General features: G+C 46.1%; 2 protein-coding genes and 16 non-coding genes across 18 annotated transcripts; 10 read left to right on the forward strand and 8 right to left on the reverse strand.

The window, feature by feature from the left end:
* The first annotated feature begins 19787 nt into the window (after window positions 1-19787).
* On the forward strand, window positions 19788-27582 carry LOC124514256 (uncharacterized). Its single transcript, XM_047082288.1, has 2 exons — window positions 19788-19959; window positions 26916-27582. The coding sequence occupies exons 1-2, from the start codon at window positions 19835-19837 to the stop codon at window positions 27580-27582; spliced, it is 792 nt and encodes a 263-aa protein (XP_046938244.1). The 5' UTR covers window positions 19788-19834.
* TRNAN-GUU (transfer RNA asparagine (anticodon GUU)) lies at window positions 20361-20434 on the forward strand. Its single transcript has one exon. It is a non-coding gene; the product is annotated as a tRNA-Asn (tRNA).
* A 25-nt stretch (window positions 27583-27607) lies between the features above and the next one.
* TRNAV-CAC (transfer RNA valine (anticodon CAC)) lies at window positions 27608-27680 on the forward strand. Its single transcript has one exon. It is a non-coding gene; the product is annotated as a tRNA-Val (tRNA).
* A 4532-nt stretch (window positions 27681-32212) lies between these two features.
* Window positions 32213-32286, reverse strand: TRNAN-GUU (transfer RNA asparagine (anticodon GUU)). The gene has a single exon. It is a non-coding gene; the product is annotated as a tRNA-Asn (tRNA).
* Window positions 32287-32818: 532 nt separating this feature from the next.
* Window positions 32819-32890, forward strand: TRNAH-GUG (transfer RNA histidin (anticodon GUG)). Its single transcript has one exon. It is a non-coding gene; the product is annotated as a tRNA-His (tRNA).
* Window positions 32891-35013: 2123 nt separating this feature from the next.
* Window positions 35014-35085, forward strand: TRNAE-UUC (transfer RNA glutamic acid (anticodon UUC)). The gene has a single exon. It is a non-coding gene; the product is annotated as a tRNA-Glu (tRNA).
* Window positions 35086-42828: 7743 nt separating this feature from the next.
* Window positions 42829-42899, reverse strand: TRNAG-CCC (transfer RNA glycine (anticodon CCC)). Its single transcript has one exon. It is a non-coding gene; the product is annotated as a tRNA-Gly (tRNA).
* Window positions 42900-46024: 3125 nt separating this feature from the next.
* On the forward strand, window positions 46025-46095 carry TRNAG-CCC (transfer RNA glycine (anticodon CCC)). The gene has a single exon. It is a non-coding gene; the product is annotated as a tRNA-Gly (tRNA).
* A 7749-nt stretch (window positions 46096-53844) lies between these two features.
* TRNAE-UUC (transfer RNA glutamic acid (anticodon UUC)) lies at window positions 53845-53916 on the reverse strand. The gene has a single exon. It is a non-coding gene; the product is annotated as a tRNA-Glu (tRNA).
* A 2123-nt stretch (window positions 53917-56039) lies between these two features.
* On the reverse strand, window positions 56040-56111 carry TRNAH-GUG (transfer RNA histidin (anticodon GUG)). The gene has a single exon. It is a non-coding gene; the product is annotated as a tRNA-His (tRNA).
* A 532-nt stretch (window positions 56112-56643) lies between these two features.
* On the forward strand, window positions 56644-56717 carry TRNAN-GUU (transfer RNA asparagine (anticodon GUU)). The gene has a single exon. It is a non-coding gene; the product is annotated as a tRNA-Asn (tRNA).
* Window positions 56718-61249: 4532 nt separating this feature from the next.
* TRNAV-CAC (transfer RNA valine (anticodon CAC)) lies at window positions 61250-61322 on the reverse strand. Its single transcript has one exon. It is a non-coding gene; the product is annotated as a tRNA-Val (tRNA).
* A 25-nt stretch (window positions 61323-61347) lies between these two features.
* On the reverse strand, window positions 61348-69142 carry LOC124514257 (uncharacterized). The gene is made up of 2 exons (XM_047082290.1): window positions 68971-69142; window positions 61348-62014 (listed from the first exon to the last, which is right to left on the reverse strand). Exons 1-2 carry the CDS (start codon window positions 69093-69095, stop codon window positions 61348-61350), a joined length of 792 nt encoding a protein of 263 aa, XP_046938246.1. The 5' UTR covers window positions 69096-69142.
* Window positions 68496-68569, reverse strand: TRNAN-GUU (transfer RNA asparagine (anticodon GUU)). The gene has a single exon. It is a non-coding gene; the product is annotated as a tRNA-Asn (tRNA).
* A 24000-nt stretch (window positions 69143-93142) lies between the features above and the next one.
* LOC124516863 (U1 spliceosomal RNA) lies at window positions 93143-93306 on the forward strand. Its single transcript, XR_006963249.1, has one exon. It is a non-coding gene; the product is annotated as a U1 spliceosomal RNA (small nuclear RNA).
* A 5206-nt stretch (window positions 93307-98512) lies between these two features.
* TRNAQ-CUG (transfer RNA glutamine (anticodon CUG)) lies at window positions 98513-98584 on the reverse strand. The gene has a single exon. It is a non-coding gene; the product is annotated as a tRNA-Gln (tRNA).
* Window positions 98585-108101: 9517 nt separating this feature from the next.
* On the forward strand, window positions 108102-108265 carry LOC124516866 (U1 spliceosomal RNA). The gene has a single exon (XR_006963252.1). It is a non-coding gene; the product is annotated as a U1 spliceosomal RNA (small nuclear RNA).
* A 6421-nt stretch (window positions 108266-114686) lies between these two features.
* Window positions 114687-114760, forward strand: TRNAN-GUU (transfer RNA asparagine (anticodon GUU)). Its single transcript has one exon. It is a non-coding gene; the product is annotated as a tRNA-Asn (tRNA).
* The last annotated feature ends 8724 nt before the right edge of the window (window positions 114761-123484 follow it).

The raw sequence follows: 123484 nt of genomic DNA on the forward strand, positions 1-123484 counted from the left end.
GCCAGAGGAAAGGAAAAGAAAGGAGAAAGGGTTTCACGTTTAGTTCAAGTATGAAATCTTGATCTGTTGTCTTGGGTGGGAGCAGTCTACCTCAAAGGCAACTGCTTCTTTTCATCACTTTGATTTGAAAGTCTCCAGCATCTACACAGGCCCAGGTATCAGGTGGAACGTTTTTTAGCTGTGTGATGTGTACCCAAGGGTCCATGCTTCCCAGTTTTGTGGCAGTATTTGTGGTCAGGAGCACTTGGTTAGATCCCTCCGAATGAGGCTCACGGGCAGTCTTCCTCTGATGACACTTCCAGAATACCCAGTCACCGGGCTACACAGACTGTGACCAACAGAATCTTTTAAATTGGGATCTGGGAAGTCTTCTTTAACCTACTGATGATAGATGTGCCTGAGCAGAAGACACTACAGACTTACAGCAGCTGGTAATCCTAGCATGAGGTGACAAGGGAACAACATAAGGTTACACACTGACAGAACTCTGAGAAGTCTGCAAGGTTTTTGTTAAGGTTTGTATTTTTCCAGTGATATGGAGATTGTGGGGGGTGCACGGCAAGTGGAAAACACACTTTCTTTCTTCCTTTCTTTTTTAAATTTTTTAAGTTTATTTATTTATTTGGAGAGAGAGAGTGAGCAAGCATGAGCGGGGGAGGGGCAGAGGGCGAGCGGGAGAGAGAATCCCAAGCAGGCTCCACACTGTCAGTGCAGAGCCCCATGCAGGGCTCGAACTCACCAACCGTGAGATCATGACCTAAGCCTAAATCAAGAGTCTAGACGCTTAATCCACTGAGCCGCCCAGGCCCCCCGGAAACACACTTTGTAACAGCCTTTTTTCTTACTGTGGGGGCATCAGCCCATCTGGAGAACGTAACATACCAGGGCGAGAATATATTGATGACCTGTACTAGGTGGCAACTGGATGAAGTCCAGCTGCAGGTGTTCAGAGGGTCCAGAGGGAGGTTTGAGGCCTTTAGAACAAAAATAGCTTTTCCAGGATTACAGACCTGACTGGTCAGACATTGCTGGTAGACTAATTTTGCAATTTTATACAAGCCTCCCCACACTATGGTAGGTGAAGGAATACAAAAACCAAAATACAGGATTTGTCAGAGACCCCGGAAGAACAAATTGGCCATCTTGGTTTTCCACTGGCCCCAAATGTTCTCGTACTTCACAGCCCTTGTTCACTCAACCTTACTTTTTCTGATTCAGGAGCAGATTGCCTGGCATGTGATGGGACGTTAGGATGACAAAATCCTGGCAACGTGGGGCCATTCTTTGCGGAAGCAGAATGGGATTTCACCACCTGTGTCATCATCTTTATAGAGTCTGTTGCTATTGTCTTGCATTTTAGAAAGGCTCCATTTCCCTTGAGCGGCTCAGGTCATGTTCTCACAGATCGTGAGTTCGAGCCCCGTGTCAGCTCTGTGCTGACATCTCAGAGCCCGGAGCCTGCTTCACATTCTGTGTCTCCCTCTCTCTCTGCCCCTCTCCCACTCACGCTCTGTCTCTTTCTCTCAAAAAGAAGTAAACGTTAAAACAATTGCTTTCAATAAAATAAGAACATAAAAAACAATTTAGAAAGGTTTCCATCTCTGCTGTTTCTGCTTGGGCCCCACTTCCTCATGTTCCATATTTTGCCTCTGAATACCTAAAGAAGCCATGTTTCCACTTCAAGGGGGAAGCAAGAAAGTTAATCATCCTCTGAGTTTTGTCCTAGGCCCCAAATACCTGTTAACACCCGAGAAGAGCCAGAGCCCAAACATGTTCCAGGACATTAGCTTCCAACAAACCTTAGCTGATGCTGGCGTCAATAGCCCTGCCTTCGGGAATTTATGGAATAACTCCTATTGTTCGCCTGGCAGTCACCTTTGTTTGGACCCTACCTTGGATTCCTGAAGAAACATGTACTCTCGACTCTTCTCCAACATAAACGCCTAGCCCCAAGCAACAACGAGACTTTTTCTCCTTTACTGAAGTCTCAGAAGTCTTTCTGAGTCTCCCAGACACTTGGTCTGCTAGTCTCCATCTGTCACTCACCCTGTTCAATAAACTTTATTTTCACTTTCTCTGGCTCCTGTTTGATCTCGATCCTTCGTGAAACCAAGGACTCTCTTGGCCAGTCCTGTGGGACCCTCCCCTAGATCTCCGGACCCAGCCTGCCTGCATCACCAGCATTCTTTAGATTTGCAAATTTATAAATATATTTTACAATTTCCAGAAGCACTTGCCTTTTTAAATTTTCCTAATGTGGCACTAACACATTTAAGTATCTTTTAGTTTCTCTGTAATAAGAAGCCAAAAGTAGATAAACCTATTATTTAGTCATTAATGTTTTGATATTTTGTCTTATTTGGAAATGGTCTAGATATTTAATGAGTTTAACTTATCGTTTAACCCGACTTAGCAAAACTGTAAGGTTTTAGGTTACCAAAAAGAAAACTACTTAAGTAGACACAACATGAATTTATTTGGCTAAAGTTGATTTTACTCCAGTAGAGCAAAAGTTTTATATTTAATGCTGATAACTCTAAAGATGTGTCCGTTTTAATTAAACCATCAACCTTGGGGTGCCTGGGTGGCTCGGTCGGTTAAGCGTCTGACTTCAGCTCAGGTCATGAACTTGGGGTTTGGTGTTCGAGCCTTTCCAAAATCCAGAGTCACTCTCAAAGATAGCCAAAACAAAGAGCCAACGACTTGCATGTTCCAGGCAGACAGAAAGCCTAGCCCAGTAATGCAAAATCAGACAAACAGGAAGACCATAGCTATCCGTGGGACAGAAAGGATCAATATAATGGGTTTGGATTTGAAAAGAAAGGGACAATGTGAAACTTTATTTTTCTTAGTTGGGCACTACAGATAGAGATCCAGAACTGATTCTGGTAAGAATTTTCACTCTGGGGGCACCTGGGTGGCTCAGTCGGTTAAGCGTCCGACTCTTGGTTTCAGCTCAGGTCATGATCTCATGGTTTTGTGAGTTTGAGCCCCCCATCCCCCATCAGGCTCTGCGCTGGGATTCTCTCTCTCTCTCTCTCTCTCTCTCTCTCTCTCTCTCTCTCTCCATCTCTGCCCCTCTCCTGCTCACACTGTCTCTGTCTCTCTCAAAATAAATAAATTAAAAAAAAAAGAAAAGAATTTTTGCTCTTCACTGGCTTCTGCCAGTTTTTTCAGGACCCCCTCCCTCTGCAGTATCCTCAGTATCTACCAGTTTCCCCTTGCCTATTTCAAGAATTATATAGCAGTTTACCAGAAAATCCCTCACAGTTTCATCAACTCTGGGAGGGGCCCACAGGGGCCCTCCTTTGCAGGTAGGTATAGGAGTATCTGTAAGGCCATTAACTCAGAAGGCTTTTGTTTACAGTTGTGTGGTCTCTTCCGAGTGGAAAAGCAATTGGGACAGAGGATCAGTAGAAGGAGTCCTCAAAGGAGGACAGAGGGGAGCAAAAGGAGTCACATCAGTGTTACAGTCTTTTGTTTTAGGTACCTCTTACATCCTTTTTCTCCATTAGCCTTTTGCAGTGAATCTTTCAATGAATTGGAAGGCTTCTGGAGGTTTTTCTTGCCAATTAACACAGTTATCCCATTCTGTTTAATTTGAGAACCTTTACTTTTAAGTGCACTTCTTAAATTGTCTTATCTACTTGGAATGTTCCCCGTCGTGGCCATTGTAATTCCAAGTTGTTTTTAGTAAAATTTCACCATTTCTACAGATATGCACAGCTCCTGGCACCATAGTTTTTAGACATAAAGTAAGCAGGTGTGCCAGAAGGTGGCGTGCTTGGCTCTTTAGAATTTAAGGATCCTATTAGCTAAGCCCTGTTCACACAAAACCAGACAGACGTAGGCACTTCAACACACCAGCAGTAACCAAAAGATATTACTGGCAAAGAGAAGGCCCTGCACACCACCAGCGATTCCCAGCATGGACTAAACCAGTAGACTCCAGTAAATGGAGACTGTGGACTGGAAAAGGAGACAGGACTCCAACGTGTACTTGTGGACTGAATGAAGGGCTAAGGACTGCCGCTCTGTCGGAACCTCCCGTCAGTCTACACTACCCCACGACCCCTAGACTGGGAAACCAGTTAGATCAGTAGCTCGAACACACACACAGAAGCGGAGCTCAAGCCAAGACAGACTTACCAGTAGTCCTCAGAAGTGGCGAGAAAGGCAGTGAGCTCACAAGGCACCATGCCTGTTTCTCATTGTCCCCGAATGCCATCAGAAGTACACTTTGGATCCCCATGCTGCACCAAATCTCTTAAAAATACCCAATTCAACCTAGTAAATTTGAAGATCTAATTGGCTTCATTAAATGATTCATGAATCAGGCAGCAGCCCATCTAGCAAGTACAGGGGAACTCCGCGGGAAGTTAAACAGGCAGAAAGGTTTTTAAAGGCGGAAAGGGCATAAAAATCAAAGAAGAAAGGAACTTATTAGCGAGAAATGCATGATTTAGGCAAGGCTGCCCTCCTAAGGGGAAGAGGGAGGAGTGTACCAGTAAAGTTCCTAGTATTGACCAGGAAATTCCATGTTGCCGGTTACAATGTTAAAGGTTACATTTCTGGGAGGTTGAAACTGCAGTTAGGTTAGGTGGTAAGTCCTGTCTTAGTGACTTGGGGCCTTAACCCAAGTGATGCCATTTTGGGCCTGTTTTGTTTTTGTTTTTGTTTTTTTAATATACTATTGCCGGGTGAACTGGGGAGACCCGGGGTCCTGGGGCCTCCTCAATCCAGCCAGAACCTGAAGGAGTTGCCAAAGGTTCTTGGTCTTGCCAGGAGAAGGAATTCAAGAACAGACATGTAGCACAACAGATGAGTAACAGAAGCAAAAAGTACACTCCTGGAGATATGAGAGCAGCCGAACTTGAGCTCAAGAGAAAGAGTGCCATTGACAGCGGGAGGGGAGTGAGAGCCAGAGCCAGGTGAACTGCCACACCCTGGGGGTTGGGTTTCTCTCTTTCATTGACAGTTATTGACTAGGGGGGCGGAATATTTACTGTTTGGTCCAGAAGCAGGGTTTCCTTTTTTTTTTTTTTCCCCCTCAATTTTCCCATCCTGGTTCCCACCATCTTGGGCCTATCTGGTTTGATCTGGCTTCTTGTGGACTGCCGCTGCCAGGACAGGCCTCTGACCTCCCTGATAGCTGGCCAGCACTTCCTCTTTGCTGACCTCCAGGTGTCCTGTTAGAACTTAACTACCTGCCTACTCTAACGATACCGAAACCAGACAAATGATCCAGGATGTTGAACTGGTCCGGGCTTGCTGACCAGCTCCTCAAAAATCAACCCTGGTGGAATTATAGAAGGAAGGAAGAAACATGCCTTACAGGAATTATAAAAGACTTCTAACCCTCCATAGAGACTGAAGGCGTTTTTGAACTGGTGTGTGTGGAAGGCTGACGTTCAGAGGTAGCAGTGAGACAGGATGGAGAAAAGCATTTAAGTTCTGTTCTTGCATCTCACTCCCATAGCACCGGCTCTACCATTTCTTATCCCTTCAAGAAAGAAATGATCAGTGGCACATATTCAATTTGCCAATGTGGCAGGGGCAGTTTGAGATCTGGGACCCTACATAAGGTTTGTTGAGGAAAATAGTAGATGAAAACAGGGGTAGGCAAACCTGATGATCCCTGGGTTTTCTTTTTCCAGAGTCTCCTCCTCCAAACCTCGAGAGCTGATGATTGTCATGGCTTCCCGCCCGCCCCCCTCCCCCACCGTGCTGCTTACCAATAAGCATAAAAACGATGCACTAAATAGATTTTTCCCGGACAGACTATAAAACAATAGTAGTGAAAATGACTTTATTGTACATGCTGCTCTACACTCGGGGACTCATCCTTCATTCTACCAAGACCATCAAAGACTGAAGCCTACCTCTACCCAGTTCCCCTCATCACCCTGTGGACTCTTCCCCACAAGTCTCCTCCTTCCTGGGGCCCCTCATTTCTTCCTCTCCACTGGGGTGTCTGCCTAGCCCTCCCTGCGGCTTGTCTCAATTTGGGAATTTCATTTCTGGATCCCCACTCCATAGTGAGACGTGGCCCAATGGTCTGCCCAAGTCCAGCATGTGTATCAGTGACCAGATGACTCTATGGATTCCAGGGACCACCAGAAGGAAGAATAAAAGTAACACTGGCTCTAGACCCAAAGATGCAAAAACGTCAGAGACAGACCCGTCAGACACACCCGCACGTGAAGGACATACCTTCTCCAAAGTCCCTGTTCACACAAATTCCTCAATGTCTTCTGCCCCGGAAATAACCCACTTTCCTCCCCTAATGGGGCAGCTGTTCCCTGAAGGTCAGAACCCCAGAGGGACCTAACTTGCCTGAGCAACAGACAGACAGTTCAAAGTAAAACTGCTGAACACACTGCACTGGCTGGGAATTGAACTCAGGCCTCCACCACTGAACCACCAATGCTCCCCCAAGATGTGCTGTACTAGGTCAAATCAGAAGGAGTCACCGGAAGGACTTGGAAAAAGCAACGGTAAACTAGATTTTCGCAGTACTCACTGTGGACAACATTGTCAAAAAACAAAAAAGACACCCAGAGCAAAGGCTTGCATAGGAGATTTAATGTCCGGCAATGCTGTGAAGTTTTGGCTTCATGGCCAAATCCAAATATAGGATTTGGAAAAGTCTAATTCTGAAGTCGGCTCTTTACAAGTTGATAACAGAACTCTGTAGAAAAACATCAGAGATTCATGTTGTTTCTGGTCTCTGGTCCATATCTGCCATGGACCCATGGAAAGTGGATTTTCACTTGCTGACACATTCTCTTTGCCCACCCATTGCTTGGTGCCTCCCAGACCCTTTCTTCCAAACTTTGAGATGAATACCAGTTCTCTCCCCCAAATAGGTGGTCAGGACCCAGTGACGGTTCAGGAGGCTGGACTGGTGTGTCTAACTTACTCCAGAAGATCTGGGCGATAACTGAGGTTCTCTCCCTCTATGTCTCTTTTGAGTCCCTGGAAAAGGCCAAGGATTGAATCTTGCTTTTACATTTTTCTGCCTGACACAGACCTCTACAGAAGCAAACAAAAAATGAAAAATCCTCCTAGATTTCCTCCCTTCATCACATGTTCTGATCTGGCCACCCGGAAAGGTTGGTTCAAGGGGGGGAAAAAAAAAGAGAGTAAATTACGGGTACTTATAGATGCCAGGATATTACCCCTCTATCTAATTTAAAACTTTCTTTGCTTTTTACCCTTGTCTGATATTCATGTTTCACTCTTTTATCCTTTTGTTTACAATTAGTCTGGCATAGATTTTTCATACTGTTAATATTTAACCCTTTTCTAATATACTGCTATATCTGGAAGTTATTTTTTTTTATCCAATCTGAGAAAATTGGATCCATTATAATCCGCAGTAATTGGTGTTGTATTGGGGATTCCTGTCATAGTATTACTTCCACCACCTCAGTGTGTGGTTTCTGTTTTGCTTTTTAATTTTTTAATTTAAAATATTTATTTATTTATCCATCTATCTATCTGTCTTTTTTCTTTTCTTTGTTTTTTTTTTTTTTTTTTTTTGAGAGACAGCGTGAACAAGGAAGGGTCAGACAGAGAGAGAGACAGGGTATCCCAAGCAGGCTTCACACTTAGTGTGGAGGGTGTGGGTGGGATTTAAAATAATTTTAAATGTAGATTGGTTCACTTAAAATCTATTCCATCCTCCTAGCTGAAGAGGTTCAAAAATTGAAAAAATTGCATTTCTCAGATTCCCTTGCAGGTTGGGTTCAGGATAGAAATTAGATGCACTCAAGAGAGTTGGCAGAAGTGAGGAGAGGCAACCTTCTCACCGCTGTTGCTGATGGTAAGTAAGTCAATAGGGTTATGGAACCATGAGTGTTGAGACACTTTTGGTTGACAGTCACATTCTGGATTCTAGTCACTAGTTGAGTAGGTGTGAAAGGTGGTGGTATTGGCAGAGTTGAAGCTTCCTGATTCCAGTTAAGAAGGAAAGCCACAGTTTTCTATATACCAATGCTTCTACTACTTCTTGCGCCCAGGGGTTGCAGGGAGGAGATAAGGACAAGGGAGGAAAGCACCTGAGCAGAGCAGAAAAATATTCTCAATGTTTATAAATAAAAAATGTGGAGGGGCGCCTGGGTGGCTCAGTAGGTTAAGCGTCTGACTTCAGCTCACGTCATTGATCTCATGGTTTGTGGGTTCGAGTCCATGGTTTGTGGGCTCTGTGCTGACAGCTCAGAGCCTGGAGCCTGCTTCAGATTCCGTGTCACTCTCTCTCTGCTCTTCCCCCGCTTGCGCTGTGTGTCTCTCTCTCAAAAATAAAAAACAGGTCTCTGGGAGCAGGTTTCTGGGAGGTCACATTGTTGATTGGGTACACCATGATTCCCTAGTGTTTAGTATTCCCTAGCCTACTATGTTCAGGAGATGAATCTGAGAAGACTCCTAAGTTTAAAAGTCAAACTTCAATAACTAAAGCTCCTAGGATTATAGTATAGTACAGTATCTTAAATATAGTATAGTAGAGTAAGTATAATATAATATAGTTGATATGATATGATATGAATGATATGATATAACATAATATAACATAATATAATATATTAACAATCCTGGGATAGGAGAGATTTCTCAGAGAACAAAATTGGCTTAACCATAAAAGAAAAACTATAGACAAATTAGATTTCATTAAAAAAACTTATGCTCATAAAAAAACTATAAAAAGTGAAAAGGAAAGCCATACTGGGAGAAGCTTTTTGAAATACATGTATCTAACAAGTGACTCAAATTCTGAATATAAAAAATGCTTAGAAGCCAATAGTAAAAAGTCAAGTCATCAATCAAAGGAATCAAGGCTCAGGGTGCCAGGTTGGCTTAGTCGGAAGACCATATGACTCTTGATCTGAGGGTCATGGGTTTGAGCCCCACAGGGAGCACAGAGATCACTTTAAAAAAATAAAAATTTAAATTTTTTTTTAAAAAAGGAACCAGGGCTCTTTGGAGAAATGGCTGATTTTGGAACTGGGGCAGGAAATACACAGGGAGACCCTAGAGCGTTTTGCAATACCATAAAATAAGAAAAGTACCAGAGAAAAAAACAAACTCCACAATGATGGGGGTATGCCAAAGGAAAACAGAAATCAACTGAAAATGCTCACAGTGGCTGAAACTGAAACAATCTGGGCAACAAAATAAATAAAATAGTATTGGATTATAACCCCAAAATATAAAATAAATACCAACATGTCCATACTGATATAAGTAAATAAATAAATGAACAGGGAAAACAGACAAATGTCCCATGCAGAAGTATCCCAAATTAATGGAGATACTCCACCCTCCTTAAAAGTGTGGGCTACTCGCAGTGACTTCCTTCATCTCATGGGCAAAAACAGTGATTTTACAGTGGAGAAGCCTAATAAACACTTCCTCAGCCAACGAATCAAGATTAACATCAACAGTGGTAAGTCATGGTAACAGTACATACTATTAAGAAACAAAACTCAACCGAGTAAATTTGAAGGTTGAATTAGTCTTTTTTTTTTTTTTTAATTTTTTTTTTTCAACGTTTATTTATTTTTGGGACAGAGAGAGACAGAGCATGAACGGGGGAGGGGCAGAGAGAGAAGGAGACACAGAATCGGAAACAGGCTCCAGGCTCTGAGCCATCAGCCCAGAGCCCGACGCGGGGCTCGAACTCCCGGACCGCGAGATCGTGACCTGGCTGAAGTCGGACGCTTAACCGACTGCGCCACCCAGGCGCCCCTGAATTAGTCTTTTTAAGGGATTCATGAATCACGAAGCATCCCAACCAGCAATCAGAGGGAAGCTCTGCTGGGCTAAACCAAAGGAGATTTTTAAAGGCAAAGAGAAGGCAGAGAGAATGAAAGAATGGAAGGAAGGAAGGAAGGAAGGAAGGAAGGAAGGAAGGAAGGAAGGAAGGGAGGGAGGGAGGGAGGGAGGAAGGGAGGAAGGAAGGAAGAGGGAAGAAAGGAGGGAGGAAAGAAAGAAGGAACTCATTAGCAAGGAATGTATTATTTAGGCAAGGTTGCCCTCCTAAGGTGAGAGGAAGGGGTCTATCAGTAAAGTTCCCAGTATTGACCAAGAAATTCCATGCTGACTGCTTAAAGGTTATGTTTCTGGGGAGTTAAAACGGTAGGTAGGTTAGGTATTCAGTTTTGGTTTACTGACTTGGGGCCTTAACCTCAACGATGCCATTTTGGGCCTGTGGTTTTCTTTTTAACAATACCCATTATACAAAGTGATAAGAATGGTACTTTACCTCCCCAAACCCCTAACCCCAGTTTGATCATGAGAAAAACATCAGACAAATCCCAGTTGAGAGACATTCTACAAAGTATGTGACCTGTACTCCTAAGGATTTTCAAGGTCATCAGTAACAAGAGAAGTCTGAGAAGTTGCTAGTCAAGAGGAGCATGAGGAGACATAAACTGAAGGCACTGGGATATTCTGGGTGGAATCCTGGAACAGGAATACGTCATTATGGGGGCCCCTGAATCAAGATATATTCTTAAAAATATGTCATGACAAAATTGGTCTTACACTGGGAAAACAGTTGATTCTCATTGGAAAATAAATTAAGGGGCACCTGAGTGGCTCAGTCGGTTAAGGGTCTGACTCTTGATTTCCGCTCAGGTCATGATCTCACAGTTCGTGGGATGGAGCCCCACGCTGCCAGGGAGCCTGTTTGGGATTCTCTCTCTCCCTCTCTCTGCCCCGCCCCTGCTCCTGTGCATGCATTCTCTCACTCTCTCACCAAATGAATAAATATTTTAAAAATGTTTTGTAAAAAAACAAAACAAACAAACAAACAAACAAAACAAAACAAAGGGAAAAGGTCATTATGTAAAAACCAAGGAAATCTGAATAAAACATGAACTTTAGTTAACACTAATATTGGGGCGCCTGGCCTAGGTGGCTCAGTCGGTTGAGCGTCTGACTTCAGCTCAGGTCATGATCTCACAGCTCGTGAATTCGAGCCCTGCGTCACGCTCTGGTGCTGACAGCTCAGAGCCTGGAGCCTGCTTCAGATTCTGTGTCTCCCTCTCTCTCTGCCCCTAACCCACTTGCATTCTGTCTCTGTCTTTCTCAAAAATAAATAAACATTAAAAAAAACCCAATAATGTATTCACTCAATTATGACAAATGAACCATTCTAATGTAAGATGATAATTATAGGGGAAACTGAATGCAAGGTATATGGGAACTTTCTATACTATAATCTCAACTTTTTATAAATCTAAATCTAGTCTAACATAAAAAGTTTATGTAAAAAGTAAAGAAAAAAAAAGTCAAGCCAATTAAAAGTAGATAAAACACTTGAAATCTCTTCACAAAAGATTTCTTTATGACCAAAAGGCATAAGAAAGAATTCTCAACACCATTACTCATTAGAAACACAAATTTAAAATACTGTGATATACCATTACATACCTCTCAGAATGGCTAAAATTTAAGAGACAAAGAACACTCATGCTGACAAAAATGTGTAGCAACTTTATCTCTTGTTGCTGGTGAAAGAGTAAAGTAGTACAACCATTCTGGAAAACTGATAGCTGCTTCTTCTTCGTTTTTTTTGTTTTTGTTTTTGTTTTGTTTTTTTAACGGTTATTTATTTTTGAGAAACAGAGAGACAGAGCACGAGAGGGGGAGGGACAGAGAGGGAGACCCAGAGCTGCAAGCAGGCTCCAGCTGTCAGCACAGAGCCCGACACGGGGCTCGAACCTAGGAACCCGTGAGATCATGACCTGAGTCGAAGTCAGAGGCCCAACCGACTGAGTCACCCAGGCGCCCCGAAAACGGACAGCTTCTAATAAAGTTAAATATACAAATACCTTATGGCCTAGCAATTCTATTCCTAGGTTTATACCCACACAAAATGAACGTACAAGTGCACAAAAAGATTCCTGCAAGAATATTCATGGCAGCCTTATTCACATTATGCAAAACTGAAAATAGCCCAATTGTCCATCAACTATAGTGATCAACACATTGGAATAACACTCACCGATAATACCAAAATGATCTACTGATACACACAACAAAGTGGATACATCTCAAAAATATTATGTTGCGTGGGAAAAAAAGCCAAACACAAAAAGTATATTCATTTACAGGAATTTCAAAAGGAGGCAAAATTAATCTATGGAGATAGAAATCAGAATGGTGATTGCTTCAGTGAAGGTAGGGTGAGGATTAACTGTGTTAAAAAACAAAATTCAACCAAGTAGATTTGAAGATTTAATGGGCTTTATTAAGCCATTCATGAATCAGGCAGCGTCCCATGTGGCCAGAAGAGAGATGTCCCAAGGAGTTGTACCAAATGGAAGGTTTTTAGGGGGCGGGGGGCAGTTGGGGGCAAGGAAGTTAATTAGCCAAAGAAAAGAAAGTTATTGAGTATTTTCAAGGACTCCAACAGAGAATACTACATCTTTATCAGCAATATTTTTCCATCCCTCTAGGGATAGAGGCCAAGCTATTAATTCAGGTACCTCAGGAGTATGGTTTGTTCTGGCACAAATCAATAGTCAGGTCTGTAGAATCAGATGTTTTTTGCAAGCGAAGGTCAAAGAGATATGGTAAGACTCGACCATCAGCAGTGAGGGTCACGAGAAAAAATAATATGTTAACCCAGGGGCTAAAATTTATTCGTAACAGCAGAGGCCCCTGTAAAAAGAACTTAGATAAAGACAATTAGATATTTTGGCCTAGTGTATGAGTTTCAGGCAAGAAGGAAGACATTCAGTCCATATGGCAAATAACCTACGAAATCAGCGAGTTCTTCCATATTATAGGGTTTTACCAGCAACGAAGGAGTCTTACTGTGTGTAATATAGCGAAAAGCATTAGGATACTTATTAGGACAAATACCAGCCCAAATACCTCAATCCAACACTCCTTCATGATTAATTCCCCAAAGAATCTGAAGGATGTTAAGTTAAAATGCCAAATATAAGCCCATTTGTGGAATTCTTTATTTCATGCAAAGAGGTCCATGAGAAGGAGTAGAAGGACACAGGTTACAAATGCTGTCATATTACTTCATAGAAAAATACATAAGGGAGCTTCCCTAACCAGATGATTACAAAAAGTGTTATAAAGAAAATAACAAGTTATTGGTTTAAAAAAACAACAACACAGTACCAGTCAATTGTGCCTCTTGGGGGCCCTAAAAATATTTCCCCTCCCATATTGCTTCATGAGATTTGTAAGTTTATCAACTGCCCGGTGGGTCAGCTGATGAGTCACTTCTTCCCCACCCCCTCCCCCCGCGCCCTTATGTTTATTTATTTATTTTGAGAGAGAGAGAATCCCTCAAGCAGGATCCGAATTGTCAGCAGGGAACTCGATTCAGGGTTCAAACTCAGGAACTGTGAGGTCATGACCTGAGCCTAAATCAAGAGTCAGCTGAGGGGCGCCTGGGTGGCGCAGTCGGTTAAGCATCCGACTTCAGCCAGGTCACGATCTCGCGGTCCAGGAGTTCGAGCCCCGCGTCGGGCTCTGGGCTGATGGCTCAGAGCCTGGAGTCTGTTTCCGAACTCAGAGCCTGGAGTCTGTTTCCGATTCTGTGTCTCCCTCTCTCTCTGCCCCTCCCCCGTTCATGCTCTGTCTCTCTCTGTCCCAAAACTAAATAAACGTTGAAAAGAAAAAAAAAATTTTTTTTTAAGAGTCAGCTGAGCCCGACTAAGCCACCCAGGTGCCCCTGAGGAGTCATTTCCATCAGGGATCTTTCCGTGGACTGTGACCAGACAGGATTCCTATTTGGGCCATACCATAAATCAGTCAGTGGACTGAAACTACAACCACTGGCAGCTCTAAGGTTTTTTCTTTGTGGGATACCCTGGATTGAACATCCTTAAAAAGGAGTTTTAGATTTCCTTTCAGGAGATCATTTATGTCACCTATGAGGGCCTTGGTTTTGATAGATTTTAAGGCAATGGTCCTTGGTGCTCTACCAGCCAAAAATTTGTCTTTAGCTCCTCCTGAATCTAATTTGTACATATGTATGTATGTATGTATGTATGTATGTATGTACGTATGTATGTGTGTTATGTCTGTAAGGGAGAGTGAGCGTGAGTCGGGGAGAGGCAGAGAGAGAAGGAGAGAGAGAATCCCAAGCAGGCTCTGCGGAACCAGACACCAGGGGATGGGGCTCAATCTCACTGGACCCTGAGATCCTGACTTGAGCTGAAATCAAGAGTCTGATGCTTAACCAACTGAACCACCTAGGCACCCCCTCCTGAGTCTAATTTTGAATGTCCAGGAACCTTAATAATGGCCAAGGTGGATGCAAGTTTGTCAAAAATATCAAAAAGTCTTAGACACCGGACTGTATAGGATCACAGAACATGAATCAATAGTTAATTATGTATTGGACCACAACGACAATAAACGATTTTAAAGGCAAATACCAGGACATTACATAGCTGAGCAAACCCCATAAGAGACCTGATAAAGCACTGAAAATTATTTTGATAAAACACAAAATCTTTGCTTTCCTTTTTTAACCTCTCAGGTGCAGAACGATAGTACAGGAAAACTTTGTCGTTTTAACAGAGGAAAAAATATTAATATTTGGTTTGATATAAGTAAATTACAATATGAGATCCATTAATTAAAAAAAAAATTTTTTTAACATGTATTTATTTTTGAGAGACAGAGCATGAGCAGGGGAGAGGCAGAGACAGAGGGAGACACAGAATCTGAAGCAGGCTCCAGGCTCCAAGCTGTCAGCACAGAGCCCGACACGGGGCTCAAACTCACAACCATAAGATCATGACCTGAGCCGAAGTCAACCACTTAACTGACTGAGCCACCCAGGCACTCCTAGATCCGTTAATTTTATATGTTCATCCTGACATTGTTCTGCTAGACTGGGAATGACAGAACAGGCAGGGCCAATAGGATTCCATATTGCTGAAGAGGGTTGCTCTAGGTTGAGTAGGCAGAATAAAGATTTAAAAGATGGGACAAGTTCTAAACTGAGGGCAGATGGTATAAATATCAAAGAAGCCATCACCAGAATCCCAGCCTTGCAAGTAGTTATAAAACATGGGGAGGTTTTTGGGGCACCTGGGTGGCTCAGTCGGTTGGGCATCTGACCTTGGCTCAGGTCATGATCTCACAGTTCGTGGGTTCGAGCCCCGCATGGGGCTCTTGTGCTGACAGCTCCCCTCTGTCTTCTGTCTCAAGAATAAATAAACATTAAAAAAACAAAAAAAAAAAAACATGGGGAAGTTTTTTCAACAAAGCTTGCCACCTGGCTATGAATCTTAAAAGACAAGGCAACAAAGGATGAGCCCATCAAAGAGTGATTGCAGCCTGGCCTTGAGGAGTCACCACTGTGTGTGCAGAGGACAGAAAGGATGATTGTTCTTGTACTGGCATTTCAGCTGGCCACACAGACCCTTTGTTGCTCAATTTACTGTGGTATATAAGCAGTGGCTCTCAAACATGTTGGATCATTTCACAGCAAGAAATATACTGTGTAGTGTGTCTCAGCACATACTTACACACATAAAACCATACGACGAACTCAAGTATAAGTTTAATAAATGGACAAGTATTGCCTATTTTCAGTATATGCCATGTAGGTACTCTAATTTTTACTTTTTTAATGAAAATTTTATTTTTAATTTATATATAGATAATAAATACATCTATAATAAAATACGTATCGTCCATTCATCTGTATAAACAGATATGGATATCATTTGTATTTTCTACTTAAATAAGTGTTCGTCATAATTCATTGATGGTCTGTGACCACAGGTTGAAAAACCCGAAGTTACAATAAATCCTTCCACAGTAGGAGAAAGATCTTATGGAAGTTCGCTGATTCTTCTCTTCCAAAGGCACACCTGCTGGCTTGTCTCCATTCTCTCAGCATCCACGCATGCAGTTTATGCAGAGTTAACATATGCTTAGTATTCTAAGTTTTCTCATTGGTTCATTTGTATTTTAACTCCCCTTCCAATCTAATTTTTAATCATTTGTTTTTTTAATTTTTAATATTTATTTATTTATTTTTGAGAGAGAGAGAGAGAGAGAGAGAGAGAGCTGGGGAGGGTCAGAGACAGAGGGAGGCACAGAATTCGAAGCAGATTCCAGGCTCTGAGCTGTCAGCACAGAGCCCAAGGCGGGGCTCAAACTCACCAACTGTGAGATCATGACCTGAGTCAAAGTGGGATGCTCAACCAACTGAGCCACCCAGGCGCCCCCTCTTTAACCATTTGTAATTTTTGCTTTTCAGTGACTATTAGGAGGCAGGCAATTGTGAACTGTCTATCATAAATTAGCATCCTGTTGTATATTAGCAAGCTTATAAATACATTTCAAAATTTTTAGAGTCATACTCTTTCTCATAATAATTTTTTGGTAAAAATGGAAATGCCAAAAGTAGATAAACTAAGCTTAGCATTTAATATTTATCTATTTTGGAAATAATTTAGATATTCAATGAGTGTCCATTATTTAGTTTATCTTAGTATAAACTTTGATCTTCTATTTATTTAAACTAAAACGTTTATTTAAAAATTTTTAAGTTTTTATTTATTTCTTTTGCGGGGCGGCGGGGGGGGGGGGGCCGGCAAGAGCAGGGGAAGTTCAGAGAGAGAGGGAAAGAATCCAAAGCAGTCTCCATGCTATCAGGCTGTCAGTACAGAGCCTGACTGAACTGGAACCAAGAGTCCAAACGTTAACCGACTGAGCCACCTAGGCACCCCTAAATTACTTGTTTTTAACAATTATACTTGGATAAGACATTAAACAGCTAATCATCATTTTAAGTTATTTCTTTTGTTGATGAATTTTGTAACATAGAGATAACATGAGCTTATTTGATTAGTAAACTCAGGTAGAAAAGGCAGTTTATCTGCATTCTATTTAATGTTGATAACTCTAAAGATATTCTTGTTTTTATTAAACCAACAAACTTGAATTCATTTTTATTTATCAAAGATTATCCTAGACTATATGAACTTGGGTTACTTTTTAGTCTATTTCTGAGAACTTTAGGAATACTTAATAGATATAAGTACTTGATATTCCTCAAGCCAATTAAGTAGAATTCTTTTACAAATTAATTTTGGCAATATCATCCCAAGACCGTAAAATACCATTATCTATAACATGCATACACACACACATCTCTTACAGCTTTCTTTCCTTCTTTCTTCTTTTTTTTTTTTTTTTAACTTTAGCCATGTCTCAGGTAGGAAACCCAAAAGAATAGCTGGACCCAGGGGTGCCTGGGTGGCTCAGTCAGCTAAGCCTCTGATTTTGGCTCTGGTCATGATCTCATGGTTTGTGAGTTCAAGCCCCATGTTGGGCTCTAAGGTGACAGCTCAGAGCCTGGAGCCTGCTTCAGATGCTGTGTCTCCCTCTCTCTCTGCCCCTCCGCCCCCCTTGTTCCTGCTCTGTCTCTCGCTCTCAAAAATACATAAACGCTAAAAAAAAAAAGAATAGCTGGATCCAAATTATGTTTCCAGCAGATGGACTAACTTAAGGTTACTTGCTCAGATGACTAATCTTTTATTAAAAATGTATTATTATTATCATTATTATTTGCATGAATCCAAATTATGTTTCCATAATTTTAAGGTTACCTGCTCAGATGGCCAGTCTTTCATTAAAAATGTATCATTATCATTATTTTTACATGGATGAGCAATCTTTTATTTAAAAATTGTTGTTATTATTATTATTATTATTATTATTATTATTATTTGCATGCTATCAGGATCCTTTTAGAGCTGTTTTGGACTTATTTTGTCCTTTGCATACTAATCAAAGAATGCATTCCACTGTCTCAGAGAGGTTTGGAATCCTCTTTTTTAAGGGTGCCCCTTAAGGTGGACTTAACTAAAACAGAGGTTCCCCAGAATGGCTATTGCAATTTTAATTTAAACAACACTTGTCCTAAAACAACCAGCAATCACAATCCCCCCCACACACACACACATCCTATGAAACAAAAGAGTACTCATCAATAGTGAAACCCCTCCCTCCAGTGGCATGATGGGCATCTCCTCTCTCTCTGGGCACTCACCGGCCTGATCCCAGAGAAAGGCAACGACCTCAACCAAAAGGAAGGAGGGAGGTCGGTACCTAAAAGGACTCACGGTGCGAGTAGAAGGCTGTCCGTATGTATACAAGCTAGGAGCGGTGAGCACTAGTCTCCTGTAGAGACCTCACCCAATTCCCGGAGACGGAGACACCGGTCCTGCCTTGCTGAAATCACCTCAGGTCCTGCTTCTGACAACAGGCTGTCGGCCTAAAATTGTCACAAGGCAATAATTAAGCAAGACCATTTATTTGGGATCAAAGAATCGCAGTTCAGCATACACAGATGTGAAGAGCAACCCAAATAGTTGTTTAACGAGAACTTTCGATTGGTGTTAATGGCAGAAAGCGAATCTGGACTGAGTGTAATTGATTGCTAAGGCTATCACTAAGCAAAGTCTCTGACTGTAGCAAGTTACAGGTTTTGCGGCTCAGTCCTTGTAATATTTGGTGTTTGGCACAATTCAAAAGTTCCCAGTTCTACCCCGTGGAGACGTGCCTGCACAAAGCCCATCTCCTTAATGGCTTCCTGGCTCCATTTTAAAACCCTTTCATGCAAGTGACCCCATTTCATTCCACCTTTCAGATTCTTTTTTTTAACAACAGGAAAAGAGGTCTAACTTTCGGGACTGATGTAAGTTTTTCGTAATTTCGGCTAGATACCAGTTACATGTAGCAAAACTCACTGGGCGGTGCACTTAACATTTGTGAACTCTATGTTCAATCATTCACTGTTCGAAAAAAAATGTTATCAAGTGAAGATGTTATTTTATTTGTTAGGTTTTATTTAAAGTATCCGTTGGAGTTCGAACTCTCATTTCATCTCGTTTCTTAGCTCGTCTAAAAAGGCCCCAGTGGCGCTTGAAACTTCTCAACCAGAAAAGCCTCATCGTTTCATTTTTGCAAAAGACACCAAATACAAGGCGGCACCTCCCTCACCTCCTTCCAGACGTAGGGCAGCCAAGCATCTCAAGACGACCGAGACTTCAGCATGCACGGCGGAGGTTCCCTTTTTCTCAGCGCAGAGCTCTGGAATCGCGGGAAACCGTGCTCTCGTGCCGCAGGCAAATGGGGCAGCTCGCGCAGGTTTAAATCTAGCACTCGCCACCACCTCAGGAGACTCTGCTTTGAGCGGGATTGGAACCGAGGCTGCTACAGGTACAACGCACGTTGAGCACTAAAGAGCTATGAGCCGGCTTGCAAATGCCGTGCTTTAAGCGGTCCTAAAGGCCTTCATGATATCTTGCTGCCTTCCCCCCCCCCCCCCCCAGAGCTACAAGTCTAACACCTTTTTCGTTCTTTCCCGTTCTTTTTCCTTCCTTCTCCTTCAACTACGATACAAGACCCATTCTCATCTCTCCGGGATCTGGCCCCTTACGGCTGCCAGGCCGCCGAGGAGGTCTTGTTGACCCAGTACGCGCCTCCGCAGCTTCCCTGCCTCCTCTTTGCGGCTCCCTTTTCCCTCCACCTGCTGTGGGCCCCCGGCCCACGCCGACCCCCCCCCCCCCCCCCCACCGCACTGAGCACGTACGCAGCGGAGCCGAGCTGAGCGCCGGAAGCTCGAGCCGACGGGTGGCGCGCGGTTCGTCTTTCCCGTTGCTGCCGCTGCGGATGCTGCTCACTTAACTGGATGGGTAAGTTTGAAAAACAAATTTCCGCTTTGAAAAGCTTTTCACTATTTCCATTCTCGGGGTTCTTCAGTTCCTCAAGGGCCTAAAAGCTAAAGACGACCAAGTAATTTACAAGTCCCAGGGGAGCGTCCCGGTGAATGTCTGACCCTGTTCTTGGCGTGGGGACATTAGAACGACCATCGACCCGACCCCTGCCGTCGTGGAACCTCCCTGCCGGGCAGAGGAACCCGGAGGAAGTGGAAGCACCCCACCAGCCTCGAAGGTATCTCCGAATGGTGGGCTCTCCTTCTGACCAATTATGCCCTTCCTACTTCCTCCAGGCCTCACATTCGTCCTGGGTTAGGGGACGAGTGCCGATGAAGGGTGGTCTGATGAAGGCAGAGAAGGGGGAAGCGTCACCAGGCGAGCCCACCGGGACGTGCAGCTTCCCTCGGGCCCCACTCGCCTCGGCCCCGGGGAGGAGCAAGGCAGAGTGGGGCCGCTGGACTGCCCTTTTGTCTTCGGAATCTCTCACTCACGGTTTTCACGCGATGAACACGCTTTGTCAACTCCTCTCCGGTTTTCCGAGGCTTTGGAACTTGTTTCCTTGTCTAGAGTGCGGCACGTCCCCGAGGTTAGCAGGTACTTACTACCTAAGGAGGCAGGGGAAGGGTGGAGCGCTGTGTCTCTGTGGCGCAATCGGTTAGCGCGTTCGGCTGTTAACCGAAAGGTTGGTGGTTCGAGCCCACCCAGGGACGGGCTGGTTCACTTTTGGCTCAGTTCCGCGTGTTTCCTGCTGTTTAGTTAGCACCTGCACATTTCCTCACATAAAGTACACATTACTGGATTCTGGGCCCTAGCCACCTCACAGCACCTAACCGTTCAGAGCCACCCCCCACGTCCCAACCTCATTCTCTGACGGTATCTGCTGGCCTATGAGCTTTATACCTCTACAACGCCAACTTCTCAAACAGATAGAAGAACCCGGGTTCTACCTAGTGTGGTAAAACTCTGTAGTCCGCCCTGAAAGATTGGACGAGGAAGTGAAACTTTTTGTGACTTCCATCTTTTTTCTTTTTTTTTAATTTCTAAACATGATTGCCTTCATTGTTCAAACTGCTTGCCTTGGGAAAATTGGTCCGGGGGCTGACATTTTTTTTGAAAAAAAAAATGCTAATTGTTCATTTTTTAGAGCATTTTAGGTTCACAGCAAAGCTGAGGGGAAGGGACAGAGATTGCCCACACCCTTCCTGCCCTCCCCCCCCCCCACACACACAAATAGCCTGCCTGGTTGTCAACACCCCCCACTGCAGTGCCTTTGTGCCTTTGTGACAATTCAGGAATCTATCCAAAGTCCATAGTTTACATTAGGGTTCACTCTTGCAGGGTGGGTTTGGACAAACGTACCCGGAAATGTGTCCACCGTTATAAGTATCACACAAAGTAGTTTCACTAGCCCAAACATCCTCTGCACCCCCTTTCTGGCAACCACGAATCCTTTTCCCGTTTCCGTAGTTTTGCCTTTTCCAGAAGGTCGTGTAGTTGGAATCACACAGTATGTAGCCTTTTCAGATCGGCTTGTTTCACTTACTAATACGCACTTAAGATTCCTCGATGTCCTTTGGTGGATTGGCAGCTCATTTCCTTTTAGTGCTGAAATACTACTTCATATTGTGTGTGTGTGTGTGTGTGTGTGTGTGTGTGTGTGTGTGTGTGTCACAGTTCCTTTATCCCTCCACCTGTAAGGGACATCTTGGTTGCTTCTAAGTTTTGGCAATTGTGAGTACAGCTGCCTTGGCATCCGTGTGCGGGTTTCTGTGTGGGCATAACTTTTCAACTTGTCTGGCTAACAGGGAGCCCGGACGCTGGCTGCTATATTAAGAACATTTTTAGTTTTGTGAGAAATTGCCAGACTGCCTTCCACGGTGGCTGTACCATTTTGCGTTCTCACCAAGCAGCAAGTGAGAGCTCCTGTTGTTCCCCCATCTTCGCCAGCCTTTGGTGTTGATGTGCCTCGGTTCTTTTTCATGGGGAGTAGGAGGCCAACCATGGTGTCCCGTCCCCAGGGAGTGCCTGGATTTGGGCATTGCTCTATCAATAATGTTGTGATCAGTGGATCCTCATCATCATTGTCCTCTGCATTTGTTTGACAGAGGCATTTCTTCCACAGTATGTGTGATACTTATTTAACCTCTTCCATATTACTTTTGAAATTGAGTTGGTTTTATGGTTTTATGATTACGAATTCCTGTACACATATTTTTGGCCACTTGTGCAGGTATTTCTACAGCGTACAGAACTGGAAGTGCAATGACTGTAGTATAGTGTTCATATGCTGCTAATTTGGGGAAGTCCTGCAAACTTGCCTTCCACGGGAGCAGTACCAAATCACAGTCCAGTTTATTTCCCAACCTATCAATGTGCCGTTCTTCATTACCTTGCCCACACTGCAATCTTCCTGAACCCCTTACACATAAGACTTTTTTCTTTCAAGGCCCTGAAATCTCGCTCAGCATTAGATTCATTTTAGTCCACCTCGTCCGTCCCTAGCACCAGCAGCTCCTGTGTGTGTACTGATGTCTCTGCTTCCCCTGAGCTGTGATCATCGAGAGGAGGACATCGAGAGAGGGTTTTCCCTTGGCTGGTAACGAAGAACCATTCCACGTCCTGGTTGGCCAGGGTTTTCATGCACTGATCACCCAGCCCCAGCGTGGCTCTGGGCTCCTCTGAAGGCTGCCTGTGCCCATGCCTCAAGGGAAGGCTTGTGGAGGGAGGCTCCTGGGCTCCGCTCATTACCTCCCTCATTGACTGTCACAACACTACTATCTCCTTTTACGTTCTAGTTACATCCTGCCTGTGGCTATTCCTAGTGGTGTTTCCGTTATGACGCTGATATACAATTGAGTTTAAAAAGAAATTTACTAAGTAGAAGCTGTAAATCAAAGTATGGAAACTCTTCGGTAATCGGTGATAAAGGTACATGGCTGTGGCCAGCTATGAAAGTGCTGTGTTCCTTAATGAGCTTTGAGAAGCATGATTTTTGTCTCATTTTTATGCGATCTCCTCTGTCCCCCTTGTCACTGCAGGCGCACTCCCTCCTGCCCTGAGGCATTAAGTAGGTGGGAGGGCCTCAGCTGTCTGCTCCACACTTTGAACATAAAAGGCACACTTGACGGGATTTGTTTTCTTTTGTTTTTGTTTTTGTTTGTTTTGGGGAGCCTCTCTAGGGAACTTCCTTGTTCAGACCATTAAAAAGAATCAAGATTTAGTAAACACTTCCGTTGGGAGATGTGACTGCATCATCCCAGGAGCCATGGAGTCTGTTTCTGGGGAGGACTAAATCGTTTTGTTCTTTCTCTTCTTCATTCCGTCCATTAGTTGCCAGTGTTAAAAGTAGGCCTTACTTTTAACCTTCTCTTTCTTTTCAACATCAGGGAGGCTGAGCCAGGAGGGGACGGCAAATCTTGGTGAAGGCTTCTCAGTGCGCGCTGGCAGGCTGGCCAAACACGAGGGCTCTGGAGGCAAACTGCCTGGCCCTGAGTGCTGGCCCTCCCCGTCACAGGGCTGGGCCCCTTGGAAAGTCAGACCAGCCTTTCAGTGCCTGAGTGTCCTCACCTGCAAGCAGGGGTGCTGATAACCTACACCGTCTCGGGGTTGTTATGGGGACTAGATAGGTTATGCTCGGTACAGCACCGAGGAACTGCGTGCTGCTCACACGGTGACGCTTGCTCGCTCGGAGAAAACTGCCAGTATCATTGTAACTAAGACTTCCGTTTTCACTTCTAACTGCACCACTGCTGACTTTCAGCATTCCCCAGAATAAATGAGGAGTGTTAAATGGTTCCCATGGGCTCTCCGCCTCTGTATCAGTGACCAGCACCTGGAAAACTGGTCGCTTGATAATTTCCATGGTGAGTTAACTGACGGGACAGTGCAGCAGGGAACTGGATCCAACTTGATCAAATTCTCGGACCTTGGACAGGCGTGATGAGTGTTCAGCTCCAGGTAGACAGTCTTTTGCCCGTGCTTCTAGCAAGAGCTTTTGATATCCAGTCAGACTTACCCGGGGGGTATTAAAAGAAAACTTCAGCTATGCACCAGTGACCCCCCCCCACCTTATTTTAAGAAAAAAAGGAGGAAGAAAATGTGATTTATCTGGAAATTGTAGATTTCACCTTTCAGTGATGATGGAGTATTTGTAGCAGAACAGCAATCGCCCTGAAAAGAAATGAATGAAGTTTGAATGGAAGGAATTCTGCTTGAAGATTTGGAGAACTATCAATGCAGATAGGACCCACCAGTCCTTCAGCTCAAGGGGAGAGATGAGAGAGAAGAGAAACTCAATGGAATGAGACTAATTTTCTGCGTTATCCCCTCAGGGCATTTGCCAGTTCTTGGCAGGAACAGGAGACTGAGAAACTGGAGAGAGGGAAGCTACTAAGAGTCAGAGAAAACAACATGTTAAGTGATCTCATAGGTCTGGACAGAGAAGTTGGGGGGCCGGGGGGTGGGGGGGGGAAGAGGAAGGACATATGGAACTGTCCAAGGATTCAGACTTGAGCAGCCAAGATCCTGGAATGGGTTAAGTGAGCTGGGTGCTTGGTACAGAAGTTCCCCACAATACATTTGCAAATTAAGCTATGTGCATCAAAGGGGCTTGGAAGGCCAGCAGAGTGTGGCTGAAAGAGAGTGGAATTTGCAGCACTACCGTGGTGCTTAGGGGATAAAAACTGAAGCTCAGGATTCATGGAAGAGGAGGGGCCCAAGGAAACATACCAAGGTCGCAGGTGGGAGCCCCGGACGTCTGCAGCACAGCAGTGTGAGCAAACTAGCTGTAGATTGAGGCTTTCCCTGAGGGCGAACCAGCTGCAAATCAGCTTCGTCAAGGATTAGAGGTGATGCGCCCCTCTGCTGCCTGCTGGGGGAGAAGGTGAAAGATCTTCAGAGAAACAACATCTCCAACCTGGCTGTCCTTCACACCACGGGTTCATCATTCAATCACAATATTCTAGGATTGTAAAGGAAGAGAAGCAAGAGAAAGAAGGCAAACCGTAGAAATTGCCTCTTGAGATCTTGAGTTCTCAGATAAGAACTCAAAGCGGTAGGTTTTAGGGGAGCCTGGCTGGCTCAGTGGGTAGAGCACGTGACTCTTGATCTCTCTGGGTTGTGAGTTTGAGCCCCACGTTGGGTGTACAGGTCACTTGAATAAAATTTCTTTAAATTACTTAAAAATCAGGGGCACTTGCGTAGCTCGATCGGTTAAGCATCTGCCTTGATTTTGGCTCAGGCTCAGGTCATGATCTTAAGGTTGGTGAGATCTATGGGGCAGAACCTGCTTGGGATTCTCTCCCTCTTCCTCTTCCTCTGCCCCGAGCTTGTTCTGTCTCCTTTCTCTCTCTCAAAATAAATAAATTGAAACTTGAAAAAATATATTACTTAAAAGTTAGAAAAAAAAAGATAAAGTGGTATGATTCAGCTGTTCAGAAAATAGATGACAAGATAAAATATTTCATCAGAGAAATAGAATCTAGTTTTAAAATCACGTGAAAATTAAATATATGTAATAGTTGGCATTTTAAAAAAGTCAGCAGGTCAGTTTAACTGCAGCTTGGACTCAATGGTAGAGAGAGTATTAACCTCAAAATTTGTAAGTAGAAAGAAACTCTCCAGACTGAAGCATACAGAGCCAAAAGGAAGAAATATTAAGAGCGTAACAAAGATAATGAGCCATGTCATGAAGTCCTAACACGTGTGTAATTAAAGTCTCAGGGGTTGGAGGACCAGAAAGTGGGGCAGAAACTATATCATGGAGAATCAAAGAAAAATCATGATGGTCTTTCCAACCACATGTGCAAGAAGTTCGGTGCACTGCAAGCCAGGTAAGGACAAGAAGGTCACACCCTTAAACTGCTGAACAACCAAGGGCAGCTGAAAACAATCACAGCAGCACCCAGATTGGGGTGTGGGGAGGAGGGGACACTCCTATGACATCGTCCAAAGATTGGGAGCTGAAATCTCAGCAAAAACATGAAAAAGAAGAGCTCAATGAAGGTCTCAGTATGAGAGGACCCTCAGTATGAAAGACCTCAGTATGATTTCCAGCCACCACGTACTGCCCCCGACCCAGTATCTTTCAAGGGTGAGTGAAGTGAAGACCTTTCCACATAAGCTAACGAAAAAGAAATGCAAAGTGCAAAAGGTAACTCTTCAGGCAGAAGTAACTGCACAGGTCACAGGGGAACTGTGCAGAAGGAAGGAAGGAAGGAAGGAAGGAAGGAAGGAAGGAAGGAAGGAAGGGCAATGAATAGGTAAAATATATGGCCAAGTCAAATAAATATGACTCTCTGAGCAATGGTAATAATGCCTATGTTTTTAAAATGTATGTTGAGGCGCGCCTGGGTGGCTCAGTTGGTCAAGCGTCCCACTTTGGCTCTGGTCATGATGTCATAGTTCACGAGTTTGAGCCCCGCGTTGGGCTCTGTGCTGACACCTCAGAGCCTGGAGCCTGCCTCGGATTCTGTGTTTCCATCTCTCTGCCCCTCCCCTGCTCACGCACTGTCACTGTCTCTGTCAAAAATAAATAAAATAGATAAGATGTATTTTGAAATAAAATTAATGCCAATAACTCAAAAATGAGGGTAAGTGGAGTTAAGATATTCCAAGTATACAGTGCAATATTGTGATAAACGTGTAAATGCTTGTACTAACAGCCAGACTAATATATGCAACATATCCATCAACCCGGGAAGTTTCCAGGCAAATTATTTCAAAGAGGGAACCACTCTTCTCTGCTAATACTTCCTGGAAATGGAATCACCCAGGAGTATCAGATAGGTACATATAACTATGCGAGGGGCTTATCCGTATTACCGCCTAAACCATAGTTTGGATGTTTTTACTACAGAGTACTTAATCCATTCTAAACGTATACAAGGGTTTGTGTATCACCTCTGTTGACGGGCATTTGGGTTGTATCCGGTTTTGCCTAGTATGAATGATGTTGCACGAACGTTGGTGTAGAAGCCTCTTTGGATGTTGGCATTCATTTTTCTGGGGGAGTGAATAGCAATATTCCTAGGTAACGGGGCAGGTCAGGTTTTTCACTGTATGAGAAACTGCCAAATATTAGGAAAGTCGTTGTGCTAAATTACAGTGCAGTCAAGATCACGCAGTAATACCGTACACACTCCGATGCGGGAGGGAGAGAGGAAACCGCTTTAAAAATACCTATTTTTCTAGGCTTTTCGTCTTCACTTTGTTCCCAGTGCTGAAGGCCCCCCTGAAAGTGGCTGTGGTCACACCGAGTCTCACCACCAGCCTATTCGGGAGACTCCAAGGCAGCCCACCCAAGAATCACTCAAAACGCCAGGTAGGAAGAGACCTTCCCTCCCCAGTCGTGGCTCTGCCACTCTTCCGCTCGGTGCCACTCAACTCGGTTTCTGGCTCTTCCTTTTCATCCCTCTGGTCCGTGACCGAGATTTCACTGGAGCGTGTTGGCCGCGGACCTCCTGTCAGTGGCTTTAAAGCAGCGCAGGCAGGAGCCCGAGGGACCCCCTTCGCCCAGAGGACACCAAAGAGACTCCGCTCTGCCGGGAGGGCCGCGGGGCGGCGCAGAGCCAACGGGCTGGCGGAGGAAGAGCGCGCACCCGACGTCTGCCCCGGGGCCCCTCGTCCTAGAGGCGGACACCCTGCGTTCGGTGCGATTCCCGAGGCCAGGCCGCTGAGGGCGCTAGGGTCCCGTCCTCGGGGGGCGGGGGGCGGGGCGGCGCGGGGTCCTTTGCCGGGGCCGCTTGGGGGGCGCGGGCTCCTCGCTCGCAGGGGCGCGGCTGTTTCCAGGGCCTTGGGCGGTTCGAGCGAAGTCGGCGGGCCCGATAGTTGTGGCCGAAATGCCGCTTTTGGGGGTTAGAGCCGGAGACCAGGCCGCCTGGCTCGTTTCCGTAGTGTAGTGGTTATCACGTTCGCCTCACACGCGAAAGGTCCCCGGTTCGAAACCGGGCGGAAACAGCTTGCTTCTTTTTACCACTACTCCCCCCCCCCAACCCCCCCCCATCTATTGTCCTTTAAACCGCAAAAAGAACGGGGGCCGGAGTCCCACCGCCACCTGAAAGCCTTCTCAGCACTCGACCACCAGGCCTGGCCGCTGTGTGTCTGCTCCCAGTCACCTTGGAGAGCGGGCCACACCCACTTAGTCACTCCAACAAGGGCACGCAGGACGAGGCCCACTTCAGGTTACCTCTACTTCCACGCATCCGCTGGCCTGCTCATCTGGCGCCTCCGTCTGCCCCACGGGCTCACAGCGACCGTGGCTCTGAAAAGCAGCACGTTCTTCCCTGGGCGGCACACTTGCGCAACAGGTGTATTTATTTGCCTGACAGAACGCAAAGAACACAAACCAGCTGCACCTGGGACCCGAGCCAAAGACGCGTAGGTGAGGCGTTTCAGGCTCCACCTAATGAGCCCATGGGGACACCAAAGGAGCCCGTCCCCGTGCCGTCATCAGGACAGCTCTGGAGCTACTTCGGAAGTCGCCAAGTAGAGGGACTCCGCCCCTCCCCTCCCGCTGAGAGCCGAGTGCGCACCTTACCCATCAGCAAACGAGGCTCAGAAAGAGAGCACGGCCTTGGCTCTGCAACACACACGGCTCCAGCTGGACTAGAGTGTGGCACAGGCCAGTCACCTTGTGGTCAGGGCCCAAGGGGTCGCTGAGGCTGGAAGAGGTGGTGAGCAGCAGGGCAAGGGCTGGGAGCCTTGTGCGGCTGCATTCAGCCCTGCGCCGCTGGGAATCGCCTCCGCTTGTGCTCTGTCCGCCTGGGAAATGTCACCTTGACTTTCAGGGTTTTCATCTGCAGGGGCCGAAGCAGGGATCCTGTGTGGGTGGATTCCCCCGGGATCGGATCGGTGGGATGGGATTTGGATTTTTCACCGCTACTGCTCAGGTTCGATTCCAATCCAGGAGACTTTGTGGCGCTGTCTCCATACTTAGGATTTGCCTTTTCATCCCCCAAAGTCTGGTGTGCACCCAGGGACGCTTGCAGAAGTGGCTGTGCACTGAGCCCCTAAAATACGGGAGGTCAGGAGTCCGGGTCCTTGTAATGGCCAGGCTGGGAGAGGAGAGCTGGGATGAGAAGCCAGGCCAGCGGCTCCCTTCCATTCACCTCAGAAACCCAAGGTCTCACTTCAAGCGTTTTCCTCTAAAGAGAACCTGGGACTTGACTTTGTCACTCCTTTCAAACAAACAAACAAACAAACAAACAAACAAACAAACTTTGAAACATACCAAAACAGTTGCCAGAATGGTCACATCCTATATCCCTCACCCAGGTGCACCAGTTAACATTTCCCCACATTTGCTTTCTCATTCTCGCTCCACATGTACAGACAGGACTTGTGCAGTCATCTCCAGATGATTGTTTGGTCCGCGGTTGCTCCTTTGCCTTGGGCAGTGTCCCGCAGAACCAGCTTCTGCAGGACCTTTCCTCCAGGGCCAGGGGAGGGCTTTGTCCTCTGGAGGAGAGCCCTCCTGTTCCTTCAGGAAGCAGACACCTGTTCCCTTCAGGCTGTAGAGAAGCTTCAGGCAGGCAGGCGGTTCTTCGGCTCTCCTGGAGAGGGCAGGCCAGGCGTGCCCTGTGCTTGTAGGAACACGTCCAGGTTGTCGTGCCCCCAGCACCGGCTGCCCTCCGGACTCCTCCTGGTGGCTTTGGTGGGCAGTGGATCTAGGGTGAGCCTGAGCTCTAGAACCCGCCACCCGGGGAGAGACCCTTCAGGGAAGTGCAGCTGCTGCCCCCTGGATCCTCCTGCCCTCCAGGCTCTCCTGCCCTGCAGGGATCTTCAAGGGTCCTGGCCCAACAGAAGGTGAAGAATCCTTTCCCCGTGGTGGGAGGATGAGGGGGAGCGGGTGGGAAAATCTTCAAGGGGAAGGGGAAGTTTTCAAGAGCTTTCCAGGATTGTCTGCCTCGGCACTGTCAGGTAGGTGGCTGCCCTGCGATAATGGTGCTTGGTCTTATCTCGTCCTGTCCTTGAGCTTGTCCTGGCTCCACTCTGAGTCCAAGCAGACACAGGCAACCTGATTTGTGGTGTGTATTCAGTTGAGCCCCTTCCCCAAGTGGGGTAGTGACTGAGCTTCTATTTCCAGGACCCAAGGGGGGCGTGCAAGGACGCTATTGATGGGGTTTTGTCCCCCTCACCCTTTTCTTTCTCTGCCTCCGCCCTTCCTTCCTTCTCTTTCTTTTCTTTCTTTCTTTTTTTAAAGATCAAGCGTCCCATGCTCTACGGATTGAGCCAGCCAGGCACCCCTCCTACTTCCTTTCTTGCTGAATCTGTAACCCGGGAAAACAGACAAACAAAAAACCCTGTTTAGATGTAGATAAATTGCTCTCCGTGCACTCAGGTACAAGGGGAAAACATCAAGTGGATAGTAAGGATGAATCTCGAATACGTTTAAACACTTTAAAGGATTTTAATAATTTACATATAATGGCATAGAACATGTTTATATCATGTCATATTTCTAAAGAGGACTTTTTGTGTGCATCCGACTGGTTTAATAGTTGTGGCCTAAAAACTGTTTTATGTTGTCTTCCAGGTTTTCTAATAATATAGAAAATATTGGTAGATATATTCTAGTTTATACAGGTCTTGGATTTATTTTCTCTTCAAATTCCTGGTGACACTTAGCCACCTAAATTTCCTATATTGGTTTTACTGGCCCAATAAGCGCACTTCAATTCCAATAGTATTTAAGGAGTTTATACAATATGAAATTATGTGTTTCAGTACATTAAAGAGATCCTATAAGATTTGTAAATGGAGAGTAAGTCTTAGAAGTCTGGAACTCATAGTGACTTAATTATTCTTACAATATTTTGGGGTAAAGGTTTTTAGGTATCTTATATTTTTATATTCCACGTGCATTTCTCCATTATGCGTCGAGTCAATTTGCAATTTTAAGACCTACTGTTATCTTTACGTTCTTCCAATGATATTAAACTGAGTTAATTAATGTATCATCTTAGCCTAGAACTTTTCTAAGTAAGAGAGAAAAAACAAAACACTTTTAATATAATGCTGCTGCACATATTTAGACATCATATAGAGTAGCTGTGGGCAACAGGTTCAGAGGAGGTGTGGGGACCTTGAGGAGATATTGGTGAGGGTGAAAAACACATGCAACGTCTGCTCCAGGAAGTAAAGCGCTGTCAGGGAATGGTAGGGCAACTTTAAAAGATATGAGTGATCAGAGTTCCTGAAAAGACTGGGACTGGGGGTAAAGAAGCAATTTTTGAGGAGACAACAACAGAAGGACTTCCAATCATTATAATGTTTGTAAACCCACCGATCCAAGGAGCCGAATGAACATGACGAATGAGCACAAGAGACAGGAAGAAAACCGTATCTAGTCACATCATAATTGTATTGCTCAAATCCATGGAAAAAGAAAGCAAAAACAAAAACAACTGTGCAGAAGCACCCAGAGGAAAAAGACATGGTACGTACAGAACACAAAAGTAAACGTGATGTCAGTTTTCTCCCCAGAAGCGGTGCAAGTGAGAAGGCAATGGAGCAGCATCAAAGTCAAGGTGGAATTCTATGCCTCCCCTCCAAAAAAGGCTTTCAGAAATGAAGGTGAATGACATTGGAAGACATACAAATGCTGAAAGACTACATCACCAGCAGACCCACACCACAAGAAATGTTAAATCCTCCAGGAAGGACACTGATACCAGATGGGAATCTGCATGTAGCCAAACGGATAAAGGACAACAGAATGGTAACCGCATGGGGAAAAAAAAAAAAAAAATATATATATATATATATATATATATATATATATATATATACACGCACACATATATACGTATATATACATATATGTGCACCCACACACATATGGTTTTTAAATTATTATTTAAATCTCTGAAAAAAACATGGAGCAGATGAAACGAAAGTGATAACGATGGGTTTTGGGCTTTCTAACATGCAAAGTGAAACGCGTGATAGCTGCAGCCTAAAGGTGGGCAGGGGAGTAATGGGAAGAGGCATGGGATCACTTGGAGGGAAGCTGGCAAGTTACAGATGTATATGTTATGAAGCCCCAAGCAGTAGCTGAAATAACAAAAGAAAGAGTGACAGCCGATAAGCCCACGGGGCGGGGAAGTCGGATCATACAAAAACCATGTAAACGCTATGTTATTAGAGCAATTGCTCTTCTAGGACTCTACCCTGTAGAAATGTTGGTACAAGTGACCAAAGATGTGTACAAGAATGAGGACTAAAGCAGTGTTTGTAACCATAAAATTCTAGAACCAACTTAATGTAAAGAATCTAAGGAAGGGGCTAAATAAATACTAGCACAAACAAAGGGTGGAAGAAACTGCATTGTTGGAAGGCATTCAGAGGGTTCTACTCTTTCGAGGACTTCTGGATTCCCAGCGACCGGTTCTCCTCCAGAGCTCTCCCGCTCTCATCCGTGAGGACCTTAGGTCCTCTGGCTGTGCGCGAGTGCCAAACGCTTTCTACGTTCTAGAAAAGAACTACCTCGTCCCTGGGTGGGCTCGAACCACCAACCTTTCGGTTAACAGCCGAACGCGCTAACCGATTGCGCCACAGAGACCTTCGGGAGAGGAGGCCCCGCCCACAGCCCGATAGAGAGCACGCAAGGCCCTCAACGCTAGGAGGAGCCACCCGCCTGCTGTCTGAGGCCAGCGGCGCCTGAGGGAAGCTGAACGCCGCTGGGCTCCCCGGACGGCTCTTCCCTTTTGTTCCGCCTTCACCCGGCCTTCGGCGGGGCCGCTGCGGCTCCCCTCGGCTGCGGTCGCTGTGGGGGAAGCTGGAGAGCCGGCGGGGTGGGGCGTGGTCCAAAGGGGCAAACGCCAAGAGAGAAGCGGGAAAAGAGAAGCGGGGGAGGCGTGGACGCGGACCACGAGACTTCCTAGGGCGCCTGTGCAGAGCCACCAGCCCAATCCGGGGACAAGGAGAATGGTTTTTGATGGTTTTTCTTCCTCGCGTGTCAGAATGGAGAAGAAGGGAAGGAGAATCCAAGGGCGGCCCGCAGTTGTCCGGGAACAAAGCAGCGCGGAAACTGGAATGACTTTGCGGCAAAAGTGCTCGAGCGCCGGCCGGGCTTGTCATCGGGCTGGTGGCGCGCCGTGATCGTATAGTGGTTAGTACTCTGCGTTGTGGCCGCAGCAACCTCGGTTCGAATCCGAGTCACGGCAGTATCTGGAGCACTCGCCGTTCCTCTCTTTTTACTTTGGGTTTCAACCTGCCCCGGCTGCGCCCCTTACCTGGGGGACAGAGAGGGCCCCGTGCTTTCCGCTGGCCACCCCGCGCCACCACGTCTTCACCCGAAGGGAAGGGAAGGAAAGGAAAACTCGCCACAGCACTAACCTGGCGACCTTCTCCGTTCCGTTGGACTCTGACCTCGAGTCAAATCAACTAAAGGGCTCATCTCCAGCGCCGCTCCAAAATGGCACAGTCCTCGATGCCCTCTACCTGTCCAGCAAGGAGCCTCATATGGTGGGCTCTAGTTGCTGCCAAACGGCGTCTCTGTGGCCCTCAAAATCTAAAGGGCCTGAAAGACCACACAAAAGGTTCCATCACCTAGGTGACACCTCCTCCATAGACCTGTTTGTCGGCTTGAACCTTGGCCCCTGCGAATCAATCTCTGCCTCCGCGGACTTTTTCCATTCTTGGCTCTCTATGATCCTCCTTAACCGTCTTCACGGTGAGCTCCCTCGTTAACTTGCGGTGCGCTCGCAAGGCTTTTAAATGCCTTCGGGCAGCCGCTTTCCACGCCAAAGGGTATTCATCGGGATACCACCTGGAGTTGTGGTCGTGCCACATCTTTGTCAAGAGTGGGGGTGTCCCTCTCTTTATCATGTTGCCGTGCTGCTGGGAGTAGTGCTATCTCAATGTGACTTTAGTATCCATTTCTCTGAGGGCTGAAAATATTGAGCACTCTTTTACGTGCTACGTCGGCCTTGTGTATCTTCTTTTCCCGAGGATCTGTTTCATGTCTTTTACCCATCTAAAACACTTGAGTTGTTTGATTTTTTCTTTTAATTAGCAGTTTGGGGGAGCTCCTCACACATTATAATGACAGGTTAGGGGGTTTGTATGCTTTCTCCCTTGCTTGCTTGCTTGCTTGCTTGCTTGTTTTGTCAGATGGGTTTTGTGAGCACCTTCTCCCTGTCTGTCGCTTGCTGTTTTCATCGTCTTCCTGGGGTCTTTGGATGAGAAGATATGGTTAATGTTGATGAAGTCTAGGTTATCATGTCTTTTCTTTTAGACGTATTTTCCCCCTGGGTCTTGTTTACTAAATCTTTGCCTACCACCTAGTCACAAAGTGTCCTCAAAAAGTGCTTTATACCTTTACCTTTTATGTTTTATGAGGCACCTCCAATTAACATTTGTGTGTACTGTGAGGTGGAAATGAAGCTGTTTCCCTCTCCCCCCCCCCCATATTGAACCTATTTCCTTTCTCCGTTGAACTGCTCTTCTTGAAAACGAATTCACCAGGTCAGCTGTGGGTCCATTTGTCTGTGTGTGTCTCCCGATGCCACTGGCACATTGCACGGTACTATAGGGGCTCAGAGTAAGTCTTCAAGTCCGGTAGCGTAAGCCACACCACCCACACAACCACCCGTTTTGTTCTTTTTCACACAGCGCAATACACTTGAGACGTGTAACAACTCATGTAACCAACACGCAGGTCCAGACATGCCGTCACTTCATCCCGCTCACTTCCGTGTGGGACACAGGATTCACCCCCCCCCCCCAGACGTAGCGGTTACCCCCCGGTGGTCAAAGATCCTCTGATGTACCCCACCCTCCGGGGAGAAGGAATCTCCAGTTGTCTGCGGGGCCGCTGAACAGGCCAAATGTCCGGTGGGCACGCTGCAGGGGGAGCAGGCTGTAGGGCGGGGCGGGACCCGGAATCCAGTCGTTCAGGGCCGCCGGGTCTTCCTTGAAAGCCGTCTCGGTCCGCGCGCCGCCTCCGTCGCTGCGTCCCTCGGAGTCCTTTGGGGGATGTTGAGGACCGCGGGGTCTCACGCCGGGCGGGGTCCGCCCCTCGCGCCTCCTCACGGCGACCTCGCATCCGCACGCGGCCGCCTCGCGAAGGCGAGACTCCCGGGCAGCTCTGGGGTGCGGCCCGGACCCGGCCACTTGTGGACCTGCCAGCCCTCGGCGTCTCCTGCGGGCTCTTGCTTTGGAGAGAGCGGGGAGGGAAGGACTCCTGGGAGGACGGATGAGCTCCCAGAAAGCCCGAGGCCTTCCAGAGCGCAGGGGGAAACTGTCACTCTGGTGGGAAGCAAGGAGAAGGAAGGGCTCCGTCGGTTCCCTGGTGGTCTAGTGGCTAGGATTCGGCGCTTTCACCGCCGCGGCCCGGGTTCGATTCCCGGTCAGGGAAGCGGGGCTTTTTTTTTTTTTTTTTTTTTGGCTTTTGGTTTTGTAGGTTGGTTGTTGGGCTTTGGTTTTTTGGTTTTTTTGGTGCCCCAATCTTCCTTTCATCCCCGGAGCTGTGCTGGCCGTCATCTGCGCTGCGCACCGCACCGACTCTTCCTTCACCTTCAGCGCTCCGGGGAAAGGACGCCAGGCCGCTCTACACGGCGCACTGTGCTTGCTGGGCTCCAAGTCAGCCGCCCCCAGGAGTGGCCTCAGAGGGCGACTAAGCATCTGGCTTGGGTTCACACTGTCGTGCAGAGGTTCAGATTCCTGTGGGGCCGCTCCAGGGACGCAGATCCGACCGAGTTCTGGAGGCCAAGCACGTCGCGGTGTTGCTGTGGACCCCTGGACACCGGCTGGTGGGCCGAGCCTCTCAGCTCAGTCCGCGCATAAAAGGCTTACTTGGCGTTTGGGAGAGGTGCCTGGACGCGATACCCTCCCGGCCTGAGAGGCAGGGGAGGGGAGCGGTGGGAGGGGAACGGGTCCTCCTGGAAGGCTGTCCCATTCGCAGACTAAGCGGTCTAGCGAGGTGATGTTAAGTGACCCAACAAAGGCAGCATGTCAAGTGCGCACAAAATGGAAAACTGTTGTCGCTGCCGTAAGCCGGGGTAGGAGTGAGCATCAACACCAGGATGTCAAAACGATGACGTCACAGTCAAATCCGTTTCTACAAGGGCTGTTGCATTTAACGCCCCCGTAGACTCTATACACCAGGCCCTGGGCACGTTTTCCTTTTTCCCTTCGATACCGGCTCCGAAGACCTGTTGGGGTACGTGCGATGTCCACTGTGAGGCACGAGGAGAGCGAGCGAGGGCAGGGGGAGTTGCTGCGGACCTGGACTGCAGAGGCGGCAGCGCAGGGGCCGCGGGTCGGTGGGTGTGGAGCCGCTGCTGAGAGACCGACCGCTTAAGGGGGTGGGGTGGGGGGCGGTTAGCGGGCAAGGGGTGGGAGCGGGGAGGTGGAGGGAGTCGCCTGAACTCTTTGGGGAGAGTGGTTTGGAAGAAGGGCGAGGGTTGGGGGGAGGGGGAGGGCGGTGACCCTGAGCGAACCAAGCGGGGACCGAAGTGTGCAGTGTGCTTGGCGAGCCCACGCTCACACCATAGGGGAGAATCGTGGCCCCGAAGGTGGTCTTCCCGGAGCCGAGGCTCGGCTGTGGCCCTCCCGTTGTCCTGGCGCCTGCGGTGCCCTCAAGCGCAGCGAACTCAGCTGCGCCCCGCCTGTTGGTGGGGGACCGCTTTCGGTGGCCTCTCCATGTTCTCCCCCTGCTCTCTTAGGTGGTAGGACTACTTCCCTTGCTCCCGTGCCGGCCCGCCGGAGACGCTGTCCTCGAAGCCGGAGAAAATTGTCCCGTGCCTCTTTCTACCCCTCTTTCTTTAGCACCGACATTGCGCGGGGTCCAGAGAGCCCTTCGGGAAACCTTGGGGCTCACGTCCTCCCTCCCTCCCTCCCCTCCCCCACAGGCCTATACAGGGGCAGGGGGTCCCAGAATCCCTTAACCCGGTAGGTGGGGTTTTTTTGTCTTTTGTTTTTGTTTTGTTTTGGTTTGGTTTTTTGACCCTGTGTACTTTGTGGCTCTTTCTCCGTAGCGTTGTCAAACCGAGGGCCAGAATTACCTTCTCTCCCTTTTGTTTGTACTCACACCCCGGGCTCATGCGCAGGGTGGCATCAAGTGACCGCTTTTTAAGAGACTGCCTGGACGAAACATGGATGGTGTGTTGGAGATGCAGAATATAACCTGGTGGGCAAGAGGCACCGCATGGTTCTCACAGGCTTCCCTTCTCTAGCGTGTCACTCCAAGAGGTGCGGGATTTTTAAATTCATCCCTGCCATCTGGGTGATGCTGAAGGCATAGTTTTCAAAGTCAGAAAATACAATCTATTTCATGTTGGTTTAAGAGGTGCTTTGTGTGTGTGTGTGTGTGTGTGTGTGTGTGTGTGTGTGTGTGTGTGTTTCTTTAAGCTCAGTTGGTACCTTTAAAAACATAGAGCCTAAAGGCAGATGGCAAGCTTGCAGGTGCCAGCACAAAAAGTGAAAATAGAGGCATCAAAGCTCCTTACGTTCCTAGGTGGATTGCCAAGATAGCTTCTTTTGTCTTCTGTTTGGGGACCTTGAGAGCGAGGAACACGGAAGACACAGATGCTTTCAGTCCCAGGCTCACTTGAGAAGTATTAGAGGAGGTCCCCACTACATTAAGGTGGGACCCTAAAGTCCTAAGCCCTTGGGGGTAGGAGTGATGCCATGTAGTCCTGCTGCATCACTCCTACCCCCGCAAGTCCCGGGGCTCTTTGGACAAGGAAGGCAGCCTTGGCTCTACAAGCAGTATAAGGAAAAGGAAAGTTTAAAAAGCCCATGAGAATGAATGAATGAATGAATGAGAGAGCAAGCAAGCAAGCAAGCAAGCAAGCGGCGGCTGGCTGGCTCACTGGGTAGGGCAGGTGACTCCTGATCCTCGGGGTTGTAAGTTACGGCCCCACAGAGGTTACTTGAAAATAAAATCTTTAAAAGTACAATAAAATAAGGGCATCTGGGTGGCTCGGTCAGTTGAGCGTCCGACTTTGGCTCAGGTCATGATCTCACAGTTTGTTGGTTCAAGCCTCATGTCTTTCTTTGCACTGACAGTGTGAGAGGCCTGGTTAGTATTCTCTCTGTCTCTGTCTCTGTCTCTGTCTCTGTCTCTGTCTCTCTCTCAAAAATGAATACACATTTAAAAACAAAATAAAATAGAATAAAATAAAAGGCCCATGAGGAAACTGTGGCCATGGGCCTGACCTCTAGTGGATTTAGCCTTGAGTACACATAGCCTGGGTAGTCTGGGAAGCCTTAGGACGCCAAGTTGGTGTGGTCTGTTCCCTAGCCAGTAACAAACCCCAAGGGCCTGCCACAGGGGAATATATTCAAAGGAGAACATACTCATCCGAGGGCTGTAGAGGGCTATAGAGGTACCCACCTTCCAATAACACTTCCAGAGAATCAGCTAGCATCTAGAACTCAGTTATAAGACATAAGAACAAAATCTCATGGATCTAGAATTTTAGAGATGCTTCTATCAATCCTCGTATCAAATCAGACATGAAGATGGAAATTAGGAAATATTCTGAGTCAAACAAAACTGAAAATACTGCATCTCCTGCACAAGGTGTGGTGAAACCAGTCTTCAGGGGACAATACACAGCCTTAAGTGTAAATCGAGACAGTTAGGGCTGATTGCCAATGAGCTAAATCTCCATCTCAAAGAGTTACAGAAAGAATAACAACAACAAGGGCAGGTAGGAGTAGAAATTATATACAAAAGCAGGACTTTGAAAATAAGAAACAAAGCTAAAAAATAAATACAAAGAAAAAAGAAAATTAGAAATAAATATACAAAAGAGAAAAGTCAATGGTTGGATCTTTGAAAAACACTACTCTGCTAAAACTGGGAGGAGGGAAGAAGGAAGTCACTACTACTGAACTGGTAGACTTAAGGAAACAATAAATGGATATTATAAACACATATATACCAACCAATTAAAAGACTTAAGGGAAATGTATGTCTTGTAGTAATGATTTGCGCGGAGGGTGGGGGGAGGACTAGTCCCACAACCTTAAAAAAATTTTTTTTTTTAGAATTCAAAAATCTTCCTGCAAAGAAAGCTGAAGGACCAAAAAAGTTCATTCGAAAAAATGACTCCAAAGCCCAGAAATTTTAAAAGCGTCAAAAGATGGCAGAATTCCCCCAACTTATTTTTATGAGTTTGGATTGAAACCAAAAACTTCCCAAAAGGCAACATGAAAAACAGAATTACAGGCCTGACTTATTGCTGAGTATACATAGCTACAAACATTCTTCAAAATATTGAATCTAGCTAGCTAGCTATCTAATGTTTATTTTTGAGAGAGAGAGAGAGAGAGAGAGAGAGAGAGAGAGAGAAAACACGGGTGGGGGGAGGGGCAGAGAGAGAGGGAGACACAGAAGGCACAGAGCCCGAGCAGGGCTGGAACCCACCAACCCTGAGATCATGAGCTGAGCTGAAGTCGGACGCTTAACCAACTGAGCCACCCTGGACTCCCTGATTCCAGATGTATATTTAAAAATATGACAAAAATTGGTCTTAATCTAGGAAAACAGTTGATAATCATTAGAAAATAAATTAAGGGGCACTTGGGTGGCTCAGTCGGTTAAGTGCCCCACTCTTGATTTCAGCTCAGGTCATGATCTCAGGGTTTGTAACATAGAACCCGAGTTGGTCTCTGTGCTCACAACTTGCAGTGCTGAGCCTGGTTGGGATTCTCTCTCTCCCTCTCTCTCTCTCTGCCCTTCCCCTGCTCCCATGTGTTCCTGTTCAACCGCTCTCTGTCTGTCTGTCTGTCTGTCTCTCTCTCTCTCACTCTCTCTCAAAATAAATAAACTTAAAAAGAAAATAAGTTAATTCATCATATTAGCAACTTAAAGGAGGAAAATCATAATCACTAAAACACAGAAAAGGTGTTTGAAGAAATTCATTATCAGTTTATGATTTTTAAAAACCTCTTAGCCTAACAGGAACAGAAGAGAACAGCCCTAATCTGCTTAAGGGTAGCTTCCAAACCAAAAACAAACAAAACACCTTCAGCACGCATTACAGTTGATGATAAAATACTGATCTGTCCTCCCCCACCCACCCCCCCCTTACCCGGTCAGGAACCATCAGAAAGCAGACGAATAGGCCACCTTGACCATTTCTCTTCACCACTGTCGTGGAGATCTTAGCCAGTGAGAAAAGGCAAGAAAAATGATGAGAAATGAAAAATGAAAAATGAATACTATCATTATTGGCATACATGAAATAAACTGCTGGAACTATAAAGAGAATTGAGTGTATTTTTGGTACATACACAAAATCAGAGAAAGGGGGCTATGATGAGGATTCAGAAAACGAAGGTATTGAAAACAGTATCAATGTTCAATGATCATAGCATATCATAATTCAATCCCAGGTACTGGGGTGGCGGGGGGGTGGGGGAATATGATCCCTACCTCCACCATAACCCAAATCATTTCAATGTGGACCGGACACCGAAATGTGAAATGAACTCACAAGTGATTCCAGTTGCTATTAACGTAGCAGCGTATTCCTGTGATCTCAAATCTCAAGGGTAAGCAAGGATTTAAGAAATAAGACAAAAAGATGAATTCTTAGTGACGAGGCTGATCAAGTGGACTACCTCAAGAATCTCTGCTCACCAAAGCACAGAATCAAGGGTAAAAAGTCAAGTCACAATTTGAGCGAATATACTTGGCAGCCAAAGAGATTTAATGACTGCTTGCAAAACAAGAGGAAAAAGATCGACCTATAGAAAAGTCACCACGGTGGGGGGTGGGGGGAAACCTTATAGGAGAAAATTCAAGTGGCTAACAAACGTGTAACGGTGCTCCAATTCATAACCAGTAAGGGCTTTACAAAGGAAACCCCAATGAGAGAACATTACAGACAGGCAAATAACACCACTACTAATTAAATGGGGGTAGGGGACTAGGGAGAAGGTTCTGACCTGGTAAAGCATGGGAGTAAAGGGCTAATACTATTTTACTTCTTCATCTGTGTGCGGGTTACACAGGTGTGTGCATTACAATCAGTTGTTATGCTGTACACGCAGATTCTGTGCATTTTATGTATCTTACAATTTTTCAACACCCCTCCTCACACACACCCTGATGAATCCTATGAACAGAGAGAAGGTGGTTGAGATTCCAAGATTTTGTTTCACGAAGAAAGGTGAAACCACATGCCTCCAAGGACATCCCTATGCAGACCAGATCCATGAAGTTGAGTTTTGGGTTGATGTGAAGTCAAAGAGTACTCTCCCAGAACCAACCGTGATGGAAAATAATCTGTGAAGGCTAAATGCCTTTGGTTGTGTCATTTGAACACTGAAAAGGCTGTAGGCGGGAGCCATAACCTTTCAGATCTCTCCTCTGCTGTCTCATTGCTTAATTCACAACCCACAGCTCCTTTTTTCTCCTCTCCTTTAAGCTCTCCAAAATATTCTCTTGCAGTCCTGCCCTTGTGGGGGTCTCCTCCCCCCCCCCCGCGCCTTTCCTATATCTTCTTCATTGAAGATGGAGGCAAGAAGAGGGGGAGGAGGAGGAGACCGCCTGAAAACGGAACAAGTTTCTCACAGGCCCGGGAGAGGGTAAGGCAGGGAGGCAAAGACATGTGTTTTGTTTGTTTGTTTGCTTCCTTCCCAGCTAACAGTCAAGGGGAATTTTGAGGGGTTGTTACAGGCTTTAACATCTTTACTCCATCCAGCAGGTAAGTCATCAGTTTCCTTTATGTAAATCAGAACTCCTCCTCCCTCCCCAGGCCCCACCCTTAGACCCTCATTCCTGTTGACAGAGAAAATTGTGTGTCACAGCTCAGAATTTATTCGTTAAAATTTCAGATTTCCAAGAATCTAAAAATAAATTAATGACTAAAACGACTTCGATGGTTCCAACACAGTATGGCCATCGTTCTGCCCTCAGAAGTAGAAAGACAGCCTCAGAATAACAAAACTCTTGAAATTGAATAAATCAAGTTTAGTTTTAATAACGGAAAGGGCGGGGGGCGCCTGGGTGGCGCAGTCGGTTAAGCGTCCGACTTCAGCCAGGTCACGATCTCGCGGTCCGTGAGTTCGAGCCCTGCGTCGGGCTCTGGCCTGATGGCTCAGAGCCTGGAGCCTGTTTCCGATCCTGTGTCTCCCTCTCTCTCTGCCCCTCGCCCGTTCATGCTCTGTCTCTCTCTGTCCCAAAAATAAATAAACGTTGAAAAAAAAATAAAACGGAAAGGGCGGGGGGAACTCCTCCCCCCCAAATCTTCGATTTTAAGCTACTGTTAGAGGAATCCGCCAGAGATTTTTCGGATGAAAATTAATCACCCGCAGTCTCCAACGCAGTCACGCACTTAGTACCCTCAAATGGGAATCCTTTCGAAGGAGCGTCCAAGAGGTAGAAAACAAACCCGGATCAACAGTTCCCAGAGTCTTCAGTTCTTTTTCCCTTATTAAAAGTCTACTTTTCGGGCTAACACCTGTTGGGGCGCACTGCCAGGCACGCGGCATCCTCGCCGGAACGGCCACGCGCCCGCGGGACGCGCGCAGGCGGCGGCGGCTGATGACCTGAACCTACGCGTTTACAGCAGCTCCACGCGGGTCCACGCGGGTTCCTCCCTACCAGCCTCCACCTTTATTCAGGCTCAAGGGTGTCTGCAGGGCCCCGCGACTGCTGTCCTCCCGAGACACTTTGGTGTCTCGATCCTCGCTCTGCACTGAGACGTGGCCCGGCGGCCAACCCAAGGCCCAGCACGGGCATCGGTGACCTGGTGGCTCTTTGGGTTCCGCGGCTCCCCCAGGGCGAGGCTGAAGGTAACTGTGGTCTTAGATCCAAAGAGTCTAAACCGCAGACCCCGCGGTGTCACCTGCGGGGGGCGGGGGGCGGGGGGCGGGGGGCAGAAAGGTACCAACCCGGGAGCGAGCTGGTCGCCGCGCGGCACGCCAAATGCACTTACGCATTTAGGCACAACCCCAGTGTAGGTCGACTGCTTAGTCAAGCTTTCTGCTCAGAAGCCACCCTGCGGAGTTTGGTTCTCATTTTCCTACTCCTGGAAGCCAGAATCACGAGATGCTCGGACTTGCCTTGTGCAACAGGTAAAGCAAAGAGGAGGCGCCTCCTGAAACGAGGGGGCGCGGCCAAAAGGAAAGCAGGGCAGGATGCATTGGCCGGGAATCGAACCCGGGTCTCCCGCGTGGGAGGCGAGAATTCTACCACTGAACCACCAATGCTTCGCTCCGGGCCAGGTGCGTGATGGGTCTGTGGAAACAACCTCCAGAGCGACTCCCAGCTAGGGCCCCGGGCGATTTCAAAGGTTCCAGAACAGGTTTACGCGGTCGTCTTTGCAGCACGGAGCTAAGTCACCCACAGGCACTCGAAGCAAAGGCTTCAGAAGGAGACTTCCATCCAACACAATTTCAAAATAAACTGTTTCGTCGGCTCACACCACGACTCTGAGAAAGGCTCTTCCCGACTGGCCAACAGACCCCGGCAGGAAAACGCCGGAAAGTCATCCAGACCCCTTGATGATGACCCTGAACCTTCCACCGTCAACCTCCAACATGTCACCCTAGACAGTCTGAGAAAGTAATGTGACTTGCCAGCTTAGGCAAGTAAAATTCTAACTCGGGGAAGAAATAAGAAGCAGAAGTCGACTGGCAGTAGGAGGAAAGGGCGGGAATCTGAACGCTTTTCTGAAAGCTCTGTCCTGTGAAAGCAACTTTCTGCTTCTGTACTATGTTGGGAGCACTTCTGTCCTGTTTACCTGGATGCTTTCATTTTGTGGCTTCCCATTCCTAGGCTTTTGTTCTATGCTGGGGGCGCTTCCACCCTGTTTACCTAATCTTGGCTGCTTTCACCCTAAACCTTTTAACCCAGTGATGCAAGCTCAGGGAATTGCTAAACTTATACCCCACAAGTATGTCCATGTGTGTATTTGTGAAGGAGAGGAGAGAGAAAGTTTCCCAATTTGCTTCTCTCTCTCTCATTGTCTAACATCCTTAGAATATAGAGTATACTAGGACACCATGATACCCCTTGATCTTTTGTTCACATACACAACTTAGGTTTCCCATGAATATGAATCATTTTCTTATGAAAAATGTCAAAATCTGGGCGCCTGGGTGGCTCAGTCAGTTAAGTGTCTGACTCTTGGTTTCAGGTCATGATCTCACGGGTTGTGAGTTTGAGCCTGGCATCAGGATCTGTGCTGACAGTGTAGAGCCTGCTTGGGATTCTCTCTCTCTGCCCCTACCCCGGTCATGATCTCTCTCAAAATAAATAAACTTAAAAAGTTTTTAAAAATGTCAAAATAAAAGTGGACATATCACACACTCAATTCAGATACTCAGGAAAGTATTTCCAAAAAAAAAAAAAAAAAGCCTTCTGAATGGAGACCTGTAGAATGAAATGAATTGGAAGAACAAAGAGGGCATTGTGGGAAACCATTCCCTTGGGGAGGGAAGCCAGCACCTGGAGGTGAGATCCTTCCTGACCTGTCAAGCACTTCACTGTTGCCAGTCCTGAGAATCAGCAAGAGATATTTAGATGATGAGGATGGGCAGAGGTAGAGTACATGTCATATAGGTATCAAGACACTATAGTGAAGGAATCTGAGGACATGGGTGGCTTTAGGTTACAGATATGCCCAGATTTAGGCTGTGGAAGGGTCACTCATGATGCAGTGTGGCAAATGGATGGGAGTAAACTAGACTGGCTCTAAGGTCGCTGGATCTGGTTGTATTAAATGAGGAAGGAGCTGATGGATGGAAGGGTGCACTCATAAAGTGGCAGTAAGCCAGCAGTGAACCCAGTAGTTAGGGACTATCTACTGATGATACTCGACATGCATTTGCATGCCAAGAGGGTGAGAGAGTACATCCCAAGAGGGCAGCAAGATCTGGTTTGGGCAACAGAATGGGTGGTGGTGGGAGTACATGTTTGTGAGGGCAGGAACTGATTTGGCTGTTGTTTTGATGATTGACTAAAACACTCAAGATAATGCACTGCTACATTTTGGGACACACTGTGCCTGGGTCTGATCTTAGAGGTACAGAGGGTGGTGTGTGATGCTGACAGGGAACTCCCTGGTGCCTTGAGTTTTAGCACTTGTGACTCTGAGATGCATAGGAGGCAGTGACTTGTAAATCAGAAGGTGCAGGTCTGTAGTTTCAAAAGAGATGTGGGGATAAACATACCCCTGGTTGATGCAGTCGGTAATTGAAAGTGTGTTGGCCAGAGCCGGTGTGTGTCCCGGATGTTGGGCAAAGGGCAGAGGGAGCCAAAGCTCTTCAAGGTCAAGGTGATGGTCCTTTTCCTTATTGAGCTCAAGTTTATGACTCTGCCTCCACCTAGCTTGCCTTCTTCTAGCAAGAGACCTGTCATGGCACCTCTGTGGCTCCTGTCCTTCAAAAAGTCATAATGATTCCTAGTCCGAAGGGTGGGGGAGCTCTCCAGTTCCTAGCTTCAGTTTAATTTCCCCAGGGAAAACTGGGGAAGGAACTCTCCTATCTTTCAAGATCATCAAAGGACCAACATGTTAACATTTCAACCATCGATATTTTTTCTAAAAATTAGCCTGCTCCTTATAAAGCCAGTACACCAAGACCTGTTCTTCATATACATCTCACAGTCACCAATGCTACAGCTCGGTGCAACAGGGGGTCCAATTCAGATTAGAATCTCCAAAACAATCATCAGCCACAAGCTCAATATGAACCTTTTCGTAATTATGATATATCTCATATCCATTAAATGCTTTGAACACCGTAAAAGACAGCAGAGTGTTATTGTTATAATGATTACAAGACTGACTCATTTATTCCTGTAAAAAAAGACAAAAACAAAAAACAAAAACAAAGCCCTAACTCACTTGACCAAAATGCGTTTCTTCATTAGTTCGGTTCAGATTCCCGCCCTTTCCTCCTACTGCCAGTCGACTTCTGCTTCTTATTTCTTCCCCGAGTTAGAATTTTACTTGCCTAAGCTGGCAAGTCACATTACTTTCTCAGACTGTCTAGGGTGACATGTTGGAGGTTGACGGTGGAAGGTTCAGGGTCATCATCAAGGGGTCTGGATGACTTTCCGGCGTTTTCCTGCCGGGGTCTGTTGGCCAGTCGGGAAGAGCCTTTCTCAGAGTCGTGGTGTGAGCCGACGAAACAGTTTATTTTGAAATTGTGTTGGATGGAAGTCTCCTTCTGAAGCCTTTGCTTCGAGTGCCTGTGGGTGACTTAGCTCCGTGCTGCAAAGACGACCGCGTAAACCTGTTCTGGAACCTTTGAAATCGCCCGGGGCCCTAGCTGGGAGTCGCTCTGGAGGTTGTTTCCACAGACCCATCACGCACCTGGCCCGGAGCGAAGCATTGGTGGTTCAGTGGTAGAATTCTCGCCTCCCACGCGGGAGACCCGGGTTCGATTCCCGGCCAATGCATCCTGCCCTGCTTTCCTTTTGGCCGCGCCCCCTCGTTTCAGGAGGCGCCTCCTCTTTGCTTTACCTGTTGCACAAGGCAAGTCCGAGCATCTCGTGATTCTGGCTTCCAGGAGTAGGAAAATGAGAACCAAACTCCGCAGGGTGGCTTCTGAGCAGAAAGCTTGACTAAGCAGTCGACCTACACTGGGGTTGTGCCTAAATGCGTAAGTGCATTTGGCGTGCCGCGCGGCGACCAGCTCGCTCCCGGGTTGGTACCTTTCTGCCCCCCGCCCCCCGCCCCCCGCCCCCCGCAGGTGACACCGCGGGGTCTGCGGTTTAGACTCTTTGGATCTAAGACCACAGTTACCTTCAGCCTCGCCCTGGGGGAGCCGCGGAACCCAAAGAGCCACCAGGTCACCGATGCCCGTGCTGGGCCTTGGGTTGGCCGCCGGGCCACGTCTCAGTGCAGAGCGAGGATCGAGACACCAAAGTGTCTCGGGAGGACAGCAGTCGCGGGGCCCTGCAGACACCCTTGAGCCTGAATAAAGGTGGAGGCTGGTAGGGAGGAACCCGCGTGGACCCGCGTGGAGCTGCTGTAAACGCGTAGGTTCAGGTCATCAGCCGCCGCCGCCTGCGCGCGTCCCGCGGGCGCGTGGCCGTTCCGGCGAGGATGCCGCGTGCCTGGCAGTGCGCCCCAACAGGTGTTAGCCCGAAAAGTAGACTTTTAATAAGGGAAAAAGAACTGAAGACTCTGGGAACTGTTGATCCGGGTTTGTTTTCTACCTCTTGGACGCTCCTTCGAAAGGATTCCCATTTGAGGGTACTAAGTGCGTGACTGCGTTGGAGACTGCGGGTGATTAATTTTCATCCGAAAAATCTCTGGCGGATTCCTCTAACAGTAGCTTAAAATCGAAGATTTGGGGGGGAGGAGTTCCCCCCGCCCTTTCCGTTTTATTTTTTTTTCAACGTTTATTTATTTTTGGGACAGAGAGAGACAGAGCATGAACGGGCGAGGGGCAGAGAGAGAGGGAGACACAGGATCGGAAACAGGCTCCAGGCTCTGAGCCATCAGGCCAGAGCCCGACGCAGGGCTCGAACTCACGGACCGCGAGATCGTGACCTGGCTGAAGTCGGACGCTTAACCGACTGCGCCACCCAGGCGCCCCCCGCCCTTTCCGTTATTAAAACTAAACTTGATTTATTCAATTTCAAGAGTTTTGTTATTCTGAGGCTGTCTTTCTACTTCTGAGGGCAGAACGATGGCCATACTGTGTTGGAACCATCGAAGTCGTTTTAGTCATTAATTTATTTTTAGATTCTTGGAAATCTGAAATTTTAACGAATAAATTCTGAGCTGTGACACACAATTTTCTCTGTCAACAGGAATGAGGGTCTAAGGGTGGGGCCCTGGGGAGGGAGGAGGAGTTCTGATTTACATAAAGGAAACTGATGACTTACCTGCTGGATGGAGTAAAGATGTTAAAGCCTGTAACAACCCCTCAAAATTCCCCTTGACTGTTAGCTGGGAAGGAAGCAAACAAACAAACAAAACACATGTCTTTGCCTCCCTGCCTTACCCTCTCCCGGGCCTGTGAGAAACTTGTTCCGTTTTCAGGCGGTCTCCTCCTCCTCCCCCTCTTCTTGCCTCCATCTTCAATGAAGAAGATATAGGAAAGGCGCGGGGGGGGGGGGAGGAGACCCCCACAAGGGCAGGACTGCAAGAGAATATTTTGGAGAGCTTAAAGGAGAGGAGAAAAAAGGAGCTGTGGGTTGTGAATTAAGCAATGAGACAGCAGAGGAGAGATCTGAAAGGTTATGGCTCCCGCCTACAGCCTTTTCAGAGTGTTCAAATGACACAACCAAAGGCATTTAGCCTTCACAGATTATTTTCCATCACGGTTGGTTCTGGGAGAGTACTCTTTGACTTCACATCAACCCAAAACTCAACTTCATGGATCTGGTCTGCATAGGGATGTCCTTGGAGGCATGTGGTTTCACCTTTCTTCGTGAAACAAAATCTTGGAATCTCAACCACCTTCTCTCTGTTCATAGGATTCATCAGGGTGTGTGTGAGGAGGGGTGTTGAAAAATTGTAAGATACATAAAATGCACAGAATCTGCGTGTACAGCATAACAACTGATTGTAATGCACACACCTGTGTAACCCGCACACAGATGAAGAAGTAAAATAGTATTAGCCCTTTACTCCCATGCTTTACCAGGTCAGAACCTTCTCCCTAGTCCCCTACCCCCATTTAATTAGTAGTGGTGTTATTTGCCTGTCTGTAATGTTCTCTCATTGGGGTTTCCTTTGTAAAGCCCTTACTGGTTATGAATTGGAGCACCGTTACACGTTTGTTAGCCACTTGAATTTTCTCCTATAAGGTTTCCCCCCACCCCCCACCGTGGTGACTTTTCTATAGGTCGATCTTTTTCCTCTTGTTTTGCAAGCAGTCATTAAATCTCTTTGGCTGCCAAGTATATTCGCTCAAATTGTGACTTGACTTTTTACCCTTGATTCTGTGCTTTGGTGAGCAGAGATTCTTGAGGTAGTCCACTTGATCAGCCTCGTCACTAAGAATTCATCTTTTTGTCTTATTTCTTAAATCCTTGCTTACCCTTGAGATTTGAGATCACAGGAATACGCTGCTACGTTAATAGCAACTGGAATCACTTGTGAGTTCATTTCACATTTCGGTGTCCGGTCCACATTGAAATGATTTGGGTTATGGTGGAGGTAGGGATCATATTCCCCCACCCCCCCGCCACCCCAGTACCTGGGATTGAATTATGATATGCTATGATCATTGAACATTGATACTGTTTTCAATACCTTCGTTTTCTGAATCCTCATCATAGCCCCCTTTCTCTGATTTTGTGTATGTACCAAAAATACACTCAATTCTCTTTATAGTTCCAGCAGTTTATTTCATGTATGCCAATAATGATAGTATTCATTTTTCATTTTTCATTTCTCATCATTTTTCTTGCCTTTTCTCACTGGCTAAGATCTCCACGACAGTGGTGAAGAGAAATGGTCAAGGTGGCCTATTCGTCTGCTTTCTGATGGTTCCTGACCGGGTAAGGGGGGGGTGGGTGGGGGAGGACAGATCAGTATTTTATCATCAACTGTAATGCGTGCTGAAGGTGTTTTGTTTGTTTTTGGTTTGGAAGCTACCCTTAAGCAGATTAGGGCTGTTCTCTTCTGTTCCTGTTAGGCTAAGAGGTTTTTAAAAATCATAAACTGATAATGAATTTCTTCAAACACCTTTTCTGTGTTTTAGTGATTATGATTTTCCTCCTTTAAGTTGCTAATATGATGAATTAACTTATTTTCTTTTTAAGTTTATTTATTTTGAGAGAGAGTGAGAGAGAGAGAGACAGACAGACAGACAGACAGAGAGCGGTTGAACAGGAACACATGGGAGCAGGGGAAGGGCAGAGAGAGAGAGAGGGAGAGAGAGAATCCCAACCAGGCTCAGCACTGCAAGTTGTGAGCACAGAGACCAACTCGGGTTCTATGTTACAAACCCTGAGATCATGACCTGAGCTGAAATCAAGAGTGGGGCACTTAACCGACTGAGCCACCCAAGTGCCCCTTAATTTATTTTCTAATGATTATCAACTGTTTTCCTAGATTAAGACCAATTTTTGTCATATTTTTAAATATACATCTGGAATCAGGGAGTCCAGGGTGGCTCAGTTGGTTAAGCGTCCGACTTCAGCTCAGCTCATGATCTCAGGGTTGGTGGGTTCCAGCCCTGCTCGGGCTCTGTGCCTTCTGTGTCTCCCTCTCTCTCTGCCCCTCCCCCCACCCGTGTTTTCTCTCTCTCTCTCTCTCTCTCTCTCTCTCTCTCTCTCTCAAAAATAAACATTAGATAGCTAGCTAGCTAGATTCAATATTTTGAAGAATGTTTGTAGCTATGTATACTCAGCAATAAGTCAGGCCTGTAATTCTGTTTTTCATGTTGCCTTTTGGGAAGTTTTTGGTTTCAATCCAAACTCATAAAAATAAGTTGGGGGAATTCTGCCATCTTTTGACGCTTTTAAAATTTCTGGGCTTTGGAGTCATTTTTTCGAATGAACTTTTTTGGTCCTTCAGCTTTCTTTGCAGGAAGATTTTTGAATTCTAAAAAAAAAAATTTTTTTAAGGTTGTGGGACTAGTCCTCCCCCCACCCTCCGCGCAAATCATTACTACAAGACATACATTTCCCTTAAGTCTTTTAATTGGTTGGTATATATGTGTTTATAATATCCATTTATTGTTTCCTTAAGTCTACCAGTTCAGTAGTAGTGACTTCCTTCTTCCCTCCTCCCAGTTTTAGCAGAGTAGTGTTTTTCAAAGATCCAACCATTGACTTTTCTCTTTTGTATATTTATTTCTAATTTTCTTTTTTCTTTGTATTTATTTTTTAGCTTTGTTTCTTATTTTCAAAGTCCTGCTTTTGTATATAATTTCTACTCCTACCTGCCCTTGTTGTTGTTATTCTTTCTGTAACTCTTTGAGATGGAGATTTAGCTCATTGGCAATCAGCCCTAACTGTCTCGATTTACACTTAAGGCTGTGTATTGTCCCCTGAAGACTGGTTTCACCACACCTTGTGCAGGAGATGCAGTATTTTCAGTTTTGTTTGACTCAGAATATTTCCTAATTTCCATCTTCATGTCTGATTTGATACGAGGATTGATAGAAGCATCTCTAAAATTCTAGATCCATGAGATTTTGTTCTTATGTCTTATAACTGAGTTCTAGATGCTAGCTGATTCTCTGGAAGTGTTATTGGAAGGTGGGTACCTCTATAGCCCTCTACAGCCCTCGGATGAGTATGTTCTCCTTTGAATATATTCCCCTGTGGCAGGCCCTTGGGGTTTGTTACTGGCTAGGGAACAGACCACACCAACTTGGCGTCCTAAGGCTTCCCAGACTACCCAGGCTATGTGTACTCAAGGCTAAATCCACTAGAGGTCAGGCCCATGGCCACAGTTTCCTCATGGGCCTTTTATTTTATTCTATTTTATTTTGTTTTTAAATGTGTATTCATTTTTGAGAGAGAGACAGAGACAGAGACAGAGACAGAGACAGAGACAGAGAGAATACTAACCAGGCCTCTCACACTGTCAGTGCAAAGAAAGACATGAGGCTTGAACCAACAAACTGTGAGATCATGACCTGAGCCAAAGTCGGACGCTCAACTGACCGAGCCACCCAGATGCCCTTATTTTATTGTACTTTTAAAGATTTTATTTTCAAGTAACCTCTGTGGGGCCGTAACTTACAACCCCGAGGATCAGGAGTCACCTGCCCTACCCAGTGAGCCAGCCAGCCGCCGCTTGCTTGCTTGCTTGCTTGCTTGCTCTCTCATTCATTCATTCATTCATTCTCATGGGCTTTTTAAACTTTCCTTTTCCTTATACTGCTTGTAGAGCCAAGGCTGCCTTCCTTGTCCAAAGAGCCCCGGGACTTGCGGGGGTAGGAGTGATGCAGCAGGACTACATGGCATCACTCCTACCCCCAAGGGCTTAGGACTTTAGGGTCCCACCTTAATGTAGTGGGGACCTCCTCTAATACTTCTCAAGTGAGCCTGGGACTGAAAGCATCTGTGTCTTCCGTGTTCCTCGCTCTCAAGGTCCCCAAACAGAAGACAAAAGAAGCTATCTTGGCAATCCACCTAGGAACGTAAGGAGCTTTGATGCCTCTATTTTCACTTTTTGTGCTGGCACCTGCAAGCTTGCCATCTGCCTTTAGGCTCTATGTTTTTAAAGGTACCAACTGAGCTTAAAGAAACACACACACACACACACACACACACACACACACACACACACACACAAAGCACCTCTTAAACCAACATGAAATAGATTGTATTTTCTGACTTTGAAAACTATGCCTTCAGCATCACCCAGATGGCAGGGATGAATTTAAAAATCCCGCACCTCTTGGAGTGACACGCTAGAGAAGGGAAGCCTGTGAGAACCATGCGGTGCCTCTTGCCCACCAGGTTATATTCTGCATCTCCAACACACCATCCATGTTTCGTCCAGGCAGTCTCTTAAAAAGCGGTCACTTGATGCCACCCTGCGCATGAGCCCGGGGTGTGAGTACAAACAAAAGGGAGAGAAGGTAATTCTGGCCCTCGGTTTGACAACGCTACGGAGAAAGAGCCACAAAGTACACAGGGTCAAAAAACCAAACCAAAACAAAACAAAAACAAAAGACAAAAAAACCCCACCTACCGGGTTAAGGGATTCTGGGACCCCCTGCCCCTGTATAGGCCTGTGGGGGAGGGGAGGGAGGGAGGGAGGACGTGAGCCCCAAGGTTTCCCGAAGGGCTCTCTGGACCCCGCGCAATGTCGGTGCTAAAGAAAGAGGGGTAGAAAGAGGCACGGGACAATTTTCTCCGGCTTCGAGGACAGCGTCTCCGGCGGGCCGGCACGGGAGCAAGGGAAGTAGTCCTACCACCTAAGAGAGCAGGGGGAGAACATGGAGAGGCCACCGAAAGCGGTCCCCCACCAACAGGCGGGGCGCAGCTGAGTTCGCTGCGCTTGAGGGCACCGCAGGCGCCAGGACAACGGGAGGGCCACAGCCGAGCCTCGGCTCCGGGAAGACCACCTTCGGGGCCACGATTCTCCCCTATGGTGTGAGCGTGGGCTCGCCAAGCACACTGCACACTTCGGTCCCCGCTTGGTTCGCTCAGGGTCACCGCCCTCCCCCTCCCCCCAACCCTCGCCCTTCTTCCAAACCACTCTCCCCAAAGAGTTCAGGCGACTCCCTCCACCTCCCCGCTCCCACCCCTTGCCCGCTAACCGCCCCCCACCCCACCCCCTTAAGCGGTCGGTCTCTCAGCAGCGGCTCCACACCCACCGACCCGCGGCCCCTGCGCTGCCGCCTCTGCAGTCCAGGTCCGCAGCAACTCCCCCTGCCCTCGCTCGCTCTCCTCGTGCCTCACAGTGGACATCGCACGTACCCCAACAGGTCTTCGGAGCCGGTATCGAAGGGAAAAAGGAAAACGTGCCCAGGGCCTGGTGTATAGAGTCTACGGGGGCGTTAAATGCAACAGCCCTTGTAGAAACGGATTTGACTGTGACGTCATCGTTTTGACATCCTGGTGTTGATGCTCACTCCTACCCCGGCTTACGGCAGCGACAACAGTTTTCCATTTTGTGCGCACTTGACATGCTGCCTTTGTTGGGTCACTTAACATCACCTCGCTAGACCGCTTAGTCTGCGAATGGGACAGCCTTCCAGGAGGACCCGTTCCCCTCCCACCGCTCCCCTCCCCTGCCTCTCAGGCCGGGAGGGTATCGCGTCCAGGCACCTCTCCCAAACGCCAAGTAAGCCTTTTATGCGCGGACTGAGCTGAGAGGCTCGGCCCACCAGCCGGTGTCCAGGGGTCCACAGCAACACCGCGACGTGCTTGGCCTCCAGAACTCGGTCGGATCTGCGTCCCTGGAGCGGCCCCACAGGAATCTGAACCTCTGCACGACAGTGTGAACCCAAGCCAGATGCTTAGTCGCCCTCTGAGGCCACTCCTGGGGGCGGCTGACTTGGAGCCCAGCAAGCACAGTGCGCCGTGTAGAGCGGCCTGGCGTCCTTTCCCCGGAGCGCTGAAGGTGAAGGAAGAGTCGGTGCGGTGCGCAGCGCAGATGACGGCCAGCACAGCTCCGGGGATGAAAGGAAGATTGGGGCACCAAAAAAACCAAAAAACCAAAGCCCAACAACCAACCTACAAAACCAAAAGCCAAAAAAAAAAAAAAAAAAAAAGCCCCGCTTCCCTGACCGGGAATCGAACCCGGGCCGCGGCGGTGAAAGCGCCGAATCCTAGCCACTAGACCACCAGGGAACCGACGGAGCCCTTCCTTCTCCTTGCTTCCCACCAGAGTGACAGTTTCCCCCTGCGCTCTGGAAGGCCTCGGGCTTTCTGGGAGCTCATCCGTCCTCCCAGGAGTCCTTCCCTCCCCGCTCTCTCCAAAGCAAGAGCCCGCAGGAGACGCCGAGGGCTGGCAGGTCCACAAGTGGCCGGGTCCGGGCCGCACCCCAGAGCTGCCCGGGAGTCTCGCCTTCGCGAGGCGGCCGCGTGCGGATGCGAGGTCGCCGTGAGGAGGCGCGAGGGGCGGACCCCGCCCGGCGTGAGACCCCGCGGTCCTCAACATCCCCCAAAGGACTCCGAGGGACGCAGCGACGGAGGCGGCGCGCGGACCGAGACGGCTTTCAAGGAAGACCCGGCGGCCCTGAACGACTGGATTCCGGGTCCCGCCCCGCCCTACAGCCTGCTCCCCCTGCAGCGTGCCCACCGGACATTTGGCCTGTTCAGCGGCCCCGCAGACAACTGGAGATTCCTTCTCCCCGGAGGGTGGGGTACATCAGAGGATCTTTGACCACCGGGGGGTAACCGCTACGTCTGGGGGGGGGGGGTGAATCCTGTGTCCCACACGGAAGTGAGCGGGATGAAGTGACGGCATGTCTGGACCTGCGTGTTGGTTACATGAGTTGTTACACGTCTCAAGTGTATTGCGCTGTGTGAAAAAGAACAAAACGGGTGGTTGTGTGGGTGGTGTGGCTTACGCTACCGGACTTGAAGACTTACTCTGAGCCCCTATAGTACCGTGCAATGTGCCAGTGGCATCGGGAGACACACACAGACAAATGGACCCACAGCTGACCTGGTGAATTCGTTTTCAAGAAGAGCAGTTCAACGGAGAAAGGAAATAGGTTCAATATGGGGGGGGGGGAGAGGGAAACAGCTTCATTTCCACCTCACAGTACACACAAATGTTAATTGGAGGTGCCTCATAAAACATAAAAGGTAAAGGTATAAAGCACTTTTTGAGGACACTTTGTGACTAGGTGGTAGGCAAAGATTTAGTAAACAAGACCCAGGGGGAAAATACGTCTAAAAGAAAAGACATGATAACCTAGACTTCATCAACATTAACCATATCTTCTCATCCAAAGACCCCAGGAAGACGATGAAAACAGCAAGCGACAGACAGGGAGAAGGTGCTCACAAAACCCATCTGACAAAACAAGCAAGCAAGCAAGCAAGCAAGCAAGGGAGAAAGCATACAAACCCCCTAACCTGTCATTATAATGTGTGAGGAGCTCCCCCAAACTGCTAATTAAAAGAAAAAATCAAACAACTCAAGTGTTTTAGATGGGTAAAAGACATGAAACAGATCCTCGGGAAAAGAAGATACACAAGGCCGACGTAGCACGTAAAAGAGTGCTCAATATTTTCAGCCCTCAGAGAAATGGATACTAAAGTCACATTGAGATAGCACTACTCCCAGCAGCACGGCAACATGATAAAGAGAGGGACACCCCCACTCTTGACAAAGATGTGGCACGACCACAACTCCAGGTGGTATCCCGATGAATACCCTTTGGCGTGGAAAGCGGCTGCCCGAAGGCATTTAAAAGCCTTGCGAGCGCACCGCAAGTTAACGAGGGAGCTCACCGTGAAGACGGTTAAGGAGGATCATAGAGAGCCAAGAATGGAAAAAGTCCGCGGAGGCAGAGATTGATTCGCAGGGGCCAAGGTTCAAGCCGACAAACAGGTCTATGGAGGAGGTGTCACCTAGGTGATGGAACCTTTTGTGTGGTCTTTCAGGCCCTTTAGATTTTGAGGGCCACAGAGACGCCGTTTGGCAGCAACTAGAGCCCACCATATGAGGCTCCTTGCTGGACAGGTAGAGGGCATCGAGGACTGTGCCATTTTGGAGCGGCGCTGGAGATGAGCCCTTTAGTTGATTTGACTCGAGGTCAGAGTCCAACGGAACGGAGAAGGTCGCCAGGTTAGTGCTGTGGCGAGTTTTCCTTTCCTTCCCTTCCCTTCGGGTGAAGACGTGGTGGCGCGGGGTGGCCAGCGGAAAGCACGGGGCCCTCTCTGTCCCCCAGGTAAGGGGCGCAGCCGGGGCAGGTTGAAACCCAAAGTAAAAAGAGAGGAACGGCGAGTGCTCCAGATACTGCCGTGACTCGGATTCGAACCGAGGTTGCTGCGGCCACAACGCAGAGTACTAACCACTATACGATCACGGCGCGCCACCAGCCCGATGACAAGCCCGGCCGGCGCTCGAGCACTTTTGCCGCAAAGTCATTCCAGTTTCCGCGCTGCTTTGTTCCCGGACAACTGCGGGCCGCCCTTGGATTCTCCTTCCCTTCTTCTCCATTCTGACACGCGAGGAAGAAAAACCATCAAAAACCATTCTCCTTGTCCCCGGATTGGGCTGGTGGCTCTGCACAGGCGCCCTAGGAAGTCTCGTGGTCCGCGTCCACGCCTCCCCCGCTTCTCTTTTCCCGCTTCTCTCTTGGCGTTTGCCCCTTTGGACCACGCCCCACCCCGCCGGCTCTCCAGCTTCCCCCACAGCGACCGCAGCCGAGGGGAGCCGCAGCGGCCCCGCCGAAGGCCGGGTGAAGGCGGAACAAAAGGGAAGAGCCGTCCGGGGAGCCCAGCGGCGTTCAGCTTCCCTCAGGCGCCGCTGGCCTCAGACAGCAGGCGGGTGGCTCCTCCTAGCGTTGAGGGCCTTGCGTGCTCTCTATCGGGCTGTGGGCGGGGCCTCCTCTCCCGAAGGTCTCTGTGGCGCAATCGGTTAGCGCGTTCGGCTGTTAACCGAAAGGTTGGTGGTTCGAGCCCACCCAGGGACGAGGTAGTTCTTTTCTAGAACGTAGAAAGCGTTTGGCACTCGCGCACAGCCAGAGGACCTAAGGTCCTCACGGATGAGAGCGGGAGAGCTCTGGAGGAGAACCGGTCGCTGGGAATCCAGAAGTCCTCGAAAGAGTAGAACCCTCTGAATGCCTTCCAACAATGCAGTTTCTTCCACCCTTTGTTTGTGCTAGTATTTATTTAGCCCCTTCCTTAGATTCTTTACATTAAGTTGGTTCTAGAATTTTATGGTTACAAACACTGCTTTAGTCCTCATTCTTGTACACATCTTTGGTCACTTGTACCAACATTTCTACAGGGTAGAGTCCTAGAAGAGCAATTGCTCTAATAACATAGCGTTTACATGGTTTTTGTATGATCCGACTTCCCCGCCCCGTGGGCTTATCGGCTGTCACTCTTTCTTTTGTTATTTCAGCTACTGCTTGGGGCTTCATAACATATACATCTGTAACTTGCCAGCTTCCCTCCAAGTGATCCCATGCCTCTTCCCATTACTCCCCTGCCCACCTTTAGGCTGCAGCTATCACGCGTTTCACTTTGCATGTTAGAAAGCCCAAAACCCATCGTTATCACTTTCGTTTCATCTGCTCCATGTTTTTTTCAGAGATTTAAATAATAATTTAAAAACCATATGTGTGTGGGTGCACATATATGTATATATACGTATATATGTGTGCGTGTATATATATATATATATATATATATATATATATATATATATTTTTTTTTTTTTTTTCCCCATGCGGTTACCATTCTGTTGTCCTTTATCCGTTTGGCTACATGCAGATTCCCATCTGGTATCAGTGTCCTTCCTGGAGGATTTAACATTTCTTGTGGTGTGGGTCTGCTGGTGATGTAGTCTTTCAGCATTTGTATGTCTTCCAATGTCATTCACCTTCATTTCTGAAAGCCTTTTTTGGAGGGGAGGCATAGAATTCCACCTTGACTTTGATGCTGCTCCATTGCCTTCTCACTTGCACCGCTTCTGGGGAGAAAACTGACATCACGTTTACTTTTGTGTTCTGTACGTACCATGTCTTTTTCCTCTGGGTGCTTCTGCACAGTTGTTTTTGTTTTTGCTTTCTTTTTCCATGGATTTGAGCAATACAATTATGATGTGACTAGATACGGTTTTCTTCCTGTCTCTTGTGCTCATTCGTCATGTTCATTCGGCTCCTTGGATCGGTGGGTTTACAAACATTATAATGATTGGAAGTCCTTCTGTTGTTGTCTCCTCAAAAATTGCTTCTTTACCCCCAGTCCCAGTCTTTTCAGGAACTCTGATCACTCATATCTTTTAAAGTTGCCCTACCATTCCCTGACAGCGCTTTACTTCCTGGAGCAGACGTTGCATGTGTTTTTCACCCTCACCAATATCTCCTCAAGGTCCCCACACCTCCTCTGAACCTGTTGCCCACAGCTACTCTATATGATGTCTAAATATGTGCAGCAGCATTATATTAAAAGTGTTTTGTTTTTTCTCTCTTACTTAGAAAAGTTCTAGGCTAAGATGATACATTAATTAACTCAGTTTAATATCATTGGAAGAACGTAAAGATAACAGTAGGTCTTAAAATTGCAAATTGACTCGACGCATAATGGAGAAATGCACGTGGAATATAAAAATATAAGATACCTAAAAACCTTTACCCCAAAATATTGTAAGAATAATTAAGTCACTATGAGTTCCAGACTTCTAAGACTTACTCTCCATTTACAAATCTTATAGGATCTCTTTAATGTACTGAAACACATAATTTCATATTGTATAAACTCCTTAAATACTATTGGAATTGAAGTGCGCTTATTGGGCCAGTAAAACCAATATAGGAAATTTAGGTGGCTAAGTGTCACCAGGAATTTGAAGAGAAAATAAATCCAAGACCTGTATAAACTAGAATATATCTACCAATATTTTCTATATTATTAGAAAACCTGGAAGACAACATAAAACAGTTTTTAGGCCACAACTATTAAACCAGTCGGATGCACACAAAAAGTCCTCTTTAGAAATATGACATGATATAAACATGTTCTATGCCATTATATGTAAATTATTAAAATCCTTTAAAGTGTTTAAACGTATTCGAGATTCATCCTTACTATCCACTTGATGTTTTCCCCTTGTACCTGAGTGCACGGAGAGCAATTTATCTACATCTAAACAGGGTTTTTTGTTTGTCTGTTTTCCCGGGTTACAGATTCAGCAAGAAAGGAAGTAGGAGGGGTGCCTGGCTGGCTCAATCCGTAGAGCATGGGACGCTTGATCTTTAAAAAAAGAAAGAAAGAAAAGAAAGAGAAGGAAGGAAGGGCGGAGGCAGAGAAAGAAAAGGGTGAGGGGGACAAAACCCCATCAATAGCGTCCTTGCACGCCCCCCTTGGGTCCTGGAAATAGAAGCTCAGTCACTACCCCACTTGGGGAAGGGGCTCAACTGAATACACACCACAAATCAGGTTGCCTGTGTCTGCTTGGACTCAGAGTGGAGCCAGGACAAGCTCAAGGACAGGACGAGATAAGACCAAGCACCATTATCGCAGGGCAGCCACCTACCTGACAGTGCCGAGGCAGACAATCCTGGAAAGCTCTTGAAAACTTCCCCTTCCCCTTGAAGATTTTCCCACCCGCTCCCCCTCATCCTCCCACCACGGGGAAAGGATTCTTCACCTTCTGTTGGGCCAGGACCCTTGAAGATCCCTGCAGGGCAGGAGAGCCTGGAGGGCAGGAGGATCCAGGGGGCAGCAGCTGCACTTCCCTGAAGGGTCTCTCCCCGGGTGGCGGGTTCTAGAGCTCAGGCTCACCCTAGATCCACTGCCCACCAAAGCCACCAGGAGGAGTCCGGAGGGCAGCCGGTGCTGGGGGCACGACAACCTGGACGTGTTCCTACAAGCACAGGGCACGCCTGGCCTGCCCTCTCCAGGAGAGCCGAAGAACCGCCTGCCTGCCTGAAGCTTCTCTACAGCCTGAAGGGAACAGGTGTCTGCTTCCTGAAGGAACAGGAGGGCTCTCCTCCAGAGGACAAAGCCCTCCCCTGGCCCTGGAGGAAAGGTCCTGCAGAAGCTGGTTCTGCGGGACACTGCCCAAGGCAAAGGAGCAACCGCGGACCAAACAATCATCTGGAGATGACTGCACAAGTCCTGTCTGTACATGTGGAGCGAGAATGAGAAAGCAAATGTGGGGAAATGTTAACTGGTGCACCTGGGTGAGGGATATAGGATGTGACCATTCTGGCAACTGTTTTGGTATGTTTCAAAGTTTGTTTGTTTGTTTGTTTGTTTGTTTGTTTGTTTGAAAGGAGTGACAAAGTCAAGTCCCAGGTTCTCTTTAGAGGAAAACGCTTGAAGTGAGACCTTGGGTTTCTGAGGTGAATGGAAGGGAGCCGCTGGCCTGGCTTCTCATCCCAGCTCTCCTCTCCCAGCCTGGCCATTACAAGGACCCGGACTCCTGACCTCCCGTATTTTAGGGGCTCAGTGCACAGCCACTTCTGCAAGCGTCCCTGGGTGCACACCAGACTTTGGGGGATGAAAAGGCAAATCCTAAGTATGGAGACAGCGCCACAAAGTCTCCTGGATTGGAATCGAACCTGAGCAGTAGCGGTGAAAAATCCAAATCCCATCCCACCGATCCGATCCCGGGGGAATCCACCCACACAGGATCCCTGCTTCGGCCCCTGCAGATGAAAACCCTGAAAGTCAAGGTGACATTTCCCAGGCGGACAGAGCACAAGCGGAGGCGATTCCCAGCGGCGCAGGGCTGAATGCAGCCGCACAAGGCTCCCAGCCCTTGCCCTGCTGCTCACCACCTCTTCCAGCCTCAGCGACCCCTTGGGCCCTGACCACAAGGTGACTGGCCTGTGCCACACTCTAGTCCAGCTGGAGCCGTGTGTGTTGCAGAGCCAAGGCCGTGCTCTCTTTCTGAGCCTCGTTTGCTGATGGGTAAGGTGCGCACTCGGCTCTCAGCGGGAGGGGAGGGGCGGAGTCCCTCTACTTGGCGACTTCCGAAGTAGCTCCAGAGCTGTCCTGATGACGGCACGGGGACGGGCTCCTTTGGTGTCCCCATGGGCTCATTAGGTGGAGCCTGAAACGCCTCACCTACGCGTCTTTGGCTCGGGTCCCAGGTGCAGCTGGTTTGTGTTCTTTGCGTTCTGTCAGGCAAATAAATACACCTGTTGCGCAAGTGTGCCGCCCAGGGAAGAACGTGCTGCTTTTCAGAGCCACGGTCGCTGTGAGCCCGTGGGGCAGACGGAGGCGCCAGATGAGCAGGCCAGCGGATGCGTGGAAGTAGAGGTAACCTGAAGTGGGCCTCGTCCTGCGTGCCCTTGTTGGAGTGACTAAGTGGGTGTGGCCCGCTCTCCAAGGTGACTGGGAGCAGACACACAGCGGCCAGGCCTGGTGGTCGAGTGCTGAGAAGGCTTTCAGGTGGCGGTGGGACTCCGGCCCCCGTTCTTTTTGCGGTTTAAAGGACAATAGATGGGGGGGGGTTGGGGGGGGGGAGTAGTGGTAAAAAGAAGCAAGCTGTTTCCGCCCGGTTTCGAACCGGGGACCTTTCGCGTGTGAGGCGAACGTGATAACCACTACACTACGGAAACGAGCCAGGCGGCCTGGTCTCCGGCTCTAACCCCCAAAAGCGGCATTTCGGCCACAACTATCGGGCCCGCCGACTTCGCTCGAACCGCCCAAGGCCCTGGAAACAGCCGCGCCCCTGCGAGCGAGGAGCCCGCGCCCCCCAAGCGGCCCCGGCAAAGGACCCCGCGCCGCCCCGCCCCCCGCCCCCCGAGGACGGGACCCTAGCGCCCTCAGCGGCCTGGCCTCGGGAATCGCACCGAACGCAGGGTGTCCGCCTCTAGGACGAGGGGCCCCGGGGCAGACGTCGGGTGCGCGCTCTTCCTCCGCCAGCCCGTTGGCTCTGCGCCGCCCCGCGGCCCTCCCGGCAGAGCGGAGTCTCTTTGGTGTCCTCTGGGCGAAGGGGGTCCCTCGGGCTCCTGCCTGCGCTGCTTTAAAGCCACTGACAGGAGGTCCGCGGCCAACACGCTCCAGTGAAATCTCGGTCACGGACCAGAGGGATGAAAAGGAAGAGCCAGAAACCGAGTTGAGTGGCACCGAGCGGAAGAGTGGCAGAGCCACGACTGGGGAGGGAAGGTCTCTTCCTACCTGGCGTTTTGAGTGATTCTTGGGTGGGCTGCCTTGGAGTCTCCCGAATAGGCTGGTGGTGAGACTCGGTGTGACCACAGCCACTTTCAGGGGGGCCTTCAGCACTGGGAACAAAGTGAAGACGAAAAGCCTAGAAAAATAGGTATTTTTAAAGCGGTTTCCTCTCTCCCTCCCGCATCGGAGTGTGTACGGTATTACTGCGTGATCTTGACTGCACTGTAATTTAGCACAACGACTTTCCTAATATTTGGCAGTTTCTCATACAGTGAAAAACCTGACCTGCCCCGTTACCTAGGAATATTGCTATTCACTCCCCCAGAAAAATGAATGCCAACATCCAAAGAGGCTTCTACACCAACGTTCGTGCAACATCATTCATACTAGGCAAAACCGGATACAACCCAAATGCCCGTCAACAGAGGTGATACACAAACCCTTGTATACGTTTAGAATGGATTAAGTACTCTGTAGTAAAAACATCCAAACTATGGTTTAGGCGGTAATACGGATAAGCCCCTCGCATAGTTATATGTACCTATCTGATACTCCTGGGTGATTCCATTTCCAGGAAGTATTAGCAGAGAAGAGTGGTTCCCTCTTTGAAATAATTTGCCTGGAAACTTCCCGGGTTGATGGATATGTTGCATATATTAGTCTGGCTGTTAGTACAAGCATTTACACGTTTATCACAATATTGCACTGTATACTTGGAATATCTTAACTCCACTTACCCTCATTTTTGAGTTATTGGCATTAATTTTATTTCAAAATACATCTTATCTATTTTATTTATTTTTGACAGAGACAGTGACAGTGCGTGAGCAGGGGAGGGGCAGAGAGATGGAAACACAGAATCCGAGGCAGGCTCCAGGCTCTGAGGTGTCAGCACAGAGCCCAACGCGGGGCTCAAACTCGTGAACTATGACATCATGACCAGAGCCAAAGTGGGACGCTTGACCAACTGAGCCACCCAGGCGCGCCTCAACATACATTTTAAAAACATAGGCATTATTACCATTGCTCAGAGAGTCATATTTATTTGACTTGGCCATATATTTTACCTATTCATTGCCCTTCCTTCCTTCCTTCCTTCCTTCCTTCCTTCCTTCCTTCCTTCCTTCTGCACAGTTCCCCTGTGACCTGTGCAGTTACTTCTGCCTGAAGAGTTACCTTTTGCACTTTGCATTTCTTTTTCGTTAGCTTATGTGGAAAGGTCTTCACTTCACTCACCCTTGAAAGATACTGGGTCGGGGGCAGTACGTGGTGGCTGGAAATCATACTGAGGTCTTTCATACTGAGGGTCCTCTCATACTGAGACCTTCATTGAGCTCTTCTTTTTCATGTTTTTGCTGAGATTTCAGCTCCCAATCTTTGGACGATGTCATAGGAGTGTCCCCTCCTCCCCACACCCCAATCTGGGTGCTGCTGTGATTGTTTTCAGCTGCCCTTGGTTGTTCAGCAGTTTAAGGGTGTGACCTTCTTGTCCTTACCTGGCTTGCAGTGCACCGAACTTCTTGCACATGTGGTTGGAAAGACCATCATGATTTTTCTTTGATTCTCCATGATATAGTTTCTGCCCCACTTTCTGGTCCTCCAACCCCTGAGACTTTAATTACACACGTGTTAGGACTTCATGACATGGCTCATTATCTTTGTTACGCTCTTAATATTTCTTCCTTTTGGCTCTGTATGCTTCAGTCTGGAGAGTTTCTTTCTACTTACAAATTTTGAGGTTAATACTCTCTCTACCATTGAGTCCAAGCTGCAGTTAAACTGACCTGCTGACTTTTTTAAAATGCCAACTATTACATATATTTAATTTTCACGTGATTTTAAAACTAGATTCTATTTCTCTGATGAAATATTTTATCTTGTCATCTATTTTCTGAACAGCTGAATCATACCACTTTATCTTTTTTTTTCTAACTTTTAAGTAATATATTTTTTCAAGTTTCAATTTATTTATTTTGAGAGAGAGAAAGGAGACAGAACAAGCTCGGGGCAGAGGAAGAGGAAGAGGGAGAGAATCCCAAGCAGGTTCTGCCCCATAGATCTCACCAACCTTAAGATCATGACCTGAGCCTGAGCCAAAATCAAGGCAGATGCTTAACCGATCGAGCTACGCAAGTGCCCCTGATTTTTAAGTAATTTAAAGAAATTTTATTCAAGTGACCTGTACACCCAACGTGGGGCTCAAACTCACAACCCAGAGAGATCAAGAGTCACGTGCTCTACCCACTGAGCCAGCCAGGCTCCCCTAAAACCTACCGCTTTGAGTTCTTATCTGAGAACTCAAGATCTCAAGAGGCAATTTCTACGGTTTGCCTTCTTTCTCTTGCTTCTCTTCCTTTACAATCCTAGAATATTGTGATTGAATGATGAACCCGTGGTGTGAAGGACAGCCAGGTTGGAGATGTTGTTTCTCTGAAGATCTTTCACCTTCTCCCCCAGCAGGCAGCAGAGGGGCGCATCACCTCTAATCCTTGACGAAGCTGATTTGCAGCTGGTTCGCCCTCAGGGAAAGCCTCAATCTACAGCTAGTTTGCTCACACTGCTGTGCTGCAGACGTCCGGGGCTCCCACCTGCGACCTTGGTATGTTTCCTTGGGCCCCTCCTCTTCCATGAATCCTGAGCTTCAGTTTTTATCCCCTAAGCACCACGGTAGTGCTGCAAATTCCACTCTCTTTCAGCCACACTCTGCTGGCCTTCCAAGCCCCTTTGATGCACATAGCTTAATTTGCAAATGTATTGTGGGGAACTTCTGTACCAAGCACCCAGCTCACTTAACCCATTCCAGGATCTTGGCTGCTCAAGTCTGAATCCTTGGACAGTTCCATATGTCCTTCCTCTTCCCCCCCCCACCCCCCGGCCCCCCAACTTCTCTGTCCAGACCTATGAGATCACTTAACATGTTGTTTTCTCTGACTCTTAGTAGCTTCCCTCTCTCCAGTTTCTCAGTCTCCTGTTCCTGCCAAGAACTGGCAAATGCCCTGAGGGGATAACGCAGAAAATTAGTCTCATTCCATTGAGTTTCTCTTCTCTCTCATCTCTCCCCTTGAGCTGAAGGACTGGTGGGTCCTATCTGCATTGATAGTTCTCCAAATCTTCAAGCAGAATTCCTTCCATTCAAACTTCATTCATTTCTTTTCAGGGCGATTGCTGTTCTGCTACAAATACTCCATCATCACTGAAAGGTGAAATCTACAATTTCCAGATAAATCACATTTTCTTCCTCCTTTTTTTCTTAAAATAAGGTGGGGGGGGGTCACTGGTGCATAGCTGAAGTTTTCTTTTAATACCCCCCGGGTAAGTCTGACTGGATATCAAAAGCTCTTGCTAGAAGCACGGGCAAAAGACTGTCTACCTGGAGCTGAACACTCATCACGCCTGTCCAAGGTCCGAGAATTTGATCAAGTTGGATCCAGTTCCCTGCTGCACTGTCCCGTCAGTTAACTCACCATGGAAATTATCAAGCGACCAGTTTTCCAGGTGCTGGTCACTGATACAGAGGCGGAGAGCCCATGGGAACCATTTAACACTCCTCATTTATTCTGGGGAATGCTGAAAGTCAGCAGTGGTGCAGTTAGAAGTGAAAACGGAAGTCTTAGTTACAATGATACTGGCAGTTTTCTCCGAGCGAGCAAGCGTCACCGTGTGAGCAGCACGCAGTTCCTCGGTGCTGTACCGAGCATAACCTATCTAGTCCCCATAACAACCCCGAGACGGTGTAGGTTATCAGCACCCCTGCTTGCAGGTGAGGACACTCAGGCACTGAAAGGCTGGTCTGACTTTCCAAGGGGCCCAGCCCTGTGACGGGGAGGGCCAGCACTCAGGGCCAGGCAGTTTGCCTCCAGAGCCCTCGTGTTTGGCCAGCCTGCCAGCGCGCACTGAGAAGCCTTCACCAAGATTTGCCGTCCCCTCCTGGCTCAGCCTCCCTGATGTTGAAAAGAAAGAGAAGGTTAAAAGTAAGGCCTACTTTTAACACTGGCAACTAATGGACGGAATGAAGAAGAGAAAGAACAAAACGATTTAGTCCTCCCCAGAAACAGACTCCATGGCTCCTGGGATGATGCAGTCACATCTCCCAACGGAAGTGTTTACTAAATCTTGATTCTTTTTAATGGTCTGAACAAGGAAGTTCCCTAGAGAGGCTCCCCAAAACAAACAAAAACAAAAACAAAAGAAAACAAATCCCGTCAAGTGTGCCTTTTATGTTCAAAGTGTGGAGCAGACAGCTGAGGCCCTCCCACCTACTTAATGCCTCAGGGCAGGAGGGAGTGCGCCTGCAGTGACAAGGGGGACAGAGGAGATCGCATAAAAATGAGACAAAAATCATGCTTCTCAAAGCTCATTAAGGAACACAGCACTTTCATAGCTGGCCACAGCCATGTACCTTTATCACCGATTACCGAAGAGTTTCCATACTTTGATTTACAGCTTCTACTTAGTAAATTTCTTTTTAAACTCAATTGTATATCAGCGTCATAACGGAAACACCACTAGGAATAGCCACAGGCAGGATGTAACTAGAACGTAAAAGGAGATAGTAGTGTTGTGACAGTCAATGAGGGAGGTAATGAGCGGAGCCCAGGAGCCTCCCTCCACAAGCCTTCCCTTGAGGCATGGGCACAGGCAGCCTTCAGAGGAGCCCAGAGCCACGCTGGGGCTGGGTGATCAGTGCATGAAAACCCTGGCCAACCAGGACGTGGAATGGTTCTTCGTTACCAGCCAAGGGAAAACCCTCTCTCGATGTCCTCCTCTCGATGATCACAGCTCAGGGGAAGCAGAGACATCAGTACACACACAGGAGCTGCTGGTGCTAGGGACGGACGAGGTGGACTAAAATGAATCTAATGCTGAGCGAGATTTCAGGGCCTTGAAAGAAAAAAGTCTTATGTGTAAGGGGTTCAGGAAGATTGCAGTGTGGGCAAGGTAATGAAGAACGGCACATTGATAGGTTGGGAAATAAACTGGACTGTGATTTGGTACTGCTCCCGTGGAAGGCAAGTTTGCAGGACTTCCCCAAATTAGCAGCATATGAACACTATACTACAGTCATTGCACTTCCAGTTCTGTACGCTGTAGAAATACCTGCACAAGTGGCCAAAAATATGTGTACAGGAATTCGTAATCATAAAACCATAAAACCAACTCAATTTCAAAAGTAATATGGAAGAGGTTAAATAAGTATCACACATACTGTGGAAGAAATGCCTCTGTCAAACAAATGCAGAGGACAATGATGATGAGGATCCACTGATCACAACATTATTGATAGAGCAATGCCCAAATCCAGGCACTCCCTGGGGACGGGACACCATGGTTGGCCTCCTACTCCCCATGAAAAAGAACCGAGGCACATCAACACCAAAGGCTGGCGAAGATGGGGGAACAACAGGAGCTCTCACTTGCTGCTTGGTGAGAACGCAAAATGGTACAGCCACCGTGGAAGGCAGTCTGGCAATTTCTCACAAAACTAAAAATGTTCTTAATATAGCAGCCAGCGTCCGGGCTCCCTGTTAGCCAGACAAGTTGAAAAGTTATGCCCACACAGAAACCCGCACACGGATGCCAAGGCAGCTGTACTCACAATTGCCAAAACTTAGAAGCAACCAAGATGTCCCTTACAGGTGGAGGGATAAAGGAACTGTGACACACACACACACACACACACACACACACACACACACACACACAATATGAAGTAGTATTTCAGCACTAAAAGGAAATGAGCTGCCAATCCACCAAAGGACATCGAGGAATCTTAAGTGCGTATTAGTAAGTGAAACAAGCCGATCTGAAAAGGCTACATACTGTGTGATTCCAACTACACGACCTTCTGGAAAAGGCAAAACTACGGAAACGGGAAAAGGATTCGTGGTTGCCAGAAAGGGGGTGCAGAGGATGTTTGGGCTAGTGAAACTACTTTGTGTGATACTTATAACGGTGGACACATTTCCGGGTACGTTTGTCCAAACCCACCCTGCAAGAGTGAACCCTAATGTAAACTATGGACTTTGGATAGATTCCTGAATTGTCACAAAGGCACAAAGGCACTGCAGTGGGGGGTGTTGACAACCAGGCAGGCTATTTGTGTGTGTGGGGGGGGGGGAGGGCAGGAAGGGTGTGGGCAATCTCTGTCCCTTCCCCTCAGCTTTGCTGTGAACCTAAAATGCTCTAAAAAATGAACAATTAGCATTTTTTTTTTCAAAAAAAATGTCAGCCCCCGGACCAATTTTCCCAAGGCAAGCAGTTTGAACAATGAAGGCAATCATGTTTAGAAATTAAAAAAAAAGAAAAAAGATGGAAGTCACAAAAAGTTTCACTTCCTCGTCCAATCTTTCAGGGCGGACTACAGAGTTTTACCACACTAGGTAGAACCCGGGTTCTTCTATCTGTTTGAGAAGTTGGCGTTGTAGAGGTATAAAGCTCATAGGCCAGCAGATACCGTCAGAGAATGAGGTTGGGACGTGGGGGGTGGCTCTGAACGGTTAGGTGCTGTGAGGTGGCTAGGGCCCAGAATCCAGTAATGTGTACTTTATGTGAGGAAATGTGCAGGTGCTAACTAAACAGCAGGAAACACGCGGAACTGAGCCAAAAGTGAACCAGCCCGTCCCTGGGTGGGCTCGAACCACCAACCTTTCGGTTAACAGCCGAACGCGCTAACCGATTGCGCCACAGAGACACAGCGCTCCACCCTTCCCCTGCCTCCTTAGGTAGTAAGTACCTGCTAACCTCGGGGACGTGCCGCACTCTAGACAAGGAAACAAGTTCCAAAGCCTCGGAAAACCGGAGAGGAGTTGACAAAGCGTGTTCATCGCGTGAAAACCGTGAGTGAGAGATTCCGAAGACAAAAGGGCAGTCCAGCGGCCCCACTCTGCCTTGCTCCTCCCCGGGGCCGAGGCGAGTGGGGCCCGAGGGAAGCTGCACGTCCCGGTGGGCTCGCCTGGTGACGCTTCCCCCTTCTCTGCCTTCATCAGACCACCCTTCATCGGCACTCGTCCCCTAACCCAGGACGAATGTGAGGCCTGGAGGAAGTAGGAAGGGCATAATTGGTCAGAAGGAGAGCCCACCATTCGGAGATACCTTCGAGGCTGGTGGGGTGCTTCCACTTCCTCCGGGTTCCTCTGCCCGGCAGGGAGGTTCCACGACGGCAGGGGTCGGGTCGATGGTCGTTCTAATGTCCCCACGCCAAGAACAGGGTCAGACATTCACCGGGACGCTCCCCTGGGACTTGTAAATTACTTGGTCGTCTTTAGCTTTTAGGCCCTTGAGGAACTGAAGAACCCCGAGAATGGAAATAGTGAAAAGCTTTTCAAAGCGGAAATTTGTTTTTCAAACTTACCCATCCAGTTAAGTGAGCAGCATCCGCAGCGGCAGCAACGGGAAAGACGAACCGCGCGCCACCCGTCGGCTCGAGCTTCCGGCGCTCAGCTCGGCTCCGCTGCGTACGTGCTCAGTGCGGTGGGGGGGGGGGGGGGGGGTCGGCGTGGGCCGGGGGCCCACAGCAGGTGGAGGGAAAAGGGAGCCGCAAAGAGGAGGCAGGGAAGCTGCGGAGGCGCGTACTGGGTCAACAAGACCTCCTCGGCGGCCTGGCAGCCGTAAGGGGCCAGATCCCGGAGAGATGAGAATGGGTCTTGTATCGTAGTTGAAGGAGAAGGAAGGAAAAAGAACGGGAAAGAACGAAAAAGGTGTTAGACTTGTAGCTCTGGGGGGGGGGGGGGGGAAGGCAGCAAGATATCATGAAGGCCTTTAGGACCGCTTAAAGCACGGCATTTGCAAGCCGGCTCATAGCTCTTTAGTGCTCAACGTGCGTTGTACCTGTAGCAGCCTCGGTTCCAATCCCGCTCAAAGCAGAGTCTCCTGAGGTGGTGGCGAGTGCTAGATTTAAACCTGCGCGAGCTGCCCCATTTGCCTGCGGCACGAGAGCACGGTTTCCCGCGATTCCAGAGCTCTGCGCTGAGAAAAAGGGAACCTCCGCCGTGCATGCTGAAGTCTCGGTCGTCTTGAGATGCTTGGCTGCCCTACGTCTGGAAGGAGGTGAGGGAGGTGCCGCCTTGTATTTGGTGTCTTTTGCAAAAATGAAACGATGAGGCTTTTCTGGTTGAGAAGTTTCAAGCGCCACTGGGGCCTTTTTAGACGAGCTAAGAAACGAGATGAAATGAGAGTTCGAACTCCAACGGATACTTTAAATAAAACCTAACAAATAAAATAACATCTTCACTTGATAACATTTTTTTTCGAACAGTGAATGATTGAACATAGAGTTCACAAATGTTAAGTGCACCGCCCAGTGAGTTTTGCTACATGTAACTGGTATCTAGCCGAAATTACGAAAAACTTACATCAGTCCCGAAAGTTAGACCTCTTTTCCTGTTGTTAAAAAAAAGAATCTGAAAGGTGGAATGAAATGGGGTCACTTGCATGAAAGGGTTTTAAAATGGAGCCAGGAAGCCATTAAGGAGATGGGCTTTGTGCAGGCACGTCTCCACGGGGTAGAACTGGGAACTTTTGAATTGTGCCAAACACCAAATATTACAAGGACTGAGCCGCAAAACCTGTAACTTGCTACAGTCAGAGACTTTGCTTAGTGATAGCCTTAGCAATCAATTACACTCAGTCCAGATTCGCTTTCTGCCATTAACACCAATCGAAAGTTCTCGTTAAACAACTATTTGGGTTGCTCTTCACATCTGTGTATGCTGAACTGCGATTCTTTGATCCCAAATAAATGGTCTTGCTTAATTATTGCCTTGTGACAATTTTAGGCCGACAGCCTGTTGTCAGAAGCAGGACCTGAGGTGATTTCAGCAAGGCAGGACCGGTGTCTCCGTCTCCGGGAATTGGGTGAGGTCTCTACAGGAGACTAGTGCTCACCGCTCCTAGCTTGTATACATACGGACAGCCTTCTACTCGCACCGTGAGTCCTTTTAGGTACCGACCTCCCTCCTTCCTTTTGGTTGAGGTCGTTGCCTTTCTCTGGGATCAGGCCGGTGAGTGCCCAGAGAGAGAGGAGATGCCCATCATGCCACTGGAGGGAGGGGTTTCACTATTGATGAGTACTCTTTTGTTTCATAGGATGTGTGTGTGTGTGGGGGGGATTGTGATTGCTGGTTGTTTTAGGACAAGTGTTGTTTAAATTAAAATTGCAATAGCCATTCTGGGGAACCTCTGTTTTAGTTAAGTCCACCTTAAGGGGCACCCTTAAAAAAGAGGATTCCAAACCTCTCTGAGACAGTGGAATGCATTCTTTGATTAGTATGCAAAGGACAAAATAAGTCCAAAACAGCTCTAAAAGGATCCTGATAGCATGCAAATAATAATAATAATAATAATAATAATAATAATAACAACAATTTTTAAATAAAAGATTGCTCATCCATGTAAAAATAATGATAATGATACATTTTTAATGAAAGACTGGCCATCTGAGCAGGTAACCTTAAAATTATGGAAACATAATTTGGATTCATGCAAATAATAATGATAATAATAATACATTTTTAATAAAAGATTAGTCATCTGAGCAAGTAACCTTAAGTTAGTCCATCTGCTGGAAACATAATTTGGATCCAGCTATTCTTTTTTTTTTTAGCGTTTATGTATTTTTGAGAGCGAGAGACAGAGCAGGAACAAGGGGGGCGGAGGGGCAGAGAGAGAGGGAGACACAGCATCTGAAGCAGGCTCCAGGCTCTGAGCTGTCACCTTAGAGCCCAACATGGGGCTTGAACTCACAAACCATGAGATCATGACCAGAGCCAAAATCAGAGGCTTAGCTGACTGAGCCACCCAGGCACCCCTGGGTCCAGCTATTCTTTTGGGTTTCCTACCTGAGACATGGCTAAAGTTAAAAAAAAAAAAAAAAGAAGAAAGAAGGAAAGAAAGCTGTAAGAGATGTGTGTGTGTATGCATGTTATAGATAATGGTATTTTACGGTCTTGGGATGATATTGCCAAAATTAATTTGTAAAAGAATTCTACTTAATTGGCTTGAGGAATATCAAGTACTTATATCTATTAAGTATTCCTAAAGTTCTCAGAAATAGACTAAAAAGTAACCCAAGTTCATATAGTCTAGGATAATCTTTGATAAATAAAAATGAATTCAAGTTTGTTGGTTTAATAAAAACAAGAATATCTTTAGAGTTATCAACATTAAATAGAATGCAGATAAACTGCCTTTTCTACCTGAGTTTACTAATCAAATAAGCTCATGTTATCTCTATGTTACAAAATTCATCAACAAAAGAAATAACTTAAAATGATGATTAGCTGTTTAATGTCTTATCCAAGTATAATTGTTAAAAACAAGTAATTTAGGGGTGCCTAGGTGGCTCAGTCGGTTAACGTTTGGACTCTTGGTTCCAGTTCAGTCAGGCTCTGTACTGACAGCCTGATAGCATGGAGACTGCTTTGGATTCTTTCCCTCTCTCTCTGAACTTCCCCTGCTCTTGCCGGCCCCCCCCCCCCCGCCGCCCCGCAAAAGAAATAAATAAAAACTTAAAAATTTTTAAATAAACGTTTTAGTTTAAATAAATAGAAGATCAAAGTTTATACTAAGATAAACTAAATAATGGACACTCATTGAATATCTAAATTATTTCCAAAATAGATAAATATTAAATGCTAAGCTTAGTTTATCTACTTTTGGCATTTCCATTTTTACCAAAAAATTATTATGAGAAAGAGTATGACTCTAAAAATTTTGAAATGTATTTATAAGCTTGCTAATATACAACAGGATGCTAATTTATGATAGACAGTTCACAATTGCCTGCCTCCTAATAGTCACTGAAAAGCAAAAATTACAAATGGTTAAAGAGGGGGCGCCTGGGTGGCTCAGTTGGTTGAGCATCCCACTTTGACTCAGGTCATGATCTCACAGTTGGTGAGTTTGAGCCCCGCCTTGGGCTCTGTGCTGACAGCTCAGAGCCTGGAATCTGCTTCGAATTCTGTGCCTCCCTCTGTCTCTGACCCTCCCCAGCTCTCTCTCTCTCTCTCTCTCTCTCTCTCAAAAATAAATAAATAAATATTAAAAATTAAAAAAACAAATGATTAAAAATTAGATTGGAAGGGGAGTTAAAATACAAATGAACCAATGAGAAAACTTAGAATACTAAGCATATGTTAACTCTGCATAAACTGCATGCGTGGATGCTGAGAGAATGGAGACAAGCCAGCAGGTGTGCCTTTGGAAGAGAAGAATCAGCGAACTTCCATAAGATCTTTCTCCTACTGTGGAAGGATTTATTGTAACTTCGGGTTTTTCAACCTGTGGTCACAGACCATCAATGAATTATGACGAACACTTATTTAAGTAGAAAATACAAATGATATCCATATCTGTTTATACAGATGAATGGACGATACGTATTTTATTATAGATGTATTTATTATCTATATATAAATTAAAAATAAAATTTTCATTAAAAAAGTAAAAATTAGAGTACCTACATGGCATATACTGAAAATAGGCAATACTTGTCCATTTATTAAACTTATACTTGAGTTCGTCGTATGGTTTTATGTGTGTAAGTATGTGCTGAGACACACTACACAGTATATTTCTTGCTGTGAAATGATCCAACATGTTTGAGAGCCACTGCTTATATACCACAGTAAATTGAGCAACAAAGGGTCTGTGTGGCCAGCTGAAATGCCAGTACAAGAACAATCATCCTTTCTGTCCTCTGCACACACAGTGGTGACTCCTCAAGGCCAGGCTGCAATCACTCTTTGATGGGCTCATCCTTTGTTGCCTTGTCTTTTAAGATTCATAGCCAGGTGGCAAGCTTTGTTGAAAAAACTTCCCCATGTTTTTTTTTTTTTGTTTTTTTAATGTTTATTTATTCTTGAGACAGAAGACAGAGGGGAGCTGTCAGCACAAGAGCCCCATGCGGGGCTCGAACCCACGAACTGTGAGATCATGACCTGAGCCAAGGTCAGATGCCCAACCGACTGAGCCACCCAGGTGCCCCAAAAACCTCCCCATGTTTTATAACTACTTGCAAGGCTGGGATTCTGGTGATGGCTTCTTTGATATTTATACCATCTGCCCTCAGTTTAGAACTTGTCCCATCTTTTAAATCTTTATTCTGCCTACTCAACCTAGAGCAACCCTCTTCAGCAATATGGAATCCTATTGGCCCTGCCTGTTCTGTCATTCCCAGTCTAGCAGAACAATGTCAGGATGAACATATAAAATTAACGGATCTAGGAGTGCCTGGGTGGCTCAGTCAGTTAAGTGGTTGACTTCGGCTCAGGTCATGATCTTATGGTTGTGAGTTTGAGCCCCGTGTCGGGCTCTGTGCTGACAGCTTGGAGCCTGGAGCCTGCTTCAGATTCTGTGTCTCCCTCTGTCTCTGCCTCTCCCCTGCTCATGCTCTGTCTCTCAAAAATAAATACATGTTAAAAAAATTTTTTTTTTAATTAATGGATCTCATATTGTAATTTACTTATATCAAACCAAATATTAATATTTTTTCCTCTGTTAAAACGACAAAGTTTTCCTGTACTATCGTTCTGCACCTGAGAGGTTAAAAAAGGAAAGCAAAGATTTTGTGTTTTATCAAAATAATTTTCAGTGCTTTATCAGGTCTCTTATGGGGTTTGCTCAGCTATGTAATGTCCTGGTATTTGCCTTTAAAATCGTTTATTGTCGTTGTGGTCCAATACATAATTAACTATTGATTCATGTTCTGTGATCCTATACAGTCCGGTGTCTAAGACTTTTTGATATTTTTGACAAACTTGCATCCACCTTGGCCATTATTAAGGTTCCTGGACATTCAAAATTAGACTCAGGAGGGGGTGCCTAGGTGGTTCAGTTGGTTAAGCATCAGACTCTTGATTTCAGCTCAAGTCAGGATCTCAGGGTCCAGTGAGATTGAGCCCCATCCCCTGGTGTCTGGTTCCGCAGAGCCTGCTTGGGATTCTCTCTCTCCTTCTCTCTCTGCCTCTCCCCGACTCACGCTCACTCTCCCTTACAGACATAACACACATACATACGTACATACATACATACATACATACATACATACATATGTACAAATTAGATTCAGGAGGAGCTAAAGACAAATTTTTGGCTGGTAGAGCACCAAGGACCATTGCCTTAAAATCTATCAAAACCAAGGCCCTCATAGGTGACATAAATGATCTCCTGAAAGGAAATCTAAAACTCCTTTTTAAGGATGTTCAATCCAGGGTATCCCACAAAGAAAAAACCTTAGAGCTGCCAGTGGTTGTAGTTTCAGTCCACTGACTGATTTATGGTATGGCCCAAATAGGAATCCTGTCTGGTCACAGTCCACGGAAAGATCCCTGATGGAAATGACTCCTCAGGGGCACCTGGGTGGCTTAGTCGGGCTCAGCTGACTCTTAAAAAAAAATTTTTTTTTTCTTTTCAACGTTTATTTAGTTTTGGGACAGAGAGAGACAGAGCATGAACGGGGGAGGGGCAGAGAGAGAGGGAGACACAGAATCGGAAACAGACTCCAGGCTCTGAGTTCGGAAACAGACTCCAGGCTCTGAGCCATCAGCCCAGAGCCCGACGCGGGGCTCGAACTCCTGGACCGCGAGATCGTGACCTGGCTGAAGTCGGATGCTTAACCGACTGCGCCACCCAGGCGCCCCTCAGCTGACTCTTGATTTAGGCTCAGGTCATGACCTCACAGTTCCTGAGTTTGAACCCTGAATCGAGTTCCCTGCTGACAATTCGGATCCTGCTTGAGGGATTCTCTCTCTCTCAAAATAAATAAATAAACATAAGGGCGCGGGGGGAGGGGGTGGGGAAGAAGTGACTCATCAGCTGACCCACCGGGCAGTTGATAAACTTACAAATCTCATGAAGCAATATGGGAGGGGAAATATTTTTAGGGCCCCCAAGAGGCACAATTGACTGGTACTGTGTTGTTGTTTTTTTAAACCAATAACTTGTTATTTTCTTTATAACACTTTTTGTAATCATCTGGTTAGGGAAGCTCCCTTATGTATTTTTCTATGAAGTAATATGACAGCATTTGTAACCTGTGTCCTTCTACTCCTTCTCATGGACCTCTTTGCATGAAATAAAGAATTCCACAAATGGGCTTATATTTGGCATTTTAACTTAACATCCTTCAGATTCTTTGGGGAATTAATCATGAAGGAGTGTTGGATTGAGGTATTTGGGCTGGTATTTGTCCTAATAAGTATCCTAATGCTTTTCGCTATATTACACACAGTAAGACTCCTTCGTTGCTGGTAAAACCCTATAATATGGAAGAACTCGCTGATTTCGTAGGTTATTTGCCATATGGACTGAATGTCTTCCTTCTTGCCTGAAACTCATACACTAGGCCAAAATATCTAATTGTCTTTATCTAAGTTCTTTTTACAGGGGCCTCTGCTGTTACGAATAAATTTTAGCCCCTGGGTTAACATATTATTTTTTCTCGTGACCCTCACTGCTGATGGTCGAGTCTTACCATATCTCTTTGACCTTCGCTTGCAAAAAACATCTGATTCTACAGACCTGACTATTGATTTGTGCCAGAACAAACCATACTCCTGAGGTACCTGAATTAATAGCTTGGCCTCTATCCCTAGAGGGATGGAAAAATATTGCTGATAAAGATGTAGTATTCTCTGTTGGAGTCCTTGAAAATACTCAATAACTTTCTTTTCTTTGGCTAATTAACTTCCTTGCCCCCAACTGCCCCCCGCCCCCTAAAAACCTTCCATTTGGTACAACTCCTTGGGACATCTCTCTTCTGGCCACATGGGACGCTGCCTGATTCATGAATGGCTTAATAAAGCCCATTAAATCTTCAAATCTACTTGGTTGAATTTTGTTTTTTAACACAGTTAATCCTCACCCTACCTTCACTGAAGCAATCACCATTCTGATTTCTATCTCCATAGATTAATTTTGCCTCCTTTTGAAATTCCTGTAAATGAATATACTTTTTGTGTTTGGCTTTTTTTCCCACGCAACATAATATTTTTGAGATGTATCCACTTTGTTGTGTGTATCAGTAGATCATTTTGGTATTATCGGTGAGTGTTATTCCAATGTGTTGATCACTATAGTTGATGGACAATTGGGCTATTTTCAGTTTTGCATAATGTGAATAAGGCTGCCATGAATATTCTTGCAGGAATCTTTTTGTGCACTTGTACGTTCATTTTGTGTGGGTATAAACCTAGGAATAGAATTGCTAGGCCATAAGGTATTTGTATATTTAACTTTATTAGAAGCTGTCCGTTTTCGGGGCGCCTGGGTGACTCAGTCGGTTGGGCCTCTGACTTCGACTCAGGTCATGATCTCACGGGTTCCTAGGTTCGAGCCCCGTGTCGGGCTCTGTGCTGACAGCTGGAGCCTGCTTGCAGCTCTGGGTCTCCCTCTCTGTCCCTCCCCCTCTCGTGCTCTGTCTCTCTGTTTCTCAAAAATAAATAACCGTTAAAAAAACAAAACAAAAACAAAAACAAAAAAAACGAAGAAGAAGCAGCTATCAGTTTTCCAGAATGGTTGTACTACTTTACTCTTTCACCAGCAACAAGAGATAAAGTTGCTACACATTTTTGTCAGCATGAGTGTTCTTTGTCTCTTAAATTTTAGCCATTCTGAGAGGTATGTAATGGTATATCACAGTATTTTAAATTTGTGTTTCTAATGAGTAATGGTGTTGAGAATTCTTTCTTATGCCTTTTGGTCATAAAGAAATCTTTTGTGAAGAGATTTCAAGTGTTTTATCTACTTTTAATTGGCTTGACTTTTTTTTTCTTTACTTTTTACATAAACTTTTTATGTTAGACTAGATTTAGATTTATAAAAAGTTGAGATTATAGTATAGAAAGTTCCCATATACCTTGCATTCAGTTTCCCCTATAATTATCATCTTACATTAGAATGGTTCATTTGTCATAATTGAGTGAATACATTATTGGGTTTTTTTTAATGTTTATTTATTTTTGAGAAAGACAGAGACAGAATGCAAGTGGGTTAGGGGCAGAGAGAGAGGGAGACACAGAATCTGAAGCAGGCTCCAGGCTCTGAGCTGTCAGCACCAGAGCGTGACGCAGGGCTCGAATTCACGAGCTGTGAGATCATGACCTGAGCTGAAGTCAGACGCTCAACCGACTGAGCCACCTAGGCCAGGCGCCCCAATATTAGTGTTAACTAAAGTTCATGTTTTATTCAGATTTCCTTGGTTTTTACATAATGACCTTTTCCCTTTGTTTTGTTTTGTTTGTTTGTTTGTTTGTTTTGTTTTTTTACAAAACATTTTTAAAATATTTATTCATTTGGTGAGAGAGTGAGAGAATGCATGCACAGGAGCAGGGGCGGGGCAGAGAGAGGGAGAGAGAGAATCCCAAACAGGCTCCCTGGCAGCGTGGGGCTCCATCCCACGAACTGTGAGATCATGACCTGAGCGGAAATCAAGAGTCAGACCCTTAACCGACTGAGCCACTCAGGTGCCCCTTAATTTATTTTCCAATGAGAATCAACTGTTTTCCCAGTGTAAGACCAATTTTGTCATGACATATTTTTAAGAATATATCTTGATTCAGGGGCCCCCATAATGACGTATTCCTGTTCCAGGATTCCACCCAGAATATCCCAGTGCCTTCAGTTTATGTCTCCTCATGCTCCTCTTGACTAGCAACTTCTCAGACTTCTCTTGTTACTGATGACCTTGAAAATCCTTAGGAGTACAGGTCACATACTTTGTAGAATGTCTCTCAACTGGGATTTGTCTGATGTTTTTCTCATGATCAAACTGGGGTTAGGGGTTTGGGGAGGTAAAGTACCATTCTTATCACTTTGTATAATGGGTATTGTTAAAAAGAAAACCACAGGCCCAAAATGGCATCGTTGAGGTTAAGGCCCCAAGTCAGTAAACCAAAACTGAATACCTAACCTACCTACCGTTTTAACTCCCCAGAAACATAACCTTTAAGCAGTCAGCATGGAATTTCTTGGTCAATACTGGGAACTTTACTGATAGACCCCTTCCTCTCACCTTAGGAGGGCAACCTTGCCTAAATAATACATTCCTTGCTAATGAGTTCCTTCTTTCTTTCCTCCCTCCTTTCTTCCCTCTTCCTTCCTTCCTCCCTTCCTCCCTCCCTCCCTCCCTCCCTTCCTTCCTTCCTTCCTTCCTTCCTTCCTTCCTTCCTTCCTTCCTTCCATTCTTTCATTCTCTCTGCCTTCTCTTTGCCTTTAAAAATCTCCTTTGGTTTAGCCCAGCAGAGCTTCCCTCTGATTGCTGGTTGGGATGCTTCGTGATTCATGAATCCCTTAAAAAGACTAATTCAGGGGCGCCTGGGTGGCGCAGTCGGTTAAGCGTCCGACTTCAGCCAGGTCACGATCTCGCGGTCCGGGAGTTCGAGCCCCGCGTCGGGCTCTGGGCTGATGGCTCAGAGCCTGGAGCCTGTTTCCGATTCTGTGTCTCCTTCTCTCTCTGCCCCTCCCCCGTTCATGCTCTGTCTCTCTCTGTCCCAAAAATAAATAAACGTTGAAAAAAAAAAATTAAAAAAAAAAAAAAAGACTAATTCAACCTTCAAATTTACTCGGTTGAGTTTTGTTTCTTAATAGTATGTACTGTTACCATGACTTACCACTGTTGATGTTAATCTTGATTCGTTGGCTGAGGAAGTGTTTATTAGGCTTCTCCACTGTAAAATCACTGTTTTTGCCCATGAGATGAAGGAAGTCACTGCGAGTAGCCCACACTTTTAAGGAGGGTGGAGTATCTCCATTAATTTGGGATACTTCTGCATGGGACATTTGTCTGTTTTCCCTGTTCATTTATTTATTTACTTATATCAGTATGGACATGTTGGTATTTATTTTATATTTTGGGGTTATAATCCAATACTATTTTATTTATTTTGTTGCCCAGATTGTTTCAGTTTCAGCCACTGTGAGCATTTTCAGTTGATTTCTGTTTTCCTTTGGCATACCCCCATCATTGTGGAGTTTGTTTTTTTCTCTGGTACTTTTCTTATTTTATGGTATTGCAAAACGCTCTAGGGTCTCCCTGTGTATTTCCTGCCCCAGTTCCAAAATCAGCCATTTCTCCAAAGAGCCCTGGTTCCTTTTTTAAAAAAAAATTTAAATTTTTATTTTTTTAAAGTGATCTCTGTGCTCCCTGTGGGGCTCAAACCCATGACCCTCAGATCAAGAGTCATATGGTCTTCCGACTAAGCCAACCTGGCACCCTGAGCCTTGATTCCTTTGATTGATGACTTGACTTTTTACTATTGGCTTCTAAGCATTTTTTATATTCAGAATTTGAGTCACTTGTTAGATACATGTATTTCAAAAAGCTTCTCCCAGTATGGCTTTCCTTTTCACTTTTTATAGTTTTTTTATGAGCATAAGTTTTTTTAATGAAATCTAATTTGTCTATAGTTTTTCTTTTATGGTTAAGCCAATTTTGTTCTCTGAGAAATCTCTCCTATCCCAGGATTGTTAATATATTATATTATGTTATATTATGTTATATCATATCATTCATATCATATCATATCAACTATATTATATTATACTTACTCTACTATACTATATTTAAGATACTGTACTATACTATAATCCTAGGAGCTTTAGTTATTGAAGTTTGACTTTTAAACTTAGGAGTCTTCTCAGATTCATCTCCTGAACATAGTAGGCTAGGGAATACTAAACACTAGGGAATCATGGTGTACCCAATCAACAATGTGACCTCCCAGAAACCTGCTCCCAGAGACCTGTTTTTTATTTTTGAGAGAGAGACACACAGCGCAAGCGGGGGAAGAGCAGAGAGAGAGTGACACGGAATCTGAAGCAGGCTCCAGGCTCTGAGCTGTCAGCACAGAGCCCACAAACCATGGACTCGAACCCACAAACCATGAGATCAATGACGTGAGCTGAAGTCAGACGCTTAACCTACTGAGCCACCCAGGCGCCCCTCCACATTTTTTATTTATAAACATTGAGAATATTTTTCTGCTCTGCTCAGGTGCTTTCCTCCCTTGTCCTTATCTCCTCCCTGCAACCCCTGGGCGCAAGAAGTAGTAGAAGCATTGGTATATAGAAAACTGTGGCTTTCCTTCTTAACTGGAATCAGGAAGCTTCAACTCTGCCAATACCACCACCTTTCACACCTACTCAACTAGTGACTAGAATCCAGAATGTGACTGTCAACCAAAAGTGTCTCAACACTCATGGTTCCATAACCCTATTGACTTACTTACCATCAGCAACAGCGGTGAGAAGGTTGCCTCTCCTCACTTCTGCCAACTCTCTTGAGTGCATCTAATTTCTATCCTGAACCCAACCTGCAAGGGAATCTGAGAAATGCAATTTTTTCAATTTTTGAACCTCTTCAGCTAGGAGGATGGAATAGATTTTAAGTGAACCAATCTACATTTAAAATTATTTTAAATCCCACCCACACCCTCCACACTAAGTGTGAAGCCTGCTTGGGATACCCTGTCTCTCTCTCTGTCTGACCCTTCCTTGTTCACGCTGTCTCTCAAAAAAAAAAAAAAAAAAAAACAAAGAAAAGAAAAAAGACAGATAGATAGATGGATAAATAAATAAATATTTTAAATTAAAAAATTAAAAAGCAAAACAGAAACCACACACTGAGGTGGTGGAAGTAATACTATGACAGGAATCCCCAATACAACACCAATTACTGCGGATTATAATGGATCCAATTTTCTCAGATTGGATAAAAAAAAATAACTTCCAGATATAGCAGTATATTAGAAAAGGGTTAAATATTAACAGTATGAAAAATCTATGCCAGACTAATTGTAAACAAAAGGATAAAAGAGTGAAACATGAATATCAGACAAGGGTAAAAAGCAAAGAAAGTTTTAAATTAGATAGAGGGGTAATATCCTGGCATCTATAAGTACCCGTAATTTACTCTCTTTTTTTTTCCCCCCCTTGAACCAACCTTTCCGGGTGGCCAGATCAGAACATGTGATGAAGGGAGGAAATCTAGGAGGATTTTTCATTTTTTGTTTGCTTCTGTAGAGGTCTGTGTCAGGCAGAAAAATGTAAAAGCAAGATTCAATCCTTGGCCTTTTCCAGGGACTCAAAAGAGACATAGAGGGAGAGAACCTCAGTTATCGCCCAGATCTTCTGGAGTAAGTTAGACACACCAGTCCAGCCTCCTGAACCGTCACTGGGTCCTGACCACCTATTTGGGGGAGAGAACTGGTATTCATCTCAAAGTTTGGAAGAAAGGGTCTGGGAGGCACCAAGCAATGGGTGGGCAAAGAGAATGTGTCAGCAAGTGAAAATCCACTTTCCATGGGTCCATGGCAGATATGGACCAGAGACCAGAAACAACATGAATCTCTGATGTTTTTCTACAGAGTTCTGTTATCAACTTGTAAAGAGCCGACTTCAGAATTAGACTTTTCCAAATCCTATATTTGGATTTGGCCATGAAGCCAAAACTTCACAGCATTGCCGGACATTAAATCTCCTATGCAAGCCTTTGCTCTGGGTGTCTTTTTTGTTTTTTGACAATGTTGTCCACAGTGAGTACTGCGAAAATCTAGTTTACCGTTGCTTTTTCCAAGTCCTTCCGGTGACTCCTTCTGATTTGACCTAGTACAGCACATCTTGGGGGAGCATTGGTGGTTCAGTGGTGGAGGCCTGAGTTCAATTCCCAGCCAGTGCAGTGTGTTCAGCAGTTTTACTTTGAACTGTCTGTCTGTTGCTCAGGCAAGTTAGGTCCCTCTGGGGTTCTGACCTTCAGGGAACAGCTGCCCCATTAGGGGAGGAAAGTGGGTTATTTCCGGGGCAGAAGACATTGAGGAATTTGTGTGAACAGGGACTTTGGAGAAGGTATGTCCTTCACGTGCGGGTGTGTCTGACGGGTCTGTCTCTGACGTTTTTGCATCTTTGGGTCTAGAGCCAGTGTTACTTTTATTCTTCCTTCTGGTGGTCCCTGGAATCCATAGAGTCATCTGGTCACTGATACACATGCTGGACTTGGGCAGACCATTGGGCCACGTCTCACTATGGAGTGGGGATCCAGAAATGAAATTCCCAAATTGAGACAAGCCGCAGGGAGGGCTAGGCAGACACCCCAGTGGAGAGGAAGAAATGAGGGGCCCCAGGAAGGAGGAGACTTGTGGGGAAGAGTCCACAGGGTGATGAGGGGAACTGGGTAGAGGTAGGCTTCAGTCTTTGATGGTCTTGGTAGAATGAAGGATGAGTCCCCGAGTGTAGAGCAGCATGTACAATAAAGTCATTTTCACTACTATTGTTTTATAGTCTGTCCGGGAAAAATCTATTTAGTGCATCGTTTTTATGCTTATTGGTAAGCAGCACGGTGGGGGAGGGGGGCGGGCGGGAAGCCATGACAATCATCAGCTCTCGAGGTTTGGAGGAGGAGACTCTGGAAAAAGAAAACCCAGGGATCATCAGGTTTGCCTACCCCTGTTTTCATCTACTATTTTCCTCAACAAACCTTATGTAGGGTCCCAGATCTCAAACTGCCCCTGCCACATTGGCAAATTGAATATGTGCCACTGATCATTTCTTTCTTGAAGGGATAAGAAATGGTAGAGCCGGTGCTATGGGAGTGAGATGCAAGAACAGAACTTAAATGCTTTTCTCCATCCTGTCTCACTGCTACCTCTGAACGTCAGCCTTCCACACACACCAGTTCAAAAACGCCTTCAGTCTCTATGGAGGGTTAGAAGTCTTTTATAATTCCTGTAAGGCATGTTTCTTCCTTCCTTCTATAATTCCACCAGGGTTGATTTTTGAGGAGCTGGTCAGCAAGCCCGGACCAGTTCAACATCCTGGATCATTTGTCTGGTTTCGGTATCGTTAGAGTAGGCAGGTAGTTAAGTTCTAACAGGACACCTGGAGGTCAGCAAAGAGGAAGTGCTGGCCAGCTATCAGGGAGGTCAGAGGCCTGTCCTGGCAGCGGCAGTCCACAAGAAGCCAGATCAAACCAGATAGGCCCAAGATGGTGGGAACCAGGATGGGAAAATTGAGGGGGAAAAAAAAAAAAAAGGAAACCCTGCTTCTGGACCAAACAGTAAATATTCCGCCCCCCTAGTCAATAACTGTCAATGAAAGAGAGAAACCCAACCCCCAGGGTGTGGCAGTTCACCTGGCTCTGGCTCTCACTCCCCTCCCGCTGTCAATGGCACTCTTTCTCTTGAGCTCAAGTTCGGCTGCTCTCATATCTCCAGGAGTGTACTTTTTGCTTCTGTTACTCATCTGTTGTGCTACATGTCTGTTCTTGAATTCCTTCTCCTGGCAAGACCAAGAACCTTTGGCAACTCCTTCAGGTTCTGGCTGGATTGAGGAGGCCCCAGGACCCCGGGTCTCCCCAGTTCACCCGGCAATAGTATATTAAAAAAACAAAAACAAAAACAAAACAGGCCCAAAATGGCATCACTTGGGTTAAGGCCCCAAGTCACTAAGACAGGACTTACCACCTAACCTAACTGCAGTTTCAACCTCCCAGAAATGTAACCTTTAACATTGTAACCGGCAACATGGAATTTCCTGGTCAATACTAGGAACTTTACTGGTACACTCCTCCCTCTTCCCCTTAGGAGGGCAGCCTTGCCTAAATCATGCATTTCTCGCTAATAAGTTCCTTTCTTCTTTGATTTTTATGCCCTTTCCGCCTTTAAAAACCTTTCTGCCTGTTTAACTTCCCGCGGAGTTCCCCTGTACTTGCTAGATGGGCTGCTGCCTGATTCATGAATCATTTAATGAAGCCAATTAGATCTTCAAATTTACTAGGTTGAATTGGGTATTTTTAAGAGATTTGGTGCAGCATGGGGATCCAAAGTGTACTTCTGATGGCATTCGGGGACAATGAGAAACAGGCATGGTGCCTTGTGAGCTCACTGCCTTTCTCGCCACTTCTGAGGACTACTGGTAAGTCTGTCTTGGCTTGAGCTCCGCTTCTGTGTGTGTGTTCGAGCTACTGATCTAACTGGTTTCCCAGTCTAGGGGTCGTGGGGTAGTGTAGACTGACGGGAGGTTCCGACAGAGCGGCAGTCCTTAGCCCTTCATTCAGTCCACAAGTACACGTTGGAGTCCTGTCTCCTTTTCCAGTCCACAGTCTCCATTTACTGGAGTCTACTGGTTTAGTCCATGCTGGGAATCGCTGGTGGTGTGCAGGGCCTTCTCTTTGCCAGTAATATCTTTTGGTTACTGCTGGTGTGTTGAAGTGCCTACGTCTGTCTGGTTTTGTGTGAACAGGGCTTAGCTAATAGGATCCTTAAATTCTAAAGAGCCAAGCACGCCACCTTCTGGCACACCTGCTTACTTTATGTCTAAAAACTATGGTGCCAGGAGCTGTGCATATCTGTAGAAATGGTGAAATTTTACTAAAAACAACTTGGAATTACAATGGCCACGACGGGGAACATTCCAAGTAGATAAGACAATTTAAGAAGTGCACTTAAAAGTAAAGGTTCTCAAATTAAACAGAATGGGATAACTGTGTTAATTGGCAAGAAAAACCTCCAGAAGCCTTCCAATTCATTGAAAGATTCACTGCAAAAGGCTAATGGAGAAAAAGGATGTAAGAGGTACCTAAAACAAAAGACTGTAACACTGATGTGACTCCTTTTGCTCCCCTCTGTCCTCCTTTGAGGACTCCTTCTACTGATCCTCTGTCCCAATTGCTTTTCCACTCGGAAGAGACCACACAACTGTAAACAAAAGCCTTCTGAGTTAATGGCCTTACAGATACTCCTATACCTACCTGCAAAGGAGGGCCCCTGTGGGCCCCTCCCAGAGTTGATGAAACTGTGAGGGATTTTCTGGTAAACTGCTATATAATTCTTGAAATAGGCAAGGGGAAACTGGTAGATACTGAGGATACTGCAGAGGGAGGGGGTCCTGAAAAAACTGGCAGAAGCCAGTGAAGAGCAAAAATTCTTTTCTTTTTTTTTTAATTTATTTATTTTGAGAGAGACAGAGACAGTGTGAGCAGGAGAGGGGCAGAGATGGAGAGAGAGAGAGAGAGAGAGAGAGAGAGAGAGAGAGAGAGAGAATCCCAGCGCAGAGCCTGATGGGGGATGGGGGGCTCAAACTCACAAAACCATGAGATCATGACCTGAGCTGAAACCAAGAGTCGGACGCTTAACCGACTGAGCCACCCAGGTGCCCCCAGAGTGAAAATTCTTACCAGAATCAGTTCTGGATCTCTATCTGTAGTGCCCAACTAAGAAAAATAAAGTTTCACATTGTCCCTTTCTTTTCAAATCCAAACCCATTATATTGATCCTTTCTGTCCCACGGATAGCTATGGTCTTCCTGTTTGTCTGATTTTGCATTACTGGGCTAGGCTTTCTGTCTGCCTGGAACATGCAAGTCGTTGGCTCTTTGTTTTGGCTATCTTTGAGAGTGACTCTGGATTTTGGAAAGGCTCGAACACCAAACCCCAAGTTCATGACCTGAGCTGAAGTCAGACGCTTAACCGACCGAGCCACCCAGGCACCCCAAGGTTGATGGTTTAATTAAAACGGACACATCTTTAGAGTTATCAGCATTAAATATAAAACTTTTGCTCTACTGGAGTAAAATCAACTTTAGCCAAATAAATTCATGTTGTGTCTACTTAAGTAGTTTTCTTTTTGGTAACCTAAAACCTTACAGTTTTGCTAAGTCGGGTTAAACGATAAGTTAAACTCATTAAATATCTAGACCATTTCCAAATAAGACAAAATATCAAAACATTAATGACTAAATAATAGGTTTATCTACTTTTGGCTTCTTATTACAGAGAAACTAAAAGATACTTAAATGTGTTAGTGCCACATTAGGAAAATTTAAAAAGGCAAGTGCTTCTGGAAATTGTAAAATATATTTATAAATTTGCAAATCTAAAGAATGCTGGTGATGCAGGCAGGCTGGGTCCGGAGATCTAGGGGAGGGTCCCACAGGACTGGCCAAGAGAGTCCTTGGTTTCACGAAGGATCGAGATCAAACAGGAGCCAGAGAAAGTGAAAATAAAGTTTATTGAACAGGGTGAGTGACAGATGGAGACTAGCAGACCAAGTGTCTGGGAGACTCAGAAAGACTTCTGAGACTTCAGTAAAGGAGAAAAAGTCTCGTTGTTGCTTGGGGCTAGGCGTTTATGTTGGAGAAGAGTCGAGAGTACATGTTTCTTCAGGAATCCAAGGTAGGGTCCAAACAAAGGTGACTGCCAGGCGAACAATAGGAGTTATTCCATAAATTCCCGAAGGCAGGGCTATTGACGCCAGCATCAGCTAAGGTTTGTTGGAAGCTAATGTCCTGGAACATGTTTGGGCTCTGGCTCTTCTCGGGTGTTAACAGGTATTTGGGGCCTAGGACAAAACTCAGAGGATGATTAACTTTCTTGCTTCCCCCTTGAAGTGGAAACATGGCTTCTTTAGGTATTCAGAGGCAAAATATGGAACATGAGGAAGTGGGGCCCAAGCAGAAACAGCAGAGATGGAAACCTTTCTAAATTGTTTTTTATGTTCTTATTTTATTGAAAGCAATTGTTTTAACGTTTACTTCTTTTTGAGAGAAAGAGACAGAGCGTGAGTGGGAGAGGGGCAGAGAGAGAGGGAGACACAGAATGTGAAGCAGGCTCCGGGCTCTGAGATGTCAGCACAGAGCTGACACGGGGCTCGAACTCACGATCTGTGAGAACATGACCTGAGCCGCTCAAGGGAAATGGAGCCTTTCTAAAATGCAAGACAATAGCAACAGACTCTATAAAGATGATGACACAGGTGGTGAAATCCCATTCTGCTTCCGCAAAGAATGGCCCCACGTTGCCAGGATTTTGTCATCCTAACGTCCCATCACATGCCAGGCAATCTGCTCCTGAATCAGAAAAAGTAAGGTTGAGTGAACAAGGGCTGTGAAGTACGAGAACATTTGGGGCCAGTGGAAAACCAAGATGGCCAATTTGTTCTTCCGGGGTCTCTGACAAATCCTGTATTTTGGTTTTTGTATTCCTTCACCTACCATAGTGTGGGGAGGCTTGTATAAAATTGCAAAATTAGTCTACCAGCAATGTCTGACCAGTCAGGTCTGTAATCCTGGAAAAGCTATTTTTGTTCTAAAGGCCTCAAACCTCCCTCTGGACCCTCTGAACACCTGCAGCTGGACTTCATCCAGTTGCCACCTAGTACAGGTCATCAATATATTCTCGCCCTGGTATGTTACGTTCTCCAGATGGGCTGATGCCCCCACAGTAAGAAAAAAGGCTGTTACAAAGTGTGTTTCCGGGGGGCCTGGGCGGCTCAGTGGATTAAGCGTCTAGACTCTTGATTTAGGCTTAGGTCATGATCTCACGGTTGGTGAGTTCGAGCCCTGCATGGGGCTCTGCACTGACAGTGTGGAGCCTGCTTGGGATTCTCTCTCCCGCTCGCCCTCTGCCCCTCCCCCGCTCATGCTTGCTCACTCTCTCTCTCCAAATAAATAAATAAACTTAAAAAATTTAAAAAAGAAAGGAAGAAAGAAAGTGTGTTTTCCACTTGCCGTGCACCCCCCACAATCTCCATATCACTGGAAAAATACAAACCTTAACAAAAACCTTGCAGACTTCTCAGAGTTCTGTCAGTGTGTAACCTTATGTTGTTCCCTTGTCACCTCATGCTAGGATTACCAGCTGCTGTAAGTCTGTAGTGTCTTCTGCTCAGGCACATCTATCATCAGTAGGTTAAAGAAGACTTCCCAGATCCCAATTTAAAAGATTCTGTTGGTCACAGTCTGTGTAGCCCGGTGACTGGGTATTCTGGAAGTGTCATCAGAGGAAGACTGCCCGTGAGCCTCATTCGGAGGGATCTAACCAAGTGCTCCTGACCACAAATACTGCCACAAAACTGGGAAGCATGGACCCTTGGGTACACATCACACAGCTAAAAAACGTTCCACCTGATACCTGGGCCTGTGTAGATGCTGGAGACTTTCAAATCAAAGTGATGAAAAGAAGCAGTTGCCTTTGAGGTAGACTGCTCCCACCCAAGACAACAGATCAAGATTTCATACTTGAACTAAACGTGAAACCCTTTCTCCTTTCTTTTCCTTTCCTCTGGCATTGGCCTGGAAAGATAACACCTTCATCTTTATCCCCCAGACCATTGCTAACGGGGGGGGGGGGGGAGGGGGAGGGAACCTCTGGAACTTAGAAAAACCTTTTATTTAAGCCTAGGACAAAATCTCATTCTGCCCCTAGCTTGTCACAAGCAAAATGAGCCATCTCATTGGCCGAATCCCTGTTTACGTTGTGAGTTAGAGAGGACCTACCAGGAGGCTTTCATGAGTCAGGATTCACTCTTACTGGCAGATCCCTGCTCCCTGACAAGGGATAAAAATAAATGAGGCTATCTATGATCAGGAACTTCTTAATTCTTAAAGTTATTGCAGAATCTGCTAAAGCAGTAATTGCCCAGCAAAGATCCTTAGACTCTCTGGCCAAAGTTGTTTTAAAAAAAAAAAAAAAAAAATTAATGTTTATTTATTTTTGAGAGAGACAGAGCGTGAGTGGGGGAGGGACAGAGAGAGGGGGAGAGCCAGAATCTGAAGCAGGCTCCAGGCTCCGCGAGCTGTCAGCACAGAGCCAGACGCGGGGCTGGACGCGGGGCTCGAACCCCCGGACCGCAAGGTCATGACCTGAGCCGAAGTGGGACGCTCAACCGACTGAGCCACTGGGCCACCCAGCCACCCCCAAAATGGTTCTTGATAATAAAATAGCTCTTGATTATTTTTTAGCGGAGCAAAGAGGTGTCTGTGCTGTGGCCAGCACCACCTGCTACACCTGGATTAACACCTCTGGGGCAGTGAAAACTCAAGATATGTTTTCCTCAACACCCTCCCCTCCGCCTCTTCTTAGCAGAGGTCCTGTGAGCACATGGCAAGAGGGGGCTGCCTATAAGCCATGACAAGAGGCCTCAGAAGGAAGCTGTAGGGGAGGCTAAACTCTTTCCCCTACCCTCTTAAGGCCTCAGGCTGGGCCTCAGCATTAAGTTGACATAAAACAGATTAGCAGGAGAAGAACATAGACATCCTTCCCATGCACATGGGAGCTTTCAAGGAAGAAGAAAGACCCAAAAAGTACTTAGACCTAAGTGGTCATGTACTAGGTGCGGCAAAGAGTAGTAATTATGAAAAGGAACCAAAATATACGAGGAGGCAAAAGACAGATCAGGGTTATTTTAACAAGGTCTGTTTGTATAGATTTCTCTCAGCCTCGACTTCTTAAATCTGGTGACAAGAACCTTTCTCTCCTCCTGGTATAGGGAGGGCATCTTTCCCATGGCAATTTTATCTTCTGCTCTTAGGAAGAGGAAAGGAGGTCAGAGCACTCTTGCATCTGTTTTTCAAGCATGCCCTTCGCTGAAAATAATCCTTAAGCCAAAGTGGCCTATTTGGGGGTAGCATATTTGGCCGGATTCGAAACCTACCCTGATGGCACCTGGATCTTGGACTTCCCACCCTCCAGAACTGTGAGAAATAAATTGCTGTTGTTTAAGGCAGTCTGTGGTGTTCTGTTAGAACAGTCTGAGCATGCCAGTATACCCATCCACAATGCCAGGACTTGGTAATTGATAATTTCTCTCGTGTTTGTTCCTGCTTCCAACTTAGGACCAACCAGAGAAAGCCAGGTATGCACCCCCACCAACCTCACAGGATACCTCTAAATTCTAGTCAGCCAGTGTGAAAATTAAGAATGGGAAACCTCACTAGAATGGAGTTGGGAGGCCAGAAGGGGGAGCTATACCACTCAACATGAATTACAGGAAGAATTGCCAATTGTAGACCCCAACAGAAGAATTCTCAACGGGAAAGAGTCATCAATGACAGGCCCCAATAGGAAGAAGAATGTTTATTGCATCTCCTACAAGAAATTGACGACCACCCCCCCTCCCCCCTCCCTCCCCACCGAGGGAGCCAATGAGAAAACAGTCATCACCCTGAACTCTTGCTTTTCTCCGATGGACTTCACTTCAAAACAGCCTCTCTCAACTGCCTCCTTCTCCTCCATCTAGTGATATTCCCCTCCTTTGTTTATTCAGCTTGCCTGTGGCTCTGCCATAGCATGAATGTCCTGGATTGCATTTCTCTGCTGTTCCCAAATAAGCCCATTTTTGCTGGGAAAATAACTTTTCTTTTTAAGGTTAATACCTGCCTACAGCTTACCCATGCCAACGGCCTCCAATGAGGGCACACCTGAAGCCTTCCCATTTTTCTACTGTAAAGTTCTCCCACTCCTCTGCCTTCCTTTCATTTCAGTCTCTGCAAAAACGCAAGCCCTGAATAAATAAGCCTTTGCTCTTCTTGCTTGGCTTTTGCTTTTTAACAGGAGCGTCACTGTAGGGTTGGCAAGGACTCCCTCGTTGACTAACTTAAGTCAGGCTCCTGGGGCCCTCAGTTAGTCCTAGTCCTCAGCCTTCCAAGCCCAGTTCCAGCAAGAATCCCCCCATCCTTGATATCTAAACAAGTTCCTTGTAGCAATTTTCCAGTCACTGACTCCCTCACTCTTTCCTTTGGCTGTAAATCCACAGTTCTCCTTGCCGTCTTTGGGAGTTGCCCTCGGTTTTATATTGAAGTTTGTTTCCCCGACTGCAGTATCTAAAGCCAAATCTCTCCAGGCAATCCCTTACAGGCTGATGCCACGTCTTTCCTCTCAGGCTGTTAGCGAGTCCAAGCTCCTCCTGCTCCCTGTGTGACAGGCAAATGGAGAGGCAAGATGTGGGGACAAAGAAAGCGACTTTATTCAGAAATCCAGCAAACCGAGGAAATGGTGGACTATTCTCCCAAAGAACCATCTCCTCTTGGCATGAAATCCAAGTTTCTTTTATGTTGGCAAAAGGGGGAAGTGGGAGGGGGCTGGAGTCAAAAGGTGGCTGACATCTGCAGACATCTGAGGGAGGCCGTGTAGGTTTTTTGTCCTTGGTCAGTTGATCTCTGTGTACAGGAATCTGGTCATGTCGATCCTGTACATCTTAAACAGAGCATAGTCCTTTCTGTACCTACTTCCTCGTCTCCTCAGGTGAGGTAGATTTCAGGTGCAAAGCAGATTTTGCAAATCTTAGCTGTCACATGCCCAGTGTAGAGCTAAGCAAGCAGATAATTCTAAGCTGTAAGATGCAGCAGCAAGGGAAATAGAAGCAATATGGAGTCGGACATGGTGTTTCTGTTACAAGGCTGGTCAGGTTCTCCGGAAAGTATTTCTTCACTCGCACCTGGACAGCGCGTCTGGCTGCCAGGATTCAGGGAATGGGGTCTGGATCAAACTTGATTCACATTCAGTTGCGACACTGTCACCTAATCCCTGTTGCCATGTCCTTCAGTGGCCTCAGTGGCCACAGAGCCCTTGCTTTACCGTTTCCAGAGGAGAACTTTTCAGTAAATGTTTTGTGATTTGAGCAACAGAATAGAATCTACTTTTAACGTTCACATAGCCTTGAAGCTGGGTTTCCAGCCTGGAACACCAATAGGGGTAAAAACAGAAGGGTTGGTTTGCAGTCACCTGGCTGTTGTGTCTAGTTTCATAAATTCAGTTTCTTTCGATACCGGATAGCTTCAAAAATTTTTTGAAATGCATCGCAGAGGTAACTCACCGAACTTGAAAGGAACCCTTTCCTTTGTAGTCCTAAATGTTGCGCTCTACACATTGAAAGGTAATTTTTTTTTAATGTTTATTTACTTTGAGAGAGAGAGAGCGAGAGAGCGCAAGCGCGCACACATGTGCGCTTGTGAGTAGGGGAGGGGCAGAGAGAGACGAAGCGAGAGAACCCAAACCAAGAATCAGACCCTAAGGGGACTGAGCCACTCAGGCGCTGCAAAAGGCCTTATTTATTTAAGGAAAGGTACACAGGCGCCAGCAGCCTCCCAGACAGGTTCCCCGCCGGCCGGAGGTTCAGAACTCACACCCTCTGCCCCAGCAGGCGGGCACTTGGAGGAAAAGAGGGACAAGCCAATTTCCCCCTCCTGAGGGTTGGCTGGCTATATTGAGGAGGGGGCAAGGGCGAGGCATGGGCTGGAGGGAAGGCGCGTTCCCGTGACGTCACGGATAGGGCGTGTGCTATGTAAATAGGGGAGCGCAGGGGCTGTTGTTTCGGTAACTACCGCTTAAATAGCGTATGATCTCGCGTGCTGTGGGAGCCATTCCAGGACTGTTGGTTGCAAGTGCGTGTGCTGCGTGTGGCAAAGTCTTAGGGAGGCTCGGGGGTGTGCGGACGGAAGTGACCGTGTGTAGAGAGTGTCAGGCGTGAGAGGGTGTAATGGGGCGGAGGAGGCGGAAGTCATACTTACCTGGCAGGGGAGATACCATGATCAAGAAGGTGGTTTTCCCAGGGCGAGGCCTATCCATTGCACTCGGGGTGTGCTGACCCCTGCGATTTCCCCAAATGTGGGAAACTCGACTGCATAATTTGTGGTAGTGGGGGACTGCGTTCGCGCTCTCCCCTGAGTCTTCGTCGTGGTAAAGACAGAAGAGAATGGGCTATTCTGCGTGGTGGTGTCTTGCTTTTTAACCAAGCTGGTTTTGTTCTATCCGGTTCTATGCGTTGCCACGGTGCTTTGAGAACCTCTTAACTTTTTGAGTTTTGCCTTTGTTTCAGTTTGTGGGTTTGCGTATTGGTGTTTCCGGGCATGGAAGTTCTGTAGTCCTGCGTGTATATTCAGGGCAAACGTGGGTTTGTTATGAATATAACACGCGTGAGGGCACCGTAGTGCACGCAGTTCGCATGAACGGGTGTGTTTTTTCGTAGGTGCTTTCTTTAGTGTACAGGCTTAAAGGAACTCTTTGTGGGTGGTTCGTGCTGGGTAGGCCAAGGCCATGGTGCACACACTTCCAAAAGCGAGGGAGAAACTGCCTGTACCGTGGTCCAGATTCGTTTCCGTTCGTAACACGTTTAGGCTACGCGAGCAAGCAGCTCTGAATTTTACACATGTTATATTCCCTGCAAATCAGAACCGCAGTCAGACCTGAATCTTGGCCGGAAGCCTTGTGATCCAACCAGAAACCTACACTAGAGAGTCTTGGGAGTCAAAGGTGACCAGTTTCCCCTCTTGTGAGAGGCTGCAACTAGGCTGCCTTGCCGCGTCCTACTCTTTAAATACCTAACCTTGCCTAAGACTTCATTTTTTAAGCGTTAGTTTCCCTGTTTGGTGTCTGTCTTGCTTTTTACGCCTTAAAGCCGTTACTAGCCAATTCCAAAGACACCACCCACTCATCCTTCCCACCCCAAAGCAGCTTTTTCTATTTCTGGCTTTGGTTTTCCCTTCCTTCCATCTCTTCTCTCAGGCTCTTTCTTGATACCTTTTATAGACACGAAAACACTAGCTCTCTCTCAGCCTCCAGTTTGCACCTGACACTCTTCAGTAGTGTGGCAAATTAGGAAGCTTCCTTAATAAGAGGGCAGCAACAATTGCAAGTAACTTTTTTTTTTTTTTTTTTTTTTTTAGCTCTCAAGTAATTTTAGATGTTCCCTGTCTGAAAATGCAGTTGCGGTGGTATATCCAACTCCGGTTTATAAGAAAACCAACCAGGTCCAGTGTTGACAGTCGTGCACATTTTGCCAATTCCCAGGATGTCTTCTTAACTTGCTCACTTCTGATCCACAGTTGTCCTGGCAAATAGAAACTACTTGACCAAAAGCAAACGGCAGGGCCATGGCGGGAAGAACCATCAAGCCTCCCTGGTGGCTACCTCAGGAACAGCATTCAGAAGCTGCTGAGACCACTGGAGAGACTAGGAGCAGGAGTTGAGTTGGAGGTAGGGAGTAGAGTTGGGGAAGGGGTTGTATACAAACAAGGGCAGGTCCAAAGAAGACTAAAAAAGTACACTGGAATGCGTCTGGAGTATTGAGGACACTGAAAGTAGAAGTCGTAGGTCCTGCAGACTGACCTAGTTTGATGAAGAGCCCTGAATTTCTCTCCACAGTGGGATAAACAAATACAAAATATCTGAACCAAGACTGAAGTCAACTTGCAGTGCCTTACTGATGAGAAAACTTGGGTTTCTAGAGTCTTTAACAGGTTTCCCCCGTCTCCGTTGTCAGCACTGTTATGCTCCCTGACGGAGGAGTTTCTGAGCAGACAGCAATGACCGATACCAGTGCTTGGATACTGGTTGCCAAGCCTATCAAACACCGAGGTTATTACGAAGTTAGGTTCAGTCTGTGGTGAGGAGCACCACCTCTGGGAGGCCTCCCTTCCAGTCCTGGCTCCACCGCTTGCCTTTTGTTTGACATTCAACCAACCCCTTCTATTGCTAGGCCAATTTTGCAAGAATAATATGAAAATAATAATATTAAGCAACTCATAGAGGAATTATTGCATAGATTACGTGAGATAACCTAATAGCACACCTAGCGTAGTGTACGGTTTATAGTAAATACGTCCTAATAGGAAACTACCCAAGATAAGCTTTTTAACCCTTAATTACGAAGCGTAAAGTGTATAGACTTCTGCTTCACACTTTTTGTAACATTTGAGTGAATCTTGTATTTGTGAGTGTAACATCCATTCACGAAATAAATTAGTATTAAAAAATTAAAAATTTTAAATGGAATTTATAGAACACGTGCCCACCAAGGGACTTGTTTATAGCAACTTTGTTTATAGCAGTCCCCCAAACTGGAAACATATCAAATGCCCATCAAGAGCTGAATGGATGGGGGGGGGGTGCCTGGGTGGCTCAGTCAGTTAAGTGTCTGACTTTGGCTCAGGTCATGATCTCGCAGTTCCTAAGTTCAAGCCCCCCACATCCGGCTCTGAGCAGAGCAGATGAGCAGAATGGATGTTCTTCCGAATCGGAACATTCGGCGTCTCCCTCTGTCTCGGCCCCTTCCCTGCTTGCACTCAGTCTCTCTCTAAAAGAAATAAATGTTAAAAGAATTTTTGGAAAAGAAGATGAGTGGCTATAACTGTGGTCTATTCATTCAAAAATATACTACTCTTCAATGGAATGGAACAGATTCCTGATATGTGGCAACAATAAAGATGAACCTCAAAAACAGCATGCTGAGTGATAAAAAGAATACATACTTGTTGCGACCGGCGCAACAAACACCGAGATCAGGGGCCTGAGGGTAGGGGAATGTAAGAAAAAAAGAGAGAAGAGAAGACAGTTTGGGAACAGGAGGGTCCCATGGGCTGATGGCCCAAGTGACGGCTTTATTGTTGCTGTACACAATCTTTTATAATATAAGACTCTTATGGATCAGGTCATTCTAAGAATAAACAGGTTTCACATGACCACTGCCAGCCAAAACATTTAGTTCTGTGTACCTTGTGAACTTTCTGAACGGGTCACAAGACCTTGTTGATAGATTGCTAGCAAAACACAGTTCCCATGTTTGTTTCTATTTGACTCGGGGTAGAAAAAGGGGAGGTAACGTTACTGCCAACACCCGCAGACCACAGGCTTCAGGAATTAACTTTCTCAGCCTTGACAAGGCTTTCGTATGCCCTTGAAAGTGGGGGAATGGGAGGGGGAACCACCGGGTTGGCTGAGTCAACAGGGAACCGTTGCTCGACCCGGTCTCAGCCTGGCACCGGGGCCCGGCCTCCCACACATACTCTGTGGTTCCATCCGTGTCAGTGTCTAGAACAGGCAAAACTAAGCCATAGTGACAAAACTAGATCATTGATTGCCTGGGACAGGAGGTGGTGTGGGGGATTGGCTGCAAACGGGCACAAGAAGACATTTTGGAGTAATAGAAATGTTCTTTGCTCTTGAACAGGGTAGTGGTTGCCTGGGTGCATCCAACTCGTCAAAACTCATCAAACTTGAAATGGATCCATTGTATTATTTACAAATTACACCTTAAGACTTTTGGTTTTAAAAACAAATCATTCCAATTTTAGTGTCTGAAGTGCAATTAATTAGTATTAGCCTTGGAAAGTTCTTTTAGAAAACTATCACTCATGTAGTGAACAATCCCTCCATATTTGTTTTGTATCTTTTTCTTCCGTGAAATTCATGCCCTATTAAACTCAATACTTTCAAATAAAAATAGGCTCTATAAGAGCTCAGTTTTTTATAAAAGAATATTTGTAAATACATCCTCCCTATAGATTTATCAAATATGGCTCCATTAGTAATTACCTAATGCATACAAAATTATTTTTTATTTTAAGCTGTTTCAAAATTTTACATATACGTATTTTGTACATCATTTGCATTTTACCATTTGTGTAATTTTACCATGTATAGCTTTTGCAAAAAATCTAGAACAACTTAAAAATAGATTTGAAGAAAAATATGTAAAGATGTTAGAAGTAGTTAATTCCAGGTGGTGGGATAAGGATGAATGCTTATCTTCTTCTGTTTGTTTGTTTGTTTGTTTGTTTGTTTCATGCCCGAGGTGGGGCTTGATCTCAAGACCCTGAGACCAAGAGTCGCATGCTCTATGGACTAAGCCAGCCAGGCGCCCCTAGTTTTCATAGTTTTAAACTTAAAAAATGAATGTCCTGGAAGTGAAAGAACAGAATAGCTATGAAAGAGGTGTGGGGTAGGTGAGAGGAAAACATAAAGGGGAGGGAAAACCTGGTTCTGGCAGGAAGTGTGTTTAAGTTGGAGAGTTTGAGGGAGCACTTGTGGGCATAAGAAGGGTTTGCGGGAGGCAGTGGGGTCATAAGGATGTTCGGATAGTTTGATGCCTGTTGCATGGTTCCTCCTAGGTGTTTTTTCAAAAGAATTTATATAGACTTAAATTTCCTGTCCAGCATTTTTAGCGGTTTTTAAAAGTAGGAGGAGTTATAAACATTGTGGTTCTCAGCCTATCTTCTGGAGCCAGGATGTCTTCAGTCCAAATTCCTGCTTTCCAATCCCACTCACTGGCTGAGTGACTGGACAGGTTGCTTAATCTTTCCGGATCTCAGTTTTCTTACATGGAAAATGAGGACAGTGATATGATGTGGGCCTGTTGAAAGGATTCAATGGTTGACTATGCCTGGGATTGGGCACTGTGCGTACAATCATTGACTGGTATTGGGGCGCAACACTGCGTAAAGACTGGATGTGATGAGAACTGATTTTATTTAAGTTACAGCAGTGATACTTTTCAGTGGCTGTGGACCCTCCTAGGGACAGGGAAGTACTGCTCTCTGACCAACCGTAATCTCCTGGGCTGGGCCGATCTGGGAGTTTATCAGCTCATCTGATCAGCTCAATCAATGGAGAATAGGAATTCAATTCCTTGCTTCAAAAACACCCCAGTAATACTTCCAGTTTAGGTCTGTGAACCATCGACCTCAAAACCAGAACACTCTCTCATATCACAAACTGACTCAGAGACAAAGTGTGCAATTACGGGACGCGCCGCGTGACGTGCGATGCGGTGCAGCGTTCACTGGCCGCAGCCCGTGGCTTTCACCCTGAGGCCTGAGGGTGAGCCCGACGAAGGGCGGTGCTGGCCGGCCTCCCCCCCCGCACCCCGCCGCCGTGGCTGCAGTGTCCGTGCGGAGCGCGCTGCTCTGGGAACCCGGCTCGTGAGTCCCCGAATCCCGAGGAGGCGGTGGCGGCGGAGCGCGGGGGACGCGGCTGCGAGGCGCCCAGGGTGGCGCGGGGCCCGCGGGACTTCTTTCCTGGACACCGAGCAGGATCCCCCGGTCGGAAACTGCGTCCCACTCGAAGAGTAAAAAAACCACCCTGTCCCAAAGGGAAAGGTCCCACCGAGATTTGAACTCGGATCGCTGGATTCAGAGTCCAGAGTGCTCACCATTACACCATGGAACCGCTACAGAGAGTAAAGTGCTATCCCTCGCTAGAGGTGTGTAAATTATGGTTTAGCGTCCATATTCCCACCAATAATCCCAAGGTATTTCTTCTACTGACCCAAGACTAGAGTATAGTTGACCTTCGAGGGTGGTCAGCTCTCTTGCTGTCTCTCCGCAACCCCCCCCACCCCCGGCCTTTGACTGATTTCTGTCCTGTCACTTGCACCTCAGAAAATAAGGTAAACGTGCCCTGGGCCTTGGGTGAGGGAAGAGCTCATAAACCACATATTCTGCCACCGTTTACCCAGAGTTTCCTGTCCAGAGGTGAAAGTTTTGCATATAGTACAGTGATTTTCGTTTTCCTTGCCTCCACCCTTTTCCCATTGCCCAGAGAGGGCAAGGGATTGTCAGAGCAAGACTTGGGTCTTCCTGAGTCCTTGACCACATAGCATCCATCACGCACCAAAGCCACCGCTGACTCCTACATGTAATCTATAAAGATGTGTCAACAGTGGAGTGGTATTGGGAAGCAGGGGAATTTTCCTTTAACTTTTCATACACTTCTGGGTTTTGTTGTTGTTGTAAGTTTTTCTTCTATTTCTATACCTGTTAGAGCTACAACGTGAAGTAATCATGCTTTAACATTGACCTAAAACTCTCAGGCACATCAAACCAAACTCATCTGCCGTGACTCAAAATCGACCATATACCATCGAGGCCACGAGGCAGGGCTCTGACTCCTATACAGTCACAGATGGTTCTTGGAGAGTTTGACCAAGTCTGTTCCATTCCAATTTCTCAATATATCATGACCTGGAAACTGCACGCTTTTAAAAAAAATCGAAGATGTATCAAGGTGCCCAAAGAGCACTCCTGACTGGGCCACAGGGAATGTGTACCCACAGTACTTACGCACAGTACTTATGTACACAAAATACCACCACACTAAATATTTACATGTGTAATGGATATAAATCCACATTACATCTCAAAATAACAATCTGTGTATTTCATTTCCCCTTTACCTCTTTTATTTTATCCCGAAGCCATTTCTTCCCTCACCCCAAAACACAGAACAGAAAAAAATTGACATTGAAAGGAAAAAGTGGCTGGCTAAACCACAGAGTCAGAAAGATGCCCAGTGCTGTGGAAGATGTATTTTGTTCCTAGAGACTGGATGAGGGTTGAATTGAGGAAGGAGGCAAAGGGGGCTACTCTTGTTATGAAGAGGAAGATTTTCCCCTCAAAGTTTGAGAAGACGGAACTTCCTTCTGGAAAACGAAAAGGTTGAGCAGTAACAGCACAAAGCATTCCTCCAGGAGAACTTTAAAAGGAGTCAAGGTTTATGACTGCAAGAAGCAGAAATAGACTCTGGCTGATTTCAAAAGGAAAGAAATTGGTTGAAAGGATGTTGGGAGATCACAGAAGGTCCAGGAAACCTGGAGCCCCAGGCTCTGACTAGGAGCAAGGAGAGAAGCAAATGAGGTTGGAAATTGAGAGGGCAGAGAGACTGTCCTTTGTGGGGTGTGAGAGCCCAAGGTCAGAGGCAGGATGTGTGGCAAGGTTGGGAGGAGGCTGTCGTGTTGGGGGCCAGTGATCAGAACTGCTGGAGAATGGAAGTCCCCCTCCTCCTCCTCCACCAGCTCCTTCGGCCTCTTCTATCCTCCTCCCATTCTACTGCTGCACCTCACCTCTCTCCCCTCTTCCTCTCTTTCTCCTTATCCCCTTGCCCCAGCCCCTGCCGCCTCTTTATTGGAGCTGGTCTATACCTGGAACCAAGGGTTGGTGGGGTTTCTTGCTCCAGCATCAATGGTAAGTGACTTTTGTTTCAAATGACGAAGTGATCAGGTTTTGTGCCAATAGTAGCTGATCACGATCTGCACGCCTGTGCCACTGAGGCAGCCTAGAGTCTCTTGCTCTGCCCCCACTTTTTTTTTGGAGGGGGGTGGAGGGATGAACCCTTGGTGGAGGCCTGAGGAAAACACCTGAAAAGTAGCAAAAACCTGCTTAACATAGGAGCCTCTGAGATTGTAAAACGTCATGATAGCCCACACTTGGCCTTTAAGACGTGGTTAAAATTTCAGTGACTTTCCCCTTCACAACTTTTATGGCTGCCATCTTTCCTTTTCAGTATCTGCCAGAGATGACAGGGTCCGTGTGTATGTCTCTCCTCTGAGAGATTACTACGCTTTGGACTTCAGTTTACCCGGTGATCTTGCAACTTAGGTCTCTGACAGGCTCAAAACAGGCATGATTTTGTAGATCATCCAGCTTTATCTTCTTGTCTGAGTGGCAACAACTTTCTCTTACAACTCTCTATATCTTAAGCCCATGTGGATTACACTTGTTTTGTGAAACCTTTACCTTTTCATCTGCATCTGGACTAATTTGCCCTCAGTACAACCACATAAATTTCTTTAACTGATGACAGCTTCTAATGAGGCTCATTAGGTGGCGATAATGAGCACCTTGGAGATCCCTGTATAACATAGGCCTGTATATTTAGTGCTGAACAGAAACCTTCCTACAGGCCAGTTGAAACTTATAATTATCATCCACAGCCATAGTTGAGTTTTTGTAATGGGGCTCTTTCTCCTTATTTACCATACTTGCCTTCGCACAAGTTGGAGATTGGGGTGATATTAGGTCAGATTTTCCAGAGGCAGTTAAGCGTTGCTGGGATTCCAAGTTTATGGTCCACATCAGGACTAGCAGAATGAAAATGACACTCTGGGCATGGGAAAAAGACAAAGAGACATAACATTACATGGACACACCACATCTTTATCACCCTCAGAACGGTGGTCTCAATGAAAATGGGAATAGGGAATTGAAATCCTTGTTTTTCTAAGCGAGTGAAGTGAAAGTTGGAAAAACTGGCTTAGTTGTTTAAATGACTGTGTACTCAGACAGAATCTGAGGGTGCATGAAGTGCAGACTTCACTGAAACAGTTTTAGGATCTGAAGGTGACAAGAGGAAGCAATACTGAAGCTTGGTATGTTCTACTTTCCAATTATTTTTCATTTTGCCTGATTTTGTGGGCCCAGGCCCACGTCACTAAAGGAGGCAATGTCAACGTAAAAGACATGATACTCATTCCATTAAATTTGATAGTGCCTGTTCCTAGACATACTTTCACTTGCCATTATCTAGTCAGATTAGTGAACGCAACCTGATTCCTAGGTACATTAGTCAGTTCAGGCTGCAGTAACAAAATACCACAGGTTGGGGGGCTTAAACAACAGGCGTTTATTTTCCTCACAGTTTTAGAAGCCAGAAGACCAGAGTTGGCTTCTTTTTTAAAAAGTTTATTGATTTATTCTGAGAGAGCGAGCGAGTGGGGGAGGGGCCAAGAGAGAGAGGGAGAGGGAGAAAAAGAGAGAGAGAATCCCAAGCAGGCTCTGCACTGTCCGCACAGAGCCCAATGCACGGCTCCATCTCATGAACCATGAGATCATGACCTGAGCTGAAACCAGACGCTTAACCAACTGAGCCACCCAGGTACCCAGGTGGCTTCTTTTATTTATTTATTTTTTAGTGTTTATTTTGAGACAGCGTGAATGGGGGAAGGGCAGAAAGAGAATCCCAAGTAGGCGTCAAGCAGGCTCCACACTCAGTGCAGAGCCCAAGGCAGGGCTGAATCCCACGACCCTGAGATCATGACCTGAGCTGATATCAAGAGATGCTCAACCAACTGAGCCACCCAGGTGCCCCTGAATTGGCTTCTAACGAGACCTCTTTCTGGCATTTGGAGAAGGCTGCATTTTCGCCGTGTCCTCCAATGGCCTTTTCTTTGTGCATTGAGAGATCTCTGGTATCTTTTCCTCTTCTTAAATAGACACCAGTCCTATTGGATTAGAGCCCAGTTCTTATTGCCTCATTTAACCATAATTACCCCCTTACCCCCAAATACAGTCACTTTGAGGGGTAGGGCTTCAACATAAGGATTCAGGGTGAGAGTAGGGAGCACAGTTCAGTCCGTAACACCAAACAGGGACAGTCCTATGATTCTTTATCTGTCAAATCCTGTGATGCTTGCCTGGTGATGGGGCTAAGTGTTAGCAAGGCTGCTGATATCGCTTGTGCTATTAGAAAAGCAGACCTGAGCTGGAAAGCATGGCCACACAGAAAAGACTGTAGGTCAAACAATAGAGCACACGGTTGCGGGGACAAGAAGCAGTTTTGCTGGGGTGATGAAGGGCAATAGTGGTAACACTCCTATTTCTACCCTTTGATGCTGGACCCATGGATCCTGGCTATGGGAGAAACAGCACCGCATACTGGATGCCAATTCAGAACATGTACAGCCTCCTGGAGAATCTTGCTCAGCCCTTCAAGGTTTTGCAACCCAGTTGGCACTATAACTGAGTCTTCAGAAGGCCGTTCCACTGGTGTCTCAAGCCGGCTGCTTCAGAATGGTGGGGATCATGGTAAGACTAGTGAATCCCACAGGCAGTGCTGCACTCTATAAATTCTGTGAAGTGAGTTCCGTGATGAAAAGTGCATTAGTTTTGGGCACCTGAGTGGCTCAGTCAGTTAAGCATCTGACTTTGGCTTAGATCATGATCTCACGGTTTGTGGGTTCAAGCCCTGTGCTGGGCTTTGTGCTGACAGCTCTCTCTCTCTCTCTCTCTCTCTCTCTCAAAAATAAATAAACAATTAAAAAAAAAAGAAGTGTATTAGTTTTCTTGGGTTGCCATAACAAAATACCATAGACAGATGGTATAAATAAACAAACATTTATTTTAGTACAGTTCTGGAAGCTAGAAGTCCAAGATCATGGTGCAAGCAGGGCTGGTTTTTGGTGAAGACTCTTCCTGAGCTGCACCTGTGTATGTGTGTGTGTGTGTGTGTGTGCGTGCGCGTGTACACAGACACACACATAACTCACACAAAGCCAGTTCTGTCTCTTCCTCTTCTTATAAGGACACCAGTCCTATTGGGTTAGGACCCGACCCGACCTCATATAACCTTAGTTACCTCCTTAAAGACCCTATCTCCAAACAGTCATGTTGGGAGTCAGGCGTCAACATATGAATTTGGTGGTTGGGGGCAGGGGGCAGGGGGCACAGTTCAGGTCATAACCAGAAACAGTGCTGTGTGGAATCATACAAGGCTGGGTAAGGCATTCTATAAGTGCTTGGATGGTGGGTTTGGCCAACATTGTGTGCAGGGAAGGCAAATCTGTGTTCAGAGTAAGTGTCTATTCCAGTAAGAACAAAGGAGTGTGCCATCCATGATGGAAGTGGCCCAATGTAATCAATCTGCCTTTTGGTAATTGGCTGATCACCCTGGGCGATGGTGCTGTACTGGTGACTCAGTGTTGGTCTGTGCTCCTGGCAGATTGGGATGCTCAGCAGCAACTGTCAAGGTCAGCCTTGGTGAGTAGAGGTCCATGTTGCTGAACCTGTGCATAAACTCCATCCGGGTCAGCATGGCCACTTCGTTCATGCGCCCATTGGGTGATGACAGGCTGGCTGGGGAGAGGCCGACTGGTATCTGCAAAACAGGTCACCTTATCCACATGGTTATTAAAATCATCCTCTGCGGAGGTCACCTTTGGGTAAGCATAATTTACCCAAAGATGGAGTGTTTTCACTCCATCTGAGAGGTCTGTCCACATACTTCTTTCCAAGGCTTCCTTGTCACCAACTTTCCAAACATGTCTAGTAAAATGAACAGCCACGTATACTACTCAAAGCTCTGCACACCGGAGCGGTTGCCCTTCACTGCTGTCCTTCAGGGCTGTCCTGGAAAGCAGGTGCAGGGCTCCAGCTGTCCACTTTTAGGTGGAGCCTGTATATCATGCAGAACCATCTGTGAACCAGGCCCCAGGTTTCCCTTTCTATGGTAACTGTAGGGAAGTCCCCATGACACCCTAGGCGCAGGCTGTGAGAGAGAAGGGAGTGTAGCAGGAATGGGGACTGCAGGCGTGTGTGACACTTCTTCATGTGGCTTCCTTGCACATTCAGGGCCTACTTGGACCCTATTTCTTATATACCACTTCAGTTCGATGACGGAGTGAGCCGCTCATTACACTCGTTAATGTGACAAAAATGTTCAAAGGTATAGTATACATGATGCCCCAAGTCCCTGCCTTTTGTAAGTGCTTGACTAGGAGTTTCCAATGATAGTTTGCCTATCTCTATTGCCACATCATGCCATGGACGATGTTTCCGTTGTTTCTTTTTTAAAATTTTTGATGACTGCTCTCTAGTTTGCAATATACATTTACAACTAATCTAAGTCAACTTGCAAATAACACTAAAATGCTCCATAGCTAGTGCAGGTCCTTATAACAGATGCGGTTTGAGCCCCACATCGGGCTCTGTGCTGACAGCTCAAGCCTAAGCCTGCTTCAGATTCTGTGTCTCCCTCTCTCTCTGCTCCTCCCCCACTCACACTCTGTCTCTCTCTCTCTCTCTCTCTCACAAATAAACATTAAAAAATTTTAAAAATTTTATAATAAAGGACTATAACGAACAACTGCTCACAAATCTGATAACTTAGATGAAATGAACCAAATCGTTGAAAGACACAATTTATCAAAACTCACACAAGGAGAAATTGGCCATCTAAATAGGCCTAAATTGAATCCATAATTAATAAGCTTCTGAAAACAAAACCAGACTTCAATAGTTTCACTGGTGAATTGTACCAAACATTTAAGGAAATGATACCAATTCTCTACAGTATCTTTCAGTAAATAGACAAAGAAACATTTGCTGACTCATTTTATAAGGCAAACTTTAATACCTGTTTAAAAACTAAATTCAATCAAGTACATTTGAAGATCCAATTAACTTTATTATTAAACAATTCACGAATAGGGGCGGCTTTCCATCTCGCAAGTCAAGGGGAGCTCCATTGAGTTTAAACAAAAGTTTTTAAAGGGGGAGAGAGGGCATTATAGAAGAAATTGGGAAGAGGAGAGGAGGAGGAGGGAATTGGTGAACAAGGAATGTATTGGGTTTTTTTTCTTAAATTTTTTTTTAATGTTTTATGTACTTTTAAGACAGAGAGAGGGACGGAGCATGTGCAGGGGAGGGGCAGAGAGAGAGGGAGACACAGAATCTGAAGCAGGCCCCAGGCTCTGAGCTGTGAGCACAGAGGAACTCACGAACTGTGAGATCATGACCTGAGCTGAAGTTGGACTGAGCCACCCAGGCGCCCCAAGGAATGTATTGTTTAGGCAAGGTTGCCCTCCTACAGGGAGAAGGGGTCTATCAGTAAATTTCCTGGTATTGACCAGGAAACTCTGAGTTGACTGGTTAAAGATTACATTCTGGGGTGGGGTGAAAGTGCAGCTAGGTTAGGTATTAAGACCTCATTTACTGATCTGGTGGCCTTACCCTAAGTGATGCCATTCTGGGCCTGTGGTTTTCTTTTTAACAATTACCATCTTTTTTTTTTTAAGTATTTTTTAAAGTTATTTATTTTTTATTTTGAGAGAGAGAGAAGACAAACAGAGAACATGAGTTGGGGGAGGGGCAGAAAGAAGGAGAGAGCGAAAATCCCAAGCAGGCTCTGTGTTGTCAGCAGAGGGCCCAATGAGGGCTTGAACTCATGAACCGTGAGATCATGACCTGAACAGAAATCAAGAGTCAATCAAGGTGCCACGTCAAATTCCTGTTCTTTTGATCAAACTCAATTACACTGAGAGATGTGATAAAAATTTAAGGCATTGGTACCACCCTCAGTTACCTCTTCGTGGTTCTCTGTAGCTTCTGTTGATCCTTTCTTTGGCACTTACAGGTCATGATGTTTTTGTTTAACATCTTTGATACCACAGATTACTTCCATTAGAGTTGGAGGATGATGTCAAGAACATTTCCCAGAAACCAAAGTAAGAACAAGGAAATAAAAACAGACATTTAGTTCAGGAAAGTGGATGAGTTCAGGAGGTCCAAACATGAACCGTAGTGTAACTTCCCTCCTTGGTGAGTTCCAGGTAGAGACTACACCCGGTGGAATTGTCACCCAAACTTTATTTACAGCCAATAAGGAGATCACCGGAGAGAACTTCCAAAGCCTTGACTACCTGAGCAGGGGTAAGGTAGTTCCAGGTTCTTTTTATTTAGGGTTAGGATGAATATTCGGAGTTTTGTCATTGCCTGTAAAGGCAGGCATAAGGTTATGCGGGCGTACTTAAAAACCAAGCCTCCTAAGTGCATCTAATGTTACATTAGTGAAGACTTTAACATATTAATGAAGGAGATGTAATTGTCTGGCAAGGGCAAGGGGGAAGGAGATGTAATTGTCTGGCAAGGGCAAGGGGGTTATGCTGGATGGGGCCTTGGGTTCCCTATCTCTGGTAAGGAATGCAGTGTCTTGGGACACCTGGGTGACTCAGTCAGTTAAGCATCTTGATTTCAGCTCAGGTCATGATCTCACAGTTTGTGGGATCAAGCTCTGAATCTGGCTCTGTGCTGACAGCGCTGAGCCTGCTTCAGATTCTCTCAACCTCTCTGCTTCTCCCCTGCTCATGTGCACCCAACCTTCAAAAAAAAAGGGGGGGGATGCAGGGTCTTACTTTTGAAATAGTAGTGGGAGTTTTATTGTCTCTGATATGGTTAGGCTACTTCGTAGCCTGGTAGAGACGGTTAGTTTTTGCACTCTTTTTTATTCATTCCTTTAAAATCCTTAACTACTGAAAATCTGGCATTTCTTTTTAATTCTGACGCCTTCTAGGAAGGTTTTTAAGAAGTGTGCTTACGCAAGTAGAGCCTGTAGGGCATCATAGATCACGGAAAACCGAGGGCCTAAAATGACTTCTCTTGTGTCACGAAAGCTACATCTAGGCTTTCTTCTTCTGGGGACCCTTAGCCCTTTCTGCTTACAGAATAACATGTGTTCCAGAAAAAGACTAGAAAAAGAAAATTCAAAACACTCTCCCACACCTAAAGGTTGACAGTGAAAGGAATGAAATCTTCCATGAATGAAACTGAACCTTCAAGAATGGAACAGGTTTCGCCACCCGTTGTGAAGCTTAATGAGTTTTAGTAGATATACTCAGTGTATATACACAGCTCTTTTGTAATCCTAACCGTTGCACTCTCCACCCAGAAAGGCATTGTTTGAAGAAAGGTGTACTGGCGTCAGCAGCCTGCCAGACAGATTTCCCACAAGCCCAAGGTTTCAAAACCCACGACCTCTGCCCCTGCGGGAAAAGAGGGACAGGCCCTTGTCTCTGCTCGCGCCCCCCCGCCCCCATTGACGGGCTGTGTGTCAGGGAGAAAGGAGGAAAGGGCAAGGGCGGGACGTGGGCGGGAGGGAAAGGAGCGTTCCCGTGACGTCACGGATAGGGCGTGTGCTATGTAAATAGGGGAGCGCAGGGGCTGATGTTTCGGCAACTGCCGCTTAAATAGCGTATGATCTCGCGTGCTGTGGGAGCTATTCCAGGACTTTTGGTTGCAAGTGCGTGTGCTGCGTGTGGCAAAGTCTTAGGGAGGCTCAGAGATGCGTGGACGGAAGTGACCGTGTGTAGAGAGTGTCAGGCGTGAGAGGGTGTAGTGGGGCGGAGGCGACGGAAGTCATACTTACCTGGCAGGGGAGATACCATGATCAGGAAGGTGGTTTTCCCAGGGCGAGGCTTATCCATTGCACTCGGGATGTGCTGACCTCTGCGATTTCCCCAAATGTGGGAAACTCGACTGCATAATTTGTGGTAGTGGGGGACTGCGTTCGCGCTCTCCCCTGAATTTTATGGTGTGAGAAACAGGTTTACTACGATCTTGCAGGTTTTTGGTTTGGGTTAAGCTATCCCGGGTTATGCGAGGTACAGTGTTTTCTGGGCATGTAATGGGTGATGTTTCAGTAAAGTTTACTTGGAGTTTCTTTTAGTGGTTTGGGTGGTGGATACAGTGTTGGTGTGAGTGTTCTCGCCGGTTTTAACTATCACGGTTTTCTTGGGAATATGCTCAGGTCACTTGCTTCGATTTGTATGTACTGGTTTGTTGTAGTTTTAACTGATTTATTTTTTTTGATCTGGAGTTTTTTCTTTTATTACTTTTTTAAGTATGAAATTTGTTGTCAAGTTGATTTCCATACAACACCCAGTGCTCATCCCAACAGGTCCCCTGCTCAATACCATCATCACCCACCCCCCATCAACCCTCAGTTTATTCTCAGTTTTTAAGAGGCTTTTATGTTTTGGCTCCCTCCCTCTCTAACCTCTTTTTTTTTTTTTTCTTTTTCCTCCCCCATGGTCTTCTAAGTTTCTCAGGTCTGTACGACTTATTTCACTTAGCATAATACTCTCCATCCTTGACTTTTAATCAGAGTGTACTGAGTTCCAAGAGGTCTTCTAAAAGCTTTCGGTTTTCTGAGGGCTTTCCTCATTCTCAAGTACTCTACTTGCTTCTTTGTGTAGTGGCACTCCAGTTTTCTCTTGTGGTCAGGATCAGTCATCCCACTCAGGAACTTTCTATTTGTTCCTTTTCTGTCGTGAAGAGCCCCAAATGGCCCGGGAGCAGTCTCAACGTACACTTTAACACAGCCATTATGGCATTTGTTGCTGAGAGCATTTCTCTCAGGAGCTGAGACTTCCAGGGCCCATAATTACAGAGGTGAGAGGGAAGCAAAACGTTTACTAGTGTATCCGCCACTCCCATTTTGACCACTTGATTCCCAGACCTGGGAGAAACAGCACCATATACTGGTTGCTGATATAGTGTATATATGTGAAATATCCAGATTCTCAAGGCATTGTCTTGTCATCCAGGTGGCAGCGAAACAATCTTCAAAAGCACATTCCGTTCCATCAGGCTACTTACTTCAGAGCAAATTTGGCGAGTGAGCGGGGGGCGGGGGCAGCAACTGTCACATGAGTTCTTGGTCAGAAGCAATGCTGTGTGGAATTCCAGGACATGGAACAGGCATTGAAAGTACACACAGATGATTGTTTTAAGCAGAACCACTGCAGGCAGAGAAGGCAAAACCATAATAAATGTATCTATTCCAGTGCCTCTCCCATGATGTAAAGGTCCTGTGTGAGCAACCTGTGACCCACCAGCCTGGCTGATACCTTCCCTTCTTTCCTACCGGGGACTGGTATTATATCAGGAGCTGAGTTGTTCTTTGGTATTGGCTGTTGGGCCCTCGGTAGTGCTGGTTACCATTCGCCATGGTGAGTGGAACCCATGTCGCTGAAACCATGCATAATCTGTATCTTTCCTTGTTTGTGGGTCCGTTGGGCAATCCTAGAACTTCTATTTGATTCTTTTTTATGATTTTTCACTTTTCGTGAGATTCTCTGTTAGAACACAGAGCACTCATTGACATTGTATATTCCTTTTGCTTTTCATATATATTATTTATATATAAAAATATATGTAAAATATATAATGTATACATTGTGTATGTATTTTCAAGTCTGCTAAATCTACTATTGGGACATCTGGGAGTTGGTTTCTCTTGACTGCTATTTTTTTAAAGTATGAGTTAAATGGGCTTCATCCTTTGTTTCTTTGTATGTCTAGTATTTTTTTTATTGCTTCAGCACACTTTGAAAGATACATTTTAGAGACTCCAGATTCTGGTATCTTCTTCCAGAGAGTATCAATTTGTTCTACCAAGCAATTTGATTACTAGCCTATGACGTTGAACTTGTGTAGGACTGGCTTTGTTTTATTTAGGTGGATCTTTGGAGAGTCCAGGGTGTTTCCAAAGTTCTCTAACTTGATATGACTCAACCTCGAAACCCTGTCTCCTCTGTTAATCTTATCAGGGCTTGGCTTTAATATTTGCTAGGGAGAGTCAAGAGTAAGCCTTACACTAGGGTGTGGTTTTCACACCTAAAACAGAGCATTTCTGGAGTATCAGCTGAATGCTCAAAGTGGTAGAGTTGTTAAGTTGTTAACAAGGCCTGAATTCCAGTGTTGACAGCACTGATCTCTAGGATCTATTCTGTTTTCCATCTTGTAGCATCTGTAATCTGGTAAGCCTTGGATAATAGCTCTCTGTACTTGAGCTGCCCTACACTCACCAAATGACCCACTGGGGACCCAACATGGACTTCTAAAAACTGGCATCTTCTGGTGCTCTGCTCTGATGATTCAGCTGCCCTAATTTTGATCTCTACCTTCTCAGCTCAGTGTGAAGACTGTGTTCTGCTGAGATTCCACCTTGCTGGAATCAGATCATTTCCCGAACCCTTTCTCAGGGAATCATAGTCTTGCCCTACTTCTGTCCAGTGTCTATAAACAGGTGTTTCACATATTTTGTCCATTATTATGGTTGTTTAAAGCAAGAAGACTAATCTGGTGATATTACTGTGTTATAGTTGTAGGTGCAAGTACTGAATTCTTGCCAGTGACTGTAAAATGAAGGATTTTAGCGGCACCTGGCTGGCTCAGTTGGTGGAGTAGGAGACTATTGATCTCTAGGTGGTAAGTTCGAGCCCCATGTTGGATGTAGAAATTACTTAAAAATAAAATCTTAAAAATAAAATGAAGGATTTTAGGGGTGCCTGGCTGGCTCAGTCAGTAGAGCATGTGACTCTTGATCTTGAGGTCATCAGTTTGAGCCCCATGTTGGTTGTAGAGATTACTTAAAAAAAATAAAATTAAAAAAAGTGCTTTAAAAAATTACAAAAGATAGAATGAAGGATTTTACATAGATTACTGATTTCTAAATAATTTTAATACTATTTTCCATGTTTACAAATGACCTAGCCCAAGGGTTTTCTTTTTACTTTATTAACAAATAATAAGAATGATCTGAGACTGCTGGACTCACTGTCAGCATGGTGACCCCACAGCACCGGAAGGAGATCTGGGCTAAGTATCCTGTTCTCTGAGCATATTCCCATGCTTTAACTTGAAGAGTGGCAGGATATGCCATTCCCAAATCTGCCACTTCAACATAAGGATTATTTTGAGCCAAAGGCACTTGGGAAACAGCAGGTGCAAGATAAGCACTCTGACCTCCCCATTCCTTCCTGAAAGCAGGAGAGAAAACTCATGTGAAAGGTGCCCTCCCCAGACCAGAAGGAAAGAAACATTCTTGTCATCTGAGACAGGAAGTCAGGACCCAGAGAAACATGGAAAGACCTTGTTAAAATAATTCGTGTCTCCCTTTAATCTTGCCATATATTTTGCTTTCCTTTGTTCAACCTAGTACAGAAACATGTAGGCCTACTCACTTCTTTGAATTTTCATTTTCCTGTTGGACCTTCCCATTGTATATGTAAATATCAGTGTGCTTTTCTCCTATTAATCTGCTTATGTCAACGTAATTCTCAGACCCATTTGGAGTCCCCAAGAGGGTAGAAAAAAAGTTTTGCCTCGCCTACAGACTCTCCTAGGACCATAAAAGAGAGGATTAGCAAAAGGCCAACTGTAAGGTGCTGGATCTGGTCCTGGTAGAGGGAACATAGTGTAGGCCTAGTACACCTAGTAGAAAATGCTAGAATTCCCAGAATCAGCCAGTTGGAAGAGAGGCTGCTTTGAAAGACAAAATGTTGGGAGGGGAGGTCCAGACAAACTGTCCTTAGTGGGGACCAGCCCCTAGAATCCATCTCTTTCCTCCCCTCCACCCAATTTTGTAGCTCTTCCTTCTGAATCTTCCTTCCCATTCCCCCCCTCCCCCCCCCCCCCCCGTTTCTGGGGTCACGGAGTCTTTTCTCCCAAGCATGCAGATTTTAAACCGCTTTTCTACTGAGGACTCCTTTGGTGATCTGTGGAAACCTATGCACCATTCTTGGAATAAGTCTTTTAATGCGTAGAATAAAACATTTAAAATTACAAAGGAAGTCAGTTACTTTCAAATCCTGTTGCCTTTGTGCCTTTTCCCATAGTTTGGTAGCAGCAGAGAGAATGAGGTAGCACCTGAGCTGGGCAGCTGAATATACGGCAACCAACCCCCCATGCCCCGACTCAAGACGATACTAGAGTTGGGGTGGTTAAAAAAAAAAAAAGAAAGAAATACTGGGTTTCTGCCAGTCTCAGAGACAGTGACTCGACAGGGCATCATTATTCTTTACCATCCAAACTGAAAAAAAAAAAGTAGTGGTTCCTGGGAGCCGAGTTCCCAGGGGAAGGGACCACGCGCCCTCTCGTGGCCATCACGGGAACCGCATAGCACCGGCCACGGAGGGTACCCAATGCGAAGACCGCCAAATAAAATGCACTGGAAGCTGGGAGAGGCTCAAGACCTTGAAATTAGAAGTCGTGAGCGCTACAAACTGAGCGAGCAAGATGACGCGAAGTAGATGCGCTTCTTTTCCCTCTAGCAGCTTGGAATCGTTGCCCAAATGTAAAATATCTGAGCCGAGACCGAAGACAACCTCGGCGTGTATGTTTATTAGGAAATAAGTCTGTAGAGAGTTTAATAGATTTCCTCAGGCCGGCAGCTGATTCGCACTAAGTCACAACCCAGGCGTTTGAACTTCCTACTTCTGAGCTCGAGGAGGGACCTGGGTAATGGATAGAAAGTGCTGCGCGGGGATGCGGTCGGGCTGAGGGAGCAACTCCGCCCTCCGCTGGGCGGTTTAGAACCGCCACTCTCGGTGCTAGTTTGCGCCCAGACTGAACCCCAGACTTCGGTGGAAAGAACGTCCGGGATGATTCACCCCAAGGGGTCTCCACGGGACTCACCACAGACCCTCACCTCCTTATTCCTGTTACTGGAATTTTCCAACTTTCCACAACCGTCGTGGGCACTTTTCTCCAAGTTCTTTAGGCACAAGTGTAAGTTTCCGTGACGCCAAGTGCACTTTCTGTGCCCCCGCCCTGCTTGTTCGCCTCTTCTTTGTCCGTGGTTGGGGAAATACGACAGAAAGGAACACGCATATTGATAAAGAGAATATTATTAGCTACTTTATAAAGAAAAAATATCTGAGTACACGCTTGCGGATAGCCTGAAAATGGCTACCAAGCTATAGCGAATTTCAGCTCTACTGACGTGGAATTAAAGCTACAGCTGTCTTCGTCCTACTCTTAGAACACAGTGAGCATCACTCAGTTTATCCAGTCTTAATATTAAGCCCACACGGACGCCCTGTTCTTCAGAATTCTTTATCAGCCTCTCCTACGGTTGCCTCAGGCAGTGCACCTACGAGGAATACAAACGGTCACTTTCGTCTACATTCCTCGGCAGGGCACGGGGGCGAGGAGGAGGGGTGCGCGGCCGGCTCCGGGCCGGGGCAGGACCGGGTCCCCCCGGGGGAACGGTTTGTAGCGTTTCCTCCTTTCCTGCTGTGAGCAGGGAGCAGGGCCTCCCACCTGCACCGAGGCCTGCACTCGGGGGTCGCTAGGGCCAAAGGGTGACATCTCACGGCGCTGCCGTCTTTAAACCAAGCACTTACAAGCGGACTATGTATCTTTCGGAGTCGAGAGCAGCAACCGCACGCAGTTGCGGTCCGAGCGGTGGCCGGCAGAGAGAAGGCCAGGGGCAGGTGATCGAAATGGAGGAACATTGGCATTTTCAGTTTTCTGTTGGCCTTTTTCTTTAGCGGCCAGAGTGTTCGCGCTCTCTCCCGGGCCGGTCACCGGGCTGCCCCGCGCCCGCTCCGTCTCTTCTTCGGCTTTTCCAATTCAACCCCCTCCGCCCCAGCCGCGGACTGAGGCCGCGTGGCGGTCCCGGGCGGCCAGCTCAGTCGGACCCTAGTGCGGAGTGAGTGGCTCCTAGGTGCCCGGCTCTGCCCTGGGGCACCGGGTGCATCGCGAGCCCAGGCCAGGTCCTGTCGCGTTGAGTCCCCATCTTAGCGACGTCGCGGGCGGGCAGCGAGGTGGGGGCAAAGGGGTAATGTAGTGTCCCCACGCGCGTCCGCCTGGTGTCGCAGGGACTCACTGTGAGCGCCCCGAGTAGTTCTGAGCTAACAATTGGAAGCTGGATGACTTCGGCCTGAGAGGCTGCGGGCGACACCTGGAGGCAGGCGGTTGTTGAGGAGGCGAGGAGCCGGCGGGGACGCCGTGGATCTGGCGTTGGGCTCTCCGAGTTCCCCCCGTGAATTCTGGGCCGGTATCGGTGTTCAGACGTGCCCAGCGACACGACTGTTGGCCTCAGTATCTCCCACGCCTCCAGTTTCCCGAGTAGGGGAATGTGAAGACATATCCAGCCAGAGGTTGAGAAGCAATTTCTGGGATCAGGAAATGAGTTTAGGAAGTGGAGTTTCCGTGTCTCTGTGGCGCAATCGGTTAGCGCGTTCGGCTGTTAACCGAAAGGTTGGTGGTTCGAGCCCACCCAGGGACGGTCTCTTTTACTAGCTACTTGCAACTTTAGGTTACCTGTTAGTGACCTTATTTACCCTGAGAGTCGTCTGGACTTCTGTCCACTTTAAATCAGGCCCCAGAGCATGCTGCCCGAAGACTCTAGTTCCATGAAATTGCCTAAAAGAAGAAATTTTTCAGCAAAGGCATTTTTTTCAATAGCTCACGTCTAGGCCTTACTTACCCCTGAGCCACTGCCGAGTCCTTTCCCAAACTGGGTTTTTACAACTGCACATCCTGGAAACTTGAAAATTCCCAGAACTGCGAACAACAAAACTGCTTGCCGTGAAGCCTCAAGTTCTGAGTGGAAATTTTGATTCCTTCACCATGACTTTGAACAAATTATGGAATTTTCTGTGCCTCAATTTGTTTGTCTATAAGAGGGGACAAATAGGAGGACTTTCCTTATGGGTTAATTTAAATGTTATAGAGATATACACATGAACCATTTGACCACTGAATAAATGTTTATTAAACATTAGCTGCTGTAACTCTTTTCAGTGGCACTTCCTCACCATTTTCCTTATTGGCCTCGTTCTTTGAAACAACTGCATATCTTTTCATGGTATGGATGGGCTAGTGTAGATGTAAACATTCCCTAATTGCTGGACAGGACATTGGTTCTAATGTTTATTCTTATAAAAACTTCTTCAGAGAACATCGTTATGCAAATATCACTGTTCAGAGAACATCACTTATGCATGGATTTCCCTAAAAGAGATTCCTGGAGGTGGACTTTCCGGATCAAAGTATTTGCCATTTCTCATGTTGCTACTACTTGACAGATTGCCTTCCACAGAAGTTGTACCTTGTTATATTCCCACCTTCTAAGAGAACACTCTTTTCTTGGCAACCCCATCTGACATTTGATAGCAGCACAAATCCATCACTTTGGCTTGGGGAATGTTACTGCTTGTTGGTCTCCCACATCCCTAAGTCTGGTAGGTGAGGGGCTAGTGCTGTGACAGTCTCTTTTGTTTTCTTGCCACCTGGGGATCCTGGGGAAGTGGTTCACAAGGTTGGATTCATAGGACTGTAGAGGAGCAGTTCCCAGTGTTCCTGTGACAGGAAGCCCAGGCTTATGCTGCTGAAGAGGAACCAAGAACTCATGCTTCAGAGAGGGACCTTCATGGTTGGTCCTGAGCCAAATACAAATTGGAAAGGGGACATGTTTGAAATTTTCATCAGACTAAGACTTTAGATAATGAATCTTTTTTATTATTTATTTATTTATTTATTTATTTATTTATTTATTTATTTTTGAGAGAGAGACAGAGCAGGGGAGAGGCAGAGAGAGACTCCCAAGAGGCTCTGCACTGACTGTCAGTGCACTGTCAGTACAGAGCCCGATGCCGGGCTTGAACTCACAAACACTGAGATTATGACCTGAACCAAAACCAAGAGCAGACACTTAACCGACTGAGCCACCCAGGCACCCCTAGATAATGGATCTTTAAAAATTTCTCTTGTGGCAGCAAGAGGAGACACTGCATTCTCAGGACTTTATTTGGGGGAATTTAATAATGGTGGCCATTCTATTGATCTTGTGGAATTGTTCTGTCTTTGCTGGTATGTGACACTTGTTTTAAAACCTCGTCTGGTGAGCTGAGGTGAATAGCTAAAGGGAACTTCTCAGAGGAAACAGAAACAGGGAATACATTCTCAAATAGATTTATAAAGTTTTATTGTGATCCTTTCCGAGGTTTTGCGTGGTGTCCTAGCTCAGGCTGCTATAACAAAATACCAATAGATATGGTGACTTAAACCACAGACGTGTTTCTCACAGTTCTGGAGGCTGAAAAGTCAAAAATTAAAGTGGTGGCAGATTCAGTTCTTGGTGAGGTCCCTCTTTGAGGCTTACGGATGGCCACCGTCTCAGTGTATTTCAGAGGGCAGAGAGAGGAGGGTCTGGAGACTTCCTGTTTGTATAAGGCTACTAATCCCATCATGGGGCACCACCCTCATGACCTCCTCTAAACCTAATTACCTCCTGAGGGTTTCACCTCCTAATACCATCACATTGGGGGTTAGGGCTTGAACATACGGATTAGGGAAGGACAGAAACATTAAATCCGTAAGAGGTGGGAACATAAAGAGGCATTTCCTGAGTGTCTAATATGCCCTTTATAGTGAGTGATCAGATTGCAGACTTGAGAACAGTCACGTGCAGTTGGGAGCAGAACTTGTCTTTTATCTTTTCCTCCTAGAGGAATTGTGTGTGTGTGTGTGTGTGTGTGTGTGACAACAGAAAATCAAGGGATTATAGAAAGACACATTAAAAAATTCTCATCACCTCTACTAGCTCCCCCCCCCCCAGTTCCCAAAGGCTAAACATGTACTAACTTGATTGTTTTTAATAAACAATTTTATTTTTCCATAAAGTCAACAAGCATGGCTTTATTACTTTTATAACAAAGGAACCACCTGCTTTATAAGTATACATTAAAACCCTCAGATGAACCAGGCTATCTTCACATGCTGTAGAGAAGTTGCTTGAGAACCAAACTCTTTGAGACATTGTATGTCTGAAAAGGTCTATTATATCCATATCCTATATTATATCTGCTAATTGATATTTTGCTAAATAGAGAATTTTAGGTTGAACTTATTTGCCCTCAGAGTTTTGAAAGCATTGCTTCATTGTTGTTTTATATTTGCTAGAGTTGCTGTTGAGAAAGAAAAAATGTCTCTTCACTGCTATCCGCTTACAGCGGGCCTGACTGAAAACACCTAGGCTGTGATGTTCACCTGTTAAAACTAAAAAATTTCACAGAGCACCAACATCAGACAAAATCACTCTATAATCATGATGAGGCAAAGGGGGAAAAAAAAGAACTACTTCATGATTGTTCGAAGGCAGAAGAAGTGTAAAGTATCCCCCAAACTGAGAAGGCACTTTGAGAAGGAAAAACAAATCAGACAACAGTTTTGGGTAACATTAACACCTCCTGGTGCCATGTGTGCACCAGGAAGTGAAAACTGTTATCCGAGTTTGAACCTTTCTAAGTTTATTTATTTATTTATTTATTTGGAAAGAGAGAGACGGTGTGTGTGTGTGTGGGGGGGTGTGAAGGGGTGTGCAGAGAGAGTCCCAAGCAGGCGCCACACTGCCAGCGCAGAGCCCAGTGTGGGGTTCTCACAAACTGGGAGATCATGACCTGAGCCGCTTAACCAACCAGCCAACCAGGTACCCCTCTGAGTTTGAAACTTAATAGACCTGCTAGAGGCCATAATGGAACACTTGGTCCCCTTGTCTCCCCTGTGATCACAAGACATGGACAGTAATGTTTGGGGGCGTCTGGAGAACATAAAACTAGAAAGATCACCAAGCAACACAAAGTGGCGGCCAAAAATGGAGTCAGTATGGCCAGCATTCCTACAATGATCATCTCTGAGCATGAGCAGAACACAGTCCAAACCACAAAAAATGACCAAACTTCCCCTCCCTTTCCCAACCAAGTAATTGTTGCTTCTTTACCAATTTCATATTTAGCCCTGTTCTTCTCCTACTTTTTGAATATAAATTATTAAGATTTCCAAAGGTAGAATTGTCCCATAGTTCCCCACCGTGTCTGCTGTCTCCTTCGTTGCAATGAGCCAAGAAACCCAACTTTGATTACAGGTTTGTTCATGATGGTTATAGACTGGAGGGTATCAACACAGTAGAGGAGGCAGATGCCATTCCGATTCTTGACGATTTACATTAAACTGTTCTCCCACCTCCCTTCCCAAAAGCTTACAGGATCTCCTCTTTGTCTCTACTGTTTTTTTTTAAATATAATTTATTGTCGGGGCGCCTGCGTGGCGCAGTCGGTTAAGCGCCTGACTTCAGCCAGGTCATGATCTCGCGGTCCGTGAGTTCGAGCCCCGCGTCGGGCTCTGGGCTGATGGCTCGGAGCCTGGAGCCTGTTTCCGATTCTGTGTCTCCCTCTCTCTCTGCCCCTCCCCTGTTCGTGCTCTCTCTCTGTCCCAAAAATAAAATAAACGTTGAAAAAAAGTAAAAAATAAAAATAAAAAATATATATAATTTATTGTCAAATTCCTTTCTATACAACACCCAGTGCTCATCCCAACAAGTGCCCTCCTCAATGCCCATCACCCACTTTGCCCTCTCCCCCACCCCCCACCAACCCTCAGTTTATTCTCAGTATTTAAGAGTCTCTTATGGTTTGCCTCCCTCCCTTGTCCCTACTGTTTTGAAACTTGATCTATTTTTATCCATTATACTGAGTACTTAATGGGCCCTTTCGTTTATATTAATATTTATATAAATTTATATTTCTTCTGTATCACTCCAGAGATGTTGATGTATATACAAGTAAAAGTGTGTATCTCTTGCAACCACCATTATCCTTTTGATATAAATGATTGCAGATGATAAGATGGTTCCTCACTGTGGAATCTTCACTTGATTTATGTCTCAGTGAATTAAAGTTAGCTTTTACTGAACAAACTATCCCAAACTTACTCAGAATAATGATAATTTATTATTTTTTTAGTGCTTCTGTGAGTTAGAAGTTTTTCTGGCCTAAGCCAACTCATTTGGGGCTGGGCGGTGTAGGATGGCTCAAGCAATGTCTGAGGTACAGCTGAATTGACTAGAAAAGCTGGGATGGACCTTTTTCTCCATGTAATCTCTCCAGCACACTGACTGGGTCTTCAGACTGTGGTCTCAGGATTCCCAGTGCAGCAAAAAGAGGCTAACCCCCACTATGCAAACATTTTTCAAGCCTGTTCTTGCATCAGGTTTGCTAAGGTGCCAGCACTGGCCAAAGCAAGTCAACGGAGCCAATCCCACATTCAGATGGTGGACAAATAAGCTCATAAGCTCCACCCCCTGATGGGAGGAGTTGCAAAATGTTAGGACCATTTCTTTCCAATCACACCAGATTGGAATATCAGGAACTTCCTCATTCTTTTTGACAGCTTGCCGAACCATATTTAAGTGTCTAGTTGTACTGTCTTATTTTTAGTTGCCCCCCAAACTGATGGGCATTTAGAGAGGTTTCCAGTGTTGTGCTTAATGAAAAATGCTCCCAGGGCCTTTGGAAGGCAGCGGGGTGGGGGGTGGGGGCGGCTCAGCATGGGGCGGGGCTCGGGAGTTGGGGAATACACCCGGGAATTTGATGAGTGAACTCCAGGTGCCTGGGGGTGGACCCCAGGAGATGGTGGGGGCAGCTGGGGAGGGCGGGAGGCCCCCAAGTGCAGGCCCACTGGGCAGCCTTGTATATATTTAATTTCACACGTGTGTAGGCATGTCTGTGGAATAAATTTCTAAATGTGGAGTTTAAAAGTAAAAAAAAAGAAAAAGTTTATTTAGATATTTGAAAGATGTTGTTTTAAAAGCACCCTGTAGAACTTGCACCAATTTACCTTTCCATTAATATTTTTTAACCTCTCCAACAAATTAAACTTTTAAAAATTTTATCATTCCCTATAGGTAAAAAAATGTTATTTCAGTGTAGTTTTAAATTGCATTACTTTCATTAATAACAGCATTGAACGTTGAATATCTTTCCTTATCATTGCATTTTCCTTTTTATTTTCATTATTTTTAATTTTTGAAATATTTATTTATTTATTTTGGGAGAGGGAGAGTGCAAATAGGGGATAGGCTAGAGAGAGAAAGAGGAGGGAGAGAATCCCAAGCAGGCTCCACTGCCATCACAGAGGCTGATGCCAGAGGAACTCACCAATCGGGAGACCTTGACCCAAGCCGAAAGCAAGAGTTGACCGCTTAACCAACTGAGTGCCCCAGAAATTTCTTTTTTTTATTCTTTATATGTTTGCTATTTTTATTGGGTTGTTGGCCTATTTCATAGTGGTTATGTAGTTCTGTAAATATTAGGGAAATTATGGCACAAAAACAGACACACAGACCAATGGAATAGAATAGAAACCCCAGAACTAGACCCACAAACGTATGGCCAACTCATCTTTGACAAAGCAGGAAAGAACATCCAATGGAAAAAAGACAGCCTCTTTAACAAATGGTGCTGGGAGAACTGGACAGCAACATGCAGAAGGTTGAAACTAGACCACTTTCTCACACCATTTACAAAAATAAACTCAAAATGGAAAAAGGACCTAAATGTGAGACAGGAAACCATCAAAACCTTAGAGGAGAAAGCAGGAAAAGACCTCTCTGACCTTAGCCGTAGCAATCTCTTACTCGACACATCCCCAAAGGCAAGGGAATTAAAAGCAAAAGTGATTTACTGGGACCTTATGAAGATAAAAAGCTTCTGCACAGCAAAGGAAACAACCAACAAAACTAAAAGGCAACCAACGGAATGGGAAAAGATATTTGCAAATGACATATCGGACAAAGGGCTAGTATCTAAAATCTATAAAGAGCTCACCAAACTCCACACCCGAAAAACAAATAACCCAGTGAAGAAATGGGCAGAAAACATGAATAGACACTTCTCTAAAGAAGACATCCAGATGGCCAACAGGCACATGAAAAGATGTTCAGCGTCGCTCCTTATCAGGGAAATACAAATCAAAACCACACTCAGGTATCACCTCACGCCAGTCAGAGTGGCCAAAATGAACAAATCAGGAGACTATAGATGCTGGAGAGGATGTGGAGAAACGGGAACCCTCTTGCACTGTTGGTGGGAATGCAAATTGGTGCAGCCGCTCTGGAAAGCAGTGTGGAGGTTCCTCAGAAAATTAAAAATAGACCTACCCTATGACCCAGCAATAGCACTGCTAGGAATTTACCCAAGGGATACAGGAGTACTGATGCATAGGGGCACTTGTACCCCAATGTTCATAGCAGCACTCTCAACAATAGCCAAAGTATGGAAAGAGCCTAAATGTCCATCAACTGATGAATGGATAAAGAAATTGTGGTTTATATACACAATGGAATACTACGTGGCAATGAGAAAAAATGAAATATGGCCTTTTGTAGCAACGTGGATGGAACTGGAGAGTGTTATGCTAAGTGAAATAAGCCATACAGAGAAAGACAGATACCATATGGTTTCACTCTTATGTGGATCCTGAGAAACTCAACAGAAACCCATGGGGGAGGGGAAGGAAAAAAAAAAAAAAAGACGTTAGAGTGGGAGAGAGCCAAAGCATAAGAGACTGTTAAAAACTGAGAACAAACTGAGGGTTGATGGGGGTGGGAGGGAGGGGAGGGTGGGTGATGGGTATTGAGGAGGGCACCTTTTGGGATGAGCACTGGGTGTTGTATGGAAACCAATTTGTCAATAAATTTCACATATATATATATATAAATAAAATATTAGGGAAATTAGCTGTTTGTGTATGATGCATGTTCTAAGAATGTAGATGTTGGGTACGGTTTGATGAAGTTGGTGCAGCCACAGAAAAGAAGCAGGTTTGAAAGGAAGAAGTTTATTATATTCACAGTCCCAAAGAGGGGGGTCACCTTGTGTAGAGCAGGGGCCTAACGGGCAGGGTGCTCTATTTAACAGGGGAGAGTAGAGACAGTGAGGAGCTGTGGGCCATAGTCTTTACTGGGTCTCGGGTGGTGTGGAGGGAAAGCAAAGCGAGAGAGGTGTGGAGGGAGTGAGAAGGGTAGGGTGGGGGGTGGGGGAGAAGGGAAGAGGTGAAGGAAGTTAGAGTCCAGTGGTTGGGTTTGTTATCAAGGGGTTTCAGCTGTTTTGGGGTGTGAATTCACAATTAGGGCAGTGAGAAGGATGTTAACCACCAAAGTATGAACTTAAAGTGGAGGATTTTTAGCGCAATGTGAGTTGCAAATATTTCTCCAAATTGTTGTTTGTGTTTGGACTTATAAAGATTTCATTTGATTTATGTAGTCAAATTCATGGATATTTTCTCTCAGGACTTCTGAATTTATGTCATAGAACAACTTTTTACCACACACACCAAGATAATAAAATAATTGTTTCATGTTTCTACAAGAACTTTTATGTTTCTCTTTATTATTATTTGAATCTTTGATCAATTTAGAATTTACCTTATGTAAAGGACATGATATTCATTGACCATTATTTTTTTTCTAGACACGTACCTAGTTATTCAAAAACTCCTCATTAGAGTTACTGGTTCAAGATCTTCTTTCTAATATACTACATTTCTTTATGTATTTTGGTCTACTTCTGGATTCTTGTCCCATTTATGACTGTCGATTCATACACGATATCTTAACTATTTTAGTTAGTGTAATTAATATTCCATAGGATTAGTTCTTCCTTATTGTTCTAAAAAAAAAAAAAAAAAGAATTTCCCTGAGTTATTTCTGCTTGTTACTTTTCCATTTCCATTTAACCTTTAGAATTATATTGCCCAGTTTGAATTCTAAGAAACACTTTTTGATATTCTTATGTAAACCATAAAATTAAGGATTGGTGTTATCTTTGTGATGTTGAGTCCCCTACCCGTGAACATGCTGTATCTTGGTTGACAGGGAAGCAGGCTGCACTGACCCAGTGATTCCTAAACTTGAACATTTATTTACGTAGATCACCTAGAGAGCTAGGTCACAGATTGTTGGGCCAGCCTCTGGTTTCTGATGCTGCGGGTCTGAGGTGGGACTTGAGAATTTGCATATCTCACAGGTTTCCAGGTGATGCTGATGTGTGTCCTGGCACCACACTTCTGAGAATAACTGGCCTCATGTATCGATCATCCCGGAGATGGTTGGTGGGATACATAAGGGAGACTGAAGCGTATTTACAAACTACAAAAACAAAACAAAACAAAC

The sequence above is a fragment of the Lynx rufus genome, unplaced genomic scaffold, assembly GCF_022079265.1.
Source record: "Lynx rufus isolate CCGP_SWC_20201006 ecotype Redwood Valley unplaced genomic scaffold, mLynRuf1.p SCAF_2, whole genome shotgun sequence".
Lineage (NCBI taxonomy): Eukaryota > Metazoa > Chordata > Mammalia > Carnivora > Felidae > Lynx > Lynx rufus.

Coding starts and splice junctions, on each gene's coding strand:
- LOC124514256 (XM_047082288.1), top strand. CDS start 19,835: ATGTCTGACCCTGTTCTTGGCGTGGGGACATTAGAACGACCATCGACC. Junction 19,960..26,915: donor GCACCCCACCAGCCTCGAAG/GTATCTCCGAAT, acceptor CTATTTTTCTAG/GCTTTTCGTCTTCACTTTGT.
- LOC124514257 (XM_047082290.1), bottom strand. CDS start 69,095: ATGTCTGACCCTGTTCTTGGCGTGGGGACATTAGAACGACCATCGACC. Junction 62,015..68,970: donor GCACCCCACCAGCCTCGAAG/GTATCTCCGAAT, acceptor CTATTTTTCTAG/GCTTTTCGTCTTCACTTTGT.